Genomic DNA, 144,179 nt, shown 5'->3' with positions numbered 1-144,179 from the left:
CACTCAAATATTCAGTGTTTCACACTCGTACTCTTACAGTCAGACACAACTCGCAAGAGTTTATTGCAATGCCTCGTATACTAGTATAGCTGGAGCAAGGTGTTGTGGTAGAAAAAGTCAGAGCAACCCATTTGTGACACTCTCTGCTTGCTGCACCCCAGGCCTGTACTGGATATAGCTGGGGAAAACCACGGTACTCGTAGATGGAGAACGTATCTGACTTGAGAGTATCAGAGCTGGCCAGTTCTCGATACGTGAGGCCATACCGTCTTCATTTCGAACGGGTAGGTGCCCATCATCATTGGTTATCAGAGTAATACTAATAGAGTACATGAAGTGGTGATGGTGGTAGGCCCAGACAGATCCTGCCGGCAATTCTTTCAGCAAAATGTCGAAGAATTTGAAAAGCGGAAATTGCCGGAAAAATCGGAGCAAAATATCGAGATTTTTGGGTAAAATCGATGCCTGATACTTGGATTTCCTTGTTTCTTACCCGTTCAGCATGATGCACTGCCAAGGACGAGATCTTGTCGCCGAAATAGCACTGGGATTCACTGACTGTGGATCAACATTATTTTGAAAAACCCAGGGACACGTTTGTGAAAACCCGTGTTGAGAAACCGACAGTGCGATTTTATGAAATGTTGTATGGGAAGTGGATAAAATACACGTTTTTCCGGAGCAAAATATCGGGTTTCTATTGCCAGGCTCGGCAAAATATCGAAGATTTCGAGCAACATGTTGCGGCAACATATCGAGGCGAGCGGAGCAGAATCTGTCTGGGCCTAGATGGTGGTCTATATGCCTACGTTACACAACATCGTGGACATATGAAGTTTTGAACATCATGATTTTAGACCTCCTTGTTGGGAAACAGCCAGTTTGATTATCAGCTTCTACATAGGAAGGAAAACAGAACAAATCTCTTGCAAGCCACATGCTGACGGGTGCTTCTGGGTGATGATCAAGAGTGTCGTTCTGGGCCGAGAAGCAACCTTCAGCATGGTGCGTAGAGCGGAATGAAATGCACCCATGGCAAGCTGACCGGGAGCTTGCAGACTGTAGAGGCAGCCGCACATGCGGCCAAGAATACTTCAGTGCTTTGCATGCACCGATCGGCATGGCCTGAGTACGTGCGAGAATATGGCTGTTTAATGTGTTCAAGTATCTGCTGCAACGAAGTGCGATGGAATGCTTCCCAGCGTTCCAGCTTCTCACTCTATAGAGTGATCAGGAGTCACGGTTATACATAAGGATGGGCTTTATTGTTCCCGAAGCTATGCAGAAGACGTTACGATTAGTAGCGCTTGGCGCTGGCCAGGGTCCACAGCGCCGTATTCAATTTGTGGATCTGTCTGCACAGCCAGATCATAAACATGGAGCGGAAAGCGATCTGAGCGAAGTTTCTCCTGCGAGCAGCATCCTTCGCATCACTGGGTAGGGAGCCCAGCTTGTTAGTTGTATATGGCCATTCCTCCTTATGCCGCAACTGGTGCTGGTGCACTCAGTTGTAGAGGCATTTCTGTCAAGCTTCCAAGACCCTAAGATCTGTCACATGGACGTCGGAAGCTATCCTTGACAGGCCAAATCACCGGAAGGGCGTAATAGAGAGAGGCCCCGGGAAATGATTGAAAAAAATCAAGCCAAACCATGCCTTTTGGGAGCACTTTTTTCTCAATATGTGGGTGACTCTACTGGGGCCAGCCAATGAGGAGGAAAAACATCGGCTAAGATATTGGTCCAGTTTGAGCCGGGCTGGCTCCGACGCCCGTGCGTCTAAAACAGCTTGCTCAACAGTTACACAATGCTGATGAAGTGAAGGTTGTCCGCATAGTCCCGGCCGAAGGGACGGTGGATTTCAGCCAGTGGGCATGGCGCCATGACTACACATAGGTAGCAGGGTGCAGCTTCCAAGAAGATGGTAAACAGGACCGCTGATGCATGCTGTCTCCTCATGATACGCCCACAGTAGTTTTGAAAACATGCCTAGGCCCGGGACACCTGCGCGTGTGCCTGTAGCTAGGTTGTGGACTGGAGAAGCTGTATCAACCTCAGCTCACTGGGGTTCTTCCCTTTTGTAGAAAGTGCTCAGTGCATCCGCCAGTACATGTTGCTTCGCAGTGTAAAACGTGCGGCTCGTGTCCATATCGGGGACGTAGAGGCGGGAGTGACAACGCTGTGCCATAGTGCACAGCAACCGATGATATCGAACAAGTAAACTCGTGCTGAGAGCTGAGGGCCCACGGCAAAGACAGAGCGTGCGCTGGGTAATGGCTAGAAAATCGTTGAGTGTCGCATGGATACGGAGCGGGGTGAATACGTTGTATTGTTAGTTCTTTGCAAAGCCTAGAGGGAAGGACGATGGGTAATGACATGTACTGCTGACTATGGGTTATAAGCTGCATGTACATGTAGTAACTTGAAGGACACTGTAGGAGATGTGTGTATACTATATGTACTGAAGATACACCGCATGTGCGTACTATTTTCCCCGCATGAGGCCTGATTGAATGTGAAGCGGGCGGTGGTGGCATGAAGGATAGCGTCATGCGGCTCTAAGTGCTGCTTTTTTTCTGTGTCTGGTTCCTGCAGGATGGACATTCATTAAGCTGGGACTACATTCTCAGCCATGACAGGTATGTGTATCTAGTGATGTCTCTGTTTGACAGTGGCACTGTCGTATTAATGTGACCACCTGCTGGAGTGTGGCAGCCAGTCCAGTTGGTCTGGCTTGCGGCTGGACCCAGTTTTAGTCAACCAGCCCTCTTTCAGTGTTGGAGAAAAAGAGGTAAAGCCCAGAATTTGTTTTCCAGTGACATGCCTGTATCCAGCTGTATTGGCTTGACCACACACAGCCACTACGCGCCTTATAGTGACTGTGTGTAACTGGTCCAGCCAATACAGACGGCCTGGCCTGTGTTCAGAGGCTAACTGTCTCAGTCACACAACGATGTCTATAATTATGTAGAACCTGTCTTGAAGAGTCGCCTGTTTAAAAGACCCTGTTTCTCCGGGACTTGCAGTCTAGGCGCAGGCTTAACAGTATGGTGTAGATCAAGAATGCTTCATGTAAAGCCCTGTTCATACGCACAATATTGATGTATTTATGAACTGCTCACCACACCTTCCGTACATAGATATGGGTTTCATTATGCATTCTATGCATACAGTATACAATACCGTAAGCGCCCCTATTAATGCCCACCCAGTATAACGCCCGCTGCCCGTGTACACGCCCAGGTGCCGATGTCAAAACTCTTGTCTCAGTCTTCGGGATGCTGAGCCGAATGGTCTTGGCCCGAGAAAGCTGAGACCCTCCCTTCCTCCTTTATTCCCAATCGAACTCGCCACTTCCACCGAAACTGGGTGACTGCACCCTACTAGATGGGGATTTGTATTCAAAAAGTCACTAAAAGCGCTATTTCATTCTTATAAAAGCAAAGCAATCTTCAAGGGCCATTAGCGGTGAGGTTATGTCCTGAAATTGGTGATAGACCACCACCATAGTCTGCTACATGTCCCCAAGCACCAACAAGTGGTCTTGACTAAAGTTATCCACTAAAAATCACCTGGGGGGGGGGGGGGGGGGATATTCAAATTTCGAACTCTCCAACGGCCAACAAGCTTTTCTTTCGTGGCAGCTTTCTTGGCGCGTCATGTCCAAGTAAATTGTGTCTCGTTGAGCAGCTGACAAGTTCTTCGAAAGCTTCTTCCGCTTTGCAGAGGGAGTGAAATCTGTTATTTTGTTGTTTACTGGAGCCGAGGGTGGCATGCTGGGGGCTGGGAGCTGCTGTGGCATTTCTAAGTCCTCTAAGACTTCCCGATCATCGTCACTTGTATCCTCAGTCATATCATAATCAGTGACATCCGCACTGGCAACAGGCAGTAGAGATCCTGATGCAGCAGATGATATGGCGCCAGCCACAGACGTGACCACATGACAACCACCCCAAACAAGGGACAACTTTTCCCAGTTCTCAACAATAAGACGGCCACTGCCAGAACGAGTGCCTTCTGTCACCGCTGTTCTGAACTTTTTCCTGATTGCCCGCACCTTTTTCCTTCACCCTTATCCGACCGACAAAGTGGACAGTTGTCGTTAAGGAAAAGGTCACTTATATCCTCAGCCGTATCATAATCAGTGACATCCGCACTGGCAACAGGCAGTAGAGATCCTGATGCAACAGATGATATGGCGCCAGCCACAGACGTGACCGCATGACAACCACCCCAAACGAGGGACAACTTTTCCCAGTTCTTAACAATAAGACGGCCACTGCAAGAACGAGTGCCTTCTGTTGCCGCTGTTCTGAACTTTTTCCTGATTGCCCGCACCTTTTCCTTGTCACTTATATCCTCAGCCATATCATAATCAGTGACATCCGCACTGGCAACAGGCAGCAGACACCCAGATGCAGCAGGTGATATGGCGCCAGCCACAGAAGTGACCGCAGGACAACCACCCCAAAAAAGGGACAACTTTTCCCAGTTCTCAACAATAAGACGGCCACTGCCAGAAAGAGTGCCTTCTGTCGCCGCTGTTCTGAACTTTTTCCTGATTGCCCGCACCTTTTCCTTCACCCTTATCCGACCGACAAAGTGGACAGTTGTGGAAAAGGTCACTTATATCCTCAGTCATATCATAATCAGTGACATCCGCACTGGCAACAGGCAGTAGAGATCCTGATGCAGCAGATGATATGGCGCCAGCCACAGAAGTGACCGCAGGACAACCACCCCAAACAAGGGACAACTTTTCCCAGTTCTCAACAATAAGACGGCCACTGCCAGAACGAGTGCCTTCTGTCACCGCTGTTCTGAACTTTTTCCTGATTGCCCGCACCTTTTTCCTTCACCCTTATCCGACCGACAAAGTGGACAGTTGTCGTTAAGGAAAAGGTCACTTATATCCTCAGCCATATCATAATCAGTGACATCCGCACTGGCAACAGGCAGTAGAGATCCTGATGCAGCAGATGATATGGCGCCAGCCACAGACGTGACCACATGACAACCACCCCAAACAAGGGACAACTTTTCCCAGTTCTCAACAATAAGACGGCCACTGCCAGAACGAGTGCCTTCTGTCACCGCTGTTCTGAACTTTTCCTGATTGCCCGCACCTTTTCCTTCACTCTTATCCGACCGACAAAGTGGACAGTTGTGGAAAAGGTCACTTATATCCTCAGCCATATCATAATCAGTGACATCCGCACTGGCAACAGGCAGTAGAGATCCTGATGCAGCAGATGATATGGCGCCAGCCACAGACGTGACCACATGACAACCACCCCAAACGAGGGACAACTTTTCCCAGTTCTTAACAATAAGACGGCCACTGCCAGAACGAGTGCCTTCTGTCACCGCTGTTCTGAACTTTTTCCTGATTGCCCGCACCTTTTTCCTTCACCCTTATCCGACCGACAAAGTGGACAGTTGTCGTTAAGGAAAAGATCACTTATATCCTCAGCCATATCATAATCAGTGACATCCGCACTGGCAACAGGCAGCAGACACCCAGATGCAGCAGGTGATATGGCGCCAGCCACAGAAGTGACCGCAGGACAACCACCCCAAAAAAGGGACAACTTTTCCCAGTTCTCAACAATAAGACGGCCACTGCCAGAAAGAGTGCCTTCTGTCGCCGCTGTTCTGAACTTTTTCCTGATTGCCCGCACCTTTTCCTTCACCCTTATCCGACCGACAAAGTGGACAGTTGTGGAAAAGGTCACTTATATCCTCAGTCATATCATAATCAGTGACATCCGCACTGGCAACAGGCAGTAGAGATCCTGATGCAGCAGATGATATGGCGCCAGCCACAGAAGTGACCGCAGGACAACCACCCCAAACAAGGGACAACTTTTCCCAGTTCTCAACAATAAGACGGCCACTGCCAGAACGAGTGCCTTCTGTCACCGCTGTTCTGAACTTTTTCCTGATTGCCCGCACCTTTTTCCTTCACCCTTATCCGACCGACAAAGTGGACAGTTGTCGTTAAGGAAAAGGTCACTTATATCCTCAGCCATATCATAATCAGTGACATCCGCACTGGCAACAGGCAGTAGAGATCCTGATGCAGCAGATGATATGGCGCCAGCCACAGACGTGACCACATGACAACCACCCCAAACAAGGGACAACTTTTCCCAGTTCTCAACAATAAGACGGCCACTGCCAGAACGAGTGCCTTCTGTCACCGCTGTTCTGAACTTTTCCTGATTGCCCGCACCTTTTCCTTCACTCTTATCCGACCGACAAAGTGGACAGTTGTGGAAAAGGTCACTTATATCCTCAGCCATATCATAATCAGTGACATCCGCACTGGCAACAGGCAGTAGAGATCCTGATGCAGCAGATGATATGGCGCCAGCCACAGACGTGACCACATGACAACCACCCCAAACGAGGGACAACTTTTCCCAGTTCTTAACAATAAGACGGCCACTGCCAGAACGAGTGCCTTCTGTCACCGCTGTTCTGAACTTTTTCCTGATTGCCCGCACCTTTTTCCTTCACCCTTATCCGACCGACAAAGTGGACAGTTGTCGTTAAGGAAAAGATCACTTATATCCTCAGCCATATCATAATCAGTGACATCCGCACTGGCAACAGGCAGCAGACACCCAGATGCAGCAGGTGATATGGCGCCAGCCACAGAAGTGACCGCAGGACAACCACCCCAAAAAAGGGACAACTTTTCCCAGTTCTCAACAATAAGACGGCCACTGCCAGAAAGAGTGCCTTCTGTCGCCGCTGTTCTGAACTTTTTCCTGATTGCCCGCACCTTTTCCTTCACCCTTATCCGACCGACAAAGTGGACAGTTGTGGAAAAGGTCACTTATATCCTCAGTCATATCATAATCAGTGACATCCGCACTGGCAACAGGCAGTAGAGATCCTGATGCAGCAGATGATATGGCGCCAGCCACAGAAGTGACCGCAGGACAACCACCCCAAACAAGGGACAACTTTTCCCAGTTCTCAACAATAAGACGGCCACTGCCAGAACGAGTGCCTTCTGTCACCGCTGTTCTGAACTTTTTCCTGATTGCCCGCACCTTTTTCCTTCACCCTTATCCGACCGACAAAGTGGACAGTTGTCGTTAAGGAAAAGGTCACTTATATCCTCAGCCATATCATAATCAGTGACATCCGCACTGGCAACAGGCAGTAGAGATCCTGATGCAGCAGATGATATGGCGCCAGCCACAGACGTGACCACATGACAACCACCCCAAACAAGGGACAACTTTTCCCAGTTCTCAACAATAAGACGGCCACTGCCAGAACGAGTGCCTTCTGTCACCGCTGTTCTGAACTTTTCCTGATTGCCCGCACCTTTTCCTTCACTCTTATCCGACCGACAAAGTGGACAGTTGTGGAAAAGGTCACTTATATCCTCAGCCATATCATAATCAGTGACATCCGCACTGGCAACAGGCAGCAGACACCCAGATGCAGCAGGTGATATGGCGCCAGCCACAGAAGTGACCGCAGGACAACCACCCCAAAAAAGGGACAACTTTTCCCAGTTCTCAACAATAAGACGGCCACTGCCAGAAAGAGTGCCTTCTGTCGCCGCTGTTCTGAACTTTTTCCTGATTGCCCGCACCTTTTCCTTCACCCTTATCCGACCGACAAAGTGGACAGTTGTGGAAAAGGTCACTTATATCCTCAGTCATATCATAATCAGTGACATCCGCACTGGCAACAGGCAGTAGAGATCCTGATGCAGCAGATGATATGGCGCCAGCCACAGAAGTGACCGCAGGACAACCACCCCAAACAAGGGACAACTTTTCCCAGTTCTCAACAATAAGACGGCCACTGCCAGAACGAGTGCCTTCTGTCACCGCTGTTCTGAACTTTTTCCTGATTGCCCGCACCTTTTTCCTTCACCCTTATCCGACCGACAAAGTGGACAGTTGTCGTTAAGGAAAAGGTCACTTATATCCTCAGCCATATCATAATCAGTGACATCCGCACTGGCAACAGGCAGTAGAGATCCTGATGCAGCAGATGATATGGCGCCAGCCACAGACGTGACCACATGACAACCACCCCAAACAAGGGACAACTTTTCCCAGTTCTCAACAATAAGACGGCCACTGCCAGAACGAGTGCCTTCTGTCACCGCTGTTCTGAACTTTTCCTGATTGCCCGCACCTTTTCCTTCACTCTTATCCGACCGACAAAGTGGACAGTTGTGGAAAAGGTCACTTATATCCTCAGCCATATCATAATCAGTGACATCCGCACTGGCAACAGGCAGTAGAGATCCTGATGCAGCAGATGATATGGCGCCAGCCACAGACGTGACCACATGACAACCACCCCAAACGAGGGACAACTTTTCCCAGTTCTCAACAATAAGACGGCCACTGCCAGAACGAGTGCCTTCTGTCACCGCTGTTCTGAACTTTTTCCTGATTGCCCGCACCTTTTTCCTTCACCCTTATCCGACCGACAAAGTGGACAGTTGTCGTTAAGGAAAAGATCACTTATATCCTCAGCCATATCATAATCAGTGACATCCGCACTGGCAACAGGCAGTAGAGATCCTGATGCAGCAGATGATATGGCGCCAGCCACAGACGTGACCACATGACAACCACCCCAAACAAGGGACAACTTTTCCCAGTTCTCAACAATAAGACGGCCACTGCCAGAAAGAGTGCCTTCTGTCACCGCTGTTCTGAATTCTCTGAGTTTCATGCCTTCGCAAATCATCGGGCAACATGAGGATGCTACTGGTATACATGCCAGGAGAGATATTGGTGGGTCTTGTGGCGCTGTGTTGAAAGCTGTGTGTGAATACGGGGGCTGTATAGGTTTCATGCACATGTATACAGATTCTTTTTAAGAAGAAAATATTCTTGATTCACAGCAGGGAGTTGTAGCATACAGGGAGATGATGCGTGCGACTGTAATCATAAGTCATGTGTATTTCAGCAGGTCGAGGCCGCGATCGTGAGTTGCATAGACCGAGGAGGACAAAGAACTTCCAAATCCGGGGTCGAAACGCAAATCGTTTCGGGTACACTCATACCCTGTTTACCCGGGCGGTCCGGGACTGGGCACTGCTGTTGACTTCGAAATGTCCGGAACTCCGAATTATAATTATTCGTTTTGATGGAGAAAGACTATACAGTAGATACGGCCTATGGCATCTCCCCACAAAAATGACAAAAGAGTAATAATATTTCCGCTAAAACTCGCCCAAAGGGTACCCGGTAGACCGAAGTGCCCGTAACTTCGGCCCGTTTGGGCAAACCATTAAGTTGCATGTAGTGGCCAGGCTATTTTTTTATCCAATCCATTGGAAGTGCCAGGTTTCTCTTCTCATCAGGCTTGTGTTCAAACTAGGTCTTTCTTTGTATGTCTACACAGAACCAGGCTTATGTGCCCATGGTTCATCTTGAAATTCAGGCTTGGTGCCCATGGTTCATCTTGAAATTCAGGCTTGTGATGTTGCCTTTTTTTTACAAGAATGACTCACAATTATTTCTCTCTCTCTCTCTCTCTCTCTCTAGTCTTGCTGTACTACTGCTGAATACGTCACGCGATGTCTTTATCTTTGTAAAGCAATTTAGACCAGGTAAGGGCTCCTTTGATATTACAGTAGACTTCTGATGAGACGCACCTCCATGTGCAACTGGAAAGTGTAATAGTTATTAGCATACGATGTATGTGTCTAGCACAAGCACGCACACGCCAGCACACTTACCGCATTTTTCGGAGTGTAAGTTACACCTAGAACTCTTGTCACGAAATATCTACCCTGTTTCTCACGGTTAATTTGACCATGGTAGTATAAGCCTTTTCGGGCTGAGTTACGTGTGTTTAAAGTGCGGCTGATACTGCGGAGAATACGGTACATGTGTGTTTTTGTGTGCGGGAGCGTGAGAGAGACTGACAGACAGACAGGGACAGAGAGAGACGTAGAGAGACGGACAGAGAGGGAGAGGGGAGGGAGAGAGAGAAAGAGAGGACAATTGAGTGGGTAGATGAGAGTGTGATCATCTAAAAAGCGAGCATCGTCAGCCGTATCAGTTCCCTAAGAGCCGATGCCAAGAGTACATAACCCTCAAGAGTGTGCAACTCCACTATGAGTGCTGTTCCGACAGAGTTTCAGGTTGATGTCATTTTAAGGATGCAATGCGCGCTGCGGTAAATATGTAGTATTAGACGTATCCCGGACCTGTGGTGCACAAACCCCCACTTAATCCTGTACAAACTAGTGTGTGGAAACGTGTGTGATGGGGCAGCAGGGTATGCTTGAGTTGCACACTCTTGGCGCTGCCTATAGAAGAGAATGAGCGCCTCAAGCATTGGAACTACAGTGCTGCTCAACGAAATCCAGTCGCGTCACTCAAGTGTGCGCCTTGCATCATTCCGCAGCACCGTGTTCGCAAGTCTAGGGCTGCGCAACGCCCGGTGCGTACTTGAGTGACGCGACTGGAGTTTATCGAGCAGCACTGCACTTCCTGTGCTAGGACCATGTCCACCAGAGAATCAGGGTTCTAGCCAGTAAATACTAGTTGGGAGGGGGGGGGGGGCAAGGGGAAACAGTCCACCCTTTTTTTTGGTTTCTTGGATACATTGTACCCTCAACCATGAAAGACTGTAGTCAACGTTCTTATTGTGTGGACCTGACGTAGACAATTCGCTGACAGTATTAGATTCACTGTTTGAATCTGGCATATGTTCTTCGCCTTTGCTTGATATCAGCTGTACTATTACTCTTCAAATTGTCCCTCTCTTAATTGTCACTCTTCAAATTTTCACTCTCCAAATTGTACCTTTCCAAACTGTCCCTCCCCAAATTGTCACTCTCCAAACTGTCGCTCTCCAAACTGTCCCTCTCCAAATTGTCACTCTTCTAACTTGTCCAGCTGTGCTCATGCATCTTGTCCACCAGCACATTGCTAACGACGGCAGCAGCAGCAGCACAGCATCAACTGTAGCATCAGGTCTCACTGACCAGACTGCCGGAGATGGTCCCGCTGAAACTCCCGCTGGCAATGGTGTTCAGCAGGCACGTGCGCCGGCTGGCCAGCTTCACTTTCCGCAATCTCCCGTCGACCCTGCGCGTGCCTGCTGCTACGAGCTGTGCGCTGGCTTGATCGACAAGAGCGGCAAGTCGCTACCGGAGATAGCGCGCGAAGAGGTGCTGGAGGAGTGTGGCTATGACGTGCCACTGTCGCGAGTCCACCGTGTCACCTCGTACCAGAGTAACGTGGGCGTGGGCGGCTCGCGCCAGGTTCTGTTCTTTGCCGAGGTGAGTGTGCCTAACGTGACAATGTATTCACCCCGGCATGCAGCTACGTGACATGCTACTTATGACACCCAGTGCTGCCAAATATTTTTCGCCCAAAATCGGACACCCTTCACCGCCAAGGCTGGCCACATGGTGCGAATTTTTCTCCTTAGAATTTTTTTTCCATAGAATTCAAAATATCGCCCAAAATACCATGAAAATTCGCTTTGTTGCCATAGTAACCGATATGGCACCCCGAAGTTGTAATGCACAGTGCAGTCTATACATGTATGCCATCCAGGCATTTTACGCTAGCCTTTTTATAAGCACATGTACAGTGATTTGTGCCTTCAGTTGCGCTGAAAAGTGAAAATACAGGACTTCTGCATAGGGAAGTACTGATCCCTGACATTTTGGCTGCTTTTCGGACGTTTCCTTTTCGGACCGGTTTTCGGAAGAGCCTTCAAAAATCGGACGGTTTGGCAGCACTGGACATCGTACTTGCTAGAGCGTAAAGCATGCTGCGTAATGTCGGAGCATAATGAATGATGCTATGCAGCGCAACTCCTTTTGGCCAGATATGTGACCATTCCCCTTGCATGTCTACATGCACTTTGACTGCTAAGGTCGCGGTCACACATGAAAAGCTTGCACCGCTTTTGCGGAGGCGGAAAGCGGAACTACCGCAGCCCCTTTGGCGGACCACACGATGCAGCGGTCACACATACATGCGGACTACTGTGCTCCTCAACGCTCAGCTTTGGCGGAGAGAATGCAAATGCAGCACGTCCTATGAAATTTTAGATGTTCTTGTCCGAGTTGAAGCGACCTTCGCTTGTACAAGTAGAGCTATCGTGGATCGCTGACAGGCTGCTGAATGTCTCCTGTCAAGTACACTCGTGGATTTGGGGCGCATTCACTGCGGCCCAGTACAGGTGCATTTGAATATTACTAGTTTGGTTTACATCAAGATCAAATTCAAATAGTTATCAGTGGCGGGTTTGGGGGGGGGGGGCGCCCCCCCCCTCAAAAATTTCGACCTAGGTTTCGAAAAATAAAAGGCAGGGCGCCGGGTCTAGCCAGACTAGGCTCGGGGCGCGCGCGGCCTGAAACGATTGTCCAAAAGCGGTTGCACGGTACGGTGCTCGAGCTGGTGTTGATTGTACACACTACAGACTAGTACAGTACATTATCCCATGGTACGGTACTATAGGCCTGTTTCAGCCAATCAGGAGCCTTGCTGACCGGGAAATAATAGCCAATACAATCCCGCGCGGGATGAGATTAACTGGGTTCACTTTTACCGTACCTACTACGGTGCACCCTGCATTGGCATGCCCCCACCCCCTCTCGATTCGATGCAATGCATCTTGCCACTGGAGCCTTTCGATCAGAACCCAGCGACAAAATGCACTACACAGAACCGTGAGAGGGTGGGAGCATGCCAATGCAGAGTGCACCGTCGGTACAGTAAAAGTGAACGGAGAGAACTTACCTCCGCGACTACGTCCGAAACCAGATTCCACACAAACAAACAACGAACTCCAATCACTATTCAACTCAACACTACGACACAAAGGAGACTTCGAAGTGCATCTGTTCTCATTCACTCTTTGTAAACTCGAAAACTACACAAAGTATCAACATCCGAGTGAAACTTACTAATTGCAAGGAGAGATACCGTAACAACTCGAAAAGTACAAGACGTGAAAGTGAGAGGAAAAATATTGTACAGAATATTCAACAGTGTGAAAGAAGAAGAGCTCAGCAATCCATGTGTGATGTAGATAAGATATGGATGCAAGATGCGACCCGCAGTGATTATCATGACATTGTATCCAGTACGATTACCACAAGAACAATCTAAAACGTAGATGCTGCTACAAATCCAGTATGCCTATAATATAACAAGATCAACGTTCTACTGATTGCATAGTGTCCGAGAGTGATACAACGAAGAGTCTTGATACAACGAAATGCACTTTACTCACTGGTGCCAATGTCCGACGATATGTACAATGTGGTTACTGCCTGCACGGACAGTGTTCAGCAAGGATCCCAAACCGTTGAAAGTTCCACGCCGATCCAATGACAAGGAAGTCAGCACCAGCCTCCATAATGACGTGGTATCTTGCCGTGACTTGAAGTATGGCCCTTACTTCGAACCAAATGACTATGTATCATAACAGTGCAATCTTCGTAAATTCTCTAGTCCAACTACTAAAATGCAACTTGTCTCCCGAGCTCCATCGCTCTCAAACCTTGACTGGATTGAAAAGAAAGGCAGCATCTTGTTTTTGGTATAGCTGTACCTTGGTAATTGTATTCAGAACGCAGTTGCGTCGATCCCCAAAATGCGTAGATGTACCTGGGATAAGTAGGATATTGACCCGCGTACTCGGGTGTTACCGTACCCTCATATCATCCCTCCTGCTACGCAGTCGGGATGATATTCGGGAGGTAACACCCTCGTACTTGGGTAATAGGGAGGTTTAGTCCCACGTAATCCGTGGGTACTTTACGTGTGTGTACCACGTGATACTCAGTGACCCACGTACAGACGTTTTCTGATTCACAACATACCGTGTATGGAGGCTCACCCACGTTCCGCCAAAACGTGGGTGAAAATCAGAACGGAGCGCATTGTGCGAGCTGTGAGGGTGCTCAGCTGAAGAAGTTTCCGAGGCACGAAATCAAAATATTGGATGAGCTTCTTAGGCCCGGGTAGCTTCGTCTTTGACCAGGTTTGGGCCTTTCGCTTTATGCTTTTGTTTGTTCCGTGTGACTTAACACAACATTGCAACGTCGGTGCCCTTCATCCACTTTACGTGGATCACCCACGTAGATCTACGCGTTTCCGTTACGTGGGAACTAAACCTCCCTAGTATCCTATACGTCTACGTCTACAGAGTAGAGTCTACGTACAGTGAGCATGCACGGCTACAGAAACACGGTGACCTGACTGTGTACTGTTGTACAGTGTGCATGTGATCCCTGGCCTGCTGGGACGCGCTCGACGCGTCTTCAACGGTACAAACATCGAAGAAAAGTCTTCGATCGAGTCAACCAAAACATGATTCGAATGCCGAGGGCTCAGGCGATCATCCTCGTTCGAATCGTGTTTTGGTTGACTCGAAGGCTTTTCTTCGATGTCTCAGGGACATCCCAAAAGGCCAAGCTCTAGCCAGCAGAGCCTGGAATTTTTGTAAAGCGTTCCTGTCGCGGCGCAACTCCTGCTGCCGCTCCAACAGGAAACAGTGGGAGTGATGAAGTCGCTGTTATTCCAGTTGAACTTTCGGAGCGGACTGACAGTTTAGGGTTTTACGTCGGGCCCTAGACGACGGCTACTTTGGCCAACCGGACAACGAAGAAGTTGTGACCAAAGAGCATGATTTTATTTCTTGCGCATGCGTTTGTAGAATGACGTAATACTCTGTGAGTCAGGTCGCTACAGTACTCCCCCGCCAGTGGTGAGGCCGGGAGGAGCGAAGCACGATAAACAAGAAACAAGAAAGAGAAGAGAAAGGAAAGCGCAGCATGTACAAGGCGGAAGGGCAAAAATATAATAATATGATACATATGTACAAGCGAGAGCGCTGCATGTGTGAAATTTGTTAAACAACGTGGCACAAATGCCGAAACAAAAATCAAAATGCAGAAAGCGGAAATGAGAGAGATGCATGACAGAGGCGGGTTAACATGTCAGAGGTGTGTTAACGTGACAGAGGTGGAGAGTATGTCAGAGGCAGAAAGAAAGAAAAGAGGAAATGTACGCGTGACAGAGGAGTGTTATCGTGTCAGAGGCGGAAAGAAAGGAAATGTACGCCTGACAGAGGAGTATTATCATGTCAGAGGCGGCTGCATGTTGCAGGCTTGGCGGGATACCAGCAGGAGCGCTGCACTGGGGCGAGGCGTGCCGAGTGCGGCGGGGACAGATGGAGGCAAGCGCAGCTTCATGGGGTCCGGTGCCGGGCGTGTGCCTGCGTGCGTGCACAGTGAGGGAGCTGGTACGACGGGTGGAGGTGGCCAATTTCCAGCTTGAGGCCAGGACGAATACGGACGACGACGACGACTGGACGATGCCGTGGCAGGATAGCGGGGTATCCAGGTGGGCCGGGGAGGGTGGCAGGGGCCACAGCAGCTCCGAGGCGGATCCAGTGGTGGTGAGGCTCAAGTTTTACGTCAACAGCCGGCGATTGACGGGATCCCAAGAGTTGAGGCGAGCAAGAAACTGCGGCGGGCCGAGCTCGGGGATGGCATGCTCAAAACTCCGAAGAGCGCAGCGTCAGGGGTCACCAATTTAGGATTTTACGTCGGGCCCTAGACGACGGCTACTTTGGCCAACCGGACAACGAAGAAGTTGTGACCAAAGAGCATGATTTTATTTCTTGCGCATGCGTTTGTAGAATGACGTAATACTCTGTGAGTCAGGTCGCTACAACAGTCACACTCCGCCAGACGTGGAAGAACCTGTTGTCAGCGAGCAGCCAGAACATGAAGAACAGCGCACAGTCACAAGTACCGCTGCCTATGTAAAGGATGCTTTGAGAGCGGTGAGAAATTGTTACTCGCATAAACGAGAGAGCTTGGAAGCTCAGGGCCCTACGCTATGCTTTTATGCTTTTTTGCCTAGCTCATCGTACATGTTATAAGAACTGATGGAATTGTCTTTTTCCGTTCATTGGCCACATCACTGTATTGCAAAAACGTTTCAATCGGTTTGAATATTATGAGTTAGGCAAAAGTATTTGCAGAATTTATTGCGGATTGTTGTTTCTCTAATAATCATCTACTTTTGTTTTGCTCCTTCTATTATTTTTATCTCCTTATATTGTAAATCAACAAATTTTGGCCGATGAGAAATAGAAACCTCTCGATTAGAGAGGTTAAGATGCACGTTATTTCCGACGTGACGCGCAGCTTCACGTCAAATTTGAAATCGATCGGTATTTTTGCTCTCACATGCATCCATTGCTCAATCATGCATCATTTGCCTATACAGTAAGATCGGGCGCCGAAGAACACCTCGCCGAAGAACACCCAGGCTGGAAAACCGGCAAAATTTAAGAACAGTCCAGGCTAGAATTATCAGATTTAAGAACACTTTTAAAATTGTATAGACCTTATTCGATAAACGTCACAATCACGTGAACCGGGGTCCCGGGAATAGTGCTGACCCGAATTTGCCAGCTGAATCTCGATATTTTGCGGCATAATTTTGCTCGTGCATCGTCGAAATTTTGCTTTCATTTTGCTAGGCCACTCGATATTTTGCTCCCTTTTTGCTCCAAAATTTGTGTCACGTGTGAGAAAACTGACCGAAAGTGGGTTACGTGTTGGCAAAAATGAGAAAAAGTGAGTCACGTGTTGGTAAAATTGTGCCGAAATGAGTCATGTGCACCGTATATGTGTAAAATCTCCCAATTCCCAGCCAACACACCGATATTTTGCTCCATTTTGCCAGCAAATTCCCTTTCAAAATTCTTCGATATTTTGCTAGAAGAATTGCTAGCAAATTCGGGTCAGCACTACCCGGGAACCAGGGAGTAGCAAGAGATCTGCGCTCAGTGGTGCTTGTCCGGACTGATGCTTTTCAACATATTCTCCACAGACCCGACCTGCAGCGTCAGGGCTGTGAATCTACCTGGGTGGAAGTTAAGTCTCAATGCACCCCTAACCCTATTCTTGTATGTTGCATGTATCGACCCCCTTCCCAAACGGCGGAACAATTGTCCTTCTTCTCGGATATGCTGGTCGATGCTATACAGTCCTCTTGCTATAACGAGTGTGACTTCTTCCTGACGGGGGATTTTAATGCCAAACATAATGATTGGTGCTCTTCTGACTCCACCTCTACAGCCGGTACCAACCTACAGACAGTTTTTTCAATGCTTGGGCTCCAACAACTAGTGAGTTTCCCAACATACACTTCATCAGCGGGTGCCAACTCATGTCTTGACTTGTTGGTAACCAACAAACCCCAACATGTCCTCTCAGTCGACCACGCAGCTCCTCTTGGCACATCTGATCATCTGCAGGTTGTTTGTACGCTCAACTATGCATCGTGCTCGACACCACAAGCGACTGCTAAATCGTCCCTCCATCCCCAGGCTCAGTACAGGTATAAACAAGTGCCTACCCGTGTCTGGCAGGTTGTGAATGAAGACTTGTCTAGGTTGGACTGGTCATTACTTCATCGGCATTCTGATGTTGATGATGCCATTGTCCTGTTTGATGCTTTACTACAGTCAGCATTCCATCGTCATCTGTTGCCTTACAAAGTTATTCCGCGGACAGGAGACTACATTAGGCCTCGTCCTACTATGCGGGATGCATCCCGACCCTGGATCACTCCGGACCTCAAGTGTGCTGTGAAACTGAAGCGAGATTTGTATAGCATTTATAGGAAGTATCCAACCAGTGAAAACTTCATTGCCTTTAAGCGCAAGCGTAACGAAGTGAAATGTTTGTCACGTACCCTCCATCGTCAGTATGTACAGTCGGTTCATGCCACCCTGTCTTCCCATGATCGCCCTAGTCTCCATCAATTTCTCCGCCATCTCCGTAAGAACTGTAGTCGGGAGCCGATCCGATCAATGACAGCTTCAGACGGCGCGGTAGCAACAGATCCCGCAGACATAGCAGACATATTGAACACGCAGTTTACGTCGTTTGGACTTCCTGACGACCCTACGTGGCCTATACCACCACTCACCCCTTCACCCTCAATACCTGCGTCCCTCCTATCATTGTCGACTGGTACAGCCCAAGTGAGGAAATATCTCCGTAATCTGAAAACTGGCAAGTCCCCTGGTCAAGACGGAATTACCAACGAAGTTTGGAGAGCTCTTGCTCCGTCTGTTGCCTATCCTGTGTCAATTATCTTGAATATGTCATTTCGTGAAGGGAAATTCCCAGCCATGTGGAAAACTGCGGTAGTCGTGGCCACCTACAAAAATAGAGGACCACGCACCACCCCCAGCAACTATCGCCCTATCTCATTGCTCTCTACTTTATCAAAAGTGTGCGAACGTGTTGTATATGACATCATTTATGATCATGTTCGCATTTCACTTTCGCCAGCACAGTCGGGCTTTTGTCGGGGTGACTCCACCAGGTACCAGGTTACCCGCCTCGTGCAAGACATCCACACCGCCCGGAACGCCCATAACCATGTTGGTTTAGTTTTCTTCGATCTCGCAAAGGCTTTCGACACTGTTTGGCACAGGGGTCTCTTAGCTAAGCTGCGAACAGTATATCGCATTGATGGCAAGGCTATCGGCTGGCTCTCATCGTATCTCTCTAACCGACATCAGCTTGTACGCCTCTCAACTGTGTTATCGGAGCCTTTACCCGTTACTTCTGGAGTCCCCCAGGGTTCAATCCTTGGGCCACTGCTATTTCTCCTGTATATTAATGACCTCCCCGATACTGCCCCTGGTGTCAGCCTTTTCGCTGACGACACAGCTCTGCTTTGCTCCAATGCTTGCCCTATACGCCTGCACGAAGCCATGCAAGATAGCATTGGGAAAGTTATAACCTGGATGCATGATTGGAAGTTGCAGCCAAACGTTGATAAAACGGCAGCTATGTACATTTCCCCTTCTCCCCCTTCCCTGCCACTTTGTTTTCCTTCTTCAAGTGTTGCTATTCGCATTGTTGAAGAGCATAAGCATCTTGGCGTTATTATTGACTCTAAATTGTCGTGGTCACCCCATGTGCAGTATGTCTGCAAGCGCACAAGCTCCATCCTTGGGGCTCTTCAAGCCCACTGTAGACATCTTCCTCTTTCTTGCAAACGCTTGTTTTATCGTTGCTATATATTGCCCTTACTTGACTACTGTGATACTGCTTGGTGTGGCATAACTACTACTGTATTGAACAAGCTAGAAACCCATAACCGCATGCTCCTTAAAATCTTATTTAGCAAAGATCGTCGCTTTCCCTCCGCTAGTCTTTACGAAATTGCCAAGATCAGTCCCCTTTCCACTCGACATAAGTACCACCTCTGTGTTCTCATACATAAAATATTACTAAATAAAATACCCTTGCATATGCAGGCTTATAATTGGTTCTCCGAAACACGGAACACCCGGAACTCACTCAGTCTCCCACGCGCTGCCTCCACCCTATTCACTAGATCCCCGATCTTTGCTGGCTATGTGTTTTGGGCAACATTACCAACGCAGGCCAAGACCAGCACGTCGATGGATAATTTTGTTGCTAAAATCTCTGCTCAATTATAGGTTTCATGTATATCCTGCTGGTTTGTCTCCTCCTTTGCCTTCTTTGCCTCTTATTTGTATTCTTTTATCTGTTTTACTGCTGTGGTTGGCTTTCACCCTTGTCTCAGTTTTATTGGCCGTCATCATGATGTGCCATGAGATAATGATATAAATACAGTGCACAGTGGACTCTGTGTGCGAACATAGGAGTAGATAAATACCGGTATTTTACTACTCTTTTGTACAAACTGGGCCTTTCTTGCCACTCGTTTCTCGTACGCGTGCCCTAGCTTATGACAAATCCCTGGAGGCGAGTCCAAAAGTCACGTTATCGAATAAGGTCTATACATTGTACATGTATGGGAGGTGAGTACATGTCATGTACACGTGTAAACAGTAACTGCTACATGTACAGTCATTCCCATTTACGACACCCACTACCCCCCCCCCCCCCCCCCCACTAGAAGTACTACATTGCACTACATGTACATGTACATGTACATGTACATGACAAACGTCATGACGTCACTCGACTCGCTGGGCGCGTACGTGTGAATAAGAACGGTCTGGCTAGAATCAAAAATTTAAGAACTTTCCTAGGCTGCGCTCGAGCCCCTGCGTTCTTCGGCGCCCGATCTTACTGTATGACAAACGTTGGCCTGCGATTTACTTTGTCCGGTTGGTACCAAGCGGCGAAATCAGCGAAATTAAATCGCAAGCGAACATTAGTTGATTTTAATACAGGAATCGGATTTTCTGGCCTTTTTGTAGAAATACATCTACATTGACCTGTTGAGCCAATGACGACGCCGAATGCATGGTTGCCTGTGGAGCACATTACATAACTTTACAGTCTCCTAAAATACGTATCGTGTCCGACGGCAAAAGAGGCTGCAGATTTAGTTTTTCTGCGCGTAGACGGGATGTCTGCGACGCGAAAGTTCAGCTCGCGTTATTTGGCTCGCACGTCGAAAAAATCAACGCGAGTGACCTGCTGCTCACGTCGAAATTTGGACATTACATAACTTTACAGTCTCCTATATAAATACGTATCCTGTTCGACGGCAAAAGAGGCTGCAGATTTAGTTTTTCTGCGCGTCGACGGGATGTCTGTCCTGATGTTTACTGGGACCGGCGCTGACTCTGCCGATCACGGCGTTCTGGACTCGACGGGATGTCTGTCCTGACGTTTCCTGGGACCGGCTTAGACTCTGCCGATCACGGGCGTTCTGGACTCAACGGGATGTCTGTCCTGACGTTGCCTGGTACCGCCGGACTCTACCGATCACGGGCGTTCTGGAGTCGACGGGATCTCTCTTCCGACGTTTCCTGTGACCGGCACTGAATCGCTCGTTCACGCTTATTTTGGAGACGACGGGATCTCTCTTCCAAAGTATGTTTATGCTGACGCATCCTATCACCTAATCGGCGTCTATTCTAATTTAATTTCCTCCTCGTCTCCCTATTTCTTTCCAAATCCCACTCTACATCAGGGAGTCGTATGCATAATACGACGAATATTGGTACGGTACGGGACAGATACAGGAGCCCGCAAATATTGTGGACAGCTGTTATGTACAATCCTGTAGAGCCTTTGTAGTCACAGATACGGGACAGATACGGGACAGATACGGGATAGCGCCAGGCGTGACACAAACAAACAAACAAACACACAAACAAACAAATACCAAATTAAAGCTGTGTGGACCCTGGCTAGCGCCAGACGTTACTGAAGTAACGTCTTCTGCATAGCTACGGGAATAATTGCAGTTGATTCGCTCACATAACGGCAAATTTGAAGTATAGTTTACCGATGAATGTACATTGTTGCTGCGTGTACAGAAATACTGCTCGTGGTGTGTGAGATGTACGGCTTGTTGTTGTTGTTGTTGTTGTTGTTGTTGTTGTTGTTGTTGTTTATTTTACTTCACCAAATGAACAGGCAGAGATGCCTTCTCACCTGCCCATAGGACAGGTTCTCACAGAATGATGAAGGGATGATATGCAAGGGAAAACAAGAAATGATAATAATAATATAAGACAGAAAGGACCAAAAGAAGAAAAGGAAAAATTTAGATGAAGACAATTTCATGGAGTCAGAAATAGAAAGACAATAATTTCATGGAGTCAAAGAATAGAAAGACAATTTCATGGAGTCAGGAACACGTGGTTGATTTTATAGACATGCATGCACAAATGATTGATAGAATAGAAGGTTGGAATTTATGGCAGATAATAAAAGTTTAACGAGGATATTCACAAAGTAAGTACATGTATATCAATGGCAGAAAGAGCTTTTCGGAAGGGACCAGGGACACGTATCACTCTAAAATCAGAGGGGAGAGCGTTCCAGAGAATGCTTCCCCGAAACATCATGGTCGATCGTCCCGCAGGCCCACGAAGAAAGGGAACTTGAAGCAAGTTCGACACTTGTCCCCGTGTGGTGCGCTGATCCTCCGGAACAGTCTCTGGGGCCGTTCGGGTGAATAACCGTTGAAGAAGGGGGCTACAGGAGGAGCTTCTTGACATCGGTTTTCAAAATGGCTGACCTGGGACAGTAGCATGATGTCATGTACCCCCACCCCATCCCGCCTTGATCCCGGCCGCAACCCCAGCCCCCCCCCCCCCCCCCCCCTCAGCCGAATCCTGGACACGCCACTGGTTGTATAGCAGGGTGTCCGACGGTTGCCTCCTTCTTGTCCGAGTTGAAGCGACCTTCGCTTGTACAAGTAGAGCTATCGTGGATCGCTGCCAGGCTGCTGAATGTCTTCTGTCAAGTACACTCGTGGATTTGGGGCACATTCACTGCGGCCCAGCACGGGTGTATTTGAATATTAGTTTAGTTTACATCAATATCAAATTCAAATAGTTTTATAGCAGGGTGTCGTTGCCTCCTCCATGATCCATCATCGACCCAGCGACTGCGTGGATGCCTGCAGTTGCAGTGATGGTGTGGCAAAGTACTCTACTACTCCCTGGTTGCAGTCCTAGTGTTGCATACTCTGGTGGACGTATTGCTTGGAGAGAGAAGGAGAGAGTTGGAGATCGTCCGCGAACGGGGCCAATGAGTTGGGAGACGGATTCCCTCACCAATTATCCACTCATAACGATGCAGTATTGTTTGCGAGATCTCCAGAACGTACAGTTCATTGGCAAAGAAGAACAATATGAAAACTGAATACCAAACGGCAACCAAACAACACCAGAACTCAGTGCAGAAGTAGCACACCAAACTCCAAAGCCACCACCATGCAGGTTCCGCCAAAGCGGAGGCTCCGCTCGCATTTTTTTTGGCGTAGCGAAATCCAAACTTTCCGCGGAAGCGTAAGTTACGCTTTGGCGGAACCGCCAAAAAAAGTGCATGTGTGACCGAGGCCTAAACAGCGCAGTACATATACATGACTATAGTAATTCATTGAGGGGTGTGGAAACGGAAAGCAGAAAATGCAGTAATGCCCATTATGGCATAATAGGCATCATGGTTGAGCAGTTTGAAACAGACCTGTATAAGTGGCCTGTTTCTTGTAAGAAGTTTTTTAAAAGTGGTGATGGCAATGTGCACGGACCCTTTCACTTCCAGAGGTTGCATGCTGCTGCAATGTATTGTGAAATCACTGCGTCCACCTTTTGCTCTGCCGTCTTACACGGTAGATAGATACCTAACGATGCGTGTTAGTTTACAAGCTTGGGCTGTTGTGTGTGTGGTGTGGTGTGTATGTGTGTCTGTACGTGTGTGTGTATGTGTACGTGTGTGTATGTGTGCATGTGTATGTGCATGTGTGTCTCCGAATGTGTGGTTGGGTTGTTCAGGTTACAGATGAGATGAAAACTGGGAAAGGTGGCGGTCTGGAAAGCGAGGGAGAGCTCATCGAAGTTATCGAAGTACCCCGTGATCATGTCATGGAGTTCATCATGGACGAATCCAAGCCGAAGGCAACCTCCGTTTTGTTTGCAGTATCGTTGTTTCTGAGTAGCCCAGGGTTCTTCAGAGGAGACTAGATTGTACCGACCATTTGTACTAGCCAGCGAAGTTACTTGGCCCACTGCGTAATTATGTACGTAACACAGAGTGTACTGCGATCATGTGCACCGTGTTGGAGTTGAGAATTTCAGCAGTCCTCATCTTTGCACCGTACCACAGCTAGTGCTATTGTGACGAGCAACGCATGTGCATGCAGTCGCACTTTGAGTTTGGTGATGCTTACTTGTCAATGTGATCGGAATGTACAGTAAATATGCTTCAAACCAAGTACTTCTTTGAAGTACACAAGCAACATGTTCAGTCAGTCTCACAAGAATGGCTGGCTTGCTGAAGCCATTCAAGTAAGACTAGTCTAGTCTATGTATGTAAACAAATTTTATTCCCGTAGCTATGCAGAAGACGTTACTTCAGTAACATCTGGCGCTAATTTGGTGTTTGTTTGGTGTTTGTTTGTTTGTGTCACGCCTGGAGCTATCCCGTATCTGTCCCGTATCTGTGACTACAAAGGCTCTACAGGACTGTTCATAACAGCTGTCCACAATATTTGCTGGCGTATCTGTCCCATACCGTACCAATATATCGTCGTATTATGTATACGACTCCCTGATGTAGAGGGAGAGAAATAGGGAGACGAGGTGGAATTTAAATTAGAATAGACGCCGAATAGGTGATAGGATGCGTCAGCAAAAACATACTTAAAGAAATAGGGAGAGGAGGAGGAAATTAAATTAGAATAGACGCCAAATAGGTGATAGGATGCGTCAGCAAAAACATACTTTGGAAGAGAGATCCCGTCGTCTCCAAAATAAGCGTGAACGGGCGATTCAGCGCCGGTCACAGGAAACGTCGGAAGAGAGATCCCGTCGACTACAGAACGCCCGTGATCGGCAGAGTCAGCGCCGGTCACAGGAAACGTCGGAAGAGAGATCCCGTCGAGTCCAGATCGCCCGTGATCGGCAGAGTCAGCGCCGGTCCCAGGAAACGTCAGGACAGACATCCCGTCGACTACAGATCGCCCGTAATCGGCAGAGTCAGCGCCGGTCCCAGGAAACGTCGGACGACACAAATGCAAGAAATGAGCATAGGAGGCTTAATCGTGCTGATTCGCGTCATGCTACTGCAGCTGCGCACATGGAAACTGTGCGGTCTATGGTAGAGGAAATAAATCATGCAATGGTGTCCTCTTTGACGCGTGAAGAGCGCCAGCAGTATAGCCAACTATTGCAATCTTGCAGGGAAGATAACGTTGACGTAGCTCTGCTTTCCTTTTATGCTGCTTCAGGTCATGGTCGTGGACCGTCTCGGACAGTACCTGATACTTTCTGTGAGAGAAGAACTGGCATCCATGATTCCAGCACCAGTTTCTACAGCCCTGCTAGCTGATGGTCTGGAAGCGTTCCAAGCCGAGTATAATCTAGAGAATGTTTGCCTGTGCGCTGCTGCGTGTGGCTGCTGCCGTGATATGGTGAAGTCACACAAGTATTGACTTCAGGACGAGGCGTTTATGAAATGCCTTCGACTGGATGATTCAGCCGCCGAAATGTACGAGCAGAGGCCAGAGATAGTAAGGGAACTGATGAATGTATATCGCTCCCCTTCAGATGGAAATCTGTACCACCTTCTCCCCGATCATTTAAATGAGGTTGAAGATGGTGCCACTGAAGTTATCATTTGTGCCGCTTGTAGCGCTACCTTGAAGAAGGGAATGGTGCCAAAATTTAGCTTGGCTAGTGGGTACGATTTCGGAAGGTTGGACATGCTGGAACCGTTGTCATTACTCGAGAAGATTGTGGTGTCGCCGTATCGAACGTTCGCAACTATTCTCAAGTTGAAACCTTCTCGTGGAGCCGCTGGAAGATCATCTCAGAGTTTCCTGGAGGGTCATGCAGTGATGTTCCGTCACGATGCTGTCGAGGCGACTGTTGCCATGTTTCCAAGGCACAGGTTCGTTTAAAATTTGAAATGCAACTTTTTTAAGTTAGTTTGTGCAGTTCGTTGGTAGTTGTGAGGTGTGTAGTAGGTTTTTGACGATGTTTAAATTTGGTTCAAAAAGGTTTTTAACTAGATATTTGTTTCGATTGTTTTGCTATGATTATAGGCTCGAAGATATATCTGAAGACTTTTCGATTATGTTCCTAGGATCTAGTGTACAATGGCGACAAAAGCGGTCTGACATATTAAGACGGGACGGCCCGCACAGTGGTCTTCTGGCGTGTAATGGGCGCAAGATAATGCAATGGCTCCGTGTGATGAGAGCTGCTGACCACTGCGCATATCGTCATTTGCCGGAAGATGCATTCAACTTGACGTCAAGCATTATAGACGCTTTGGAGATTCTTCCAGAATTACTTGTGGACAATGCTCATTGCGCGGACAGTGCAATCGCAGCGGCGATAGACGACTACGCGCGCGATGACACAGCCAATGTAAGACCGCATGGTGACGTGACTGATTTCGACGACACCTTGGGATTACCAGCTGTGGACGGTGTGCAGTCTGTTATGCTGACTTCTCGAGCCATGCAGCATGATGCTAGCGTAACATCTGAAGTGTTCAAAGTGTTAGAACACACTGTTAATGGCACGGATGGTGAAGCTCAGGGGCCAGTGACAACAGACGGCACGTACCGGAATGCATCTTCTCAAACACGGAGGGACAGGTTATTGGAAGTCACCATCAGGACGGATACTACAGTCCATTCAGAAAAAGATGGACTTCTAGCTTTTGGCCATAAATGGGTCAAATGTTGAGTTTTTTTAGAATTTTTTTCTGCAATCCCCTATGAAATCCTCTTCCAATTATGTTTCTGAAATCTATTTCTCAAAAAAGCAAGCCATAACAAGAATAGGCCTTATGCACATTGTACAGATGCACGAAATCCCGTATAATCTTGTAGAATCCCGTAGACCCGGTTGGGTGTTGAATGTGCAGGACCCTATTGTGTTTACTGCTATTTCCACTATGAAATGGGCCATGAAGGCATTTCATACGAAATCTTTTCCCGGCAGAGATCTAGCTAGTCGTTAGTTCAATGCCAAAGTGAAGAAGGCTTGAAAAGTGATCGTTTGCCATGAATTGTGAGGCTAAATGGGTCAAACGCGCATGTATAGCACACAATGAACACCCAACCGGGTATGTACACACCTACGGCCATAGTACAGAACTTCGTACATCTGTACAATGTGCATAAGGACTATAGGATTTCGGCCAGGTTTTGCCCCAAGAGCACTGAATTGGGAAAAACCATCAAAATCCAGGCCGTTTGACCCTGCCTGCAACAGTGCATTGTACGGTTCGAACCCCAGTTCAGGTACCCTTTTGGACCTTTTCACAAATTTCAAATTTCACAGCACTGCACTGTGTACGATAAAATCTGGAAAAATCGCCAAATACGGGAGCTCGCCAGAGCCCATCTTTTTGTGAATGGACTGTAGTGAGATGATTAATGAATTTACTCACAACGCGTTCCTGTTAGGTTTCCCATACCTCTTCCCGTTGGGCATAGGAGAAAAAGATATTATGTCAACATCTATAATCCAAAAGAGTTATGATGTGGCATGATGGTCGTTTCGGCAGGGACAACCGATTTTTGTTCTATCTATATGACCGAATTCGTCGTTGGAATGCTGCGCTCGGCGTTCATTTGAAGGTCAAAATGATAGAGAGTCGGTTGATAAATTCAACCGGTTGATTTTGGATCCGTCTACGGTCAATCTCCGATAGAGTCACGCAAGCTGCAGCAAACCCGGCCAATAGAGACGCTAGATTATTGATGAATTTACTGTAGACGTGTTCCATTTGGTCCAGCCGAGAGGAACGACTCTATCAGCAAGATGTGCGCCATGGTGCATTATGCAGGGCTGCCACTTTGGTTCTGGACAGTGTCTCCAAGTGATATTGATTGCACGCCAGCCCTTCGCATTGCAGGTATTGACGTGGAGTTTCAGTTGCCATCCCTGCAAGAACGCACAAACATCATTGCAGCCAATCATGAAAAGATCGCCGCACCCCGCCGGACGCGCGTTACGAACGCAACGAACATTTGTCGCACTAGCCTAGTCGCGCGTTACGCCGCACCCCCCTGCGTTACGCGGCAACATATATTGCCAGTACGGTATAATCTTACCTGGCTCAACAGACAACAGCTTAAAAAAAGGCCAGAAAATCCGATTACTGTATTAAAATCAACTAATCCTAGCTGGCGATTTAAATTTTGCTGATTTCGCCGCTTAGTACCAACCGGCCAGAGTAAATCTCAGGCCAAAGTTTGTCATAGAGGCAAATGATGCATGATTGAGCAATGGATGCGTGTGAGATGTGGCCAATCAACGGAAAAAACATACATGTACGATGCGCTAGGCAAAAAAGCATAGCGTAGGGCCCTGAGCTTCCAAGCTCTCTCGTCATCACGGCGCATGAATTATTTGCGTTAAGAAGAAAAGTTGACTTTTCACCAGGGAGGTGCCAAGTTCCGACGACTCCCGGCTCTTCACTTGTTCGAAAAATGTAAGCGTGTAAGGGGCCGTCCATAATTATCGATCTTTTACACAAAGAGAAAAAAGTTTCGTATATGGGTGGGTGGGTGAAGGGAAGTTTCGTTTTGAAAAATATTGATATGTGAGACATCAAGGCATTCTTGCTGTCAAGTCAATCTATTTTTCGTTTAGGGGGGTGGGTGGGTGGGGGAGGATCCTAACTAAACTTTTTCGTTTCGTGAAAATTATCGATAATGCCGGATAGCCCCTAATACTATACTCTACTGATCCGACCCTTAGTGGCCTTACTGTACAAGCAACATGATCACTGGGGTGTGCAAGTAGATCCTCTCCCAATGTGATCGTGAGCTCTCTGCCAGCCTGGTACTCTTTTTCTTTTTAATAACTTTGGTTAATTGAACTTACATGTACTTCCTTTTTTCAAACTTCTACTCTACATCCATTTTGACGAGAGGATCGATCTGTGTGTGTGTGTGCTTGTGTTTGTGGTACGTCTGTCATCACGTGACAGGAGCGCAAAGGGCCGGCAGCGTGCCAGGCGCGGGCATTCACCCATTAGGCCACCCTTTCTTTTTTCGTTGTTTAACGTCCGCGCCCGCGTACCTTTTTGCCTCCGACCGGAAAAAAAAACAAGAAAGTAGTAGTACCAATAATATGCGAAGTTGTAAATACATGATCGTGTAGTTTCACAGTGTGCCGATCATGACCCTTAAACTTATAATCTTGCCTCCCGGGCATGCCTTTGTCTTGTGTTCTTTTTCTTTTTTTGTTGGCTTTTAAATATCGTACGGCGTGTGTCCTAGTAAAAATCCAGATGTAATGAATTCATGACATGCTAACTCCATGCTATGTACCTGTTTTGTTGGATTCATCAGGCATGTGCTCCAATGGCAATGTACCATCAAAGAGTGTTGTTCTATGCCTGCAAGTGCCGTTAGACCCAGAAATATTGTATATCACATGCTTTACTGGTCAAAATCAGGGAGTAGTACAACAGTATTGTACTACTCCCTGGTCAAAATGTTTGATTGGGGTTTCCAGTTTTTGGAATGGACTTTTGTTTTTTTTCCGCCCTCCCGCGTACCTTTTCGCAAAAAAAAGGACGTTAAACAATGAATTAACAAAGGGTGGCCTTACTACTACTAGGCATTAGTCATTACACGTGCAAGATGAGCAAAGTGTCGGTCATACAAGAGGGAGCAGCCTCCATCATAATAGTTATCACCAGGGAGTAGTTGACCCCCTCGTTGTAACTCGTACGCTCTGGGCGATCTTCAGCTACATGTAATTGCCACTCATGATGGCAAGAGTACAAAATACCCCCCAGGGGTTTATAATAAACTCATGATGGCAAGAGTACAAAATACCCCCCAGGGGTTTATATGTACTCTTGCCATCATGAGTTACTCAACCCTCAGGCCAGGGTGATAATGTGCTCTTGATGATGGGGGCCCCCAGGGGTTATGTACTCGACCTCCATGATTTACTCAACCCTCAGAGGCTCAGGCCAGGGTTATGTACTCTTGATGATGGGGACGGGCGTGGCAAAGAGTCCTGAGCTAGTCTCTTGTTGCTACACAGAATTATGGGAATTAATTATGGCACACTGTACCGTGACTGAGTTGTAACCTTGACTACCACAATAGGGTGCAGTCAGCACTGCAGTCTGGAAGAAACTCTGAGTAGAGAGTGACAAGAGGCAGAATGAGTATTCCACGGGACTCTGTGTGTGTTCTACTGGTACACATACAAAAGCAAGCAGCAGGAAACTGAGAACAAAACAAGACTTGATGATCAGACTTCGACTTTCGCAATGAGTGCACACAGCAAGACAGGAAACACAGGGTACTCTGAGTTGAAAATACTGGAAGCAGGAGGCGAGTTTTATTCTGGCCAGCAAAAAATCAGCGAGCATTGTTTCAGGATACGTCTACAAGTAGGCACGCACGAGATCACAAGATATGCATGCAAGTTTTATACATGTACAAACACCATGATTCTGGTCAGCATAATTTCAGCGAGTATTGTTTCAGGATACGTCAACAAGTAGATGGAGAGAGCATGAGATCACAAGATAATTATGTACAGATAAACACCACAGGGTAGCAGCAGAGTTCGATAGGCCAATGGGCGATATTGCTACACAGCCAGATCGAAAGCAGCGGCACACATTTAACCAAAAGACTATATCACAGAGATCCAGACTGCACAAGATACGAAACACATCACAATGATAATAAGCATATTAAAATATGTACATGCACCGACACACACACACATGTATGTACCACCTAAATACCACCACCTCTCGGATAGCTACATTGCGTTGCTACATTGCATGTCCTTCAGTGCTATTCTATGTATATAATTATATTCACAATGCTCACAGTACTGACTAGTGGCATGGTCACCTTACGACTGGGCGAAGCAAACAGTTCCTCACATCAACACTGGTACTGACAGCAATGCCACCGACACAACATCCATAACAAAAGCAGCGGCCGCAGCAGCAGCAGCGGAACAAGAACAAATACATTTACATCCACGGTTCGGGTATGTACAATCCGTTGCACCTGTACAGTCTGTTGCAAGACTTTCGAGATATAGTACAATTTCCGGTACGCTACTAGTCATCAGTAAAGAGGAGAGACCGGCTCTATGTAAGAGAGAGATCTAGTTCAAACTGCACCAGTGTGAACAGAGATACAGCATCTTGGTTGCTTCTCAACTGGTGTCCGATGGTGCACTACGCTGATCTGATTCTGATTGTAATTTAGCACTTCCACATGCTAAGACCACAGGTGAATGCCGCGCACATTGGCACGGCCACACCGTGCAGCCGTTCAGACCGCCTTCACGCACACAGACTCGGGTGATTTGTCACTGCGGCTGAGCAGGACTCGGCTGCGCTGGGGCGTCGACTACGCCAGACGCAGAAGCCACGCTGGCCGATGCAAACTGGACAGCGTTCCTTGTCGTCTCAGTCAAAGCTTGCTGAAGCCGCTCGCGAGCACTCGGGCTCAGCTGATGTCCATTCAGCATAGTGCCGGCCAATCTGAGAGCTGAAGCCTGCCAAAAACAGCAGCAACAATACAAAAAAATACAAAAACACAGCAGAAGAGTCATTACCTAGTGCAACGTACACGTACCCACAAAACAAAACACCACAACCACTACCAGCACTACCAGCACTACCACTACCAGTACCACTACCAGCACTACCAGCACAACCACTACCAGCACTACCACTACCAGCACAACCACTACCAGCACAACCACTACCAGCACAACCACTACCAGCACAACCACTACCAGCACAACCACTACCAGCACAACCACTACCAGCACTACCACTACCAGCACAACCACTACCAGCACAACCACTACCAGCACAACCACTACCAGCACAACCACTACCAGCACAACCACTACCAGCACAACCACTACCAGCACAACCACTACCAGCACAACCACTACCAGCACTACCACTACCAGCACTACCAGCACAACCACTACCAGCACAACCACTACCAGCACAACCACTACCAGCACTACCACTACCAGCACAACCACTACCAGCACTACCACTACCAGCACTACCACTACCAGCACAACCACTACCAGCACTACCACTACCAGCACTACCACTACCAGCACAACCACCACTTCTAGCACAACCACCACTTCTAGCACCACAAAACATCACAACCACTACCAGCACCAGCACTACCAGTACAACCAGTACCACAAGTCATCACCAGCACAACCACCACGTCTAGCACCACAAAACATCCCCAGCACTACCAGCACCACCACCAGTAGCACCTGCATCACACGAAATGGATACCAGCGTAGGAGGACAGTAGAAACTGAGGACAACGTTGGCAAGGCAGACAGGTAACGTCACCTGAAGAAGTGAACAACATCATGACCGTACTACCGCAACGGGCAATGCACCAGTCTAGTGTACAACAAAGAGTCGGAGCTCAACACTCGAACACAGTGCGCTAATATTCCATAGGCACTGGGATCAGGTGGCAATGGCCACAAAACGGGGATGGGGAAAAATCGCGATGACCCTAAGGCCCCTTGCACACTACATATAAAATCCCATTTTTGTTGCGTTCCGGTAAATGTTACCATGCAAACGGTCTGCTTTTCGCGGGAAACCTAAAATGTTGCGCAAACGTATTCAGCAAACTCCAGACGGGTATACAAAGGCGCGTTTATGTTTTATTTGCATTTCTGGACCGTAATTTGCTTTGCACCTGTCCTTCCGTGAGACTTCTTGACTCTTGTCGTCAGCTCTTTTTTCCTTTCGATTTGTTCCTTGTTTTGAGTAGTTGCACGTTGTTTGTTTCCTTCTGTCGCGATGAAGTTCAGCATGCCGAAAGGTGTGTTCAATGATGAGATGGAGGGGAAGTTGATCGAGCTGTGGGCACACTACCAGCGGGAGAAAAGTGGAACGATGAAGAAGAGGTCACAGAAGGAGAAAGAGATCGCTGAAGACCTCAATCTGTATGCTAGGAGTGTTGGCCTGGACATGGCATTCGATGGGAAGTCGCAGATCCATGTGGAAGTGATAGCATTTCACCAACACTCGACAAACATTTCTGCAGACCAAGCTCGGAGAGAAAAGTTTAAAAAAATTTAAAATTTCCCGCACTATCTCCATGCAACACCGGTGAGGCGGCAGTTGCCATAGAAAATTTTATGAGTATTTTATTAAAACGAAAATGTCTTTTCAAGTGTGCAATGGAACTGATCGGGACTTGCTTGAAAGTGACGCATACGCTAAAATGCAACTTTTTACTTGTACGTAGTGTGCAAGGGGCTTTAGGCAAAGCCCATTTCCATATTAGAGTCACTGTGCATCGGTCCTAGCAGGTTTTAACTTCCTAATTGCTCACTACCCCCAACCAACGCATATGGCCGATTGGTTTGCAGGCCTGCCTGCGAATCATGAGGTCCCGAGTTCGAAACCCACGCTGGTAGCAGGGAGCGTGTAAAGACTTTTTACGTGAGTAAAGACTTTTTATGCGTGGTGAACTGCGCCGACACCCACGGTCAACTGGGTACTCACAGCTCGGAGTGAGGGTAACAAGGATGCAGTTTACAGGGTTATGGGCCGTTACACGCCCGATTGGTTGAGAGACTCACCTACTCTCCCCTGACTCACTTATGAGGTCTGCATTCGCCACTAAGGTGTGCAAGGCATAGGCATAGTGGTGGCCTGCGGAAGCGAAGGCTAGTTTGTGTGTTTCTGAACATTCAAGCGATGCCAACGCGAATCCCGCGAATTATTATTATTATTGCTCACTGCTATACGCAGGGTTTGCTTGTATTGCTGAGGGAACATATGCTGGTTTGTATTCGTGGGCCCCCATGGTGCATGGGCCACGTGTACTCATCTGGCGGATATGTGTGAACGAGAGAGCTTGGAAGCTCAGGGCCCTACGCTATGTTTTTTTGCCTTGATGACCTAGACAAAAAAAAGCATAGGGATGTTATAAATTCTTTAAAAAATTCCTTTTTTTTAAGACATAACCTGGGATTCGAACCCGCACTATCGCGCGCCCTGCATGCATCCCCCGATACACTTCGCATTCATACTAATTCTTCCAAGTTGCTTCACATTGTGATCTTGCATTTGAAAGCCCTATTTGAATATGCATTGTGGCCAGCCGTCTTTGATGGTACGGTACGGTAGGGATAGGAATGGGACAGGTACGATCGAGGGTAATACGACACCGTCTCCCGTACCGTACCGTACCATCAAACACAGCTGGCCACATACAGCTGCCCGCAATATTCAAATAGGGCTTTCAAACGCAAGATCATAACGTGAAGCAACTTGGAAGAATGGGTATGAATGCAAAGTGTATGGGGGAATGCATGTAGGGCGATAGTGCGGGTTCGAATCCCAGGATATGCCTGAAAAAATAGGAGAATTGAAAAATTTATAACATCCTATGCTTTTTTTGCTTTCAGATACGGGATAGCGCCAGGCGTGACACAAACAAACAAACAAACACACAAATACCAAACGAGAGAGCTTAGAAGCTCAGGGCCCTACGCTATGCTTTTTTGCCTTGATGACCTAGACAAAAAAAAGCATAGGGACGTTATAAATTCTTTAAAAAAATCCTTTTTTTTTAAGCCATAACCTGGGATTCGAACCCGCACCATCGCGCGCCCTGCATGCATCCCCCGATACACTTCGCATACATACTAATTCTTCCAAGTTGTTTCACATTGTGATCTTGCATTTGAAAGCCCTATTTGAATATGCATTGTGGCCAGCCGTCTTTGATGGCACGGTACGGTAGGGGATAGGTACGGGACAGGTACGATCGAGGGTAATACGACACCGTCTCCCGTACCGTACCGTACCATCAAACACAGCTGGCCACATACAGCTGCCCGCAATATTCAAATAGGGCTTTCAAACGCAAGATAATAACGTGAAGCAACTTGGAAGAATGGGTATGAATGCGAAGTGTATGGGGGAATGCATGTAGGGCGATAGTGCGGGTTTGAATCCCAGGATATGCCTGAAAAAAAATAGGAGAATTGAAAAATTTATAACATCCTATGCTTTTTTGCCGTCAGATACGGATAGCGCCAGGCGTGACACAAACAAACAAACAAACACACAAACAAATACCAAACGAGAGAGCTTGGAAGCTCAGGGCCCTACGCTATGCTTTTTTGCCTTGATGACCTAGACAAAGAAAAAGCATAGGGATGTTATAAATTCTTTAAAAAATTCCTTTTTTTTAAAGACATAACCTGGGATTCGAACCCGCACTATCGCGCCCTGCATGCATTCCCCGGTCTTTAAAAAATTCCTTTTTTTAAGACATAACCTGGGATTCGAACCCGCACTATCACGCCCTACATGCATTCCCCCATACACTTCGGATTCATACCCATTCTTCCAAGTTGCTTCACGTTATGATCTTGCATTTGAAAGCCCTATTTGAATATGCATTGTGGCCAGCCGTCTTTGATGGTACGGTACGGTAGGGATAGGTACGGGACAGATACGATCGAGGGTAATACGACACCGTCTCCCGTACCGTACCATCAAACACAGCTGGCCACATACAGCTGCCCGCAATATTCAAATAGGGCTTTCAAACGCAAGATCATAACGTGAAGCAACTTGGAAGAATGGGTATGAATGCGAAGTGTATGGGGGAATGCATGTAGGGCGATAGTGCGGGTTCGAATCCCAGGATATGCCTGAAAAATAGGAGAATTGAAAATTTATAACATCCCTATGATTTTTTGCCGTCAGGTACGGGATAGCGCCAGGCGTGACACAAACAAACAAACAAACAAACAAACACACACACAAATACCAAACGAGAGAGCTTGGAAGCTCAGGGCCCTGCGCTATGCTTTGTTGCCTAGCTCATCGTGCATGTTGTTAGAACTGATGGAAATGCTTTTTCCTTTGATTAGCTACATCATTGTATTGCAAAAACGTTTCAATGAGATACTGAAGTAACGTCTTCTGCATAGCTATGGGACCGGCGCTGACTCTGCCGATCACGGGCGCTCTGGAGTCGACGGGATGTCTGTCCTGACGTTTCCTGGGACCGGCGCTGACTCTGCCGATCACGGGCGTTCTTCTTCTTCTTATTATTATACTGACGGCAACTAACATCCATTCTGATTGCATTTACTCGTCTCCCTACTTCGTATTTCTTTCCAGAAAATCTCCCCATACAGCAGGAAGTTGTTTACATAATATGACTCCCTGCTATACATCTTCATGACTGTATACACGTTATAATTATTATGCTATCGGCCTACATGCGATTCCCGGGCTGGTCGACAGGCGGCCCAGCCAGCCTGCTAGTGGGATCTCGGCCTCGCACACAAATCCACACAAAATGTTACTGCACTGAACGCATTCCCCCGATACACTTCGCATATATACTCATTCTCTTGATGGTACCGTACTATTGATGGTACGGGCCAGGTACGGGATAGCGCCAGACATGTCGATGGCACAAACAAACAAAAATATTGTGGCCAGCTGTCTTTGCTGGTACGGTACAGTACGGGACAGATACGGGATAGCGCCAGGCGTGACACAAACAAACAAACAAACACCAAATTAAAGCTGTGTGGACCCTGGCTAGCGCCAGACGTTACTGAAGTAACGTCTTCTGCATAGCTACGGGAATTAAAGCTGTGTGGACCCTGGCTAGCGCCAGACGTTACTGAAGTAACGTCTTCTGCATAGCTACGGGAATTAAAGCTGTGTGGACCCTGGCTAGCGCCAGACGTTACTGAAGTAACGTCTTCTGCATAGCTACGGGAATTAAAGCTGTGTGGACCCTGGCTAGCGCCAGACGTTACTGAAGTAACGTCTTCTGCATAGCTACGGGAACGAGAGAGCTTGGAAGCTCAGGGCCCTACGCTATGCTTTTATGCTTTTTTGCCTAGCTCATCGTACATGTTATAAGAACTGAGGCAAAAGTATTTGCAGAATTTATTGCGGATTGTTATTTCTCTAATAATTATCTTCTTTTGGTTTGCTCCTTCTTTTCTTTTTATCTCCTTATACTGTAAATCAACAAATTTTGGCTGATGAGAAAATAAGAAACCTCTCTATTAGAGAGGTTAAGATGCACGTTATTTCCGACGTGACGCGCAATTTCACGTCAAATTTGAAATCGATAGGTATTTTTGCTCTCACATGCATCCATTGCTCAATAATGCATCAATCTTTACTTATAAAAGAGAGGCACCTGTGACGTGTGTCTGTGTGTGTGTGTGTGTCACGCTCCTTATAAAGAAGAGGCACCTGTGACGTGTGTTTTTGTGTCACGCTGAAGCGCTGCGGAGCAGCGCTGCCCTGAGCACGCGAAGCGTGCGAACAGTGTAGCTATGCGCTAGCGGCCGCAGAAGCACTGAGCACGCGAAGCGTGCGAATCGTGTAGCTAGCGGAAGCAGCCGGCCACAGAAGCACTGCAGTGTTGAGCACGCGAAGCGTTCGAATCGTGTAGCCACCACCGGTGCACCACGTGCTGAGCACGCGAAGCGTGCGAACATGACAGTGTAGGTACGTAGACCACTGTAGACCCGGGTGCTCGAATCAGAAACGATTTGACAGGTGTGCAATTTCTCATCTGTAAATCTCAACAATGTCAGAATATACTTTTGGAGAGGCGATGGAACAGGGAAGAGAGTCTGGCTTGACCCACCCAGCAGGAATTCAGAACATGGGTGCGCTACAACACAAGCTACAGACGCAGTAAAATTGTCGTATTTCCTTCGGATTTTTTATTTCTACGGTGGTAGCGCTTATACTTATACTATAGCAGACACGATCAGTACGAGTAGCAGTAGCAGCCGCGCGCAGAAGCACTGAGCACGCGAAGCGTGCGAATCATGTAGCCACCTAGCCTAGGCCATAGGTAGCACTAGCAGCCGCACAAGCGCTGCGGACCACGTGAACCGACCGTTCTCTGCAAATAGAAACATCTGCAACAAAAGGATACAAAAGATCTGCACTGACTGCACTCTGCATCTGATCTGCAGTGAAGAGCGCATCGCACTTTTGTTCGTAAGTTTTTGAATTTTTTGAGCCGCTTCATCCGCCACCAGGTGATGGACAACCCTGACCAGCCTCCCGAAGGCGTAACAGACGTCCCTCCTTCTCCTTCCAACGATGAAGAACCTCAGCTCACCAGGACTTCAGCGGTCTGGCCACCACCACGTGCTGAGCACGTGTGCTGTTCATGTACTAACTTGCTTCACCCGCATGCCACATTCGGCCAGGCAACGCTGGCGGGGGTGCTGCTAGTTTCCTATATGACAAACTTTGGCCTGTGATTTACTTTGGACGGTTGGTACCAAGCGGCGAAATCAGCGAAATTAAATCGCCAGCGAAAATTAGTTGATTTTAATACAGTAATCGGATTTTCTGGCCTTTTTGTAGTAATACATGTACATTGACCTGTTGAGCCAATGACGCCGCCGAATGCATGGTTGCCTGTGGAGCACATTACATAACTTAGCAGTCTCTTTAAATACGTATCCTGTCCGACGGCAAAAGAGTCTGCAGATTTAGTTTTTCTGCGCGTCGACGGGATGTCTGCGACGCGAAAGTTCAGCTCGCGTTATTTGGCTCGCACGTCGAAAAATCAACGCGAGTGACCTGCTGCTCACGTGGAAATTTGGACATTACATAACTTTACAGTCTCCTATAATACGTATCCTGTCCGACGGCAAAAGAGGCTGCAGATTTCGTTTTTCTGCGCATCGACGGGATGTCTGTCCTGACGTTCACTGGGACCGGCGCTGACTCTGCCGATCACGGGCGTTCTGGACTCGACAGGATGTCTGTCCTGACGTTTCCTGGGACCGGCTTAGACTCTGCCGATCACGGGCGTTCTGGACTCAACGAGATGTCTGTCCTGACGTTGCCTGTGACCGGCGGACTCTGCCGATTACGGGCGTTCTGGAGTCGACGGGATCTCTCTTCCGACGTTTCCTGTGACCGGCGCTGAATCGCTCGTTCACGCTTATTTTGGAGACGATGCGATCTCTCTTCCAAAGTACATGTATGTTTATGCTGACGCTGTTTATGCTGACGCATCCTATCACCTATTCGGCGTCTATTCTAATTTAATTTCCTCCTCGTCTCCCTATTTCATTCCAAATCTCCCTCTACATCAGGGAGTCGTATACTTAATACGACGAATATTGGTACGGTACGGGACAGATACAGGAGCCCGCAAAGATTGTGGACAGCTGTTATGTACAATCCTGTAGAGCCTTTGTAGTCACAGATACGGGACAGATACGGGACAGATACGGGATAGCGCCAGGCGTGACACAAACAAACAAACAAACAAACACACAAACAAACAAATACCAAATTAAAGCTGTGTGGACCCTGGCTAGCGCCAGACGTTACTGAAGTAACGTCTTCTGCATAGCTACGGGAATAATATTATAATACCCGGGGTTGGCATGGCATAATAGCTTAGGTCACCTTCAAATCATTGCGAGGCCACTACAAGCAGTCATACTACACACAACTTTACCTCACATACAGGTAGTAGATGTATATTGTACATGCATGCCGGAGAATAACAAGTACCGGTACACTGTGTTTATTGCGCTCCTGGTTTAATTCGGTTTATATATCTCTTTAATTCTTGCCTTCATCCCATTACTGTAAGTCGACAAATTTTCGGCCCATTCAAATTTCGGCCTCCAAGGGCTAAAACACATTTCAGCCGTATTAAATGTTCGGCCTGTACTGCTGCTTCCGATATACACTGTCATACTGAACCTTGCAAAACAAAATTTCGGCCAAATGTGACCTGGCCGAAAATAGCGATGCGCCGAATATTTGCTGACTTACAGTAGTCCCTTTAATACATACAATCATGTATCTTGACTTTTTTTTAGGGCTGAAACGATCGTGGATTTTCACGTATCGATTACTCTTTAGCTTAACGATCAAGTAATCGATTATAATCGTCAGCAAATAGAGTCATAATTCTGTACAAACATTACTCTGTTTCCACAAACTATGCCTTCAAAATACTATGCATTCATAATACCAACAAATCTGCATTAGTGAAAGGGTAGCTCCGAAACATGGCAGTTTTGAAGTCAATTTAACCTTAGAACATGAACCATACCCCTGGCAACTGCATACTCCCAGCGGAAACTGATTCAAACTTCACAAAACGAGGGTTTACAGTACTTTCTGGACACAAATAAAAAAAACGCAAAATAATCGTAATCGGTAATCTAAACGATTGCTCGATCGTTAGAGTTATCAAACGAGTACTCGATTACAGGGTACCTCACTTCAAACTCTCCAACTACGGTCTCTTCGCTGCGTAAGTTCACTTCACTTCCAAAAAAATTAATAATATTAGATACAAATGGAATGCACCAAATTTTCGGGCATGACCGTAGTTGGAGAGTTTGAAGTGAGGTACCCTGTAATGTGTGAGCGGCTGCAATGGAGTCTGCGAGTGCTTAGAAGAGTACAGTCAGACCTCGTTTATCCGGTCCTCGTCTATCCGGATCCCTCGCCATCCGGAAGAAAATCGCTGGTTACCGATGTGTAGCATATGTTATGCATACAACATAACCGGACCTCGCGATCCGCATACCGGTGCATGATTTTGTGTACAAACTGGTTAAAATGTGTACAAAATGCTTCGTCGTATCCGGTTGCATGTGGCTGGCTAGAGCTTGCAGAAGCTAGTATCAAGGAGTTGTACAAGCAAAATTTGAGGTCCTTGACCTGCTGGGTGGACGGCACTCAGTTGCATGCACTTTTTATTTTTCTCGCTTGTTTTACATACTGGGCACGCTAGTTGTACTGCATAGGACCTGTCTACATGTATGTATGATGTCACTGCTTTTGACATGCCACATGCATGTACAGTATGTGTGTTCAGTTATCCGGTTACCTCGCCTATCCGGATGTTTTTGTGGAAAACAGATGTGTGCGGTTAAGCGAGGTCTGACTGTACTCAATTATTCGGTATAATCGTTTCAGCCCGAATTTTTTTCTTTTTTTTCTCAACCCACCCCTCTACTGTGTTATCGGCCCTCTGAAGAGTTGTGTTTATCACTGTTGAGGCTTCTAATGGAAGATAAACGAATACTACTACAGTTGAACATCGATTATCCGCACATCGACTATCCGACCATTCGATTATCCGTAACAGTTTTTTTTGGGCGCACGTGCCGTAGAGTACACACTGTGCATGTAGCGAGCCATTCAAAAAAATACGAAAATTTTGAAAAGTAAAAAGTAAAAAGGTCGTGCGGCTAGTAATAACCACTGAAAGTGTGTGAGTGACAGTTTTTTTCTTATCCAGAACATTTGCCTTATCTGAACACCGCCTGACAGTTGTCTGCCCAGAGGTGGTCGGATAATCGATGTTCAACTGTACCACTACAACATGCAGTTTACAAAGCAACAGTTTGACCAAACATATTTACCACATAGGCATGGTGCGCAAAATTGCACCAAAGTTACCCGCTGTATAATGGCCAGATTGGAAGACACAAAAACAGGTTAACAGAACTAGTAGCTTCACTACATGTACAGTCCAGCAGCGAGTACCAGCATACGGGAGCTTACCTGAACTTCGTGCCGTGGATGCTTCAGGCAATCCAGAATCCCTCGCAGCAGCATTTCCGTGTTGGAGCCAAGCAGGCCATCCTGCTGCACACCTCTACTCTTCACGATCTGGTTCAAGGCGTACAAAGTCCAGATCACGGAATTCCACGGCCCCTTGTCGAGTCCTTTCCTCAGATGAAGGTACATGTTGTCCAGGCCATTTTTGGCAGGTTCAAGTTCGATTGGCGCCACCATATCCACTTGTGCCAGTAACTTCATAGCTGCCAAACATACATCTTCTGAAAAGCTGCGCTCTGGATCAACAAAGACGAACAGATCCCAGGCAAAGCCTGCCATGATCAGGGGGGTCAAACCAGAGCGAAGATCTTCGGATACCATCTGAAATATGGCGTTGCGAAACGCGAGCAGCACCTCGCACAGAATCTCGTTCCGGTGTAAGCCACAAAGGTCTGGCTGGTTAACCAGATTGCTCATGATGGCTTTGATATCATAGAGAGCACCTGCTTTAGCAACCAGACCCTGCATGCCAGAGAACGGTAACAGGATATTAGCAAGAAGCCTGCAGCAACCAACAAGGATATGTGGTGCCTTGTTCATGTAATCACTTGCATTTTTAAGAACTTCAGCAACTGGTTCCCACACCTTCATCTCCACGAGACGAGAACGGCAGACTTCAACTACTCTGGAGAAAGCAAGCATGAGCAGAATAGATGATTCCTTCGCCTGAATGCTAACACAGCGCTTATCCAGGGAAATGCGCACACATTCCTGTATACCGGGCATCTTGCTGACACGCAAGCAATTCTCCTCCGAGCATGCACACATCTCGGCCAGGCAGCGCAGTGCGTTGGCCACAAACGTCCATGCCACACCGCAAGCGCCGCGGGCTCTACCCGACTGGGCATCGTGAATGCGCTTGAGCACGTTCTGTGCTAACGCTTCAGTTTGGTACACGACCTCGCCAACATCCACAGGAAAGCAACGGATCAGTAAACAGATCAAGTGCAGACTGTGGCACTCCAGCTGGGTGACGACGGGACTCTGTTCAGCGAGGGATATTCTACTCAGGAGAGGAAGAAGCCGCTGACGAATGAAGTCCCGGTGAGGAGACGGTGCACCTGGCTGGATCCCTGCTGCAGTTGTCATCACAACATAGCACATGATCTGGGCAGCGCACACTTGGAAGGGGATGTGATGAACATCAGACAAGTAGCAGCTTAGACTTTCTGTGGAGAACAACGCTTCCGCATGGAATTCTGCAAGAACCTTGAAATCTTCAAGCCGTGCACCGGCAGGCACAACACCAGCCAGAGTGCTAGCCGCACACTGTAGACTGGTATAGGTAAGGAATGTGGCTGGCTTGGTATCCAGAATCCGAACCAGGTGCTTCAGCACATCATTTTGCAGCATTCGCATGCAAAACTCTGGATCTATAGACAAGATGCCGAATATCCGCGCCGCAAGCTCCGTCCGACGACACGCCGCGTCGTCCATGGGTAGCACCGGCTGCAGGAAACCAAACAGGCTGTTCGCTGCGTGCTGGATGACTGCTGTGCGGCCTTCCGAGCATATGCACATGCCGTGTAGCATAGACAACGTGGCTGCCACAACCGGCCCTTCTAAACACAACTGCTTGGTGAGCAGGTCAATACTGACCGTGCGAACTGCACGCTGTGCATGCTCAATCGAATGGCACACTAGTCCCATCACCAACGTGGATTGAACACGCAGGTCGGCTGTAACTGCATCTTCTCCTGGCGAATACTCCTGGATGTTGCGCGACATGAGCGAGTAAATGCCCCGATCCACAAAATAGCATTTGGCACATATCAGGCCGATGACGGCATTTTTGGCATCGCACACGGTAGCAAGACGCTCCTCCAGGTCTTCCGACTCCAGACGCTTCCAAAATTCATCTGTCTTGTACCTAGCCACCTTGTACTCCGTACCAGTCATGTTGACAAAGGCTGTTTAGACGGTGCTTCGTAGCTCAGCTCTTGAGTCTTGCAAACTGCTAGTAAAATAGACAGCCCTCTGTGAAGCCTGCAGAGCTACGTGTTCGGGCAGAGCAGCAGGAGTAATGCTCATACTAGTCATAGGCAAATAAAGAACACAAAAGCTGTTCTCTATTGGGAGAAAGTAAGACTGCAATCTCTCTGCATTTATACCCGTAACAGCCGTATGTCTATTATTCCGGCTCGAATGAGACCCGAAGGCGGTTCTGGACGGGCTGAAGTCAGAATGCTACGATAGGGGACGAGAAGCGCCACTGGTAACAACTAGAACAACAACACTCAACAGTACAGTAGTACTGAGACTGAGAGTGGCAAGGGCTCCAGTAACCCATTCACATGTTTGCAGCCACCAAACTTTTGATTTGAAATTGGGAGATTGAATCGTACAGCCTAGCCTTTTCCTCCGCGCAATCGATATTGTCATCGTGACGTCAGTATGACATAGTGGAGAATAATAATCATTAATTTTATTTGACTTTGCCGCTACATTTTTGCAGATTCAAAACGAAGAGGATGACTTCCCCAATCGACACCTGTACCACCTGGAATGTGTATCTTTGGGAGCTTCGAGTTATCAGTGGTTACCGGTATGTGACTGTGTGTGTGAGCTAACTAATAAATTGTGTGATTCGACGACTACACTACAGCAAAGCACGTCGTTACCTGGAGCCATTGCGGACCAAAGCCTTGGTATACGTGGATGGCCTACTTATTTCCCTACCCGACCTGACGGCCATCGTCAGATACCAGTCCATGTATGTATTTTGAAATTGAGCTCTGAAGTCTATCGTAAACAAAACTGCCAATGGATCTTCTCAGGGGAGGCGATTATTTTAGCATTGACGATATCTTATCATCGCAAGAAAAGGTGCCGTGCGTACTGGACCTACCTCTGATTCGACTTGGCTACTTGGACGCAACATCTGAGAGTGAGCACATTGTGCGTGGATCCAAGCTGGATTTCCCTATTTGGCTGGCAAATGCACTGAAGAACCAAAGAACGCCCATTGTGTCGGTAGATTTACCGAAGTACTACAAGGATTCGTACCGGGAAATTCTTGCAGCCGATGCCAACGTCGTGGATCTGCATAAGCTGGGACCATACTTCTATGCTGTGGGGTGCAAAATCCTGTCATTTCAGCACCCAGAACGTGCCGACGTCTCTAGATCCCTCTTTGAGGTAGGAGCTGATACTGAATGCAGTGAACTACATATGCAGGGTTCTAGCCAGGTCAAAATAGTAGGGGAGGGGGGGGGGGGGTAGTCGAAGCAGAACAACGGACGATAGATCGATGTGTCTTGAACCTGACGAACTCCCACCGTATCTACAAAACAAACGCGGGAAACCATACCCACTTCGTCATGCTTCTGCCAAAGAATGAGGCAATAAAAAAATTCCGCCGTGGGTGAACCCATCGCAGCTCAAGATAGGAGTTGCACACTCTTGGTTATGTACTCTTGGTTATAGAGATAACATAAGGAGGGGAAGGTGAGCGCAACCAAGATAAGGCCACACCGTTTTTTATCTATGGTTCGCGTCCCCCGCGCGCATGTATTTCACAGCCGGAGTTAAAAAAATGAAAAAACGGAACAAATTTTTTTTTTTGAAAATGCAATTCAAATTTAATGCAAACCCAGAAAACCGGAAAATGTAACTCAGCTCACACACATGTACATGTATGTGCAATAAGCTGGGCCGCAAGTCACACAATCATCATGCCGCCTGTGTTTGGACCACAAGCATGGCAGATGGATACACCCATGTATTCATGTACATGTTAATGTACATGTACATGAACAGTGCCGCGTCGCTTCACTGTACACAAATGCAATGCACGCACACTGTTTTTTTTTGGATGGCTTTTTTATTTTTTCGCCCTCCCTCATTGATTTCATCAACTAAGGTGACGCGAAACATAGAAAAAAAACGGCGTGGCCTAAGCACGAGCTGAAAGTCTCAGCTGTGAAGGACGTTGGCGGATGTTCATGCATGTCGATGACGATACTGGTAAGACCATTGGACAATACGGTCAAACCACGATTCAAGGACGCAAAGTAAAATTCCACACAACTTGTGTGGCTCAAAGGATGCGAAGATCAATAAAAAGGGAAGCTGTCCCTAAGTTTGTTCAAAATATTGACATGTGCTATAGTATGACTAGAGAGTAGTAATATAATTATTACATGCATTTGAATGAGTGATACTTTTACATGTATTTGAATGAGTGATACTTATCTGTCGCATAGAGGTAGTGGTGCTCTGGGGAGTGCTGCATGTATCGGTAGCAATAGTATTCTGTCGTGCGGGGACTCGTCATTGTGCAGGCTTGTCCTGAAGCAGCCTCGCCAGTTCAGGCGTCATCCAGTGATTTCCTTGTACCAATATCTTGTCGTAAGGAAGGGTACAAGCAGTTCCAAGCCCTCGTAATTGTTTGAACGTGGGGAGTACCTGCCTCCTTCGTGCCTGTTGAGAGGGAGTTAGGTCGTGGCTAACGTAAACAGATCGACCATTGTGGCGGAGTGTCATTTTATTCCTAAGCAGAGAGGCTTTTCCAGACCTCTGTGTTTTGATTAGGATTGGTCTGGGCGTACATTTGTGCCCTCTCTCGGTTTGCCAATACGCAGCACCTCTAGGATTGGAGTGGTTGACGGGACAAGGGCCCGTGTGAGTGAGGGGAGGTCCTGTCACTGACATTCCGACACACCGTGTAGTAATGTGTTGTTCTCTCTTCCCTTCTGGTTGAGGAGGTACTCAACCAGATCTTGAGTGCTCCCCTTCACGGTCCGCCAATGTGGCTCTCGGTTCAGACGAGGTACAGTTTGGCCCCGAGGCTGGTCGCGCAAATGTTCCTTCAAACGGGACATCCTGTTGAGAATGGCTGATTTTCCACCATCCTGGCGTCACTCACTGACCTCTTTCCGTAGTCCAGTGTTCTCGAGTTCCAGGCTGTCCACTCGCTTCGTGAGTAGGTCTATGTCAAGGGCCTGTTTTCGCAGCAAATTTGTCATCTTTTGTAGATTTTCGTGTGCTGGCGCCAGTCCGTCTGCCACAAGGCCCACAACATTACTTACAACTTATAGGTCGGCGCGCAGGTCCGACCTCAGGCCATTTATCAGGCTTATCATGTCCATATTCATTCCCCCGGAAGTGGGAGACGGGGCCGAAGGTGTAGGTAGGTTGTCAGTTGTCTAGCGCTTGGGGGCTGGAGTGGCTGGATTTTCGTTGGGGCTGTCGGACCGATCCTGCACCTTGGATTTTCCTCCAACTTTCCTCACTGGTGTCAGTGGCACTATGTCGGGATCCTCCAAAAGCTCTGGAGTGTCACCTTCCCCGTGGCCAGCGTGAGGAGGGGAGGTATCACGACTAGTCAAATTCCAAACTACCCGCAACATTTTGGTTTTTTCCCATAAAGTGTATTTGGAAGGTAGGTGGTAGTCAACTGGGTGCTCCCTACTCGGGAGTGAGGGTAACGTGGATGCAGCTAATGAGGTTTTGCCTCTGTTGCGAACTGCGTGCAAGGCTTACCAAGTAGCAGGCAACGAGCGGGTTAGGTGACAGGGGCACCCTGCCCCAAAAATGGGGTGTTATTTAAAATATGTATTATGTACATGTGGGTTCGAATGTACTACAATACGTGTGACCCGTGTCGAGATCACTAACAACTTTCTGGACAGCTTTGGTCGTAAACTTGTTCATCCTTGCATCTTGTCGAAAGATCTTCCTAGTGTTCAGGTCCTTGACCAACTGGATGAGTTCAATGTCCTCGATTTCTTCGGCGTCCCGGAATGTTTCCTCAGCGTCATCGACGGCGCCTTCAACCTGCGATAGATTGAACATGGACCTGCGCCCATCATCCCAACATCTCAGCAGCCTGCCAGTATCCCGGCTTGATGGTGACCCGTAGTCATCCACTCCGTCCACGACGATCTTCGGTAAGCGTTGACGGTTCTCTCCGCTGACCAACACCATTGAGGAGATCCTACATATGTACTCAGCAACCTCCATTGCAGTTAAATCAACCCGATTCGGATGTAGCAACACTGGCCGTAAGTCGTAAGCTGTGTCTGGATCGCTCAGCAAATCGCACGGTCAACTCGTCATTCTTACATGAAAATATATACCACTTTTCAACATAGAGTTCTGATGTTGACCAAGACATATTCCGGCAAAGTTCAGAGGACTTCTACTGGAGAGAGAGAGAGAGAGACACACACACACACACACACACACACACACACACACACACACACACACACACACACTCATTCCTGATCTTCAGTTCGAGTCTAAGGATTGGTTCACGGAAATCATTCCTGCCCTGAAATCCTGGGGTCAAAACGTATCGTTTCTGGGACAGAGCAACCTGGGTAAATCCTACTTTCTCATCAAGCTCCTGAAACGCGTGCAACCTGAGCGTATAGTTGTCATCTTTTCCATCTCACCCTTGGTGCCGCTTCGGTCAGCTTGATATCATCGGGCATGGTGATGACCTGGCACAAGTGAAACTTCCTACCGTATGTCCGCACCTTTAAACCCATGCCATGGAGGTATATTTGATTACAAAACCAGTCTCAGTTATAAAGCCAAGGGCTTCATAAATGAAATGACATTTGAAGTATGTTTTGTAAAAATGAAGGAAAAATACTATACTAACAAACTTACAGCCCAGCAGGAAGGGTGAACAAATGGATTTAGATTGAAATTTCTGTGTGGACTTTGACTTTTATGGCATGGCGTAGTGTGTGAGTCATTTTACATCTAAAATAGCTAGGAAAGCAGCGGTGTTTCGAATACCGTAGAATCCCGCGTATAAGCCCATGCCCGCGCATAAGTCCAGGGTTTGTTCGAACATCACAAAGCTTCATAGTACAAGCCCATGAGCCTAGGTCATACCGAGAGTCCATAAATTATGGACTCTTGGCCATGCCATGTACGTAGTCATGCACATTATAGTTTTTTTCCTACATTTCAGCACAATCATCGGTTGTTTTTGTTTGCACAGTGGTTTTCAGCAATGTACTTCTCACTTCCTTGATACTTTTCAATAGCACAACTTGGTGTCGGCGTATAAGCCTATGCCCGCGTATAAGCCCACCGAAATGTCCTTGTGAAACAGATAAGCCCATGGGCTTATCTGCGGGATTCTACGGTATAAGACCATGGCTTTAAAGAGTCTTCGGGGTGCTGAGTCGAATGGTCTTGGTCCGAGGAAGTTGAGGCGCTCCCTTCCTCCTTTATGCCCAATCAAACTCGCGCACTTCCACGAAATTGGGTGACTGCGCCCTACTACCGTAGAAGGGGATTTGTATGCAAATTGTCACTAAAAGCGCCGTTTCGTTCTTAGGGTCCAAGGTTACCAATAATATTTTAAAAACGAAATGTTTTCGTTTGTGGGTGGGTGGGTTTGATGGAGTTTCGTTTTGAAAATAATTATTGAATGCTGATGGGGAATGCCCAGTTACTTCTCGGTGTCGAAAATTGACATCAATATTTTATTGGAATTCGTTTTACCTGCAGAAAAGGTGGGTGGGTGGGTGGGTGCTGAAAAATACTAAAACTTTTCGTTTTGTAAAAACAATCGGTAACCCCGGACGGCCCCTTATAAAAGCACGGAAGACCGCAATTGGTCCATATGTTGTAGTCTTTCGGACACTGAGTCGACTGGTTTTGGTCCGAAAAGGCAGCGATGCAGCATTCAGCCCGTATTCCCAATCAAACACAGGTAAGTAAGCGGTCACGTGCTCATGCGTACACCAGTCGCCTGATCACCGTGTCTTCAGGCTACAACTTTCAGACCAAGGTTCAACTCAAACAGAAAAGTTCAAAGGTTCAACTGGAGTGACAGGAACGCCATAATTGTGTAAAAGTTGTAGCCTGGAGGCGCTAGGCATGGTGACCAGGTGATAGTGTCAGCCCAAATTTTCCGGCAATTCTTTTGGCATAATATCGAAACATTTTAGAAAAAGAATTGCCCGGCATATTTGGAGCATAATTTCGAATTTTTTGGAGATTTTCACCGTGATTTCGCAGATACTCGAAGTTTCACGTCCAGCGCCAGAGGTACATGCGTGTATTGTACTAGGTCCATGCTCAACACTAAATTCCTTTGCACGGCAGCTTGGTAATGAGCATTGTGAGGTCAATCTTCACACTTTAAAATGTGAACTCATCAAAACCGAGCAAATTTCGATGTTTTTCTGAAATTTTCTCCAAAATTTGGTCCAAATTTGGCGTTTTTGAAGCTGTCATTGAGCATAATCAGAGCAAAATAACGTCTCCTCCCGGAAATGCCAAGCATAATATCGAAAGAAGCGCAGCAAAATTATGCGGCATAATATCGAAAAGTCTCGAGCAAATTTGGGCTGACACTACCAGGTGACTGGTGTACGCATAAGCACATGACCGCTTACTTACCCGAGTTCGATTGGGAATACGGGCCGATCGCTGCCTTTTCGGACCAAAACCAGTCGACTCAGCGTCCGAAAGACCACAACATATGGACCAATTGCGGTCTTCCGTGCTTTTATAAGAACGAAACGGCGCTTTTAATGACACTTTGCATACAAATCCCCATCTAGCAGGGCACAGTCACCCAGTTTCGGTGGAAGTGCGCGAGGATTAGGAATAAAGGAGGAAGGGAGCGTCTCAGCATTTTAGGCTATACATGTACGTTCAAAGTCCTACTGCGTATCTAAAACCACTAAAATTGATAATGCAACAATCTCTCCTCTTCTCCATGCACTCTCAGCCGACATGTTGTTACCCTCGGTAGCCATTATACACACCAGAAACACCAAATAACTCGTTCGTTGTGAAATTATTGAACAGCCGAATGGTACCTACCGTTCACAATTTTCTAAAATTAATATTGAGCATGAGAAATTGTTGAGCGACAATACGGAGAAGGTGTTCGATGTTAGACTCTTGCTCTGGCCGGGGACTGGTTTTCAGTGCCAAGACATATAAGTACATTGCTCGGAGTTACAACGAATAATTACTCATCCTCTTCTTCTTGTACACCCAAACGTCTCTTATCCGGCCGCCTCACATACGGGCACTTTCAGCTTGAGTTCCGATGGCAAAAATGCTTCGAATTTGGGGGGTTGAACTTTTTTTTTGTATGCACAAGTGCTTATTTGTCACTGCCAACCTATGTAATCCACACATTTTTATCAATGGATTCTTTTTGTATCCTGAACATGTGCAATATGTGCCAATTAAACCTCTTCAAATGATATGATACATCGTAGATGAGTTATCCTGAGATACGGGCAAGTCTGAGACACGGGCAGTGCCCGGTTCCAAGGTGCCGGGATATGAGACGTTCGAGTGTACATTGTTCTTATTTAGATTGAGATTGTTGTGCTGGCGCAAGTGTGTATTTGTGTATCTTTGCCTCTCTCCCTCCACATGCATATGTGTGTGCGTCTCTCTCTCTCTCTCCCTCACTCACTCTCTCTCTCTCTCTCTCATTCACCCTGTGTGCGCGGTGTGCAGAGCTATTTGAACAGAGTGCTCGGTGTGATCGACAAAGCTCAGCACTCGTATGTGGCGGATACCAGTACGTTCATCCGTCGACTCGATGTGTCAGAGCGACGTGTATTCTCAGCTGGCCAGCATGCAGCGAGGGAGATGCAGGTGTGGAGCTCCTTGCATGGCCACATCCTACAAAGTCGCCGTAAACGGAAACACTCCGATGGTGCTCCAAACGAAGAAGACGACAAGCGAGCTAAGACATAATTTTCCATTTCCAGAAATTAGATGTTGAGGATTCAAAGTCATGAACATTTACTGCATACTATAGAAGTCCTCCATGTACAAGTGCTAGATACAACCCCCCCCCCCCCCCCCCCCCCCCCCACTGTGGGTGATACACATACCTTTATCCTTCTTTCTTCATTCGGGGATTTCAATCTGCTCTTGAAGTTCCGAGATTTGGGGGTCGATGTGGTACCACTTGGAGTGCTACCATCAGCTGTTTAGCCAAGCTTGATGAAACAATTCTGCCAATTGTGTCCAAGCATACAAACATGCTATCTCTGTACATAGTATTAGGGGGCGAGCGCAGTTGTTACTTTTTGTATTCAAGGGTATTTTCAGTACTGAGTCGTGGCTTTTAATGTGTTTGTCAGGTTTTTTAAACATTTGTTTGCAACACGGTTACACCAATGTCACTATGCTTTCTCCACTGACTCTGAGAGAGGAAAGGTTTTGCAGTCCTCTGGGTCTTTGTGAGTGTCTGGTTTGCTGAATGATTTACCACTTAGGTCTCGTGCACTTATGACTACGAGTACGCATTGAACCTTTCAAACAGAGTGACGATTTTAGACAACTAACTTTGTAGGCACTCCTTTGTGGGTGCCTACTAGTGTTTAAACCGAACACGGATTCTTCGAACGAATAATCTATCGAATAATTTCGCCCTCCATCGAACGAATAATCTATATTCTATCATACGCATGATGGCATTTTTCAACACTTTTTCAGCACTTTTTAAGTAGTTTTTTTTAATTTTTTGCTGATTAATATCGGATTTTGTTATGTGGAGGTGCAAAACCGGTTAACCTATACTCGTACCGCCAAGAGTACATAACCCCCCCGCCCCCCCCCCCCCCCCCCCCCCCCCCCAGACTGCAGAGTGTGCAACGCCTGATCCAGCTCTACATAGGGTCTTGGTCGAAAGTGGTCAAAGACCGAAAATCACATTCACTGCATCCATGTTTCCCTCGTATGGAAAGAACAGAAGTATTACTAGATACCGATAGGAGATTAAAACTTGGAGGAGAGGAGATTGAGAAGAAATACTACGAGCAGATCTACGCCGTGCAAATATCAGCAGGGTCAGCACTGAGCAAAGACCTTTTTTTTTTTTTTTTTTTTTTTTTTTTTTCGATTTTTGATAATTCCTACGACTATTCGATTATTCGTTCACCCCACGAATATTCTAAATTATTCGATTATTCGATTATTCGTTTCAACACTAGTGCCTACGATTTGACTTATGAGACCGATTTACAATGTCAGAATATGCCAGTCAGTACATTCACAACACTGTCTAGGGCTGTGATCGTTCGGTCGAATCCGGATCCAGATTCAGATCTACTGGATCTGCAGTGATTGATTGGTCGAATCCGGATTCGGATCCGAGCAACCCTGCCCCGGGAGCAGGGTTGACTGGATCCATCGGATCCAAATGTGACCTTTGTGCGTATATATGGCGGGTCAAAATCATTTTTGTACTCATTGTCATACGACTAGTCGAGTCTTGTTGACTTTACGGACGTCGCGCACGCGCGCAATCAGTACGACTTTCGCCCTTTTGGGTGACCTGTCAGCGCCATTTTTTACTTCGTCAACATTGCAACAGCCAAGGTCAAAAAAAGTGATTGGTTGATTCTGAAGAATCCGACGGATCTGAGATTTGGATCTGGATCCGGATCCGACCAAACGATCACAGCCTAAGTGTTCGGATACGGGGAGCTGCCCCGAAGGATCCTTAAGATCAGCGAGCATACATGTAGTACCACCTCTTGGTGGCACTATAGTTCTGGCCAGAGAAATCCAAACTCTTGAAGTATCTTACGTAGCACATAAGACCAAGAGTGTACAGCTTCAATGGGTTCCTGTCACAAATTCCTGGGGATTACATCATTGTTTGATGTAGTATGTATACGCAGGATTCTAACAGGTCTCCTGCTGCACAGCTCAGTTGTATCAAGTTTTTTTGGTTTGGGTTTACCGCCATATTGCCAGGTGTGTCTTTACCACCATATTTATCAACCAAGGAACTACATGTACAAGTTACACTATAATAATGTCCACTAACACCACCGTTATCGCATGAGCTGACTGTTTAGTAACTGGTGGTGTTAGTGGTGGTGTTAGTGGACATTATAGTGTAACCAACAGTACATAAACCATACTCTTGTTGTAAGTTGTAGTTCCTTGGTCCTTTTTTACTTTTTATAAATATTATATTATAGTACACTCAAACGTTTCTTATCCGGACGCCTCAGATACGGGCACGTCTCTCTACCGGGCACCTTCAGCTTGAGTTCCTATGGCAAAAATGCTTGGAATTTGGGGTGTTTGAACTTTTTTTCGTATGCACAAGTGCTTTTTTGTCACTGCCAACCTGTGAAATCCACACATTTTCATCAATCATCGGGGTTCTTTCTGTAACCTGAACATGTGCAATACGTGCCAAATAAACTTCTTCAAAATAGACATATTGAGTAGACATGATACATGGTAGATGAGTTATCCTGAGATACGGGCATCGCCCGGTCCCAAGGTACCCGGATAAGAGACATCCGAGTGTATTACGGAGTCGTAAAATGGTGCGAGTCTTACGACTCCCTGGTCATGACAGTACAAATCGTACGACAGGGGAAAGAGGCACAGCGATCAGGGCGAAACCTCCATTTTGGCATTTACCAGGTACTAGTATCGCGCACATGGCTGTCATACCGGTAATTGACTTTACATACACATAGTGTACGGGTTTGTAGGAGGGTTCAACGTTTGTACGGTTTAACACCCTTATCATTATGGTGGCGATGCCCCATATTTTTTAAAGGAGCCGTCAGCATGGATGGTCCGACACCGACAGCCCCTAATAATTACGTAACCCATCTTATTTACATGTACACAGTTGAAACTACTCCCTTGATGAAGATTGAATGAAGGAAGGACTGTGCATGTACGTATCAAGCGTCCACAACCCTATTGTAGGTTTTAAATACCGAAATACAAAATAAAAACAATAGTGTTTTATTCACATTTTGCTCTTGAAGTACCGTTAGTACGGCGTTACTACTACAGTGTAGTAGTTGTTCATTGTTGTGTTGTTTTTTTTTTTTTTTTTCAAAAACAACACAATTTTATTGAAACAAAGAAAAATGATGGCACCTACATGTATACACTGTACTGCTGTATGTACAGGGGATGGCCAACGCCTGGTATAAAGACAGTAAACGTAAAAGAGAAAAAAAGTAGTACAGTTCATTGTTGTGTACATACTGATTACTGTACAATATGTGCCGGTGTACGGTACGCGCGATATCCCCAATGGCCAACTTTCTTTCCGTGTACATATGGTGTACATACAGGGATTATAATTATTTCGCCGATTTTGAATTTTTTGAATTTCGGAGCAGCTTCGTGTTCTGTTTGCTCAGCTCAGAAGCCTCAGATTGCATGAGCTCTAGTTAGGCGGATGACGACTGTGCTGTCACGATCTTGGAGCTACAGTAGTCCAATCCGGTGGATGATCCTGTCACGCTGAATGAATGAAGAAAGTACAAAGACAAGTAGTAGACTGCTCGGAAACCCGCGCCCGTCGATCTACGCGTCAAAGAGCAACCTCAAGTCACCTCTCTGTAACGTCAAAACTGTCGTCACGACGTCTGTCCTGCTGAAACTACTCGAAGGGGACAAAGTACTTTCCCGTCTGTTTGAAAGAAATGACACGAACGCCGTATGTTGTGCTTCGAAGTACGTCTACTTGTACGATTTCGTGTGCATATCTCCCACAGTTGTTGCTGTTGCTTGTAAATCGTGGGCTCCTTGACCAAGTGTTTCTAGCTGCTAGAGACAGAGTGTAGCGACCAGATTAATTATTACTAGTATCCTGTTTCGGATTGGTTGTGAGTCACGGGCAAACGTCTGGAATTGCAGTGCGAAGACGGGAACAGCTTTGAATCGTAGCTGAGTGGGAGATTCCAGTATTGGCATACTGCCGGGACGCTCCGAGCAGAAGAGCGAGAGCTTCCGCGCATGGAAGCAGACTTTGCCGGCTTCAGCGATGGTGCTTGATGTCAAGGATAGTGTTAATGCCGTAGTCGTTACGTCATCAATCTTGTCGCTGTTTGGCAGTGCCACAATAATAGTTTCGTACGCCCTATGGCCGCGGATACGAACCACGTCTCGATTTATTTTAGCATGCCTGTCGTTCGCTGATTATGCAAGTGCAGTTGGCTATGGTGCTTCGGCAATGGCAGCTCTATATTATGGTCCTCATTTCATGCTCGACAATCCTTTTAGCTGCCGATTCCAGAGCATAGTGACCACCTGGTCGTCGATGGCTACATTCTGCTGGACGGTTGCGCTGGCTGTCTACCTTCACATCACCATTGTACGAGACAACATCGAGCTAGGGAAGCGCCTCGTGCCGGTGTATGCGGCCGTGTGCCTCGGAATCCCGACAGCAGTGACCGTCGGCGCATTGTTAAGCGGCGCACTTGGCTACTCGCTGCCGGTGACCACCAGCGGCTGGTGTTGGATCAGCGAGGAGCCAGAGTGGCCAGTATTCCAGCGAAATGCTTCCTTCTGGGTTCGTGACGGCGACGCCCGGCTGTTCTGGATGCTACTCGCTGGCAAGTTCTGGGAGATCACAAGCTGCATCCTTATATTCATTTTGTATTTCCTTATACGACGACACTTACGGCGGCAAGTAAGTATGGATGCTGGCATGCGTGCACACACACACACACACACACACACACACACACACCATTTGACCATTTGATGCCCATCGCCAGAGGCGATGATAGCGATGCTACAGCAGAAGCCATAGCAACTTGTGCTGGGATAGCACACGCACACACACACACACACGCGCACACACACACACACACACTAGGTGATGGGAGGCTACATGTATATTATATTGTTAGATTGACAGCATGAAACAAGGTGGAGGACACTGTATTCGGAAACAGTGACCTTACTACAACCTTCCGCGGTTGGCAGAGCCCCGGTCCCTGCGGACCATTTGAACCATATGGGTGTTGAACCCGGTTCCGAGGCTGACCCTCATTATGCTAGGGGAGTTTTAGACTTCTCCTTACGTCCGTCGTGTATTCTTTGATCGCTCCTGGATGTCGTCCTGGTAGTCATGTTGCTACTTTAACCTGAAGTGCTTTTCTTAAATCTTCTTGACCGGGCTCTTCCAACCGCGGAAGGTTGTAGTACGGTCACTGTTTCCGAACACAGTGTCCTCCACCTTGTTTCATGCTGCCAATCTAACAATATGTGTGAACTATAACAAGGTTTATCTAATACTACTTTGAAGTAGTTTTGAACTAGTATCGGTTTATATAATATGTGCAATATAGTATTAATATAGCTATGAATAGGATGAAGGCCGCAGACATCACGCAACTACGTTACTTGTTCGACATGTAATACTGTGAATTTTATAACAAAAATATTATTGAAACCCAGAATCGATTTTCTTGTTCCTATCATCAGTGGGAAAAAATACGGAACTAAAGGTTACAACCCAAGAAACTTTTTTGAAGTTAAGTACTGTAAAGTAGAAAGGTGTTAGAAATAACATCAAATACAAGTGCAATAAAACCACTAGAGGAAACGCAAAATGGGTAACAAAAGGCGAGAAGGCACTGAACGAAGTGTCAACCTACGAATACAACTTCAGTGCAACAACGTGCTCTTTCAAAACACAAAACAGGCTTATGAATACGTCTACAAACTGCCTCAAGGACTTTCAACTGTTGGACATAACGCGTACGACACAGTACAGAAAAATGAGAGTCATCATACACACCAAGACAGTCAGGACGAGATAACAAGTGTAGATACACAGCCGACTTCTTACGATCAACACATTCATCCGCCTCATCTCGCTCCTTCCCACCCGACTCCTCCTCGTCCATCTCATCGTCCTCTTCCTCGTTCCGCTCGTCATTCTCACGATCATCATCACTACCATCATCTGCCTCGTCCTCTGTCTCTTCACCAACCGTTTCGTCATCCAATTCCTCTTCCATCCTCTGATCATCCGTCTCATCCTCCGTTTCTGTACAGACCACCTGTCTCCCATTTGCTAGCTGCTCGTCCCGTGACCAGAGTTGTTCCTCCAGATCCACTTCACTCACTGACTCATGATACTGCTCGACCCTCCTCTTGTTGGTACTGTCCACAACGCGCGGTCCTTGGCCGTTTCTGGCATAAATCTCTGTGGAGTAATTTGCTGTTGCCCTCCGAGGTCTCTGGATTAATGTGGGCGCCGTGGCAATTCATGTGAGAGTTGGCGATGCCAGTGCGGGTGTAGGTGGGTCCACCCCAGCCCCCGCCACAAGAAGAGCCGGTGGCCCCACAAGATGATTGTATAGACCGTATGCACGTTGTACAGCTGTACGAAGTTCAGTACTAGGGTCGTAGGTGTGTACAGACCCGGTTGGGTGTTCGTTGTGTGCTATGCATGTGCGTTTGACCACTTTTAGCCTCATAATTAATGGCAAACAATCGCTTTTCCAGCTTCTTCACTTTGGTTTAATAGAACTAATGACTAGCTAGATATTTGTCTGAAAAGGTTTTTGTATGAAATGCCTTCAGGGCCCATTTCTTGGTGGAAATAGGAGTAAACACAATGAGGTCCTGCACATTCAACACTCAACCGGGTCTACGGGATTCCACGAGATTCTAACGGGATTTCGTGCATCTGTACAACGTGCATAAGGCTTATTTGTATCGATTGTGATGGGGATTTCCCCTAGCCGGATGGTTGTTCTGGTGCATTGCACCAAAAGTAATAGTAGGGGACGAGCGAATTTTTATTATGTAATGATGGTGCTGGGGATGAACCCCTCGGACCGAATGGTTTATAGTTCCGGTGCCTAACAGCAGAACTGCAAGGTCATGGGTTCGAACCCACTGATCTTCAAAGGCAGAAGAAGAGGCAGCTGTTTGTGCTGTAAGGCGAGACCAAAATAAAATCGAGATTCCCGGGCAGGACCCATGTGAAATTGATGCGAGCGGGCGAAGTTTTTATTTTTTCCTATTTATGTATGCATGCCATGCAGAACTGTTTTTTTACAGTATTTTCCAGTAATTTTAATTCAATTTTTTTACAGAAAACAGGTACGCGGTTTACCCGTTCTATTTTTCTGTATTTCGGCCAACGATGGCCCTGATACATGATCTGTACATCAGGGAGTCGTACACGCCCGGATTCACATCTACTCACACGATCAGTATACTTACTGTACTTGTATATGAACTGTTCCAAAAAAATTGGCTTTGGCTCGATTTTGGTGCGGGAGGGCCCGGGAATCTCTATTTTTTTGGTCTCGCCTAACTTTTAAACTTTCACATGCTGGGCGATCCTCAGACAGCATGTTGTAGCTGTGTCTACCTCAGCACTTTGGTGCATTGAGCACCTTTTTGGATCTGCCCCGACCGGCTCTGACTGTTATAGTATACATGTGTACTTTGCGGTAGATGATTGTATTTCAATGGGCGTAGCATGTAGTGGTTCTGTTGCTCATAGTTCTTCTTGTTCTATGGTACACTGTAGACACGCACAAATGGCAGGCAGTTTCTGACAACCACATCCAGGAGCATAGCGCAGTCGGCCGATCGCAAAATGCTGGTGATACCGGTTGCGTTCCTGCTGCTGCGCGTATGGGGCACAACAAGGTTTATCATCGACACTGTGCACATCCGACTGCATAATGATGTGCCTAACCCGTACTACCCACTCCTCTACTTGCAGGTAAGTTGTCCCAGGACTGTCCTGCCAGCTGTCATGGCTTGGCAATTGATAGCTTTTAAAGTCTACGGAGTGCATTCGCTGTGGGCTTCTTCTGCAACAGCCTGCCTTGCCATTGTATTGATGGTGGGTAATGGTGGCGACATTATTATTAAATAGAGGTTGCGACTTCGGCGATGATTTTGGTTAGGAATGGGTTTGCTCCCACACCGGAGCTCGCGCTATTCCGCTGACGACTTGACACTTGACTGACTCACGACTGCCATCCAGAGAACACATTATTATTATTTTATTTATTTTACATGGAGGTAGAATGTTGCTGGCATTGGCGCCATGATGATGGCTTTGTAGGTACATGTAATGCCCCTGTGGCGTGACCCCTCCCTGTACGCAAACATATTCCATGGCGAATGTTCCTTCTGCAGTCTGCCGGGTATGCATGTCCGAGCTCCGTCTTTTGGAAGTCTAACCCAGTTCCAAAGATCGAATTTTCACTGAGTACAGACACGTACGTCACTGGGTTTCGCTCCCACGCATTAGTACCCCAATTGCTGTCTCATGTAGAAGTGCTGGTGTGCTGCTTTTGGTGACGGTGAAGCAGATCCAGGCGACTGCCCTACAGAGTGCTATGATTAATGAGGAGTACAGTACCGCCGGTCGCCAAAGAACTGGGGGGTCAGCCGGCCTAGCCTAGACCGTTCTCATATTTTATGTACAGTAAATATCGGATATAACGTGCCCCTTTGATTTTCGAAAATGTATCACTATATCCGGTGCATCACTATAGCCGATTTGCATGTTTGACCGACACATGGCACATGACTGCACATGAAATGATGCGTACACGCTGGAAAAAGCATGCTGAAAGTGCATGCATGCTCCGCGGACTGTGTGAGAGGCAACACAGCCAGAAACAGACAAGAGCATGCAGAAAGATACAGAAAAGGACAAGACCATACAAAGGGAGCGAGGGGTAGCGCAGCCAGAAAAGGACATGTGCATACAGAAACGGACAAGAGCATACAAAGGGAGCACATTGCAAGGGGCCAGAAACGGACATGTGTGAGCAGGTAAAATAATGGGTTGGTGCAAAAAGAGATCATGAGTACGTCGAGTGACATTCGTGACCACAGCATACAGGGACACCTTTCTAAAATTGAGAATTTTCTCTCAGCCACGTCTGCTGCCAGATGCAACCAGGCAACACTGGATCAGTTTTGGAAGAAGTGAACTTTATTGAAAAAACAATTGTTTTGTGATCATCACTCTTGATCATTATATGCGATATTTTCCTGTACATTTGATATGGTTTGCTTCCTGAAGTCCATCACAATAAGCGATATATCGGTATAGCCGATAATAGTGTATATAGTGATATTTTAGCTGTATTTTTTCTGATTTGATTTTGATTTTGACGTGTTCTATCACTATAACCGGTATATCATTATATCCGGTCACTTTATAAACGATACTTACTGTATTACAGTCTATGCACAGTTGAGTCGCCGTGTATACATTGGTATGCTGTGCTTGGTAAAATTCTAGCCTGGTTCTTCAGCGCTCCATTCTTCGGCGCCCGACAGTATCTAGTAGTATTATTAGCACTGTGTCGGTGTGACTGCATCCACAGTCCACAGTCCTCATGTGTGCATCGAGTTCTTCTGGCCTGTGTCTCCTCTGTACAGGCTGTGGGTGACACTGGACAAGGCTTCGTCAACTTCATCATCTTCTGCTGGAAGACCGACTCCGTTCAAAGCCTCCTCGTGATGGCCTGCTGCTGGTGTTTCAGGCATCGCCGCCGCCACAAACACAAAGACACTGCTCCCCTTCCGAGTCGTAGCCTCCCGTCTGGGCTTCAAGTTGAACCTACTGATCAGCATCCATCGCAGCCCGTGTCGTCGACCAGGATAGAACGGAGCAGCACTGCATGTCAGCCCCTATCGTACGGTGCCGTCGACTCAAGCAGCGGAAAAGACGGACTAACACACAGCAGAGATACGCCGGACATGGCAACCGATGATCCGTACTGAGTTTCACGGCATGTGGAAACGGTGTTGTAAAACTCGGTTCAACGCTACACTAAACAAGTTTGGCTCTGCTGCGTTGTCTGAAATCTGTCATGGGTGCATACTTGCAAGCTGTTGAGTACACTATGTTTATGAACTTCCACAAATATATTCAAAGCCGTTTTCCCATAATGCAATATCTCAGTCTATATCTTCAAGCTGAACTCAAACCTTTTTCTAAGAGTTTCTTTATATCACCTTGATAGTTATTTCCGTTTGAATGATCATTGATTTTCTCTAGTCGCATGCTATCTTTTCTTTTCACTTTAGGTAAACAACATCAGAATTGCTGGATACTCCTGTGTATTTACTCGCTGTTCGCCCACTTGTTCCCATCACGTCCTGGCGCATACTCAGCTTGCCAGTCCTATAACTGCAAGTTGCGCACTGCAGGTATAACATAGTCACTGCATGGAGTAGGACTTCACTCGCTTGTCTCGAACAAAGGCCATAGTCTGGTAGTGCTGCGTGGAAAGAAGTACTGTATTCATCAATAGCGGCAGCAATGTTCGTTAGGAAACGATTTCAACTGTTGGGTCTTGTTATTGTTGTGGGGATACACAAAGAGTTTCTTTATTCGCACTGGTAGTGGTATACTAGTAAACCTTTTATACTCTTGCCAGTCTTGGTAGTACTGTACCATTATTAGGCATTAATGCATTCTGTACAGTACTGCAGTCTCTCGGACTCATGACATGTGATGAGAGCACACCAATGCAGCAAGACTTGCCAAAAGTCCATTGTTATGGACTCATACAGTATTATAACAGGATGCGTGTACAAGCGTATGGTTTAAAAGAACGTAACCTACGATCAAGAGTCCATAAATGCATAGTCAGGGAGTCAGTGGTAAAAGCTTTCACGACTCCCAGTCTCTGTGAAGAAAAAAGAAGTTACTTTGTCTCTGGTTTCTTGAAAAATGAGAGTGCAAATTTTGTACGAGATCGTGCTTGTCCGACTGCACCCACCCACCTTCTACAATAGCAGAACAGGCACGCCACGTTACTACTTGAGCAGGGTGATATAACGTAAGACACTTTGGCAGTACTGGTGAATAACCAAGAGGATCAAGTATTGTAGTTGGTACTCAAAGAAGTAAAAAAAGAAAGAACACACACACAACACAGTCATTACGTACGTAATCATGATGTCGTCATGTCGACAGAGCAGAAAACGCAACACGCTCAAAAATGCCTTTTTGAAAACTGATTTTTTTGCCAATACGCATGCGCCAGGTGCGGCGCCTGCTTCATCCGGCGCAGAATAACCACAATGCGCATGCGCAAAGCTTGGAGTATAAAAATGGGATGCTCGCTCCGCTTTCATTCAGTACGTGAAAGATTCGCCAGCGAGGCTACATACGGAAAGGGTCTCATCTTGCGGAGTTGCTCTTTTGCCTCTTCGCTTGATGTTTCAGCTTTCTTCTTGCCTCGGGAAAAGTCCCCGGACACGTGGCAGAGAGTGTCGGCCGTTAAGGCTAGTACTGGTGTGCATTTGTAATGCGAAGAAGCTTTAGCCGAGTTTTATAATCACACCGGTGCCTAGTTGTATCAAAGCACAATGGCGAATAGCTCTTGTGAAGGAGTTATCTCGATGGGGCTTACTCTTTGCGTGCTCCTTTTTTTAATCAATCCAAAGAAAGAACTGTTTGTTGTCGTTATGTGTATGTTTGTTGGTTGTAAAACGTTTATCTGCCCGTGATCGTGTTCATGTTGATTGTTCGTGATGTTTACAATAAACCACATTGTATTTGTTCATTTTGTAAAAAAATGTAACTGTCAAGCGCAAGCAGCTATCATAATAATTTATTAATAATAGCTAGCCTGCAGGCCTGGAGTATTTGAGTGAGAGAAATTGACGACTCCCTGTTGTCAAATGTCAGCTTGTGTGCACGTACACGCAGCTTCTGTGTCTTTCTTCTTCATTTGTGTCGCATGCGCAACAAGTTGCAAGTTCTTTGTCTGTTGTGGATTTTATAATCATAGTTATTTCATTTCGGTTGTCCGACACTGGAATTCCGGAAGTCCTACATGTACATCGATCTACCATTGTATTTTTATACAAACCAGGCCTCAAGCATACTACTTGAGAACGGGACTACAAGTAGGTAGTCAATCCGCCAATCCTGTATTTATTTTGCTCAGTACTCCCTGAAAACATGGCCATACCAGTATGTATGTAATTATTGGTCCAAGAGTAAAATTATTATTAAAGCCCCCAGCCGCAGGGGGTTATGTACTCGACTCTTGCTCGTACCTGTGGTCGATTTGCAGATGTGCAGCTAGCTGAAGAGCTAAAAAAACCCTGACATGATACCTCCTATAACCTGTGGTCGATTTGCAGATGTGCAGCTAGCTGAAGAGCTAAAAAAAACCCTGACATGATACCACCTATATTTAATAGGAGGTATCATGTCAGGGTTTTTTTAGCTCTTCAGCTAGCTGCACATCTGCAAATCGACCACAGGTACGAGCAAGAGTATAACCCCCCCCCCTCCAAGAGTGTGCAACTCTGCGCATACGGGGTCTCCCACGGTGAAAACTCACATCACATGTCTCAGATACCTTTGTACTAATTACAAACGTAGGATAGCGTGCGCGCAATCCGAAAACCTGCCGTGATCACGCTGGGGATTTGCATACGCGCAGTGAGTTTCTGTCAGAGAGTGCTTTTTTTTAGTACTCCGCTGTCCCCGGGGAAAATTGCGGAAAAAAATCGCAAAAAACGCGGGGAAAACGCGGCATAATATGGCATAATTTGTGGTGAATATGCGGTGAATAATATTGATGTGCAGCAATTTTCAGTGAGTATGTAGTGAAATCAATCCGTTACAAGTCTCTGGTGTAAGCACTCGTCATATTTGAGTAAAAAGCCGCCACGATGAGACGTTGCTGACCGAACAGTGCACTGTGTGTACGTGTAGTGCAACAAAAAAGTTCAAAAAACGCGGGAAAACGCGGTCTTTTAAAAATCGCAAAAAACGCGGAAAAAAACGCGGCCGCGGAATTGCAATTTTCCCCGGGGACACACTCCGCTGCTCGCTAAAAACAGGCTGGAAACGTACAACTGCGACACTGTACCACGTGATGTGAGTTTTCGCCGTCGGCGTACCCCATAGAAAGGGTATCAGGAGTTGCACACTCTTGGGGGGTTATATACTCTTGATGACTGTAAAACCGGAAAGTCTAACGAGTCACAAAGTCTAACGTTTTAACAACCAATTTTATTCGTTATTCGAAGAAACGTTATCGTGAACCCGGTTTGAGATGCCTATGTAAAGATGCGCATACAAATGGGTGGCCAGGTAACCATCGTAAACTTTCTGCACATTATCATGCCACAATTACGAAAACGTTAAAATTTTGGTCCCGTTTTACAGTATACCAGTATAAATCCCCTTTCACTTCCCCCAAAATCCCTGACGCCTGAAAAGCGTACATTCACCTCCGCATTGTAGATGATACTCGTTATAGGTAGTGCTGAGTCAGGTGGCATTTTCTTCGGGTATCGGGTTCGGGTAGTTTTCCACGGGTACCCGATCGGGTAATGTTCTCATGTTAAGACCACAATGCACCCCTTCCCTTACACACTAGGTAGACATGGGGAGTATTACGTGAATGTGTACACGTGCACTGTACATGATGTCATCTGCGACTTCGGGTTTTCGGGTACTATTCTGTACCCGTCAACCCGAGGTCCTCACGGGTACCCGACTACCCGTGCACACCCCCTAATTATAAGACAAGCATTAATTCCCTGTATTTCGGGCTTGTCAACAAAGCCTCCTCAGAGTTGTGGTCGCGTTTTTGCGTGGGTCTTCATCAGATGGTTTGTAGATGAACTAAAGGTCTCGACCTCGGATTTACGCAAGATCCAATGATTTTTTTAACTCGGGTTTGCCGCGGCTTTCAAGTTATTCAGGTCTGTGTACTGTACATGTAAGCTGTAAATCCGCAGGGAATCTCAACCGTTATATACAATGTACCGGGTATACATATCCAGGACTTGAAGTGAGTGAGGTCGAATGGTTTGCCAGACTCCTGGTCTCATTACACTGCATTACATGATTTTACTGAAAGTACTTGTAGCTGTCTTACCCGGCGTGTCGAAGATTCATTCATCAGTGTAGTCACCCATCCTACACCAGCTCAGCGCCATATTTTTTCTAAATACATCAATTGTTTTTGTTTTGTATTTTGCTTGGAAAATAAATGAACACCTCTCCTAAATCTAGAGGTTCCGAGACTAAAAAAGTACTTGATAACTGAATTACATGTGCAGTACAAGTACACGTAAGTGATGGGGAAGGAGAAGCATGTGGTACGATGGGTACACAATGCCATGGGGGTAAGATGTGGGGGTAGGTATCCGGCTTGTACGAATGATCGCTGTCAGGCGCGTACCCCAACATATGCACTGGAGCGTGCGCCGGTGGACAACTCGGGCCGGTAAATTGCAACACGGATCGGCTGGAGTGCGGCACCACACGCAAACGGTGCTTTCACAGTTGGCTGGACAAGACAACTTTGGCTGCATTATATCCCGGAGCACCCATCACTCCACCACCTGTGGAAAAAATGAGCAGCAAACAGAAAGAGCAAGGACTTCTTAGTAGGATGTTTTCTATGGAGAATGAAGTTGAAGACACCACTGCAGCTGTACTTATGGTTGATAAATATGGTGGTAAAGACACACCTGGCAATATGGCGGTAAACACACGCCTGCCCACACACGCTCTCTAAGCTGCAAAGTTCTAGCACAGAGCTCTCCTTCTCACCACCACCACCATCAGTTCGCGCCTGGCGCCTAGTCGATGCATGGTTGGCGGTATCCGACATAGCAGGCTGGTACATCAAGTAGTGCATGGCACATAGAAGATGACACAGCAACGACATAGCTCGATCGCGACGTACGTTTCGTCCCCGCTGGACTCATCAGGCAATCTTCTTCTTGGATGTTTTCATACGGAGCTTGGCTCGGGAGAATGAAGTTGAAGACACCACTGCAGCTGTACTTATGGTTGATAAATATGGTGGTAAAGACACACCTGGCAATATGGCAGTAAACACACGCCTGCCCACACACGCTCTCTAAGCTGCAAAGTTCTAGCACAGAGCTCTCCTTCTCACCACCACCACCACCATCAGTTCGCGCCTGGCGCCTAGTCGATGCATGGTTGGCGGTATCCGACATAGGATGTTTTCTATACAAAAAAATCCCGTTCTTCTGGTCATAAGCGAGGGTCCCTGGTTCGAGTCCTGTTGGTGACAGTCCACTTTTTCTTCAGACTTTTCCCAATCGCACCTTTTCCTCAATCCAATGAATTCTTTTATACATACTGTAAACTGCCTAATGTTTGCGACATATTAATGTTTGCTAATTTTGCGAGAAGAGCAGAACGAAAAAATTTACCATCGTAAAATCAAACTTCAACCGTGAGTGCATATGTGTGGCCACAGTGCTCCGCGAACATTTGCCATCGTCAACTCGCTGGTTCTGAGAAATTGCAAAACCTTTTTAAATAGTGACGCAAACATTGGGCGGTTTAGGGGTCGTCCGTAATTTTCGAAAAATTATAAAATCCGTCCTCGTGCAAAATTGTCTCTGACCCACCCACCCCCCCCCCCATTTTTTGATTTTTACCGATGCCCAGCTCGAAAATAAGAACTCCTGACCCCATGTTTTCTGACTGCACCTGTGTCAAGTACTAGTAGCTAAGTACAGTGAGTAGGCCTACCGACGTCACGGCCATGCACCGTCCTACAACGACATGAAAAGTCATTGTACATGTACATGTATATCATAGTAGATACTGGTGTTTGCGACAATCGATCCCACACTTACGTCTACAGTACAGTACACAGTCAGCTATAATAGGGACGTTTAGCAATGCGAAAATTCGAACTTTTGGTGGCGATATTTCGCGAAAATCTATTTCGAAAAAGAAAACTTGTGAGGTTTAGCAATGCGAAACGACTTTTTCTCGAAGCTATTTGAATTTTATAGTACCGTACCGTATATGCAGCTCAGTCTCAAGCAGGGGGCTGTAAAATTACTACTCCCTGTAGTGAAATGCGTACTGAGAAAAGAGAAAGTTACTTTCGCAAATCACTGCAACTTCGCGTCCAAGTTTTCGAAGTTTCGACCTTTGTTTCTGTACTCATTCCCAGACTCGAATTTTCTTTCGAACTTTCGCGTTGCTAAACGTCCTTAATATCAGTGCAACAAGTGAATGAAAGTCACTGGTGCCAAAAAAAAAGAAGAAGAAAAAGGTACGAAAAATCAAAAAATTAAATTCCACCAGCACTCTTGACCACCCACCCCCTTTTTGCCTGAGGACAGATCTTTTTAATTTTTCGAAAAATACGGACGAACCCTAACAGTATACAAATGCTACGTCTAACATAATAGGCAGTACCAGCGCAGCAGTGTTGCAACAAGTACATCATAATATTATGTACTATAGTATTCATGATCTGTCATGATACAAGGTAGACAAGATGTACCAGTGCACATGACTATAGCACCGACCACGCCACCAACAGCAGTGCTCCTGACACATTTTCGCAACTTCAAACGGTATGTGTACGAATGTCGCGTACAGTATGCAGTTAGACTAGGTCTCAGTACCCATCCGCCACCCTACCTGGATGTGCACTGCTCCCACATAGATAGAGTCCCCGGATTGGCGACCTGTAGTCCGGATAGAGTCGACTAGGGCGAGTCCAGTACAGTTGATCCAGTGACATTGATCCATGGAAAATATTCTACAAGGAAAACAACAACAACATGGGAAGGGATTATCACTTATTTATCACCAAGAGTAGATAAACAAGAGTGTGCAACTCCGAATCTCTCCTGCACAATCTGCAGATACCCCCGCCCGCGGCGGAATTTTTTGTTGACGTCACCTTTTCTCAGAGAAACGCGCATTTTGCCGCAGAGCAGTGTGAGAGCACGTGCTGGGCACCGACCTTGTAGTGTAAACCCCGGCCAAGTGCACGAGCGAAAACTTTCCAAAGGACTCGCAGCGCGTGCGTCGTCGAAAAGATTACGTCAACAAAAAATTCCGCCGTGGGCCAACCCATCCGCGAGTTGCACACTCTTGTTTATCTACTCTTGTTATCACTTATCAGTGTCATCAAAATGTTTGTACTCAATCAAAGCGCTGAGTTTCTTATAAAAATACTACGTAGTAGTTTATCGAGCATTGTTGTAGAAAATATGCCGGCAAAATCGTCATGTAAAGACTTACTCCGCCGGTTAGTCCAAAGACACGCTCTAGTTCGGGAGGTGGAAGGCACTCGTATCCGACAACGAGTGAGCGGAAGCCAGGTGCATACTCTTCAATACACTGGAACACTGAACAGTAGGTCAAGCAACAAAGAACAAAAAAACAGCAACGCACATATTTGTGTATTGGTTCCAGAACATCAATGTGGAGGTAACAAGCACATCAAGATACGAGCGGCTCAGCCAAAGATTGAAAGAAATTCAACGGCCAATACTGGCATCATAGAGCACGGCGATTACCTCGCTCCGCATACTCCTCTCGGGCCTCCTGCGTCCACTCGACACCATCACTTCTAGTGTAGGGCGTGAACTGCGTGAACAGAGACATGACGTGACATCCCTCCGGTGTGAGACTGTCGTCCAGGGTGGACGGGATGCACATTTCTATCAGCGGCCTAAACACAATGAGAGGAAAGACAGTAGAAGAACACTGTGGAGAAGTGCAAACAGAGGAGGTAATGGCACATACCAGCATACATGTTTAGCAGCAGCGGAAGCACCAACAGCAATTTATTTTTATTCCCGTAGCTATGCATAAGACGTTACTTCAGTAACGTCTGGCGCTAGCCAGGGTCCACACAGCTTTAATTCCCGTAGCTATGCAGAAGACGTTACTTCAGTAACGTCTGGCGCTAGCCAGGGTCCACACAGCTTTAATTTGGTGTTTGTTTGTTTGTTTGTTTATTTGTTTGTTTGTTTGTTTGTTTGTTTGTTTGTGTCACGCCTGGCGCTATCCCGTATCTGTCCCGTACTGTACCGTACTAGCAAAGACAGCTGGCCCCAATATTTTTGTTTGTGTGTGCCATCGAAATGCCTGGCGCTATCCCGTACCTGTCCCGTACCATCAAGGGTACGGTACCAACAAGAGAATGAGTATATATGCGAAGTGTATCGGGGGAATGCATTCAGTGCAGTAACATTTTGTGTGGATATGTGTGCGAGGCCGAGATCCCACTAGCAGGCTGGCTGGGCCGCCTGTCGACCAGCCCGGGAATCGCATGTAGGCCGATAGCATAATTATTATAACGTATATACAGTCATGTAGATGTATAGCAGGGAGTCATATTATGTAAACGACTCCCTGCTGTATGGGGAGATTTTCTGGAAAGAAATACGAAGTAGGGAGACGAGTAAATGCAATCAGAATGGATGTTAGTTGCCGTCAGTATAATAATAAGAAGAAGAAGAACGTCCGTGATCGGCAGAGTCAGCGCCAGTCCCAGGAAACGTCAGGACAGACATCCCGTCGACTCTAGAACGCCCGTGATCGGCAGAGTCAGCGCCGGTCCCGTAACTATGCAGAAGACGTTACTTCAGTATCTCATTGAAACGTTTTTGCAATACAATGATGTAGCTAATCAAAGGAAAAAGCATTTCCATCAGTTCTAACAACATGCACGATAAGCTAGGCAACAAAGCATAGCGCAGGGCCCTGAGCTTCCAAGCTCTCTCGTTTGGTGTTTGTTTGTTTGTTTGTTTGTGTGTTTGTGTCACGCCTGGCGCTATCCCGTATCTGTCCCGTACCGTACCGTACCAGCAAAGACAGCTGGCCACAATACTTTTATTTGTTTGTGCCATCGACATGCATGCCTGGCGCTATCCCGTACCTGTCCCGTACCATCAAGAGTACGGTACCATCAAGAGAATGAGTATATATGCGAAGTGTATCGGGGGAATGCATTCAGTGCAGTAACATTTTGTGTGGATTTGTGTGCGAGGCCGAGATCCCACTAGCAGGCTGGCTGGGCCGCCTGTCGACCAGCCCGGGAATGGCATGTAGGCCGATAGCATAATAACTATAACGTATATACAGTCGTGTAGATGTATTCAAGAGAATGAGTATATATGCGAAGTGTATCGGGGGAATGCATTCAGTGCAGTAACATTTTGTGTGGATTTGTGTGCGAGGCCGAGATCCCACTAGCAGGCTGGGTGGACCGCCTGTCGACCAGCCCGGGAATGGCATGTAGGCCGATAGCATAATAATTATAACGTATATACAGTCGTGTAGATGTATAGCAGGGAGTCATATTATGTAAACGACTCCCTGCTGTATGGGGAGATTTTCTGGAAAGAAATACGAAGTAGGGAGACGAGTAAATGCAATCAGAATGGATGTTAGTTGCCGTCAGTATGATAATAAGAAGAAGAAGAACGCCCGTGATCGGCAGAGTCAGCGCCCGGGCCAGGAAACGTCAGGACCGACATCCCGTCGACTCCAGAACGCCCGTGATCGGCAGAGTCAGCGCCGGTCCCATACCTTTGCAGCAGACGTTACTTCAGTAACTCATTGAAACGTTTTTGCAATACAATGATGTAGCTAATAAAAGGAAAAAGCATTTCCATCAGTTCTAACAACATGTGCGACGAGCTAGGCAACAAAGCATAGCGCAGGGCCCTGAGCTTCCAAGCTCTCTCGTAGAACAGACTGTATAGAAGTGGGTAAACAGCAGCATTCGGCCGTTGAACAGAGCACAACGGCGGTGGATTTCGACAAAAAAACACCTCAAGTCACTTACGTTTCAGACGGGACGCCACGGAAGGCGGCATCGCTGTACGCGGAATGCACTTGGCGCATGCTCTCGCAGTTTATATGAATCGTAGCACGGTGGTGCGGTCCCGGCACGCCTGGGGCCGTGTTCGGTGCCGACAGGAAATCCGGGATGGAAGATAGAGCCACTATATAAAGCATGAACAACATCGCACAAAAATCGCCATAAAATTGAGAGCCATCTGCTTGAGCACCCGTCCAGCGTGTCATATTCATTGAGCACTCGATGAACAACGGCATTATTCTTCAGTGCAACTCTCAACACCTAAGTGCAACCTAGCCAGCCAGTAGGAACACAAGTCATGTTATCAGAACATAGCAACAGCACTGAACGTGCAGCAAAGCCGCATGCCATATTGTCAACCGGCACACTTCACTCATACCTCGTTTATCCGGGCGGTCCGGGACGAGGCACTGTCCGTAGCTTCGAAATGTCCGGAACTTCGAACCACATACATGTTGATGGGGAAAGGCCATAGATAGGGCACATGGCGTCACTATCCCCACAAAAGTGACAAAAAGAGTAGTAATATTTCCATTGAAACTCGCCCAAAAGGGTGCCCGGTAGACCGAAGTGCCCATAACTTCGGTGCACGGATAACCGAGGTACGAGTTTAGCATACTAAGCAGTTTTGCGGGTATGCTTACCACTTATCTTGGTGACAGGAGACGTGTAATCCACTCCGTTCACATCAGCAAGGAAGTCGTCCGGAAGCACACCCTAGTGTGGTGACCGAGGAAACAAACAAAGCAGAACAATACTCTCTCTCAAGCAAGCAGCCACATCAGGCATGCACAGGGCATCCATTTACGAACAACAAAGACAAAGGGATCTCTTACCGGGCCCAATAGAAACACAATTTACCGGTCAGGGCAAGCCAGAGCTTAGACAAAAACATGCCAGGGTTATAGTCAGAACAAAAGTGAAGGGGGGGGGGGGAATCATTGGACTCAAATTCGTGTGATTTTTACCGCCATTTTGGCTGCTATTTTCACCCACACCAGTAAGTAACTGATCAAGTTACTTCCATTCCATGTACACTCACACCTCGTTTATCCGGGCAGTCCGAGACCGGGCACTGTGCGAAACTACGGATCACATACACGTTGATGGGGGAAAAACATAGATATGGCATGCGACGTCACTATGTCCACAAAAAGTGACAAGAGAGTAGTAATAAATATTATGTCAACTGAAACTCGCCCAAAGGGCGCCCGGTAGACCGTAGTGCCCGTAGCTGCGGGGTCCGGATAACCGAGGCATGAGTGTATTTTATGGTTTATACGCTGGCCTCTGGAACCCACCACGAGCATGGTTTTCAGAGGTAAGTAATGATTATAAGATGCAATGACTCATACAATGCTGTGTGCTATTACATGATGTGCACTCATCATCCATATCAAGAGGTAGCGCTCGCATGATGAAGAAAAATGGAATGGAAAATCATGACATAACCGGTTCCCTAATCCAAATGTCGCACTAGTGCTGGGTGGTCGAACAACTGGTGCCGAAAGCCGGGATGTGTGTGTGTGTTTTATTGACAAGTGCGAACCCTGCCACGCCAGCGAGATGTCGCTTAGATTTACCAACTTTGCCCAGCCGTTCCATTGAAACGGAGTGACAACTTTGGACCATTCAGGGACAAGTTCCTGATCCTCATCAACATACAAGGTTGGGACTCCATCAAGAAGAAGATGAAGGATTTCCCTTTGTTCCTGACAGAGGATGTATTCCGCTTCTTTTCGCGGATGCCAGCAGATGAACAGAAGGACAAAGACAAAGTGCTGGCAAGAGAAGGCAGCAGTCGTTAACACTGAATAAGGCGCAGGCGTACGTCATATTCAAGGCACGGACGATGCGTGTGGACGAATCTCCCGATGCCTACGTTGCCAACCTGCAGTGGCCGAGTACTTTGGCAGGGCAAAAAGCAGACGGCGACAAAGACCCCATGCTCATAGAGCAGCTGATCGCGGGATTGCCAGTAGACTTTGCCAGAGAGCTGAGACTCGCGATGGCGGGGAAAGAGGTAAATGTGACGGGTGGCCTGGATGTGGTACAGGCTTTGAAGGCTGCGACTTCGGGCCACATGATTTGAGTGCGTGACGATGTTGTTGTGGCAGCGGTCGCCAAGGAAGAACAGGCGTGCTTCAACCGTGGCGGAGTTAGCCACATATCATGGGAGTGCAATAAAGCAAAGAAGTCTGGTCGGAAGAGCGGTGCAGGTAGAGGAACTCGTGGCGAGCATACTGGCCCTCGAACGTGCTACTTCTGTGACAAGCCAGATCACATGAAAAGTGATTGTCCAGAACGGAAAGCCTGGCAAGAACAGAAGTCTTCCGGAGCACCAATGGCAGCAGACTGGCAAGAACAGAAGTTCCTCAGGAAGTGGTGCGTATTCGTGTACTTACTGTGGCCGAGGCTACCAGAGCTTCACTGCCTAGGATCTACGCAGACGTGCGAGGCGTTGGTGGCAGCGAATGGGTGTGCCAGAGCAGCAGTCGACACTTCTGCTAGTTACACCATGATTATGGTTGAGTTTTTGAAACCGCACAAGATTGCATTCACTGCACAGCCATGTGCGTCTGTTGTATCCATCAGATTTCATTTGTTTGCTTGTGCTCAAGTGTTGCTTTTCTCCATCATGCATTTTACCTACATGCAGCATCATTGTATAATTATGTTAATAACTTGTTCCCTAATCCGAAGTGTTGCACCAGTGCTGGGTGGTCGAGCGTGGGTTCCACTGCACCTTCCACTACAGGCTTTTACTAATTCATTTTAGCTTTTAAAATATGCAGCTCTGGATAGTGCCTACTGTCCAAACATAGTCATTACCACTGGGAATCGGAGAGTGCTAGATGCACGCACCATGGGAATGAAAATAAAACAAGTTGCGGTACACGCCATGCAATACCTTCGGAGTGAGCTTGTTGAATGTAACGTCTGCAGTGGCATTGGAGAGAACTGAGCTAGCCAACACCGCCTGGCCGTCTTCCAGTTGAACACCGTGTACACGCGGGTCATCTGTGCCAGCATGTTGCTTGACCAAGAACTCCCGCACCGGCTGCAGTGTACCAAAAGCAGAACACACATGTCCAGATGATAGCACGTGTCAAGCGTACTGTTGTCCCTAGCAGGACGCCAATGCTATCTAGAGCAAAATCTACATACCATGCCCAATATCGGAAAGTGAATTTGTCTGCTTGGAGGTGTTCTGCTCGAGGTAAACACAGACCTAGACATAACTGATCCGATCCTACTCCGAACAACAGCTGGTAGCAGCAGCAATACCTGACACACACACACATACACACACACACACACACACACACACACACACACACACACACACACACACACACACACACACACACACATGAGACACCCAACCAGACAAATGCTGGCATACCTGCACTATTGCATTGCCAAGTCCAGAACGAAGCCGCACGCAGCACGTCAAGACACACACTAAGTTGGGATTTACAGCCCTTCCACAAATTCGTCAGGATGACAAGGCAGAAATCTGCCTAATGGAAAGGTGGACATTGTTATAATTATGGTGTCCTGGCCACATTGATATCAGCCTGTCAAGAGCAACATCAAGCAGCCAAATTCTAATATAAAGTAGAAGCCTCAGTGTATACCAGTAATTGGACAAATACACGCGAATAAGAGTAACGAGCAGTGATGCCCAGCCTACCGGCCAGCCAGATTACGGAGCTGGTGCAATCATAGCAATACAGAAAACAAAGGGGTTTCAACTTGGCTCTGACAAACAGCAGATGCGGACGAAATAGAAATTCATGCACGGACGAACAAGGAGAAAACTCACTCAACGTGCCATCGTTGGATGCGCTGGCATAAGAAATTGAAATCATAAAACTGGCACGGCTCACATTGAAATTCCATTCACTCAGCCGCTGTGGCAAACTGATTAGCCACCAGCGCAGCAGCGACTAGGCCTATTCAGTGTCAGACAGCTAAAGTCGAAACAATACACGCCAACACACATACAACACTGGCACTGCACTGGTGTTGCACATCTCAAGATGGTGGTCAAATCCGTACAAGCTGAAATCGCCGTATATAGTACTGTACTGCTCCTACTGAAAATGCTACATGGTCAAGCAAACTTGCTGAGAAGCAAGTGGCTGTCTGTGTGTATACTTCACACACATACACACCCACACAAACACACACACACACATACACAGATCACAGAAAAACCTATCATGAAAGATGGAACGGCACTGCATGCTATACTAATGTTCCTTGTCCAAACAGCTGCTGGTCATCAAGCCAGGACAGGACCTCCCGTCCACGCCGAGGGCGACCACTCTCATCCTCCGAAGAAGACGAGTCGGGTCGCGAAGGATAGCCGTTGACCGGAGCCACCGGATCTTCCATGAGAAACGACTGGCGCTTCTGCGCAAGCGACTTGAGCCGCTCTCGAGCTAGCGGAACGATACTGGGCGATGGGCCTACTGGTGATGGCTGTTGTCTTAGGGTTAGGTTAGATGGACCGGGTGGTGCAGCACTGGCATGATGTCCTCGCGCCTGGGCAGTTGAACGAGCTGCAGCCGCTGCTGCCGCAACTACACCAGAGCTGTTAGGACTGGAAGCAGCAGCTGGGGGTGCTGCTGGATGACTCGCTTTCGCCATCGATGGTGCGCTGCGTGGCTGCAGGTCACCGGCAATCAAAGATGCCACAAAGTCTTCATCCGCCTGGGAATTGAAATGGTCCCGCGGTCGGCCATCTTCGGAGCTGGGCGTGGGGGATTGGTTGACCGTTGATGGGGCGGACGTAGGCAGCCCATGCACGGCTGGAGAGCTAGCCCTGGGATCCCGTGATTCATTGAGACCAGAGTCCAGTGACAGGGATGCTTCTGACTGCTGACTTAGAAGAAAGTCTAGCCGAGCCTGGGCATCTCTTAGCTTGTCCAGGTTCTTTTTCATACTCTCTTTGCGCTCTTTCCTGACGTTTCGACTCAGGCCTCGCTCTTGATAGAGCTTAGTGGCCGCATTGACAATGGTCTGCTGAATCTGGAGGTCTTTTCGCGCTTCCTCAATTTGATTTTTTCTTACACTGGGACTTTGACTAGTATTTACAACGCTATCGGAGAATTTGTAAGAAGCTGATGCTATCCTGGGATTGTTCTCCACGGGCTTACGAGACCGCTGGTTGCGCAATCTCTCCTCTTCCCGACCGAGTTGGCGTAGCTCTTCTTCGTGCCGTGTGAGCTTCTGGCGCAGGGCGTCGCGCCGTGCAATAAGAGCCAGGTACATCTCTCGCTCCGCAATGCGAGCCGCAGCCTGCGCCGCTGCTTGGTTTTCCTCGGACACCGCTGTCGTCGTTGCCGTGCCCTTGCTGCCCGTGGACACTAGACTGTTGGTGCTGCCCGTCAGGTTGCTGGCTGAGTCCAGGGACATGGTCGACAGGCTCAGCTCTTGGGCTAGCTGCGACGGGCTGCGGCACTGGCTGGGCGACGCCGCTCTGGTGGCACGTTTCGACAGGTACAGCTGGTGCTGGCCCTTGGCCGTGTTGAACAGCGAGCGAAGCAGTCGCGGATTACTTGAAAACCAAACGTGAACGACTAGGTTGCGCGGCACAACACCTCGCGCAAGTTGTGACGGTCCAACATTGCCCGCTGATCCCGGCTTGGCTTGACCTTGTGATGTTTGACTCGTTGCCTGCTGGTACACCTCGATAGAGAACTTCTTGTCGCGGTGATAGATGTTTTCCAGATTCTTCCACTCAAACAGCTCCAACAGAACACTGCGGTTGCTCGGCTCGTACACACCGAGACCTTTTGGGCTGAGACCGAGCAGGTATGGCTGGTCGGACTTGTCGCGTACTTCATAGCAGTGCAGGCCGAACGTTGGCTGCATTATCACTGTGTTCAGATAGCTCAGGATGGCTATCCCTCGAGATTTGGACTGCAGGTACTCATAAATGTGAATGATCTCCGACTCACAGAAGTTTGTGTCGGGATGCTCCTTCAGAGTGCTAGCAGGAATGACAGGAAGGCGCTTCAGGTCCTCTTTGGCCACCTGGTGCATGTTGAAATCGCCATATGTCGCCTGCATGACAAACGCGGCCAGCTGAAATACCGTCTCGCTGCTACACACGGTCAGGTCGCGGAAGACGTTCTGCTTGCATTGCAGGTAGAACATTTCCACCGCCACGCTGTCTTTCAGCCACGCTACGCTCTCCACGTAGTATCTCACCTGAAAGCGCAGCCATAGTACACCCTGTGCTGGGATATCCTGCTCCAACACAGGACGATCCAACTCCAGCCACTGCGGAGCGTTCTCTGAGCCATCCAGGCACAGGCCGAAGTACTCCTTCTCTTTCAGATGAAACTGGGTGGCAACCAGATCCACAAGCTCCGCTCCCGTCAACGAAAAGTGGAGGTAGGTGTCTATCTTCGAATCATCGAGTAAAATGATCATGCACTTGCGACCAATGTCGTGCGGTGGCATCGCTATGTCGATCGCTCAATGCGCCACTGGCATAGAGCAGGACCTCTCCAGTTATGTCGCTGTCTTTGCTGCTAGCGATTAACCTTCAGCGATCCCCGAAAATCGATCAAGGTTTGCTCGCGCCGAACATTGTCTACCTTCCGCTATGCTCCGTGAGCCGACCGAACCTTCCGACTGAGACAAATCGTAGACGTAGATGTGCTGGCCAGGCGCTAGGCATGCAGGGACAGGATCTAGCCTAGGAGCACTTGCCTTCGTGTTACCGTTCACTAACACTGCATGCATGCAGTGGTCTGTCACTCACCATACTCATGGTGCAGCATGTGATAGACTAGTGCCGAATCAGTGCTGCTGATACGGTCGATACGCGCGTTTCATCATACTTGATCAATGCAAGGTCCAAGGCATAGGTAGGCGAGTGCTAGCGCGGTCGCGGTAGATCTACCAAGACACTGACATTGTATTGGCTGTAATCATGGTAATGGGCTGACTGTACAGACGTGTCGGTGTCAGTGTAGTCTAGCTACGTAAGATGTACAAGGACGATGTACTATGTCACAGTGTGGTGTGTCACAGTACAGTATATGGTGTGTCGTTGTGCGCAAAGCCTAGGTACTAGGTAGATATCTACGTAACTGGTTCAGTGGTTGCTGCAGTGCACGCATCACACGTGCGCACACGGTACGGACCGGTCGGTGCATGCATAATTATAATATTATGCATGCAGCTTGCATATTATGCAAGCTAGCCAGTACAGACAGACTCAGTACTCGTAGGTCTACGACAGATAGATATAGATCACACTGTCGGTACAGACTGTAGATCTATGCATGCACGCTATCGCTATCGCTAGCGGAAGCGAAGGCTATGTTACAGTACGTATGGCCACCGCGGAAACACGTAAAAAGAAAGTATAGTAGAGTAGTACTAGTAGTAAGTATAGTAGAGCTAGAGAGGTTCTGCATACGTGCTTTGCGTCGCGTTCCCGAAACGTAGAGCAGAACCTCACTACTAAAGCGCAGATCGCGTGCACGTGACGTTTACGAAATCTGTCGTTAGATCACTCCAACTACTTCACGTGAGCAGAGCTCATCACAACATGGTCAACTGCTACTGCTGTAGTGTATGATCGATGCACGATGGGCAGAGGACAGACTCATAGAGTCATAATGACATGCAGTCAACTTCGCTAATAACGACTGCGGATATAACGACAATTCGCGAATAACGACAGAATTTCCATGCCCAGAGCAAAGTCACATCCAACTGTAATATATACTGTAATGGGACTTCGGGTGTAACGACACTTCGCGAATAAGGACACTTTTCTGATGCCCCGCCGAGTGTCGTTATACGCGAAGTTGACTGTAAGTCATACGAGTACTACTAGTATACTGAATGCTAGAGTAGTGGCACTACGAGACGGTGACAGTGATCAACAGCATTGGGGGCTTGCCCTACTCCGGGCCGCCGCCCAGGAAACAGTGACTGTGGAGGCAAACGCCAAGCAGGCAGGCACACTTAAAAGCCAGCGAAAGGCAGACTAAGTGGCTTAGCCAACACTTGTGAAATAGAAGAAGAAAATACAAGCAGGGGTGTACGCAGGAATGAGGGGGGTGCTCCAACCTTTCCCTGAAGAACCGTATAATACATTATTCCTGTGCATGTGCTGCATGGATGGTTGATATCTTGATTTTTAGTGCGCTATTTACCATGATTTACCAAGTAGAGGGAAAATGTAGGACCTGTTCTGTAGGATGGAGCAACCATGAGGCCTTGAAGTACCCAAACATACCGCTCCCTTTGGAGGACAAAACATACTTCCTCTACACTGTAGCTAGATCCAAGAGCTCACTACTCTTGCTAGATCATATCACGAAAACAGTTTCAATTTGACTAATGCACTTTGAAGTATTAGTAACAACGTACAATACTTCACATACTATAAGTCGACGAATTTTCGGCCCATTCAAATTTCGGCCTCCCAGGGCTAAAACCAATTTTGGCCGCATCAAATTTTCGGCCTGTACTGCTGCCGCCTGTATACGCTGTCACACTGAACCTTGCAAAACAAAATTTTGGCCAAATATGACCAGGCCGAAAATAGCCGAAAATAAATATGCGCCAAATATTTGTGGACTTACAGTATTGAATGGGCAAGAAGGCAAAACTACCATTACAAGTTCTGCGGGCAAGAGTAATAAGCTCCCAAGAGCTTATACTCTTGCTTCTGGTAAGTGGAGAAATAGAATCAGGTAATGGAGGAAGCACATGCAATGGACGGTGGTAGCTTCACAAACAGGATAGTAGCAGAGGGCTGCCACTTTTCTGTTGGTGGAAATGAGAAGCAGTGTCTGAGGTGTTCAATGGCAGGGAGTCGAGGGGGAAGCAACCCCTTTAGAAACGGTAGCACTTTCAGGATTTCGAGGGCCCGAAACAACAGATTGGTACACTTTCGTTAACAATCGTTTTCAGTCGGTTTGTCGGAACAACTGATCGGAATGTTCCCGGAAAATCAGAATACATGTAGAACAAGTCGAGGCCCTGACAATATGGATAACCCTCTGTCCTGGCACATGAAAGTACACGTACATGTAACACGGTGAACTATGATCAACTACAAGTAGTGATAGCGAGCTGAAAGCAAAAAAATCAGTTAGAAAAATCTGATAGCTGTGCCACCAAAAATCGCATTCAAAAGTCTGGTTTATGAACATTCCCATATCCTCTTTCAGACTTTGGGTACAATACAGTTTTCTAAATATCAAATTCAATCACATCTCAATGAATAGCCTCGCTCAAGACCTTTCCAATGGGCCGTGTATAGTGTGTACGTGCTACTAGACTACAGACATTTAGACGAAACAGTTCTGTCGGCAGATTAACTTTTACAGCCATGTACTTCAACCAAACTCCAACTTGGCCCAAGGAACGGCAGCCGTTCACACAGCTCCGATTCTGGCCCCTGTAGACCATGATGCCGGTGACCCTCTGATGTATGCTATAGCTCGGCGAACCAAACACCGTGACGGGATTTTTAGCGGCTCGCCCATAATCTCTTTTTCATGGAGGGGTGGTAAGTTAGGTACCTCCGCCCGGGCCGTACAGTATACCCTTTTCCCCTAGCTGGCCTGCATGCACCCGTACTACGTCATTCTCACCTTTCGTTCCGTTGGCCTGGGTAGCTACTTGCGCACCCATGTTTGCCATAGCTACCCAGGCCCTTTATATTGCGTTGCCTCTCTTCAAATAATCGCTCTCTTCAAATAATCGCTCTCTTCAAATAATCGCTCTCTTCAGTCGAACTCTCAGTCTCTCTGCAGAGAGTACATGTCTGGCTGGTGTTCCGCACTAGCTGCTTACCCAACCTGTCCAGCATGCAACTCCCAGCAGTTCATACGAGTGCACTAAGGTAGAGTGAAGAGAATTCATGATCGAGGAGAAATTGGAGGTGATGAGAGTATGCCTGCATCATTTGCTATTTAGCACGGCCACCTCCCATGGCTAGATGATGGCTCTCCCTCTTTGTCACTGAGCTCAGTAAAATGGTCTACAAAGCTGGGTCAGCCGACCACCACATTGGGTCGGAGCACACGGTTCGGCCATGGCCGGACCTTATTTGGAAAAAGTTGATCCACATATTTCGTGCAAAACGGGGTTTTTCATCAATAATGTTCACTTCCGGTAAAGTATCCCATTTGGCCGGACCACCTAGAGCCCTGGACACATTTCGTGCAAAACGGGTTTTTTCATCAATAATGTTCACTTCCGGTAAAGTATCCCATTTGGCCGGACCACCTAGAGCCCTGGACACATTTCGTGCAAAACGGCCCGGTTTTTCATCGATAATGTTCACGTCCCGGTCGGGTAAAGTATCTCATTTGGCTGGACCACCTAGAGCCCTGGTGCTACAGCCCTGCCAGACGGTACTTCGCTCCAGCACAATAATGCATTGCGGTGTTACCTAACTGAACAGAAAGACCAGCGGTGATTGCAGTGTTCCCTGACTGAAGGACCGGTGGTGGTCGTGGTGTACTGTGGTTTCTACATGATCGGGAGCAACCCAGGACAGGAATGCATTGGACCTCAGAAGTTTCCGGCCTCGGCCGCATAACAGCAGACTGCCATCACCAGCATGCACGTGCATTTCAAGTAGATTTGGCAAATGCTCATGGTTCCAGTCCTAACAGATACAATCTACTAGATCAAGTCCTGTGTCAGCGTGCCATGTTCCAGGATGATACGACTTCTGGTGGTAGTGGTGGCAGAATGACAATACTTGTAATACCTAGCCTAGTAACTAGGTACTTACTACACAGTAAGTACATCCCACATTCAAAAAATCAGGATTCCACGATAATGAACGCCATTGCTTATCACACGCCACATGCATGATCGGGTACACGCGTACTGTACCGTTGTTATGCCTATTTCACACAGCAGCCCCTTGCACACACGCCACTAGCACAGTGCTACTCACAGAGTTCAGGCATATGTCCACGCCGGCCTTGACAGCAGCTTGTGCCATGGCCCCAGTGACGGCGCCCATACCGCCGTGCGGGTACGCCCACTCACCCGGACCGCCGCCGTCCACACCACCCATCACATGGTGCAGCAGCACATATCTGTTCCAGGACCAACACAGAACACACCAGCAGCGCGGCACACCACACACCACCAGTGCTTTAAAAGAGGCAGACATCTTCTAAACTCTAATCAATACTTCTCTGCCTCAAAATCAGAAACCTCGCATGCAATGTTATTTCTAAACTTCCATCAAATCGCAGGCCATACCTCAGTACGTATCCAAAACAGACTCAATGGGGTACAGGATTGAAGAGTGTTCGGCGTCTTGCACCTATAACTACTGTCTAATACATGCATCTCTCCACAACAGCTACCCTGTCTTACCCGCTGCCTGGGGAGTAGGGACTAAGCATTGCACCGATAATGGCATCGGTGCCCAGTGCAGCCTTCAGCACGTCACCCTCAAACCACTTATCCAAGACCTGAACAGTACGGTAAGAAGCACATGCACAATACCAGGAAACCCAAATATTATTACTACATGTAAGCTGTGTTTGCCAACCAAAAAAGACCTGAAAGACTGAATTTGGGTTGCAAGCGCACATGTACATGTATCTTTCTGGACGATGGGACCACGCCAATCCTCTAAGATGGGACCACGCCAATCCTCTAAGATGGGACCACGCCAATCCTCTAAGCAGCTAGTAGTCATAGTACATGTACACATGTAGCTCATTATGCAAGGTACTGGGATTGAGAAGTAGGCATTCGTCACCTTTGCTGCAGGAGATGTCATTAGCTCATACGCACCAGGTAAGTGCTTCAGCCCAAGCCGAGAACCTACCGAACAAAAACATGTGTGTACAGACATACCAGCATCTACATCAGATACTGCTGGGGACTCAGCATGGCAAAGAAAGGAGCAGTCATACCGGTAACAAAAAATAGCTTTGGCCCGGTAATGCACATGTAGAGAGTCGAGACCTACAGATGAGGGGAAATGACACATTCTCAGCACAGTCACCTCGGTGGGTTCCCACCTCGGCGAACCACAGCTGACAGTGACAACATAGTTAACATGCTAGTACATGTATTGTACTAGCATGTCCACATACATGTACTAGCATGTGCACATAGAGTCTGAGAGTGAAGCACACTGATTACTACTGTGCACATGCATCTGAACGGAACTGGTCATGACTCATGGCACACGGGTGAAAATCTTTGGACCCAATACGAGCACACAGATATTAGACTAGAGTAGATGCAGACAATCTGCATGCACCAGCGCAACAGCAGATACAGCCTAGACAAACCTATGCCAATGCACCAGCGCAACAGCAGATACAGCCTAGACAAACCTATGGCTATGCCAATGTCGACAAGAACACTGTCACTTCGTACACAATGTGCAATGCTGTACAGTGTGGTGTTTCGCCACGATCGTTTCTTTTACCTGCTTTCAGCAATGCTCGTAGAGAACCCATTTTTGACGAAATTGACGAAGACTTCTGCACCATGTTCAATGGAACGCTGTCCAGAAGTGGATCGACACTATTAGCTAAGCAGCAAAACCCAGACATAAAATTCACATCAGGTAAGGTAAGGGGAATGGAAGCATGAGCTAGTCAGCCATGCACACATACACAAGTCCATCTGTTCATGTACATGGTCCACATCTTACGACAACAGTGAGCATTAAAATTCACCATCTTGGACTGGATCTACGACACCGCAACATTGGCCATCACTTCACTACTGAAAAAAGCCTGCGTAGCAAAAGCATTCATCACTCATCATTGCACACATTGGTGTCATACCTAGGACCTATTATAGTATAGAAAGTGCTGTATATCAACTTCATGCTGGACTTAGCTGTGAGTAAGGTGGTGTATGCAGTCTATATCCTACTAACGCCATACTGGACTGCAGCTATGCGTCTCAGTGGACATGTACACTTACCAATTCTTGCTATGAACTCTTCATACCTGCCATACATCTGAGTACACGCCAACAACAAAGCACATCCAAGCAAAACACAACGAGCACATCTCATGGGTTTGAACTGCATCTCTCTCTCTCTCTCTCTCTCTCTCTCTCTCTCTCTCTCTCTCTCTCTCTCTCTCTCTCTCTCTCTCTCTCTCTCTCTCTCTCTCTCTCTCTCTCTCTCTCTCTCTCTCTCTCTCTCTCTCTATCTCTCTCTCTCTCTCTCTCTCTCTCTCTCTCTCTCTCTCTCTCTCTCTGTCTCTCTCTGTCTCTCTCTCTCTGTCTCTCTCTGTCTTTGTCTCTGTCTTTGTCTCTGTCTGTCTGTCTGTCTGTCTGTCTGTCTGTCTGTCTGTCTGTCTGTCTGTCTGTCTGTCTGTCTGTCTGCCTGTCTGTCTCTATCTATCTATCTAAGTTCCCACGTGCAGCTACAGTAAAATTAATACTAAATACCTATGGACTGTGTAACTATTGCCAGAGATCATGTGTCTTCAGCGGCCGGCTAACATGGATCCAGCAACCAACTAAGCATAGATTCCCGATGGGTGGCAGTGAAGGCAAAGCACTGGTCTTCAAAAAGAATCTGGTTATCTGAACACAGTGGTTTGCCCAATGAGCACAGGTTTGACCCGCACCTACCACCTGTTCAATCAAGCCCCTACAGAACTTGCAGGGTGAATGGCAATGGCACAGCAGCTGGCATGTGACACCTTATCACACCAGTCCCGGAGAGGAACTGTTTGGTTGCGTGCATGCGGCAATTGCCAACGAGCAAGACAGCCAGATAGCGTTTTAAATACTGCTATTCTGCTCGAGAACTGGACAAAAAGCGGAGAACGCCATGCACAGATACAGCACATACTTCCCCCGGAAACAAAAAAAACCTTGACTTCAATGGACCTAATAGTTCTGAGGAATTGAGCAATAGCCACTCCGAGTGAGACTCAAATGGTGTCAACTTCTTTTGTATAATAGTGTACATACTCAAAAGAAGTATATCCACTCATTGTTTTGAATTTGGTTAATTCCCATGAGCCAAATCTGTTGAGCACAGTAATTCCTTAGAATGTGGATATAAAAGTCACAAAGTTTTTGCTTCCAGAGGAAGTACATTTACACATACAGCTGCTAGGCTCTGCAAGCAGTAGCGTCTACCTCAGCATCTTTGCTTGAAAACTGGCTTATCTGGTTTCGATTCTGCTCCGCATCAGAGCCAAGAAGCAGGCCAGCTGGTCGACTCGATTGGTCCGTGGACTTTGTCCAAAGAGGAGTGAAGGAGGACGGGTCTCGTTTGTGAAGTCGGAGTCCATGTCCCTGATGGCATGGATAACACAGACACACAAAAGACAGCAGATGTTAAACTAGAGGATATCATCACACACAGAAACATTCTGTACCCAATGCAGTTTGTCCTGTCTGCAGCATCAAAGTGGCGGGCACCATCCATTTCGGAGAGACGCATTCTAAAAACGCTACATGCAGCTAGCCACCCTAAGCCATACGTTGCATTGACATGCTTTCTGCTTGCTAGGTAAGCAGAGGAGCTCCATCACTGACCACACTCTTACCTTCAGGTCCAAGTCCTTGAGAATCTGTGGCCGAAGAAGACTGAGCAGATAGGATGCACGGGAGAACTTGAATCCTGCTCACAAGGACCGCAGAACACATGTGTGTACAGTCAGATGTGGGTACACGCCCCACAGCTCAGCACAACTCAAACTTCAGCAAACACACAAGGCACAGTTGGCATACATTACATGACACAACAAGTGAATAGGATGAAACCCAATGAAGGCAAACATGCAGTGTACATGGATCCATATTTCAAATACTGTACTGACCTTTTGTGGGGGCAAAGCTAAGCTCGCCGGAACCAACAAACACTGCGTGCTCAACAACCTCACCTGGTACGATTTCTTCAGTGATCGCTGCTCCACCAGCTATGTGACGTCTTTCTAGAATCAGAACTTTTCGACCACCTCGAGCCAAGTATGTTGCCTGCATGCAGCAGAATAATCAAATATACTACAGTAGTAAACCAAACGCTGTGTAAGGCTATATTCCCTCTCTCGTTGCGGTTGAACTTGAGAGGTATAATTATATACATTTTTCACAGTTCGCATGTGACTCAGTCAGACCGAATTTCCCGCCGTGACCCATAGGAATGCCACCACCCTTAAGGATCAAGGCGCATATGCAGCTCCTAAAGCGGTGGGAGGTGAGTAGATCAGACCCTCCACAAAGTGGTCAAAGACAGAAAATCCCATTCGCTTCAAGTACATTCATGATTCGCGTACCGTCAATCCCACTCATGTGAAGACGCACTGGCTGTTTGCATTGCCAGTTGGCAACGTTCTCTAGACAATGGAAATGTTGTAGCGGTGGCAATGTTGGACCTCAGTAAAGCTTTTGACTGTGTTCAGCACGACAAACTTCTCCTGGAGCTCCATGTGTGTGGTATAGGTGGTAAAGCCCTGGCCTGGCTCTGCAGCTACCTGTCTAGTCGTCAATAGCAAGTTGTACGTCGCCGCAACCCCCCGGGAGAACAGTATTCTGCCAACCGTGGTGTCCCTCAGGGTTCTGTACTTGGTCCGCTTCTGTTCACCCTGTACACACGCTCTCTTCCAACATGCTTGGCTTTCCCCACCAGCCAACTCTATGCGGATGATACAAATGTCTATGTTGCAGACAAGACTGCCGATGCAGCAATAGAAAAGCTTGAGAAAGACTTGCACTCAGTCAGCGAGTTTCTGCACTCCAGGGAACTCAAATTAAACCCAGCAAAGACTCAGTTTCTTGTTCTGCGGAAGCCCACCGTGCAGGCATCCCGTCAGTTGCGATTCTGTGACACTGTGGTTGAACAATCATCTTGTGCTAAGTATCTTGGCATCATTATTGATGAGCACTTGACATTCCGTCAGCAAGTTGATGCACTCCGAAAGAAGGTCAGTGCAAAAGTGAATGCCTTTCGGCGCTGCCGCACCATGTTGACCAATGCAGCCAGACGCATATTTTATCTCTCTTTTGTCCAGTCTACACTGGAATATGCAAGCAATGCTTATGAACACAGTCTGCGACAACATGAATATGATTCTCTCACCCGCATCTCTCGCCGTTCATTGCGTACTGTATTTGGCTACCCACCCACCGCAGATGTCCAGTGTATTCTGTCTCGAAACTATCTCACACCCATCACTATCCGTCTCTCTCTTAAACTGTATCTCCTTGTATTCAGATGCGTTCATTCTTCTGCCAGCTCACTTCTGTGCCGCCTTTTCTGCCTTCGTGCCAATTCTGAGGCACGTAGCCGCACCTGCACAAGGTCTCAAGTCTCGCTTGGACTTGTACTTATTTATTTATTATTTATTTATTACAGCATCTCATAGCACAGTGAGAACACCGGCCAATACAAAGAGAGAGGATGTTAGCCAACCACGGCAAGGAAGGGAGAAGGGGAGGAGAAGAAAAAAAGGAACCGGCATGGATAAGTAGTGATTGCAACAAAATGAGAAACACAAAATTAAAGTCAAGGTGCGACAAGGCTCTTAAAAAGGCGGAGGGAAGAAAGGTCCTTAGCTTCTTGGGGAAGTGCCAGCCACGCAGAGTACGCAGTGAAAAGGGGAGAGTGAAGTAGAAATGAGGACTTGGGTTTCGGAAGAGAAAGGGAGTTTCTCGTGCTACGGGAAGAAAACCAGTTGAAACAGTGGAGGTGAGGTGGACACAGATTGAGTTTGAGAGAATGGATAAGGGTGACAAGATGTGAATTACGTCTCTTAGACAAAGGGGTAGTGTCAGCAAGGGCATAAAGGGTGGAAGATGGGAGCATGCGGGGTTTTCGGAGGAGGATTTTTAGAACTTTTTTGTGCTGAATTTCGAGCTTGGCAGCACGGGTTGTGGAAATTCCAGCCCAAGCAGTATCTGCATAATCAAAAATGGGGCGTAGGTAAGCTGAGTAAAAGAGGAGTTTACAAGAGATTGGGAGATGGTAACAGTGAGAAGAGAGGATTCCTAAAGATGAACTTGATCGTTTACATATGTAATCGATGTGGGGTTCCCATGAAAGATTAGAGTCAATGAAAATGCCAAGTACTGCCACGAGCCTCCTCTCGATTTGGTTATTCCTCTCTTTCTTATTTAGCCGCTGACCGCTGGAACTCAGTTCCGGCATCGGTCCGCCTTGCTGCTTCACCAAGTCAATTTTGTATCGCAATCCTAGATTGGCTAGGGTACCCCGTAAGGAGACCATAGGTCTGTGGGGACTGCCCTAGAGAAATATGAATAAATACTATACTATACTATAGGTATAAGCAGCTTGTTTTAAGTGCACATACCGTAAAAGTACCATTGATCCGCCCCAACGCCGTGTTGCTTCCTGGCTATTTTTCCGGCAGGCGGTGGGATTTAAATCCAGGCTGCCAAGAGCAGTATGATGTACAACAACGCAAAGGCCATATATGATACTTGCAGTGCTGGATTGTGCACAGTTCCATCCACAGGAATACCTGCACTGGCTTGGCACTGCTTTGTGCAAGGCATGCGCTGGCTCCACACCGTATTTTGACGTATACACTCGCTTCACAGGTAGAAAAACAACGGGGGGGGGGGGGGTCAACGTTATTTTGCAGCAGTTTTGTCTCTCCTGCTGCTGTCTGCTGAAGCATTACAATTATAGGTGCCCCTATGACCATAATGGTCATGGGAAATTCATGCACATGACGCTTACGCTGGAACAGAGCCGAGTTGGGCACATGCAGGTATCACAACGCTCACACAACACCCATGGTTCATCGCAGCTTGAAATAAATGGCCATCTCAGTAAACATTCCACTTCAGATGAGAAGAAAACAGTCCACTTACTGCAATGAGCCCATTGTGACCTGTGGTGCAAAGAAAGATTTTTAAAAAAACAGGAACACACGCCTTTCAAAACGGCTTTGACTTCCGAACAGCATGAGGAAATTACATAGCTAGGAATTCCACGCCCATGCCATGATCAGTGCTGCCAAATAATCCTCGCCCAAAATCTGACACCCTTTACTGCCAAGGCTGGCCACATGATGCGAATTTTTCTTCTCAGCAATTTTTTTTCCAGAGATTTCAAAATATCACCCAAAATACCAAGAAAATTCGCTCCGTTGCCATGGTAACCGATATGACGCCCCGAAGTTGTCATGATTTTTGTACTGCATGAGTGTGGCTACGCACTGACACAGTCTGTACAGTGTACATGCCATCCAGGCGTGTTACTTTGCACTTTCCCAGCCCAGCGCTACCGTAGTGACGCGCATATAAGCACATGTGCCTATACCCGGGCATAAGCGCACCCTCACAAATAAGCGCATGGGCTTATAAGTGAACCTAAATGCAGTCCGTTCCGCGACACACGGACACCACAAAAACACCATGTTCACGTAGTTCAATGTGCAGTGCGGTATTGCACTATATGCATAAATATGCAAGGTACCGGTACACTAGCAACTGAAGCGCATGCGCCTATGTGTGAGACAATACGGCCCGCAAAAATAGCAAAAACCGCATTAACTCACTCATAAGCGCATGTGCCTTTATGTGCGTCACTACGGTAGCCATTTTAGATGCACATGTACTGTGATGTGTGCCTTCAGTTGCGCTGAAAAGTGAAAATACTACAGGACTTCTGCATAGGAAAGTACTGATCCCTGACATTTTAGCTGCTTTTCGGACGTATCCTTTTTCGGACCGGTTTTCGGAAGAGTCTTCAAAAATCAGACACTGTCCGAAAAATCGGACGGTTTGGCAGCACTGCATTATGGACTCATCGATGTAGCTGCACTACAGGAAGATACAAGCATGTTGCCATTCATTGATCCAGTCATGATCGACACGCAGTCTGCTTTGGGTTGGCTAAAGCATGGTCCACTAAATATGAGGTGAGATTCTAGATACCATATTTCCCCGATTATAAGTCGCACCCCCATTTTCAGGTTTGAGCCATATTGTTTCGATATATTCACTTCAGTAGTCAGTTATGCTCGATAGTAGGGCTCAAACGGTTAGTCCGATTAACCGGTTGCAGACCGGTTACGAAGAATTAACGGTTAACCGATAAAGATAACGGTTACGCAGTAACTTTTCAGTCAATTTTTTCAAGTATCAGGTCGTTGCAAAGTATGCACTTTCGCAGGCTGTCGCACGCGTACGCAATTTCTGGGCTGTCAACTCGGTCATATCTGGTCTCTTCGTGTGAGAGCATGTATGAATGAGCATGCAAGAGAATATACATGTGTGCGTTGTACTGAATAGGGTACATTTTTTGAATAAGTATAGTCAAATATACGGTTAAAAAAGAGTCCGCAGGATTGCCGTGGCTTATAGGTTATAACCGTTAAACCGACCGTTAGCTTAGCAGTTAACCGTTGGGGGTAAAACCGTGACCGTTTGAGCCCTACTCGATAGCAACTTTTCGAATAATCGATTCGTTAGCTTGTAACGATTTCTATTTCGAGTATTCGGTATAATCGTTTCACCCCTAGTAAAAAGGTGCGACTTATATTCGGGGAAATACGGTAACTAGCTATAGGAATTATTCATGGCATTATTTAAATTGTTATCTCCATGTAGATTATTTGTACTCAATCTGCGGACAGAACTGTTTCGTCCTTTGTGGACTGTAGATTATTTGTATAAAATAAACATTTATTCTCGGATACCGAGCCAGTAATAAAATGTAAAAAAGAGAAGAAACACATGAGAACGAGTTATGCAGCAACTATCTGTAACAGTCGGCATTCTTTGTTGCCGCGGGACTTAGCTTGTGCACATTTTCGCTGCGCTCACCTTCCCCTCTTCGGTCCTACGTAACCATGAACCTTCCAAGTTGGAAGGCTGTTGGTTTGCGCACTGGAGATGTGTTAGAGCTAGGTCTCGGGTCGCTGAATGTCTCAGTAGCCTGTCAGTTTTGTGCCCTATTATCGCACTTTCTGACCGTTTATCATATTGTTACAGTCGTGGATAGTTGCTGCATAACTCGTTCTCATGTGTTTCTTCTCTTTTTTTACATAAACATTTATGTATATGTAGCCCATGCACCTGTCCTGCGAGTTCAGGCTGCGTGTGATATGCACTTAGTGCACAAATTCATTTCATTGCTACTCGACTGCGTGACACAGGACATGACAGTAGTATAAGAGTGGTGGAAAAGCACATACTGTAAAGTACCGTTGATCCCCCCCCCTCTAACTTCCGCCCTCTGTCGAAATTGTGCCTGTGAAGAGACTTCGGTGTCTAGCATTGTATCAATGAAATATGGTGTTGAACCGACGTGTGCACTGCTGCACACAATACAAGCCAGTGCAGGACGGAAATGTGCACAATCTAACATGCCAAGCCTGATCTTCTGCCTCGTTGTATATCGCACTTCGCTTGACCGACTTGATCTAATTCCAGCCCCCCAGTGAAAAAACCAGCTGGGAGGCAACACGGCATGTGTGTGTGGGGGGGGGGGGGGGGGGCAACGGTACATTACAGCAATACGGCATGGGTCAGTTTGAACTTTGAAACTTGCTAGCACACTATTTTACTAGAGTAAGATCGGGCGCCGAAGAACGCAGGGGCTCAAGGCGCAGCCTGGCATTGTTCTAAAAATTAATGTTCAAATGTTAGTCGTTTTATTCATAAGGTGAAGGAATGGAAAACGGAGTTAGTCGTTTTGTTCTTATTCTTCGATTATGGAGAGCATCATACAATGTGATCACGTCGCGTGGAAAACAGGTAGAAAACAGTACATGCGTTCTCAAATCTGAAAATCTAGCCTGGATTGTTCATAAATTTCAATATTTGTGCCATTTTCCAGTCCAAGGCTGTGATCGTTTCGTCGGACCCAGATCAAGATCCAGATCCACTAGGTCCCTCAGAATCAATCGATCACATTTGGAGCACACCGCTGCCGTGACTATGCTGAGGTAGAAAAACCACGCTCGAAAAGTTACTCGCCAGGTTCGTATTCGTCGTACTCACCTGCATGGTGCAACGCTTTTCCACGTGTATGTGTACCAAACTCATTGGCAAAATGCGTATAACAATGAGTGTTACCCGCCAAACACATACAAATGTCATGTTTGGTGAAAATGGATCCATAGGATCCAGTCAACCCTGCTCCCGGGCTGTCCCCGGGGAAAATCGCGATTCCGCGGCCGCGTTTTTTTCCGCGTTTTGCGATTTTTTTAAAGACCGCGTTTTCCGCGATTTTCCCGTGTTTTTTGAACTTTTTTGTTGCACTACACGTACACACAGTGCACTGTTCGGTCAGCAACGTCTCATCGTGGCGGCTTTGCACTCAAATATGACGAGTGCTTACACCAGAGACTTGTAACTGATTGATTTCACTACATACTCACTGAAAATTGCCTCATACAGTCGACCTGCCCTTATAACGATATTTGCGTCACACCAAGAAATATTGTTATAAGGGTAATAATGTTATAGGGGTAACTGGCTCATTTCATACACATACGTCATAATGCATGGATTTTGTGCATTTTTTACACTCTTCATAGCATAAAAAAACTGACGTACATGCCCAGTATGTACACAGCAAGGTGCCCACTGGTGCCCCATTACATTCCGTCATGTCCCAGCGACTTATCAAGTGAAGCTTGCCCTACCTGGATAGTGGGCTCTACATATTCCCTGCTAGACATTGTTATAAAATGGAAAATGTCGATTGGTCAGCCCATTTTAATATTGTTATAGGGGTAATATCGTTATAGCAATATTGTTATAGAGGCAAGGCATTGTATACACAAGTCAATGGAGTGATTTGGTTTGGCAGAATAATATCGTTATAAGGGTAATATCGTTATAGAGGTTATCGTTATAAGGGTAGGTCGACTGTATCAACTGCAAACTTGCCGCATATCAATAATAATTAATATTCACCGCATATTTACCGCAAATTCACCGCAAATTATGCCATATTATGCCGCGTTTTCCCCCGCGTTTTTGCGATTTTTTTCCGCGATTTTCCCCGGGGCAGGGTTGCTCAGATCCAAATCCGAAGGATCTGGATCAGGATCCAACCAATCGATCACTGCAGATCCAGTCGATCCTATGGATCTGGTTCTGGATCCCACCAAACGATCACGGACTAATAGGCTACGGTAAAGTTCTCTCTCTACGGCGTCCGATCTAACTGTGTACATGTAGTGTGGTTGTGTTATTTGTGGGTGAGTGAAAACGCATGTGCATGGGCATGTGTAAATATGGGTATGTGTAAATATGCTGTGTATGTGTTCACGCGTGGGGCAATGATTATGTCAGTCGATAAGATTGAATTTTAGTCGATAGGGAATAGGGTCAGTTTTTTCACCCCAACGAGTAACTCTACCAGTTGACTGTTCCAAGTCAAGCTAACTAAACAAATTGGGTACTAGTAATTAATCGCACATCATGACTGGCTAATGGCATTTACCTGCTCCTACGATGACTGTATTATACTCCTTATCGCCACAACTTGCAGGACTGTTCGCGATGGTGCCCGCACTCCTAAACACTGCATAAGTGCTGCGTGATGCAGCCTTGCCGCAACGACAGGCAAAGCGGTACACCATGGTCCAAGCCTAGCAAAAACGTTCCTATTAGTGTCACGATCACATCCTTCTTTGTGGAACATTTTCAAAAAAATTGTAACACAAACATGTACTAGTACATGTGGACTCGATGCATCGTCAAGAGGGGAAACCCCGATCGCCTTGGCGGCTACATGACACCATGCACACTCGCGTACACTAGTACTAGTACTACAGTCCATTCAGAAAAAAATGAACTTCTAGCTTTTGGCCATAAATGGGTCAAACGTTGAGTTTTTTTAGAATTTTTTTCTGCTATCCCATAATTATGGAATCCTCTTCCAATTATGTTTCTGAAGTTCTTTTGTCCAAAAAGCAAGCCATAGCAAGAATAGGATTTCGGCCAGGTTTTGCCCCAAAAGCACTGAATTGGGAAAAACCATCAAAATCCAGGCCGTTTGACCCCGCCTGCAACAGTGCATTCTGCGGTTCGAACCCCAGTTCAGGCACCCTTTTTGGACCCTTTTTCAAATTTCAAAGTTCGCAGCACTGCACTGTGTACGATGAAATCACGAAAAATCGCCAAATACGGGAGCTCGCCAGAGCCAGGACCCATCTTTTTATTATAGCAATAAAAACTGCTTTAGGCCAAACTAAAGAAGGTGTGTGGTTCGACTAACATGGACATTTTTTTTACGGGCGGGCGGGCGGATTTTTTTTTAAATATATTTTTTAGTACATGTAAATACACTGTATACGCGTATCGAGTAGACTCTACTACCAGCACAAGGCAGCAGTCGTACCACTCACTGCACTGCACTGCAGTACAACTACAAGTCAAGTCCAAAAGGAGCCGCCTGCGTCCGCAGACTCACGCCGCACAGCACGTAGACGTGGACGTGTTCAGTCCACGTACGTCAGTCACACGACAGCCCGCCGAAAAAAAGTTACGGTCGGGCTGAAATTGTATGGTCGGTCGGGTGAGTCGAACCACACACCTTCTTTAGTTTGGCCTTATGGCAGTTTTCTAAAAAAAGTTATTGTGTTCTTGTCAATGGACCCCGTCTAAAAAGTAAGAAATTAACGAAATGTGATAGCTGAAAATTAAAATTTCACACAAAACCTCACAATAATCACAACACTTGAAATGCTGCTTTCAACACTAGACTTGTACTCCACCAACAATTGGCAACATGCATGCATAGGAAAGAGGATCACGAGGAGAAAAGGTCATCTAAGAACACAATAACTTTTTTTAGAAAACTGCCATAAAGCAGTTTTTATTGCTATAATTTCTTCTGTTTTTTCTGTCACCAATCAATGAAATGCGCTATCAATATGTAAATGATGGCCTTCACATCATATCAATACCGTATTATACGCATTGATGTGTGCAAGCCTTTTCTTGCAGAAAATGGGACTAGCATGTTCTTCTGCGGGGATACATGTGAATAGTGGTGGACCGTGGTGATACCTTTTTTATACGGAGGTCATTCTGTGCATGTTGCTGTAGCAGAATTTCATGACTCTGTCATAAAATTGTCTTGCCTTTCAGATATTTCAGATTTCCCCACCCTCGATCAGATTTATTTGAGAAATGTAACCAGGTGCGTGTCGCAGATGTTTTTGTTGATTCTGTGTTTATAATGGTTTATAATCATGGGTTATCGTGATAAGGTCATCCTGCACCATATTGCACTGAAATCGTAACCCTGTTGATGTCGATACAACTTTTGGAAGTAGTTCAATGACTTCGAACTGTTAGTCCACGATTTTCTAAAACAACACAGCAAAGGAGGAACAATAAACATGTATTAAAATGTAAACAAATAAATTGCTGAGTCCGACACCTCGTTCCAACAACTACACTGATCCTGAGGATAAAAGGGGCAAGGCTATGCTTGGAGGTACTGAGAGATAAACAAGGCACTCCATAATAATAGAATCGTACACATTTTTTGGTGAGTATGAACAGTCGAACCTCAGGGTTCGCAGCCAACCAAGCACACAAAATTCCAAACTTTTTCCAAACTTTTTCCAAACCAATTTTAAGAATTTCCAAACCCACTCGTGCAGGAAAAATAAATTATGAATCTCTTCTGCAGGACTGTATTCTCCACTACGAGTACAACCAGGGAGTAGTAAAATCCTCCCTGGTACCACTACCATCAACAAATTCACCAAGGTGCATTGCAATGGTATCGCCTTCAGCAGCTAGAGCCCCCGAAAATAGCAGGGGAATTCATACGACGAGAGTTCTCCTCCGTAAGTTCAAATCCGCCTCCAGAAGGGGTTCCAATGAAACATTTACATAGCTGGTGTTCGTCTCAGCGCAAAAGACGGCTTCATCCTCGCCAGCAAACTCATCTGAGTGCGAAAGGACCTCGCCATCCTGCTGTCCCGACTTCAAAGAATCAAAGTCGAGCGCCAGTAACGAAAAACGGCCAAATAAAAGTCATCACCGGCCGTGCTTGAGCTGCACTGAAATGACTGGACGAGACTCGTACATCAGTGAACACCACACATCGCCAGCGCGTCTTCTATCGCGGTAGTCAAAACGGCCACTTGCACTGCAGGAGTGCAGCACATCCACGGCCAAAAACTCGAAATTCCAAACTTTTTCCAAACTATTCCAAAAGGAGTGCCTTTTCAAAACTTTTTCCAGACCTGGAAAAGTGAATTATAAAATCCAAACTTTTTCCAGACTTCCAAACTTCGCTGCGAACCCTGGAACCTCTTTGGGACGAACACCAAGGGACCGATGGTATTTATTCTGTGAGTTTGTCTTAACCCATTCTATAACCAGTGAATACAATTATTTCTCCAATAGACATACGAATAGATTTCTTCTACAGCGAAAGATTCTAAGCCACACCAACTCATTGACTCGTCTCGTATGAAACAAATGAGTCACTAGAGAGGTTCTGCAAAACGAAAATGCGTACAAACAGTCGTTCCACGTCCTGAAGTGCGAAACTTCGCAACTTTGGACGCGAAACTTGCAGGGAACGCGAAATGAACAGTCGTACACACTTTCGTGAGATCGGGTCATGGCGTACGTGCACTTGGCCCGCGCAAACTACGAAAACGTGCAGAACGCAAAGTTTGTGCAAAAAATCGTACACACTTTCGCAATGACTGTCGCGAAACTTCGTTCGAATTTTCGTTTTGCAGAACCTCTCTACTGAACGTTTCTTTAGCAACATGACGGCAACTGAAACAGCAACAGAGAAAGTACGATACATGTACAGCACATTCTTGCAGGTACTACAAACAGATTGCAGATCGTAATTCTTGCCTTGGCGGCACGAAACTTCATTTGGGGCAGTGCAATCTCGGCGGAACTCACAAATAATAAATCAAACAGCCCAGACTCGAGTAAACAAATCTAATCATACAAGTTTACTGAACCTCTCCACAATGGAGATTTTCCCTGATATGCGAATTTATTTTGCAAACTCGGTCAATGGGTCCTTGAACCTTTCCCTCCAGATTGGGAACTGCCAACGATAGTATGCCACTGACCAGTGCCTTACTTGTAACGTACCAATGTACAATGAATATGAGTATTTCGACAACACATCTAACATAAGCCTTACCGTCAAGAAGGTGAACTCGCGTTCTTCGCACACTGTAGACAAGGGCAAAGAGATAAAAATGGATCTAAATCCGAATAAAATCAGCACACGTTTCCGTAAATGAAAGGGTGAGCATAAGCAAATGAATCGAAGGAAACCGGTCAACTCAGAGATCACCTGTCATCGAGTATTCCGTAAAAGGGGGCCTCGGCAGCGGAAAAGCTAAATTTAGAAAAGAGATCCTGCCAGCTTTTCCATTATTTATTGCATTCCGCCGAAAATGAGCACACTTTTCGTAAATGAAAGAGTCAACACAAGCAAAAGAATCAAAGGTAACTGGTCAACTCACCTGTCGATATTGAGTAATATTCCGCGAAAGGAGGTCTCAGCAGCGCCGAAACGAAATAAGCCAGGCCAGGATCTAATAATAATAATAATAATAGCACATTTCGCGTAGTAGAGCACTAAATAAAGAAATTCAGTGTTTTTTCCGCTTCTGTCTTGTGAGCATCATCAGCTAGGTGTAGTAGCTGCTGATACCGATTTCTCGCCGGGTGTCGAGCTGCACAGTTTCCTCCAGTCTGTCTTGTCTGCTGCTTGCTGTCGGCACCTGGAAAGGTCTTCCATGGTCTTCATTGGCACACCCAGCTTATTCAGCTGAGCAACCAGACTTGTGGCCAGTGTCCTTCTTACCTGACTGTCAAAGCTTGTGACATCTAACGTTTCAATAACTTTCAATAACTCTTCTGAAAAATGCTACCCCGGGGGTTTCGTTTCGCCACGTTCAACGTGCGCGGACTTTGTTCTGCGTCGAAGCAACAGCAACTAGCTCGTGACATGGACGCCTATCGTATTGATTTCTGCGGACTTCAGGAGCTCAAGATGACAACGACCGTCGATAAGCCTCTCGGTGATTCGCATCGGTTTGTCAGCTTCGGTCAAGCAGAGGGCCGGCATGGAGGTAATGGATTTGTCATATCGAACATGCTCAACAAATTTGTATCAACATTCAAAAAAATTTCCGACCGAGTCGGAACTGTCGACCTCTCCATTCCGCAAGGCAAGGGCAATACCTTACCTGTTCGTTTCGTCGTGGCATATGGCCCCACAAACCCAGCAGCGCAGAGTAATCCTGAGGTTCGTGAAAGGTTCTATGATGCCTTGTCCACAGCCTGGAACAAGTGCAGTGGAAGAACACTCGTGATTGGGCTTGGTGATTTTAACAGCAAGGTCGGAGCAGGTGAAGCAGCGTGTGTGGGTCAATATGGCAAAGGTGTAAGAAATGACAATGGTCAAGCGCTGGTAGAGTGGGCTAACATGCATCATCTGGTGTTGGCTAATACGCTCTTCCGCTACTCAATGCGCTATAGAACCACATGGACTGGATGCATGGCATCCCCTGATGGCCTCAGGAAAATGATCCACAACATGATTGACTACATCATGATCCCAAAGCGCTACAAGCCACTAGTTGTGAGAGCTCGTTCGTATGCTGGAACCGAGACATTCAGCGATCATAAAATAGTCATTGCGGACATGGAACTGACTGGTCTATACCGTGTACACATTGCCGCAGCAGGCAAGGCCGCTGCTCCCATCGCAATCCAGAGACTAGAAAACGCTGACGTCCGTAAGGAATATCAGTCCAGCCTCTGCCAGAAACTGCGTGAACAACCTGCATTTTGTGGGTCATCTGACAGTGGCTCCGTGATCAGTACCTGGGACTCAACAGCGCAAGCGGTCATGGACGTGGCAGAGAGCACTCTTGGACGCATGCACAGAAGCGGTTCACGCAGGGTTTGTGTACCTAATCCAGAGGTTGAAACCCTCTCACGGCGCCAACGGGAAATCAGATTACTTCAGCAATCAGGCCATCACAATCCAGAAGAGCTAAAGAGGGAACGGAACTGCATCATGCACCAGATCAGAAATATTCAGCGCAGCGATGCCATGGAACGCCTGGATAGGATTGCAGAGCGGGTTGAAAAGGCACCTACATCTGCTCAGATGTTTACTGCAGCAGCGCAGCTAAAGAGTGGTAGTGGACAACGATCACCATTGATTGTCGAGCGAGCTGATGGATGTATTCTTGCTCATGCCACAGACAAGGCCAGTCGAGTTCGAGATCACTTCTCCTCACAATTCAGTGCCAAAACAGCAGGTGAAATACCACCGCCATCACCATACTCCCTCGCCACTCCCATCTCCGAATCTGAAGTCGCCACTGCCCTCAAGCGCCTGCGAAACGGGAAGGCCTGTGGTCCAGATAAAATCCCAGCAGAGCTCCTGAAATATGGATCCGAGGTGCTAGCGCCGGTCATAGCAAATTTCGTCAACGCTGCGCTCTCGCAGGGTGCCAATTTATCGACGGCTATTGGACCAGGAATACTCATACCTCTCGCTAAGCCTAACAAGCCCAAGGGTCCTGTAACCAGTCTGCGGCCCATCACTTTATTAAACTCTATCCGCAAGGCCAGGATCTAGGAGACGAAATATCCGAAACAGCTCATACAAGAAGCAGTTCTAAAGGAGGAAGTAATCCTCGCGCATGCACATCCGAACACGGACTGCACTGCATGCAACACAATGTCTGCCGTGCACGTGCACAGCACGCGGCTACCAACCGTTGGTAGATCTATACCGAGCACCTTACGTAGAGACTTACGTAGCCTAAGTGAAATACCGAGCACCTTACGTAGAAACTTACGTAGCATAGCGGTGTCGTTTTTCTTGCCATGTGAACACAATACTGTAAAAGCAGAAATTTTCGGTGGTGTAATATTTTCGGTATTCGCCAAAATCGGCGGTTCGGTAGCGGGAAATTTTCGGTAAAACCCATTTTCCAGGTAAGTGTACTAGTACTACATGTATACAGTATCGGGTGTACCGACAATTTCGGTGCGTTTTATTTTCGGTAAAAATTGTCGGCACCGAAGTTACCGAAAATAAAACACCACCGAAAATTTCTGCTTTTACAGTAAGGCCACCCTTTGTTACCACATCATTGTTTAACGTCCTTTTTTTCGCGAAAAGGTACGCGGGAGGGCGAAAAAAAAAAAGCCCATTCCAAAAACTGGAAACCCCAATCAAACATTTTGACCAGTAAAGCATGTGATATATACAATATTTCTGGGTCTAACGGCACTTGCAGGCATAGAACAACACTCTTTGATGGTACATTGGAGCACAGCGTCAACCATCAGCTGCTACTGAACGAACTTTTTAATTGTGGAGTTGGTGATGCGGCTTTGGCATGGTTCAAAGATTACCTGAGTGACAGGACACAGCAGCTCATAGCGCCGGACAATCTGATTCGTGCATCGTGCAGCCAAGGAGTGCCGCAGGGGTCTGTGTTGGGCCCAGTGCTATTCAGCATTTACGTAAGAGGCCTTCCTGGATGTGTGAGTGCCTCATCTGTACTTCAGTTCGCTGACGACGTCAACATGTATGCAGCTGGTGACACTACTGAAGAAGTCGTGGACAAATTGAACGGCGATCTTATTAAGTTATCGGATTATCTGAAAGGAAAGCGAATGAAATTAAATCCGGCTAAAACGAAGTTCATACTGCTCCACCGCAAGACCACCGATGTCCCGATGTCTGCCTATGTCACCATTGATGGTGTCCATGTTCCCCGCACGCAGTCTGCTCGCTACTTGGGTATTGTACTTGACGAAAACTTGACTTTTGGCCCACAAATAGACAACCTTGTAGGCTCTGTCAACAGGAAACTTGGTGCGTACCGCTTATCCCGCCATCTTCTGCCATACCATGCTCGGCGTACCTTCTATTTAAGTGTCATTCAGTCAACCTTGGAGTATGCAAGCAGCGCTTATATCCATTCCCTAAGTTCTATGAACTATGATAAGTATGTCCGTTTGTTCAATAGATCCCTCAGAATAGTATTTGGTTTTGATAAGTTTACCAGTGCTTCACACATTCTTAGCCTTTACAGCCTTTATCATATTTCGGTGCGCGTCAATTTGAAATTGTTCATTCTTTTGTTCCGGTGCATCCATAGCGGAACATGCAGCTCTTTGCTTCAAGAAATCTTTACCAGCCGCTGCTGTAGCTCTCACACCACTGCCACTACGAGATCCCAGGTGTCTTTTTCTTTGGCATTACCCCCAGCACAGAGTACGGCTGGCTTTTCTCGGATTGGCTATCTCGCTGCTGACCGGTGGAATATGCTGCCTTCCACTGTTCGTACTTGTACCGATTACCGCTCATTTATTCGCTCATGCATAACCTTCCTAGGGGCTCCCGTAAGAAGACCATAGGTCTGTGGGAAACACCCTAGTAAAATAAAAGTTAATAATAATAATAATAATAATAATAACATGCCTGATGAATCCAACAAAACAGGTACATAGCATGGAGTTAGCATGTCATGAATTCATTACATCTGGATTTTTACTAGGACACACACTGTACGATATTTAAAAGCCAACAAAAAAAGAAAAAGAACACAAGACAAAGGCATGCCCGGGAGGCAAGATTATAAGTTTAAGGTCATGATCGGCACACTGTGAAACTACACAATCATGTATTTACAACTTCGCATATTATTGGTACTACTACTTTCTTGTTTTTTTTTCCGGTCGGAGGCAAAAAGGTACGCGGGCGCGGACGTTAAGGTGGCAGTCTGGGTTCGCGGCCCGACCGCATGAACACAGCCGTAACTTCCATAATAATTGATGAATTTTGCTCAAATCTTGACCACATACCCAGTGTATTTCACTAAGTCCAATGAAGTATAAATCAAGCTCACACATGGGAATCCGCAGACACAATAGTCAAATCTGCGATTATGCCGTACCACCAATACCTTAGACGCAATATGCAAACGCAGAAAGAAGCTGGGTAGAAACTGAGTGCTCCACAGGATTTCCTTCACATATACCTAGGTGCTAAGTGGAGCGGAATTTTGAAATCATATTCAGAACAAAGTACTCAAGCTGTCAAACAAAAATCATGCAATCGCGCAAAATTTAGGTCCTCGATCAGTAGCACTTTACTCAAAGCTACTAGACAAATATAAAAATCCATGACACTTAGCACCTTGATAAATGCTCACAGTTTCCAAAAATGTATGGTTTATGGGGTCTGTGACTTACAGGTTCTTCGCTACGCTGTCTAAGAGGTACGGGACTCAGTGGAAAATGGAGAAAAAAGTGCTCTGTGCAAGTACAGATGGAGGTATGTCTGTCCAACTAGAACTTACTAGAACTTAGTCGAAGCCACCAGCTTCATATGTCAAACCTTCTTCCTCTTGCTGCTCATCCTGGATGCCCTTCCTGATCCTCCTTCGCTTCTTTCGTGACCTCTTCCCTTCTTCTGACTTCTTTCTGGCAGCATGTGCCTGTCTCTCACGGTCTAGCAGCTTGATGAGACGTGTCGTATGGTGTCCAGTAGGGAGGCCCATCTCGTCCAGAACGCGTTTCACTGCCACACCTCCATCATTGAACCAGGCCACGGCCAGGTAGACGCACATCTGGACAGTGGGAGCGGATGCAAAGCCTGTCTTTGGACACAACTGCCACACGAGTCCATTGAACGCTTCGTTGCGATTCTGCGTAGCACCCTTCTGGCAGCGCTCGAGCAAACTCCGGTCGGACAACCGAATGTAGACCGGCTTCAGTTCCTTCCATACTGCCTCTGGCAGGATATTGTGGTGGGCGTAGACATCACCACCTGCCTGTTGCTGCTGCCATCTACACCAGCTGTTAATTCCAGGCGGACAATACTGGTGCTGAGGTTTACTGTCGCTGGATGCACGATGCATGAGGGATGCCCATATGGCCCTGGCCATGGCTTGCAAGTCTCCGCTGTTGTTCCGCACAGCCATGCCATAGTAGGCTTGCAGCTTGTCGATCATGGCATCCGTGAGGCGACCACGTCCGCCTATAGTGCGCCCATCAGCAAGCTTCTTGCCCGCAAGGTTTTTCTTCAGCTTTCTTAGGCTGGTACCGATGCGTTTTTGAACGTGGCCGACACATTCCTCCTTGACTACAGGCACCTCGGGCCCATACGGACAAGCGTCACGCACAGCCTTAAAACTCTTGGTATCTCCATCACCAATGTAGGTGGTGTACCTCAGCTTGCGGCTCTCAAAGGACCTGGCCCACAGAGTCTTGGCGGCTGCACTCTCCATGGCAGGAGCTGATACAGTGGTGTTGACTGAGCAATCGTGTTCGGCAATCTGTCGATCATAGTCATCTTTGGTTAGCTCTCCCTTCTCTTTTCTAGACGCCAAGTGCGTGCACTTGTGGCAAAACTTTGAAAGCACTTCGCAGTCCACCACTTTGCCGACATCATATGCAATTATAGTGAAGGCTCCGAAGAGCGATGCGAATCCTCGGCGCATCCAGGTACCGTCATAGGAAGCAGCGATATCGCTACCCCCATCTGCTGCGGACACTGCTTTCTCAGCTGCCTCAGTCATGCTACGCTCAGCGACGCTCTTGGACGCGGAATGCAGGCCTTTAGCATGGCTGTAAAATGTCGACCGACTCATAGGTGATGGCATATTCAGTGCACCCGCCAGCTTTACCATTGATTGACGTCCACGGCCAATCAGTCGCATTCCGAATACTGCTCGTCTGTTCACCTCCCAGACCCGATTGAACTTCTTGGACATAAATTCGCTTGCTATGTCGCCGCAGTTAACACAGGAAAGCTCCAGGCATGATGCAAGGCCTCCCCGTTGCGATTCGCTGATCGTGACTGCGCCATTACAGCCACTGCAACAAACTGCAGCTGACAAAAGCTGCTGAAGGCACTCGAGATCAATCAGGCGAAATCCATGCGCCCCTTCCTCACACTCTTCATCCAAGTCACTGTCGGAGGAACTGCTGTCGACTTCACCGCCACTTCCATCACTATCGCTGTTTGAAGACGTGGCTTCAGCTGGCACTTCAAGGTCGTCATCAGACAGTGGCAAGTCAGGAATTTGTTCTGCAGGCGAAGGCTCACCAGAGGGAGCCTTCGGCGCCTGAGACACTCCATAGAACGTTCTTTTCCTTTTCTTAGATCGTCCGGGCTTTCCCTTGGCTCTAGACTTCCCCATAGTAGCCAACGAAGGGGTTAGCTCCAAGAAACAATTACTCCAAAACAATTACTCCAAAAGAAACTAGTTTCAACAGCAGAGCGATCAGCTGAGATCATGAGAGTCGAAATTTGAATTTTTTTGAATTTGCGCATGCGCAAAAGTTATCTTGGTTGCCATGGTGACAAACATCGTGCGCGGCTGTCAGTCTGCAGCGCAGAGGAGTACCAGGAGTCGCTCCAGAAAATTTTAATGAAATCGCTCAAAGATTGACGGTAAAAATCGGAATAGTGTGCAAACCTAAATTTTGTAGAAATTTGCTGATATTTCAGTATTTCAAAAACAATTGTGCAGACTTTGCGCGGCTATATCTCCGGAAGGAAGCACCCGATTACGCTCAAATTTTCAGGATAAACCCTTTGGACCATACACAAGACGCTGCCAGTGAAAAAATACAGAAAATCGAAACTTTGTTTTTTGACCCTCTGAACCCAGACTGCCACCTTAAACAACGAAAAAAGAAAGGGTGGCCTAATAGAAAAGCTGACAGGATCGCTTTTCTAAATGAATGGACTGTAGTACTAGTACAGTCAGACCTCGCTTATCCGGTCCTCTTTTATCCGGATCCCTCGCCATCCGGAAGAACATAATATTATATGCATACACTGTAGCTGGTTACAGATTTACAGTTTTCAGAGTGCATCCAGCATAACCAGTGTTCGATTATCCGGTTCCCTCGCCTATCCGGATATTTTTTGTGGAAAACGGATGTGTGCGGTTAAGCGAGGTCTGGCTGTAGTACTCAGTGAGTCACCGGTGCACCCTCTCTGCGCGCATCGTTTGAAAAGTGTAGATTTTCAGTAAATTTTTCGGTAGCGATGATTTTTGTGCGATCAATCGTTGTTGAACGTCTTCTCGGCTTTTATTTTCTGCAATTCTGGCGACCTAGCTAGAACCTGCTGCTAGTGTCCCTCTTCACTCGTTCTTTCTATGAAAGAGGAAGGCAGCCAGACTCGCAGAAGATTATCCAAGAATGCAATGTCGACTGGTGCTCGTACCATAAGAAGGGAGAAATCAAAGTCCGCTCTTGAATCATGCCTGAGTATTGGAAAATTATTTCAGAACACGCTTGTGTAGATTTCCTGCCAGTGCCACTGACATCTCGCGACCTTCAAATATTATAACTTACTTGCTCGATCATCTCCCGCACTGACTGGCAAACTCGTCAGGTAGCTGTGGATGGATCGATTCAGGGAGATCGAAGGTAAATACATCGAAGCACTTCAAACACGTTTCAAGACGCACTTCAAATTTTGTAATTGTGTCTTGAAAATTGTTTAGAACAATTCCACGGTACTTCAATACGCTGTTGAATTGTATCCTCTGCTTGGGAGTCTCGACTGTTTTATTGCTGCATGGCTTTCCTCAACACCGTTCACTGTACATGTATCGCGGAACGCAGATTGGATGGCATTGGAGGTGAATTTGATAATTTGTGACTGTGTCATCAACCAAGTGAGGACATCAAATATCAACAGGGACGCTCCGAAAATCACAAACGCTGCGAAATAGATATGAAATGGTCTTACACACTGGAGGGTATTCCACATTCATTGTGTCATATCTTTAGACTGTCCGAAAGTTTGTCGTGCCGTGCAACTTTCACAGACTAATCCGATAATTGGCATGTGGCCCTACTGGCACACACTCATGCGTATGCCGTTGAGTTTATCTATATGTGCACGCACATGTGTGTATACATATACAATTTTATTACGTATGCAAAATTAGGCTAACTACATGTACATATTATATGTGTGTGCACTCACTCCTATGACATAGAACGACAGTGCAGGCTATGTAAAGTCGCATCAATGTGTGTCATCTGGGTGCACGGTGTACATGCATGCGCGCTCACGCGGGCGTTTTGTGTGCGCGCCTGGCATGGCATAACGCCGTTCAGTATGACTAGTGTTGAACCGTGGTAATTTGCCCCCACCCCCTCTTTTTCTACTGGCGTTGGATATGCAACTAATGACATAAACTCGGTTGTTGAAAACGAGTGCCATGCACCACAATGGATTGACAATAATATAATACAAGTAGCACTGTAAAAGCGCTGGTAATACTTATATTGCAGCCATGGCAGTTGTGAGTAGCTTTCCAAGGCAAGCCTGCTGCAGAAATTATTGCACTCTGACCAGCTGGAGTGGCCCAGGACTGCCGGTTGTGGAGAACAGGAGTGATGCTTGTATATACGCTTGTATTTACATGATGTACACAGTGTACTTCGAAGTAACGTTAGGTGTATTACTTGTGTGTTCTTCTGCCTGTGCGCGTGTACATGTGCTGGTCAGTGTGGAACCGCCATCCATATCAGATCATACAGCTGCTATCAGTCTCAACAGCTTGTATCTGGCAAATAGGGTTTTAGTGACTCGATTTTGCTTACTGTGTTCCACAGAGTGGCATTGCACACAGCTACTTGATGTAATAGTAGCATCTTGGAAATTTTGATAGTTAGCTTCAGTAGAAACTTCTCCAGTGTGGCTCTTAGCTTCATTACCACGGAGACTAAGCATTCAAGTAATGCACGAGTGACTAGATGTGAAGTGAAAAGCCATTGGACCATACCCAGTGGAATACGCATTTAGTATAGAAGTATTTCTTGCTATGTTGGCAGCAAACACTGTATAATATAATAATTACATTACCAGTAGAAAGTGCCCAATGTGCATTGCTTCAGCACTATGTTTTGGACAAAGCAGTCAACAAATTCCACATCACTATCGGCTTCATGTTGGAGAAAGTTTTGAAAAACACTAGAGCATACATGTACACTCAATACACATGCTCAGCTACATGTATGGCATTTAGTATGTGGGCGACTTCAAAGTTCTATTTTGGTAGTTTGCTTCGGTAGAAACTCAGTGTCTAAACTTGATCCAAAGCTCTACTACTATGTTCTGAAGATGTTGCAATCAAGTAATGTAAGACACGTATCTGCCGCATTGGAGCTAGTTGTGAAAACCTTTAGACCATACACTCAATGCACATGCTCAGCTATGGCATTTAGTATGTGGGCGACTTCAAAGTTCTATTTTGGTAGTTAGCTTCGGTGGAAACTGCTAAAACTTGATCCAAAGCTCTACTACTATGTTCGGAAGATGTTGCAATCAATTATTGTAAGACACGTATCTGTCATATGGTGGAGTCTGGGGTTCTAAGGCGTAGGACAATGTCCCAGTGCAATGTGCTGATTCTTGAAATATGGCATCGTTTGAAACTTCAAAGTTTTATTTCACGAGTTACCTTCGGTAGAACCTGCTCAAATTTGCTACACAGTACCATTATTAGGTTATGATAGCATAACCATCGAATACAGGACAAGTCCAGTGTCAAATACTTGTGGGCGGGGCTAATATGTGGGACGTGTGCGCTGAAATGGGATGATTCCGAAAAGAGAAAAAAGGTCACCTTCTAGCAGAATTCTACCCACTTCTACAGCTTATGCTGATATTTAGCAAGTATACTACTGGCCTGATGTTGGACATCAAGAAAAAGGGGGAAACTACCAGTGCTACGGCCAAAAAAGTGGTTTTCCGGTATTTTTTGGCCTAAATTGGCAATTGTGAGTATGCTATGTTTGGCCCCTCCCCCGAGTGAAACCGGCCGGTAGAACTTGATAAAAATTTGTCTCCGTACACTAGATATCCAACGGAACAAAGTACAATCGTTTGTAGCCACGTTTCAACCAAAAAATTTTGGACCCGAGGGGTAGGAGCCACCTTAAAAGCAACACACAATGATGAGAAAACAAGAGGGGTAAACCATGGTACACACAATAACTGTAGTTACTTTATCAAAGCCAGGGAGTCGTCAAATATTTGACGACTCCCTGATCAAAGCTGTTGACTCACGCATACACACATACTGTCATACACACACATGTAGCGTCTCTGACGTTCTCGCATCATGATAATTATTATCATCATTTGTTTGCATGTACACGTCATAATATGACGTGTACATGCAAACAAAATTAATGATGATGTCAGAGGAAATATTATTTTCCTCATCATCACAAGCACTGATCACCATACTCTCGCCCAGGGAGTAGTACAATACCCGTATTGTACTACGAGTCGTACTCCCTGGCTCTGCTCTCGCCCACATTGTTTTGGGCTTGAAAGTGATGACGTCAAAACGGCCAGGGAGTAGTAAGTTGACATCAGATTTCTATTTTTGGATCCACTAAGGTGTGACTTTGCTATTGCCTCAGTATGTGGGTGCATAGCAACCCACTCATGTCGCATGCAGGTGTGACTTTTATTTCGCCACCAGTTGTAACCCCGCCCCCAGTAGCCAAATCAGTCAGTTTCACTGGCTACATCACCTTGCTGTGAGTAAGACCGCTTGAAATGTGCTTGGATCCATACAAAAACTGGATCCAAGTGGATCCAGTTTTTGAATTTGAAATTGTTGCTATGCTGTGACTGTTAGGGTAGAAATGCATACATTATGACATGTACATGACTTGATTGCGACTACTGTACTGTAGTACATGCACGTAAATGTAAGCCTCGTCATAAGCTATAATTAGATCTCCCATGCTTGTAACCTTGTTGTCAGCACTTCTAGAACTAGTACTTCTACCACTTCCTTTTAGTTAGTCAATCACGTCGTTGATTCCGGAATGTTCCATACCTTACAGTAATATGCCTGATGAGTAATGCTGCTGACTAAATTGCATATCTCACCTTCTAGAACACCTCGCTTAGTCATTATGTTTATGTTACGCAATGCTCACTTCATCTACATGTATAGCAATGATGATCTAGGTTTGCCTTCTCCACTATTCTAGAACTTGTAGAAGGATGATTTCGTAATCCTTGTCTTACCAACCTTAGTTCTCTACCTTCGCTATAAAAGCTGCTGCCTTTCTAGTTTCCTACGGACCAGTACGGGATTAGTTTCAGGCTAGATTACAGTGTATTACCTGAGAACTCTTTCTCTCTCTCTCAGAATAAGTGTGCAATTCCGTATGATAACCATTATCCATTACTGTACCCTCGTGCTCTGCTGACTGAACGTTTCGGGACTTAACATGACGTAGCACTTTCAAGCCCCTACCACACGTACTTCGCTACCATAATAATTATGTAATGTTTGGCTAGCATAGTTCCAATATACATTACGACATCTTTTGATGTTTTAAGCACTCCTCACCTACAACGCTATTGTAGAAAAGTAGTCTTTACTCATCTCTTGTAAGTTCTGTTTGCATCCAAACACTTCTTCCAAACAGCACACGTCAGATATCTAACAAAACAACAAACTTCATTGCACAGTCTTCTATCACAATCTCTTTCCTATAAACCTCCTTTCTCTTCACTTTCTTCATGACATTTAGTGTTCGCCAGTCTTGTAAAGATCTTGGAAACTAACACTCGTTGCACTGTATCTAGACTACTAAATTGGTGACCTCCGACGTGAGTAAAGTGCAATATGTCCAGCGACGATGGTTCTTCCGCTTCCGCCTCTGGAGCTTCAGCTGCCGCTAGCTCCTCCGCCCCGGCCCAAAACCAACCACTCGCCCGCAACGACCAACACGACGCACCGGACCGTCCGGTGTCTGCCATCACCTTCCGACTGCCGCAGTACTGGCCCGGCGACCCGCAACTTTGGTTTTTTTTTTTTTTTTTTTACTGAATACCACAGTACCATCAGATGCTGCACAGCGGGGGCGGTGGCATATTGGATGGAAGTGGGGGCGGGGCAAAAGTAACTCCTCCGACCAAAGGTCTCGGAATCATCGTTACTCCTGTGCGCCGATGCATAGGAGAAAAGAAACATGTGCATCCAAGAGGGAAGCACCGGCTTTGCAAACGATAATCTGGAGAATTTGAGATTGAGATAGGACAAAACAATAGTAAAAGCAGTGCACCGTAGGAAGATGGAGTGAACTGATAATCGGATTTTAAGGCTGAGCGAAGGGGATCAAAGAGGGGTAGAAGGGAGCTGGAGTGCGGTCAGTATAATTAGGCTGGTGTGTTGGCAGAGAATTAGGCTGGTGTGTTGGCAGAGATGTTTGCACAGGCAGAAGCGCATTTTGCCAACCATCGCATCACCAACCCGCGGGCCAAGTACAATGTCGTCGTTAGTTCGCTTGCTCCTGAATACGCCGCTGAGATTCGGGACTTGCTCCTAGCGCCGCCAGCCGAGGAGCCGTACCAAGTCCTGAAAGAGGCGCTCACCACACGCACCCAAAAGTCCGATCAGGCACGGTTGCGTGAGCTACTCTCGACAGCGGACATCGGGGACAGGGGACAGCCGACCAAGTCGCGTCCTCCGCGATCCGACGCATGCAACAGCTTTTGGGCAGTAGACCCGACTGTCCTGCGCGAGCTGTTTGTACAGCGTTTGCCCGTGACGGTCCGCCTGATTCTGGCTGCAACACCTGCAAGCCTCAGCCTGGACGTAGATGAGGCGTTTCAACCCGGGTTGAGTTCGACCCGGGTCAGATTTCAACCCGCCATGTGCACAAAGTGAATGGCGCGTTTACATGACGCATTGCGCTTGACCCGGGTTGAAATTTCGCCCCGGGTTGATTTCAACCCTCCCCCCAAGGGGGAGGTATATTACGTATCCGATTGCAACGACCAGGAGGCTGAAAGTAGTGGCTGCAAATGACCGATATCCGTCACTTGCAGCTCTGCATCGGAGGCCTGTAGCTGGCCTGAAGAGTTGTAAAATTACTCCTTCGTAGCCGGGCGAGTCAGAGCGAGGGCGATTCACGGCTTGGTCAAAAACTGTCGGCCTGGAACGTAAACGTCGATCTGCCGACACAGTTCACCTGGTTCACACGCCTGACCTGGCATGCTGCCTTGCGTGAAAGGAACATTTTTCGGAAAGCAAGCTTCTTCTCCAAAATTCGAAATTTCCTTCCAAAAATGCCGTCGTCCTTGACCTCGAAGCTGAATGTTGTTAGGATAGAAAATTAGCGAAGATGTAGCCGACCCATTCTGGCAAGCCGTGTGCCTTCTGGATATGCAGTTGTTCGCCATGGTCAACAATCTTCTTCTCCTTCGTTCGTACTTTCACTTTCCTGACAACGAATACAAGCGGCACCCATGCTCAGGTTAGTGTTTATTTGTCTGTCTATGCACATACGTGTAATACAATGTAATGTTCGTGCTGCAGGCACTGGCCGATCATGGAAATAGAGGAAGCAGCCAGCTCTCTTTGAATTCTCGTGCTTTCAACAAAAATATTGTACACACTTTCCTTGGCTTCTCTTTCCCACCGCCACCATGCATGCACAATCGAGCTTGCTTTAATGCCCTGCAGTGCAGAATGCTCCCACCACCGCAACTACCAGCACCGCCACCACCACCAGCAGCAGCAGCACCACCACCACCATGACCACCACCACCACCACCACCACCGTGACCACCACCACCACCACCACCGTGACCACCACCACCACCACCACCACCACCGTGACCACCACCACCACCACCACCACTGTGACCACCACCACCACCACCGTGACCACCACCACCACCGTGACCACCACCACCACTGTGACCACCACCACCACTGTGACCACCACCACCACCGTGACCACAACCACCACCGTGACCACCACCACCACCGTGACCACCACCACCACCGTGACCACCACCACCGCCGTGACCACCACCACCGCCGTGACCACCACCACCGCCGTGACCACCACCACTGCCGTGACCACCACCACCGCCGTGACCACCACCACTGCCGTGACCACCACCACTGCCGTGACCACCACCACCACTGTGACCACCACCACCACCGTGACCACCACTACCACCGTGACCACCACCACCACCGTGACCACCACCACCGTGACCACCACCACCACCGTGACCACCACCACCACCACCGTGAACACCACCACCACCGTGACCACAACCACCACCGTGACCACCACCACCACCGTGACCACCACCACCGCCGTGACCACCACCACCGCCGTGACCACCACCACTGCCGTGACCACCACCACCACTGTGACCACCACCACCACCGTGACCACCACCACCACCACCGTGACCACCACCACTGCCGTGACCACCACCACCACTGTGACCACCACCACCACCGTGACCACCACCACCGCCGTGACCACCACCACCGCCATGACCACCACCACCGCCGTGACCACCACCACTGCCGTGACCACCACCACCACCGTGACCACCACCACCACCACCGTGACCACCACCACCACCACCGTGACCACCACCACCACCGTGACCACCACTATAGAAGCATTGTCCTTCTTGGCTGCAAGAGAAAATAATAGTATGCCAGTGCTGTAATGCCCTGCAGTGCAGTATGCTCCCGCCACTACCACCACCACCACCACCACCACTATGGAAGCATTGTCACGCCCTATTCATCGATCCACAAGAGAAAATATGCCAGTGACTTACTAGCACCTCCATGCTGCATGTGGACCTGGACACAGCACTGTTCCCTCTGCAGGAATAGGGGCGGGGGTATTTCATTGTCCCTGCCTGAAGTAATAATGACTACATGACATGATGCCCAGCTAACTTTGCCAGTAACGAACGACCCTTGATCGGGCATGAGAAAAGTGTTGCTATTTGGGAGTTGTCGTCATTCACAGGGTTGAAAATATACGGCTATATTGTTACTAGGTCTGAAGATAGTGTCACTATCCGTGGGTTGTTATACCCGTGGTTGACTGCAGATACGTTTGGATTATTCTATGAGTATATGAAGGGTATATGTTCAATATTTTCCCGAGGACGTAGCACGAGGAAATTATGGGGAATGCAGTACATGTATACAATGGTGCAATCCATTTCTCCCAGGGCACTTTCCCAAGACTCCTCCCAATATTCATTCTTGGCGCGACCCATGTGAACTGAGCGGGGTGTATCGTTGAATATACCCCTCTCAGAACTGAACGTCTACTGATTGGCTGAAATCGCCCAAATCATACCGTGCCATGGATCAATGCATGTCAGGGAGTCGTAGCACCCAAGGAAACAACACGAGATCATGATACCCAAAATGATGTACTGTAAAAGCAGAAATTTTCAGTGGTGTTTTATTTTCGGTAACTTCGGTGCCGACAATTTTTACCGCAAAAATGCACCAGTACTAGCACCCTTACCTGGAAAGCGGGTATTACCGACAATTATTATTTCCCTCCACCGAACCGCCGATTTTGGAGAATTCCGAAAATATTACACCACCGAAAATTTCTGCTTTTACAGTACACAGATTGGATCCATGGAGATTCTACATGATCTGTGGTTTATGCAACTCGTGATCGCGGACTTGATCCACTGGCCCCAAGCATGGGTCAGTCAAGCGATGCTATATGCCAACATGTTTGTATCGCACTTGCCCCTAAGGCAGTAAGGGCAACTGTCACTGGCAGCCCGGGGTTGAACCCACATTATTAATTTGTGAAATTTTCTAGGGTGACACGAAAAGCTTCACGCACTGGGTGGTCACTCTCTATTCATGTATACCACTCTGCCAATAGTGCATAGCACTCTCTTTTGAGCTGCCCGGCTGGCCCTTGTTATGATTTAGGCTGAAAGTCTACCGTGCCGTCTCCCTTATGCTATGACTCCATAATGCATAACTTATGTACAGAAGAAAAAATCACGGGGCTCCGTTGATGAAATTCTGTTTTGTCAAGTGGGCCTTTTCTTATTATTGTGAATGGCGTGTAGTGCCGTAGTACAGTTCCTTTTGCTACATAACGTTTGCAGAAGTCACGTTTCAGCAATTGAACTACTTCGTAGGAAGATCTATGTCTCTGATCTTGTCATTTGGCCCGGCTGGTGCTGTGCATTAACAACCATTGTCAGGCACCCTCGAAAGACCAACAGCGATGAGTTCATGACCCAAGCATTATTTGGGCCGTTAAGTTGACTAAACGGGAGTGTAGCAAGCTTTGATCGGCGTACTTCCTTCCGTACGTAGTGAAATGTTGTCCGAGCTGGATAGATTCTATCTCCTGAGTGTAGCAAGCTTTGATCGGCGTACTTCCTTCCGTACGTAGTGAAATGATGTCCGAGCTGGATAGATTCTATCTCCTGCGGTTTAGTACAAAAGTTTCACACCTAATACTGTAGATTCGACGTCTCCAAGAAAAACCTCCATGGAGACTGGAAACTATAGCAGATCATAAATGACGCAGCAGCTCAGCTGATTTCCCAGCTCGTGTCTAGGTTCATGTACTTTGGTCAACGTGTTGTGGCAGACTCCATGTACAAAGCTGCATACTCTTGGGGTTATTGATTCTTGCTGATAATTCCATCAACGTTATTGCATAGATATGAACATCATAATCATTGAATGTTGGCAAGACCCAACAAGGTGTCCCTAATGACTTACATCAGATCTTCACAAAATGCACATACTGTAAGACATGATTGTATATAACGAGGAAGCAAATCTAACGTTTTAACGGATGACATTTCTTCGTTATAATAAGATCCGTTGAGTCCGTACTGCTTCATATATGCTGTGTGTGGATATGGCAGAATACTGCAAGATCGTTAACATGTCTTCTCGTTAACCTATGAATTTTGGACAATCGTTAAATTTGCGACTCGTTATAATAACATGTCTTACAGTTCATCTTGAAAAGCCATATTTTGGTTTCACATACACGTCTCATTTCTATCACAGAGATCAGCAGCCATGGGCCATTGGTGGCAATACTGGTAGGAGTCGCCCGAGGCTAAGCCAATAATTTCCGTTCTATACCCAATATACATGCCCGAACTGGGCACAAATCTTTCCCATTCCTTGGTGCTGACCCCTTTGATGCGCCCCCGAATCCCTTAGCATTATTAGTACCTCCAATTCATTTCGTCATCAGCTCACCGCATGCTCAGTACTGTGTTGTAAAGTATGCAAATTTTCGGTACTTTTAAATTGCAGCCTCCCCGGGGCAAAAACACATCTCGGCCACATTGAAATTTCAGCCTGTACTGCTGATGCCTGCATACACTGTCACATTGAACCTTGCAAAACAAATTTTAGGCTACAAATGCCCAGTAAATAAAAGGGGAGAAGGCACTGAACGAAGTGTCAACCTACGAATACAACCTCAGGGCAACAACGTGCTCTTTCTCTTTCTGCTTGTGTAAGCAGAAAGAGCACATTGTTGCACTGAGGTTGTATTCATAGGTTGACAGTTCATTCAGTGCCTTCTCACCTTTGGTTACGTAATCTTGTTACCTTTTGCGTTTCCTCTAGTAAATAAAAGGGGGTTGTCAAATGACAACCGCTCTATTCAGTTGCTATTCACTCTTGGCGCATGCGCTGGACGAAAAATTCTTTTATTAGTGATGTCGAAAAAGTATGCGGTTGTCAGTTGACAAACCCCTTTTTATTTGCAATTCAGTTGCGTGATGCCCACCACTTTCCGAATTAAAATGCACAGGCCGACAATAGCCGAAAATAAAATATGTGCCGAATATGCAGTACCTTGCGCACTCTGTTAGAAGACATTGGGGCTACTGGGAATGAATGCCCAAGTAAAATGATGAAGTACAGTAATACAATACTATAGGGAGTGCATTTGGCATGAATGCACCAAGCCAACTCTCCTATACAAACAGTATAGTGTTGCTGCCAAAAATATGATCAGCTAAAGTTGCCTTTTTGCATTATTATGGTTGAACTTTTTTTTCCTGTAGCCCCGTTCCCATGGTGTGGATTTAATCACGAAATTCGTTAGCAAGACTAAGAGGTTTTATGTGAGCTTACTATTATTCTACCTGCACTTGCTTTTATCTTTTTTGTGCAGGACTCTGAGAAGCTGGAGGGACCCCACAAACTTCAAGCATTGAGGATACAACTTTTAACCAAGAACCAGGCAACATGATGTGCATGTATCACATTCGCTGTGATTGCATCGTTTCAGGGTACACTGACAACATACTAGTACTTGTAGCTAGTCCTTGATTAGCAGCAGTGGCCTGAATTATTGCCTGGTCGCTATTCGTATAATCCTTTGGTGCTTACTCATCGCCTTGTTCTGTCTCTAAAATGGAGTATGGGTGTTCCGAGGCTTGTAATATTTGCTCAAGCCGCGCATTGGCATTGGTGCATGTCGTAAATGCCAGCCACTGCTGCCTAGCTCAACATGTTTTGTATGATGTAGAATGCGCTCTGTGTATCTACAATCGAGTGACCTGCTTGTGTGGGCTAACTGTAACTACACCAACAGTTGCACTAGTATGTGCACTGTGCTGGCACAGTGTATCATACTCAGTCTTGTCACTTCTCCCACGTTTACTGTATTGTTTAATTCACTGTACACATCTTGCCCAGCTCCTCTAAGGCCACACAGAATTAGTTTGTTGTTTTGGGCCACTACACTCAGCTCAGGGTGGTGTAAGGTTGGTCTGCTTCTCTCTTCCTTCTCTTCGACGTGTCCAGCCAATCATTCATGTCAAGCTGTGCATAACTTAGATCACTGTATATACAGTCACCTGGCTGGAAACGTCCATGGCTGCAAAATCACATCTTTCTTGAGGGACCCCATTTTATAGAGTGGACGACATTCACTTTCCTGATAGACTCACCTCAGATGTTGGTATTGTACCCATCCCTGATTTGTACATGCACCACTTTTTTGGCATTCCTAAATTGAATGTAAACAAGTACGGTATAATACCACCAAAATGTAGTTCATTACAAGTCGTCGATTATGATTCTTTGTTGAGACGAAAGCTTCGGGACCTGGGAGTACTTGTGGGCTCTGATGGTCTGCACTCCTCTTTGCATGGAGTCATCTCCAGGGGTTATGGCGATCGAGTGCATGTATGTTCGGATAAGGGCGTGGGAAAACACTCATCTAAAACATACTCATTTCCTCATGCATACTTTCATTTCTCATTCTTTTTGGCACACACTCCAGCTCCTCGAAATTATCATGGGATGCATGTTGATGACAGCCTGCTGCCATGCAGCCTGAGCAGTTTGGACAATCAAGTCAATCAATCATTCGGATAATCGGCAATCTATAATAAGACTATATTACTAGAGTTGTAGTAGCTGTATTTCATGTGCAGTGCTACACGGGCACCGAAGAACGTGTTGACCAAGAATGTCCAGCCTGAAATGCTACCGTACTTCCCCACATCTAAGCGCATGCGCTTATAAGCGAAAATTTGCTGCAAAAAAGATCTTTGGCTGTGTAAACATGTTCGGGTAGAAGCCCATGCGCTTATATGCGCAATACAGGTTTGTCTGTGTCCTAAACAATGGTGTCATCACACCACTTAGTGGTATATTTCGCTCCCGCCTTTTCACCAATAGTGTTCACATATAAGCACATGCGCTTATAATTGAGGGGTGCGCTTATATTCGGACATAAGCACATGCGCTTATATGTGCGGAAGTACGGTAAGAACGCCACCGCCTAAAGTTTAAAAGAATGGGGGTGTTGGTTATCCGGCAGCTTTCGGGATACATATGATGCTAACATGTTTGTTTCTAAGAACATGCTATAAGAGCGCAGCCGGACAGCTGAAAAATAAGAACACCCCGGGCTAACCTCTTGGACACAACGTTCTTGGACGCTCGACTCTACTGTAGTATGGAAGAACGCTCTTCGGCAGGGACGTTACATTTTAGAAATCATGCGTACAAGATGCCTATTTAAGTCTGCTCTTCTCTTATGACAAGCTTTTATCCCAAAGGTGGAGTGCAATGACATGCATTTGAAACCGTGATCACTAAAATCCTGCGCTAAATTCTAAGATTTAGAACTATAAGTGATGTTGCACACCCAAGAACGTCGTTCCGAGGGCCTAGGTCGGGTGCGTTCTTGGAAGAACATCATGCTGGATTGTAGATAAACTATATAACCCACATGTGTGTGATAACAAAAGCTGCGGTACAGTGCGGAGAAACTAGTTTAACATACTAATATCACCAGTAGGTTTTCTAAACTTCTTGGTCTATACCGGAGAATACCGTAAAAGCCCGTGTATAGGCCCCCGGGCGTGTAGAATAGCAGCCTCGATTTCCTGGGTGTATACAAGGGCACGGGCGTTATTTTGGAACTGGGCGTACACTTGGAATAGGGATAGCAGTAAGTATTGGGTATCAGTACCTGTACATGTACTGGTGTTTCCGGCATACCTGGGCATGGGCGCTATTTTGAAACAAAAGTGGTGTCTTCCCCTGACTGGGCGTGTACACGGAGGGTGGGCGTATGCAGGGGCTTTTACGGTATTCCAGCGAGGGAATCCAGAGCAAGTGCTATGGAAATGGACTAGCGAGAGCTCACAATAGCCAGACAGACCCACGGGTCCTTTCTTGAACCGAACAATAATCATCTATGGCATTCAACGTGCAGTTTGGGAAGCCATGCAGTCCTGGGACAAATATCCAAATGCATTCTTGTCTCTAGACCAAACAACGATTGTTATCATACTTGACAAATTCCAACTCTACGACCACCATGCCAGCTCAAGCAAAAAGAAGCAAAGGAAGCCGGAGATTTCTACTTGCGTAGCCATTCAGGGAGGAGCACGAAGGCTGTTTTAACATTACATGATTCGACTGTGCACGCACTTTCCAAAAGTGTACTTATCACATACCACGTGAACTCTTAGGCTGTTTCCAGTGCGATATACTTACATGTGCACGCCCTTGCCGCACATTCACACTCCAGTACAAAACATAATTATGCAAATATGTAATGCACACAATGGGACATTCTACGCTTGAAAGCAGATCAGCATTCGAACGTTTTCAGTGCCTTCAGGCTGCAACAGCATATTGCAAGAGGGCTCAATGGCCCAACCCAACATCTTCCAGTGAACACCATCGGCCATGGCAGTACAAATCATCTGACATCACTCACACCACCCACATAGAAGAGAAGCAATGTTGATACTTCATAGTTAACACGTTACAAATACTTCTGAGAGTGCATATAGGCAGTACACAAGGTTCAGGATGCATTGATCCATTCTTCTGCTTCAACTACCTTAGCTGCTCATTTGATCTATGGCTATGCATGCTGTCATCAGTGAGCCACATCATTGCGAAAGACTGATGACGGAGAGATCATTGCGCGTGTGTAGTCGCAATACTATCAGAGAAATACGTTTGGCAAATATTGGAATACTGTGGACAAAATTGTACACAATAACCTGCCTTGAAGCAAATCTCAGAAAGACAGCGCTGTGCAGATGCATGTCAGCCGCTTCAGATTCAGGCACTTCGTGAGATCCAATATTCTTCCAACTGTACTGTTCAGCCTTCGGTGATCCACAGAGACAGACAAACAATCTGTTCCGTCCTTCCACATGAGAAACAGAGAGTGAACATGTTCCAGTTCATTCCAGTATGAAGGTGGCGGATACAGACAATGAAAGTCAGCGTTGGGCCAACATGACCAGCTTTCAGACATGGGTTCTCAGAGACCTTCGCTCATGATAATGATATTCACCCTTGGCTACAATCCTGCAAAACACGTGAAAAGATTGCAGCAAAACAAACTGAATGTTATAATGAAGCAATTTAGGAAAACTAAGCATATCGTATTTGTAGTACAGTGAAGCTAAGATACAACACCCAGCAGGCAGGCAAACTTGCTAATATCCGATGAATTAGCATGCCTGGCCATGGCACACCGGGTAAAAAATCATGCAACCCGCATAACGTTTCCACCAGTATTGATAATCTATCGTAACGTTATTATCAAACTACATAACTACTAAGAATGTGCAACTACTAACATAAGGTACGAACGGCTTCGAAATCAAATGATTATGAGCAAGCGCGCATATATTTCTACATGTGCCATGTAGATAGAGTGTTTCATCAGGTTCAGTAGGCATGGATCCACAGTTTATTGTTCTGCTTCACCTACCGTAGCTGTGATGTACAAGTTTTGATCTCTGGCTACGCATGATGGTATTAGTGAGCCCAATGGCCCACAAAACCGAAGTGATGAAACTTTCTGCCATGGGCAGAGGGATCATCGAGTTGCCCACTCTTGGTTATGTACTCATGTCAATACCAACTATCAGTGCACAAGTACTGCTACGCCCTCACTATGATCCATTGCAATAATATCACCAGGCACATGCATGCTACTGCACTCATTAAACCAAGAGTCGCAAATAGGAAAATCTTTGCTGTAAACCACAGCTATAAGGCGCTTTGAGTCCAGTTTTGTGGGAAAGTTGCACTGCCCGATGCACAATACCACATCGAGCGAAATTCTTTTTTTCACATAGCGTGAAGTGTCTCTCGAGAAATGCAATGCACAATGCATAGCACATCGCAGAAAAATCTTGCATTGCACCTGCAGTCTAAAACTTCTTGCCAGCCAGAGCTCTTGAGTCACATGCACCAGCATGCAGGAAGTGATGCCCATCACGTGTCACCCAACCTAGAAGTGGAGCTGGACTCAATTTCCCGTGATACGCCTGTGATGGAGCTGCAACAACCAGCGATGCAAGTTTGCAGTCCAATTACTGTAATTTCACAAATGTTAAGTGTACTTTTATTTTCGGTACTTTCGGTGCGTCTGTTTCATACCTAAAATTTCAATACACCGAACAAACCCTAACACATAATCCGATAGAGAACTGCTTCTCTGTACCTAAATTATCTGTTCACCTAACCTGGCCTTTTGCTCTCATACCGAAAATATTGAGCACCTAAAATTTCTGAAATTAGAGTATGTGAAACTGGCCCGCTATGTTGCTGAGAACGTACTCAAGGCAACATTTGAGAAATTACCTTTCGAAAAAATGTTCGGTACAAACCTGGCTGGATATTGTTTAAACTTTACGGTACTGTGTGAAGAAAACAACTATTTTATTGCATAGACTAAGGAGCTATCCAGCATTATCGATAATTTTCACGAAATGAAAGAAGGATCCTCCTCCACCCACCCCCCACCCCCCTGTATTGATGTCTGTAATATCAATATTTTCGAAACGAAACTTCCCTTGACCCACCCACAAACGAAACTTTTTCTCTCCGTGTAAAAGATCGACAATTATGGACCCGGCATTATTGATAATTTTCACGAAATGAACAGTTTAGTTATGAGTAACTTGTGACCGTCCCCCACCCCCACCCCTCAACGAAAAATAGCTGGAATGGACTAGTGTTTCAGCTATCAATATTTTTCATTACGAAACCCTTCTTGACCCACCCGCCCATGAACGATTTTTTCTCGTTTCGTGTTAAAGATAGATAATTATGGACGGCCCCTAACGTGCCAGGTTCAAATGAATGGATTGTAGAAGATTGTTTGTGATATCACACGATCAGAACAGGTGACATCCAACACTACATGGCTGTATACTTGATGTGCTGCATTTGCTGCGTGCAGCGCAGGGAGTTGTAGCATCTAGGTAGACGGCACAGGCGACTGTAAAGCTAAATGACATGGGGTTCGACCCAGGGGTTCCTGTTTCAGCCACCCTGGGGGCACCATTGGGCAGATCTGTACACGCTCGTACATGGCATTGCTAATCTGGGCCGTTCTCAGGGTCAGTAGGTCAAGGCCGTGATCGCGGGTTGCACAAATCACGGAGAACCTCCAAATCCAGACCCAAAATTCTATAAAGTATTGTGTAGTCTCCCTACAGTGTAGGTGCTATGACTCCCTGGTGCGATGTACCTGCTGGCAAATAGACAAATTGCAACCAGGCCATAATTCGGATAGAGCAGACGATCCTGTCCTGGACCCTGTTCCACATTCAAAAGTGTATCTAGACTCATATAGTGAGGGAGGAATATTGTGGTACTGACTTCGATTTTCATGCGCTAAGAAATTATCAAGTATACCGTAAAAGCCCGTGTATAGGCCCCGGGCGTATAGAATAGCAGCCTCGATTTCCTGGGCGTATACAAGAGCACGGGCGTTATTTTGGAACCGGGTGTATACTTGTAATAGGGATAGCAGCAAAGTATTGGGTATCAGTACCTGTACATGTACTGGTGTTTCTGGCATACCTGGGCGTATACATGGGCATGGGCGCTATTTTGAAACAAATGTGTTGACTTTCCCTGACTGGGCGTGTACACGGAGGGTGGGCGTAATTTCGAGTGGGCATATACAGGGGCTTTTACGGTATGTAACTGTAAGTGATAATCACTCAAAGTACGAAGCTAACAGTAATATTCACTGGTTTGAGGGAAAGACACAAACGGGAAAGGTCTGAAGAAAAAAATGACTGTCACCACCAGGATTCGAACCAGGGACCTTCGCTTGAGGCCAGCGATGCTCTAATCACTGAGCTAACGTGTAGCCGTCATCCCAGCCGAGATCGTTCAAGATTTTCTTCAGACTTCGTAATGCACACTAACAGTATCAGCTAATGGTATATGTTATGTACTCTTTTTTGATTGTATATGCAAGCTCTACCTTGTGATGTTGAGCACTCTTCGTTTGGTGGGGGCACTCCGATCGTCTAATGTGAACCACAGTCCACCTACAGTTCTACATTTGCAACGTTGTCCAATGTGCATCGAAACGCATTGTGCATAACTGTTACAGCAGAGTGTAGATTATCCGCACTCCTCGGGCGCAATATGACTCTACGGTGATACATTGTTGCTCCAACCTGTTGCAAACCATCTTGTGCACCGCTTGAATGGTGCTTGGGGTTGTCCCTTCAATTCAATGGAAACTGGCATTTCGGATAAGTGATTGTTCGGATTATCCGCACTCTACTGTATTCATATTCACGCTTTCGGTACAGTCTGGAACAGGAGATCCTAGTTCGACTCAGACTGCCCTTTCCATAATACGTTTCCCATGTACTCGCAGTTCTTTTATCGGAACATCTTTTCTTCCCAACCTCAAATCCTGTGCAACACCGGTTGGCTTTCCTCAGTTTCCTGAGTGGTGTTACCTCTCGATAGAAGCATGAGTGGCCATTCAATGTCATATTATAGTAAAAAAATGTCCATAACTATCGGAGAAAGGATCGGATGTGGCTAACTAATTTGAAACTGTCCACCTCTCCTCACTGCGCTGTAGGCCCACATTTACCACACCATACCGAGGAAGTTCGTTCTTGGATAGATGCTCTACATCCTCCAGACATCTATCCAAGAACAAACTTCCTCGCTATGGTGTGGTGAATGTGAACCAAGAGTGCAGTGTGGAGGGGTGGACACTGTTGCAAATAATTTTACTACAATGTGCTAAGCAGAACAGAGGCACTAGCACCTGGGTGGAAACTATTCTGAATTTTGAATGCCAGGGAAGGCTGAAGGATACCCATGAAACCACTGCCAAAGCAAACACAAATTTGAAAAGCAGTGCATGCATGCGCATGGTGGCGGTGGGAAAAAGGAGCCAAGGAAAGTGTGTACATATTTTTCTTGACTGGATGAGAATTCAAAGAAAGCTGGCTGATTCCTCTATTTCCATGATCGGCCAGTGCCTGCAGCACGAACAGTGCATTGTATTACATGTATGTGCATAGACAGACAAATAAACACTAACCTGAGCATGGGTGCCGCTTGTATTCGTGGTCAGGAAAGTGAAAGTACGAACGAAGGAGAAGAAGATTGTTGACCATGGCGAACAACTGCATATCCAGAGGGCACACGGCTTGCCAGAATGGGTCGGCTACATCTTCGCTAATTTTCTATCCTAACAACATTCAGCTTCGAGGTCAAGGACGACGGCATTTTTTGGAAGGAAATTTCGAATTTTGGAGAAGAAGCTTGCTTTCCGAAAAATGTTCCTTTCACGCAAGGCAGCATGCCAGGTCGAGGTCAGGCGTGTGAACCAGGTGAACTGTGTCGGCAGATCGACGTTTACGTTCCAGGCCGACAGTTTTTTGGCCAAGCCGTGAATCGCCCTCGCTCTGACTTTTACAACTCTTCAGGCCAGCTACAGGAGGTATATTATGTATCAGATTGCAACGACCAGGAGGCTCTTACTAGTGGCTGCAAATGACCGATATCCGTCACTTGCAGCTGTGCATCAGAGACCTGTAGCTGGCCTGAAGAGTTGTAAAATTACTCCTTCGTAGCCGGGAGAGTCAGAGCGAGGGCGATTCACGGCTTGGTCAAAAAACTGTCGGCCTGGAACGTAAACGTGGATCTGCCGACACAGTTCACCTGGTTCACATGCCTGACCTGGCATGCTGCCTTGCGTGAAAGGAACATTTTTCCGAAAGCAAGCTTCTTCTCCAAAATTCGAAATTTCTTTCCAAAAATGCCGTCGTCCTTGACCTCGAAGCTGAATGTTGTTAGGACAGAAAATTAGCGAAGATGTAGCCGACCCATTCTGGCAAGCCGTGTGCCCTCTGGATATGCAGTTGTTCGCCATGGTCAACAATCTTCTTCTCCTTCGTTCGTACTTTCACTTTCCTGACCACGAATATAAGCGGTACCCATGCTCAGGTTAGTGTTTATTTGTCTGTCTATGCACATACATGTAATACAATGTACTGTTCGTGCTGCAGGCACTGGCCGATCATGGAAATAGAGGAAGCAGCCAGCTTTCTTTGAATTCTCGTGCTTTCAACAAAAATATGTACACACTTTCCTTGGCTCCTTTTTCCCACCGCCACCATGCATGCACTGCTTTTCAAATTTGTGTTTGCTTTGGCAGTGGTTTCATGGGTATCCTTCAGCCTTCCCTGGCATTCAAAATTCTGAATAGTTTCCACCCAGGTGCTAGTGCCTCTGTTCTGCTTAGCACATTGTAGTAAAATTATTTGCAACTGTCCACCACTGCACTCTTGGCTCACATTCACCACACCATAGCGAGGAAGTTTGTTCTTGGATAGATGTCTGGAGGATGTAGAGCATCTATCCAAGAACAAACTTCCTCGCTATGGTGTGGTAAATGTGGGCCAAGAGCGCATTGAGGAGAGGTGGACAGTTTCAAATTATTTAGCCACATCCGATCCTTTCTCCGATAATTATGGACATGTTTTATTATACCGGTATATTAAATGGCCACTCATGCTTCTATTGAGAGGTAACACCATTCAGGAAACTGAGGAAAGCCAACCGGTGTTGCACAGGATTTGAGGTTGGGAAGAAAAGATGTTCCGATAAAAGAACTGCGAGTACACGGGAAACGTATTATGGAAAGGGCAGTCTGAGTCGAACTAGGATCTCCTGTTCCAGAGCGTGAATATGAATACCGTAAAGTCGCGGATAAAAGCCGGGTTTGCATACAAGCACATCGCAGATAGAAGCCTGAAAATCAAACGGGTCGAATGCATATAAGCCCGTCGCGCGTAGAAGCCTTGCTCTATGCAAGCGCGGATCAGGTGGGTCAAGAGTGCATGCGCTATGTATGGTGCATAGTAAAACTGCCGCCATACCGGTAGTCAGTGGTAGATCTACGCGTGTCGCACGTAGAAGTCTGGCATACAAGTCTGGCAAAAATATCAGTGGTGCATAATAAGCATGGTTTGCATTAAAACCTGATTGAGAAAGCGGCTTATGTGCTTATATTATAAGCCCGGCTTTTATCCGCGACTTTACGGTACAGTAGAATGCCGATATTCCGAACAATCACTTATTCGAAATGCCAGTTTTCAGATTGAGGAGCTAGAGTGTGTCTAGTTCCTGTGAAGAGAATTTGAGAACTGATGGAAACGTGAAGGAATGTGCAAGTCTTAGATGGATGTGTGACTGCTCCGTTATCCGAATTTTTCCCCATCCGAACCCCCTGGAGAAAGCGTGCGCCCGAGGGGTGCGGACAATCTACACTCTGCTGTAACAGTTATGTACAATGCGTGCCGATGCACATTGGACAACGTTGCAAATGTAGAATTGTAGGTGGACTGTGGTTCACATTAGACGATCGGAGTACCCCCACCAAACGAAGAGAGCTCAACATCACAAGGTAGAGCTTGCATGTACTATCGAAAAAGAGTACATATACCATTAGCTGATGTTGTTAGTGTGCGTTACGAAGTCTGAAGAAAATGTTGAACGATCTCGGCTGGGATGACGGCTACACCTTAGCTCAGTGATTAGAGCATCGCTGGCCTCAAGCGAAGGTCCCTGGTTCGAATCCTGGTGGTGACAGTCAATTTTTTCTTCAGACCTTTCCCGTTTGTGCCTTTCCCTCTAACCAGTGAATATTACTGTTAGCTTCGTACTTTGAGTGATTATCACTTACAGTTACATATACAATGTACTTGATAATTTCTTAGCGCATGAAAATCGGAGTCAGTACCACAATATTCCTCCCTCACTATATGAGTCTAGATACTTTGAATGTGGAACAGAGTCCAGGACAGGATCGTCTGCTCTATCCGAATTATGGCCTGGTTGCAATTTGTCTATTTACCAGCAGGTACATCGCACCAGGGAGTCATAGCACCTACACTGTAGGGAGACTACACAATACTTTATAGAACTTTGGGTCAGGATTTGGAGGTTCTCCGTGATCTGTGCAACCCGCGATCACGGCCTTGACCTACTGACCCTGAGAACGGCCCAGGTTAGCAATACCATGTACGAGCGTGTATAGATCTGCCCAATGGTGCCCCAAGGGTGGCTGAAACAGGAACCCCTGGGTCGAACCCCATGTCATTTAGCTTTACAGTCGCCTGTGCCGTCTACCTAGATGCTACAACTCCCTGCGTTGCACCCAGTAAATGCAGCACATCAAGTATACAGCCATGTAGTGTTGGTTGTCACCTGTTCTGATCGTGTGATATCACAAACAATCTTCTACGGTCCATTCATTTTTAATCTGGTACGTTAGGGGCCGTCCATAATTATCTATCTTTAACAGATTGAGTATCTTTTAAACGAGAAAAAATCGTTCATGGGCGGGTGGGTCAAGAAGGGTTTCGTAATGAAAAATATTGATAGCTGAAACACTAGTCCATTCCAGCTATTTTTCGTTGAGGGGTGAGTAGGTGGGGGTGGGGGACGGTCACAAGTTACTCATAACTAAACTTTTCATTTCGTGAAAATTATCGATAATGCCGGGTCCATAATTGTCGATCTTTTACACGAAGAGAAAAAGTTTCGTTTGTGGGTGGGTCAAGGGGAGTTTCGTTTCGAAAAAATATTGATATTACAGACATAAATCGGGGGGGGGGGGGGTGGAGGAGGGTCCTTCTTTCATTTCGTGAAAATTATGGATAATGCTGGATAGCTCCTTTTAATAGTCTATGCAATAAAATAGTTGTTTTCTACACACAGTACCGTAAAGTTTAAACAATATCCGCCCATGTTTGTACCGAACATTTTTTCGAAAGGTAATTTCTCAAATGTTGCCTTGAGTACATTCTCAGCAACATAGCGGGCCAGTTTCAAATAATTGGACTGCAAACTTGCATCGCTGGTTGTTGCAGCTCCATCACAGGTCGTATCACGGGAAATTGAGTCCAGCTTCACTTCTAGATTGGGTGACACGTGATGGGCATCACTTCCTGCATGCTGGTGCATGTGACTCAAGAGCTCTGGCTGGCAAGCAGTTTTAGACTACAGGTGCAATACAAGATTTTTCTGCGATGTGCTATGCATTGTGCATTGCATTTCTCGAGAGACACTTCATGCTATGTGAAAAAAAGAATTTCGCTCAATGTGGTATTGTGCATCATGCAGTGCAACTTTCCCGCAAAATGGACTCAAAGCACCTTATAGCTAGCTGTGGTTCACAGCAAAGATTTTCCTATTTGCGACTCTTGGTTTAATGGGTGCAGTAGCATGCATGTGCCTGGTGATATTGTTGCAATGGATCATAGTGAGGGCGTAGCAGTACTTGTGCACTGATAGTTGGTAATGGCATGAGTACATAACCAAGAGTGGGCAACTCGATGATCCCTCTGCCCATGGCAGAAAGTTTCATCACTTCGGTTTTTGTGGGCCATTGGGCTTATTAATACCATCATGCGTAGCCAGAGATCAAAACTTGTACATCACAGCTACGGTAGTTGAAGCAGAACAATGAACTGTGGATCCATGCCTACTGAACCTGATGAAACACTCTATCTACATGGCACATGTAGAAATATATGCGCGCTTGCTCATAATCATTGGATTTCGAAGCCGATCGCACCTTATGTTAGTAGTTGCACATTCTTAGCAGTTATGTAGTTTGATAATAACGTTACGATAGATTATCAATACTGGTGGAAACGTTATGCTGGTTGCATATTTTGTACCCGGTGTGCCATGACCAGGCATGCTAATTCATCGGATATTAGCAAGTTTGCCTGCCTGCTGGGTGTTGTATCTTAGCTTCACTGTACTACAAATACGATAGGCTCAGTTTTCCTAAATTGCTTCTTTATAACATTCAGTTTGTTTTGCTGCAATCTTTTCACGTGTTTTGCAGGATTGTAGCCAAGGGTGAATACCATTATCATGAGCGAAGGTCTCTGAGAACTCATGTCTGAAGGCTGGTCATGTTGGCCCAACGATGACTTTCATTGCCTGTATCCGCCACCTTCATACTGGAATGAACTGGAACATGTTCACTCTCTGTTTCTCATGTGGAAGGACAGAACAGATTGTTTGTCTGTCTCTGTGGATCACCGAAGGCTGAACAGTACAGTTGGAAGAATATTGGATCTCACGAAGTGACTGAATTTGAAGCGGCTGACATGCATCTGCACAGCGCTTTCTTTCTGAGATTTGCTTCAAGGCAGGTTATTGTGTACAATTTTGTCCACAGTATTCCTATATTTGCCAAACGTATTTCTCTGATAGTATTGTGACTACACACGCGCAATGATCTCTCCGTCATCAGTCTTTCGCAATGATGTGGCTCACTGACGACAGCATGCATAGCCATAGATCAAATGAGCAGCTAAGGTAGTTGAATCAGAAGAATGGATCAATGCATCCTGAACCTGGTGTACTGCCTATATGCACCCTCAGTAGTATTTGTAACGTGTTAACTATGAAGTATCAACATTGCTTCTCTTCTATGTGGGTGGTGTGAGTGAATGTCAGATGGTCTGTACTGCCATGGCCGATGGTGTTCACTGGCAGATGTTGGGTTGGACCATTGTGCCCTCTTGCAATATGCTGTTGCAGCCTGAAGGCAATGAAAAAGTTCGAATGCTGATCTGCTTTCAAGCGTAGAATGTTACATTATGTGCATTACATATTTGCATAATTATGTTCTGTACTGGAGTGTGAATGTGTGGCAAGGGCATGCACATGTAAGTATATCGCACTGCAAACAGCCTAAGAGTTCACGTGGTGTGTGATAAGTACGCTTTGGGAAAGTGCGTGCACCGTCGAATCATGTAATGTTGAAACAGCCTTCGTGCTCCTCCCTGAATGGCTGCACAAGTAGAAATCTCCGTCTTCCTTTGCTTCTTTTTGCTTGAGCTGGCATGGTGGTCGTAGAGTTGTAAATTGTCAAATATAATAACAATCATTGTTTGGTCTGGAGACAAGAATGCATTTGGATATTTGTCCCAGGACTGCATGGCTTCCCAAACTGCATGTTGAATGCCATAGATGATTATTGTTCGGTTCAAGAAAGGACTCGTGGGTCTGTCTGGCTATTGTGAGCTCTCGCTAGTCCATTTCCATAGCACTTGCTCTGGATTCACTCGCTGGAATATTCTCCAGTATAGAACAAGAAGTTTAGAAAACCTACTGGTGATATTAGTATGTTATACTAGTTTCTCCGCACTGTAACGCAGCTTTTGTTATCACACACATGCGGGTTATATAGTTTATCTACAATCCAGCATGATGTTCTTCCAAGAACGCCCCGGCCTAGGCCCTCGGAACGACGTTCTTTGGTGTGCAACATCACTTATAGTTCTAAATCTTAGAATTACCGGTAAGCGCAGGATTTTAGTGATCACGGTTCCAAATGCATGTCATTGCACTCCACCTTTGGGACTTATTAAACATGTCATTGCACTCCACCTTTGGGATTTATTAAGAGCTGTATGCATGCCAAAGCTTGTCATAAAAGAAGAGCAGACTTAAATAGGCATCTTGTACGCATGATTTCTAACATGTTACATCCCTGCCGAAGAGTGTTCTTCCATACTACAGTAGAGTCGAGCGTCCAAGAACGTTGTGTCCAAGAGGTTAGCCTGGGGTGTTCTTATTTTTCAGCCATCCGGCTGCGCTCTTGTAGCATGTTCTTAGAAACAATCATGTTAGGATCATAATTATGTATCCCGAAAGCTACCGGAAAACCAACACCGCCATTCCTTTAAACTTAAGGTGGTGTTCTTAGCATTTCAGGCTGGACATTCTTGGGCAACACGTTCTTCGGCACCTGACTCTACTGTAGTACTGTACATGAAATACAGCTGCTACAACTGTAGTAATATAGAATGCTGATTATCCGAATGATTGATTGTCCGAACTGCTCAGGCTGCATGGCAGCAGGCTGTCATCAACATGCATCCCATGATAATTTCGAGGAGCTGGAGTGTGTGCCAAAAAGAATGAGAAATGAAAGTATGCATGAGGAAATGAGTATGTTTTAGATGAGTGTTTTCCCAAGCCCTTATCCGAACATACATGCACTCGATCGCCATAACCCCTGGCACACAGCACACAGCTTCAGAACCTGAGAGAGTATGATATGGGTATGTCACAAGTACTCCCAGGTCCCGAAGCTTTCGTCTCAACAAAGGATCATAATCGACGACTTGTAATGAACTACATTTTGGTGGTATTATACCGTACTTGTTTACGAATGAGTTTAAAGCATGAGAACTATCCACAGCAGACATTCTCACTGTTCGGAGTTGCCAAAAAAGTGGTGCATGTACAAATCAGGGATGGGTACAATACAGTGTACCAACATCTGAGGTGAGTCTATCAGGAAAGTGAATGTCGTCCACTCTATAAAATGGGATCCCTCAAGAAAGATGGGATTTTGCAGCCATGGACGTTTCCAGCCAGGTGACTGTATATACAGTGATCTAAGTTATGCAAAGCTTGACATGAATGATTGGCTGGACACGTCGAAGAGAAGGAAGAGAGAAGCAGACCAACCTTACACCAGCTGAGTGTAGTGGCCCAAAACAACAAACTAATTCTGTGTGGCCTTAGAGGAGCTGGGCAAGATGTGTACAGTGAATTAAACAATACAGTAAACGTGGGAGAAGAAGTGACAAGACTGAGTATGATACACTGTGCCAGCACAGTGCACATACTAGTGCATCTGTTGGTGTAGTTACAGTTAGCCCACACAAGCAGGTCACTCGATTGTAGATACACAGAGCGCATTCTACATCATACAAAACATGTTGAGCTAGGCAGCAGTGGCTGGCATTTACTGACATGCACCAATGCCAATGCGCGGCTTGAGCAAATATTACAAGCCTCAGAACACCCATACGCCATTTTAGAGACAGAACAAGGCGATGAGTAAGCACCAAAGGATTATATGAATAGCGGCCAGGCAATAATTCAGGCCACTGCTGCTAATCAAGGACTAGTTACTAGTACTAGTATGTTGTCAGTGTACCCTGAAACGATGCAATCACAGCGAACGTGATACATGCACATCATGTTGCCTGGTTCTTGGTTAAAAGTTGTATCCTCAATGCTTGAGGTTTGTGGGGTCCCTCCAGCTTCTCAGAGTCCTGCACAAAAAGATAAAAGCAAGTGCAGGTAGAATAATAGTAAGCTCACATAAAACCTCTTCGTCTTGCTAACAAATTTCGTGATTAAAAAAGGCAACTTTAGCTAATCATATTTTTTGGCAGCAACACTATACTGTTTGTATAGGAGAGTTGGCTTGGTGCATTCATGCCAAATGAACTCCCTATAGTATTGTATTACTGTACTTCATCATTTTACTTGAGCATTCATTACCAGTAGCCCTGATGTCTTCTAACAGAGTGCGCAAGGTACTGCATATTCGGCGCATATTTTATTTTCGGCTAATATCGGCCTGTGCATTTTTAATTCGGAAAGTGGTGGACATCACGCAACTGAATTGTAAATAAAAGGGGGTTTGTCAACTGACAACCGCATACTTTTTCGACATCACCAATAAAAGAATTTTGCGTCCAGCGCATGCGCCAGGAGTGAATAGCAACTGAATAGAGCGGTTGTCATTTATTTACTAGAGGAAACGCAAAAGGTAACAAGATTACGTAACCAAAGGTGAGAAGGCACTGAACGAACTGTCAACCTACGAATACAACCTCAGTGCAACAACGTGCTCTTTCTGCTTACACAAGCAGAAAGAGAAAGAGCATGTTGTTGCACTGAGGTTGTATTCGTAGGTTGACACTTCGTTCAGTGCCTTCTCCCCTTTTATTTACTGGGCATTTGTAGCCTAAAATTTGTTTTGCAAGGTTCAATGTGACAGTGTATACAGGCATCAGCAGCACAGGCTGAAATTTCAATGTGGCCGAGATGTGTTTTTGCCCTGGGGAGGCTGCAATTTAAAAGCGTCGACAATTTGCATACTTTACAACACAGTACTGAGCATGCGGTGAGCTGATGATGAAATGAATTGGAGGTACTAATAATGCTAAGGGATTCGGGGGCGCATCAAAGGGGTCAGCACCAAGGAATGGGATAGATTTTTGCCCAGTTCGGGTATGTATATTGGGTATACTTGAACGGAAATTATTGGCTAAGCCTCGGGCGACTCCTACCAGTATTGCCACCAATGGCCCATGGCTACTGATCTCTGTGATAGAAATGTGACGTGTATGTGAAACCAAAATATGACTTTTCAAGATGTACTGTAAGACATGCTGTTATAACGAGTCGCAAATTTAACGATTGTCCAAAATTCATAAGTTAACGAGAAGATATGTTAACAATTTTGCAGTATTCTGCCATATCCACACACAGCATATATGAAGCAGTACGGCCTCAACGGATCTATTATAACGAAGAAATGTCATCCGTTAAAACGTTAGATTTGCTTCCTCGTTATTATAATATATACTGTAAGACATGATTGTATATTATAAAATCATGTCTTACAGTATGTGCATTTTGTGAAGATCTGATGTAAGTCATTAGGGACACCTTGTTGGGTCTTGCCAACATTCAATTATTATGATGTTCATATCTATGCAATGACGTTAATGGAATTATCAGCAAGAATCAATAACCCCAAGAGTATGCAGCTTTGCACATGGAGTCTGCCACAACACGTTTACCAAAGTACATGAACCTAGACACGAGCTGAGGAATCAGCTGAGCTGCTGCATCATTTATGATCTGCTATAGTTTCCAGTCTCCATGGAGGTTTTTCTTGGAGACGTCGAATCTACAGTATTAGGTGTGAAACTGTTGTACTAAACCGCAGGAGATAGAATTTATTCAGCTCGGACAACATTTCACAAGCACGCCGATCAAAGCTTGCTACACTCCCGTTTAGTCAACTTAACGGCCCAAATAATGCTTGGGTCATGAACTCATCGCTGTTGGTCTTTCGAGGGTGCCTGACAATGGTTGTTAGTGCACAGCACCAGCCGGGCCAAATGACAAGATCAGAGACATAGATCTTCCTAGTTCAATTGCTGAAAGGTGACTTGTGCAAACGTTATGTAGCAAAAGGAACTGTACTATGGCACTACACGCCATTCACAATAATCAAAAATGCCCACTTGACAAAACAGAATTTCATCAACGGAGTCCCGGGATTTTTTCTTCTGTACATATGCATTATAAAGTCATAGCATAAGGGAGACGGCACGGTAGACTTTCAGCCTAAATCATAACGAGGGCCAGCTGGGCAGCTCAAAAGAGAGCTCTATGCACTATTGGCAGAGTGGTATACATGAATAGAGAGTGACCACCCAGTGCATGAAGCTTTTCGTGTCACCCTAGAAAATTTCAAAAATCAATAATGTGGGTTCAACCCTGGGCTGCCAGTGACAGTTGCCCTAACTGCCTTAGGGGCAAGTGCGATACATACATGCTCGCATATAGCATCGCTTGACTGACCCATGCTTGGGGCCAGTGGGTCAAGTCCGCAATCACGAGTTGCATAAACCACAGATCATGTAGAATCTCCATGGATCCAATCTGTGTACTGTAAAAGCAGAAATTTTCGGTGGTGTAATATTTTCGGAATTCTCCAAAATCGGCGATTCGGTGGAGGGAAATTTTCGGTAATACCCGCTTTCCAGGTAAGGGTGCTAGTACCACTAAGTAGTACCGAAAAAGTTCGGTGCATTTTTTCGGTAAAAATTGTCGGCACCGAAGTTACCGAAAATAAAACACCACTGAAAATTTCCGCTTTTACAGTACATCATTTTGGGTATCATGATCTCGTGTTGTTTCCTTGGGTGCTACGACTCCCTGACATGCATTGATCCATGGAACGGTATGAATTGGGCGATTTCAGCCAATCAGTAGACGTTCTGAGAGTGGTATATTCAACGATACACCCCGCTCAGTTCACAAGGGTCGCGCCAAGAGTGAATATTAGAAGGAGTCTTGGGAAAGTGCCCTGGGAGAAATGGATTGCACCATTCTATACATGTACTGCATTCCCCATAATTTCCTCGTGCTATGTCCTCAGGAAAATATTTAACGTAGACCCTTCATATACTCATAGAATAATCCAAACGTATCTGCAGTCAACCACGGGTATAACAACCCACGGATAGTGACACTATCTTCAGACCTAGTAACAATATAGCCGTATATTTTCAACCCCGTGAATGACGACAACTCCCAAATACCAACACTTTTCTCATGCCCGATCAAGGGTCGTTCGTTACTGGCAAAGTTAGCTGGATATCATGTCATGTAGTCATTATTACTTCAGGCAGGGACAATGAAATACACCCCCCCCCCCCCCTTTCCTGCAGAGGGAACAGTGCTGTGTCCAGGTCCGCATGCAGCATGGAGGTGCTAGTAACTCACTGGCATTATTTTCTCTTGTGGATCGATGTACAGTGCGTGACAATGCTTCCATAACGTTAGTGGTGGTGGTGGTGGCGGGAGCATACTGCACTGCAGGGCATTACAGCACTGGCATACTATTATTTTCTCTTGCAGACGTGCTGTGCACGACAATGCTTCTATAGTGGTGGTCACGGTGATGGTAGTGGTGGCGGTGTGGTGGTGGTGTGATGGTGGTGGTGGTCACAGTGGTGGTGTGGTGGTGGTGGTGGTGGTCACAGTGGTGGTGGTGGTGGTGCTGCTGGTAGTGGTGGCGGCGGTGGTAGTTGCGGTGGTGGGAGCATTCTGCACTGCAGGGCATTAAAGCAAGCTCGATTGTGCATGCATGGTGGCGGTGGGAAAGAGGTGCCAAGGAAAGTGTGTACATATTTTTGTTGAAAGCACGAGAATTCAAAGAAAGCTGGCTGCTTCCTCTATTTCCATGATCGGCCAGTGCCTGCAGCACGAACAGTACATTGTATTACATGTATGTGCATAGACGGACAAATAAACACTAACCTGAGCATGGGTACCGCTTATATTCGTGGTCAGGAAAGTGAAAGTACGAACGAAGGAGAAGAAGATTGTTGACCATGGCGAACAACTGCATATCCAGAGGGCACACGGCTTGCCAGAATGGGTCGGCTACATCTTCGCTAATTTTCTGTCCTAACAACATTCAGCTTCGAGGTCAAGGATGACGGCATTTTTGGAAAGAAATTTCGAATTTTGGAGAAGAAGCTTGCTTTCGGAAAAATGTTCCTTTCACGCAAGGCAGCATGCCAGGTCAGGCGTGTGAACCAGGTGAACTGTGTCGGCAGATCCACGTTTACGTTCCAGGCCGACAGTTTTTTGACCAAGCCGTGAATCGCCCTCGCTCTGACTCTCCCGGCTACGAAGGAGTAATTTTACAACTCTTCAGGCCAGCTACAGGTCTCTGATGCACAGCTGCAAGTGACGGATATCGGTCATTTGCAGCCACTACTAAGAGCCTCCTGGTCGTTGCAATCTGATACATAATATACCTCGCTACAGGCCTCTGATGCAGAGCTGCAAGTGACGGATATCGGTCATTTGCCATGTTTGCAGCCACTATTTTCAGCCTCCTGGTCGTTGCAATCTGATACATAATATACCTCCAAGGGGAGGGTTGAAATCAACCCGGGTCAAGAAAATCGTACAAACGTACTTCTGTGCGTATCTCGCGCCAGGTTTGCACGGCACTGCAGATGCAAATTTCGCGCGAACTGATTCACGTGACCATACAAGACTGTAGAAGTGGACTTTTTTTTTTTTTTTTTCACACGGAAAACTGAGCCTCTTGTACGGGCAAAATAACACATTTTGTGAAGAATCAACACATATAATAAAAACGAATCATCAGATACAGTATTTACAGAGTCTGTCACTCAGTAGGATCACTGCACTGTGCAGGTTCACTGGATGCGTGCCTCCGCCGCCACTAGCACAGCAGGGGACTCAGGCATGGCAGGAGCAAACATGCTCCTTGAGCCACGCAGGCACATAGCACCACAACGCACCAGGGCAAACCCAAGGCGGCAGCGCAGCAAGGACTTTTGGCGGCATATCAGTATTTGACCCGGGTCAACTGTCTTCATGTAAACGCTCACCTCTTTTGTCTATCGTACAGACTTTCAACCCGGGCTGAACTCGACCCGGGTTGAAATTTCTCATGTAAACACATATAAAACACAGATATTACCCAAGTACGAGGGTGTTACCTCCCGAATATCATCCCGGCTGCGTAGCAGGAGGGATGATACGAGGGTACGGTAACACCCGAGTACGCGGGTCAATATCCTACTTATCCCAGGTACATCTACGCATTTTGGGGATCGACGCAACTGCGCAGTCCGTGCGCCAAGTTCAAAAAAGTCGTCTAAAAGTTGCACTTTTATTTGCAACCGCGGGAAATTTGAAGACGAATTTAGTGACATACCGAATTATTCTCAATTTTCGACTATTGGTTACCTCGAGAATACAGGCTTACCCTCCTATATCGATTGCTTTTGCGCCGTTATGGTGTTATAAGGGTGAGCGATGAGCACATTTTTCGAAAGTGCACCTCGATATTCGACATCTCAAGTCGTTGCGGTGCCTTTTTGTTTCTCTTCTCAATTTCCCATTTCGTAGATACGTCGCAGGAGATTGTGGGCCGTCTTATTTTGCAAGGCTCTATCTCTGATAAAACTACGCGAATGGGCGGACAGATGGTGTTGCTATAGGCCAGGAAGAAACCACGAGTGTCCGCACTGTGACCAAGTCCAAATGGGCCGCCAAAGCCAGAGCTCGAAACTGCATCCTGACAGGCAATGCGGACCATGTGTAGCCTGCCAAGATGTTCCCCTTGATGGTAGATATGCCCACCCCGATACCACGCAATGCTGGGAATATGCACATCACCCTACAATACCACGAAATGCATGTATCTGCAAGAAATGCATGAAAAGGCTCATAAATCATTCAGCAGAGCCAATGCCTGTCACTGACAACGTGCAGCCTACAGAAGCGATGCCTGCACAGCATGTTGCAACAGCAGCAGCAGCAGCAGCAGCACCGGCACCAGCACCCGCAACAATACCAGACTGCTCAGTAGATGGTTGTGATTTGCCACGGCATGTCACAGTTTCATTACAAGCAGTAGAGCTGGCCGAGAAGCTTAACGTGAAAGTAAACGCAAACGATCAGCCAGCGGGTCTCTGCAACCGGCATAACATGCAGCTACATGACAGCAACAGGCCCACATGCACCATGTGTGGCGCACAAATAAGGGGTGTTAAGCGTAAATGTCCGAACGTCGGAGCAGTTCAGCGTCAGCTGCACGCTGAGCGTGGTCTTACGGTCACCGCGGATAGTGCTTTTTGCCTAGCCTGTTCTAAAGGCCAACTGGATATGGTGGACAGTCAGACTACTGACTTCAAGCTGGAGAGCCTGGTGCAGAGTATAACAGACGAAATGCACCAATGCACCTCACCCGAGGAGTCCGCATTGCTGGCAACAGCAAGATTCGTCTGTCTTGCATTCCTCGAGAACCGTTCTCTTCTTCTGGCAACGGCTGCTGATTTCTTCACCTCTTCTTCACCATCCATCGACTGCAACAACTGGTGGCTACTGTCCAGCCTTATTTCGAAGCTTGGCGCTCATCTCAGCCATGGGTCATATGGTACCAGTAAGAAACGAGGTACGCTCCTGTATCGTACAGGGTGTGACACAGTTCTGTGCTTATACAATTCCCTCGCCGTTGCACGATCCCAGACCCTGAAACACAGAGCACAAAATGAAACCCAGCACACACAGCACACAAGCCAACCCAGTGGCCCATCATCCTTCGTATCAGAGCTGTCGGCTGCAATGCACTCATAAATCAAAAGTCAAGCACAAGAATTCAAGCACAAAGAGCATAACGACCTAACTTCACTGTCGGAAATGAAGCTGGGCGCAGTGGTGGATAGTGTGGACAGTGAGTTGTGGGGAAACATTTGGCTGATGATGTACGGCCAATCGGAGTCAGAAGGAAGTCAAGCATCCAACCACCGTGCAAAGAGGATCCGGTGCTTGTTTGTTCTATCATGCATGATGCATGCAAGCACACCAGCATGCACTTACCCTTTCCAGCTTGTTCTTTCGGACTTTGTGGATGCACATAGCAATTCCAGCTAGCTCATGCGAGTACTTCCTCCGCGTCATCGAAATTGTCGCAGTTTGACTAGTGACTTGTCACTTGTTACTGACAACTCCAGAAGCTAAGCCATTCAAAACTTATTACACAGTATGATAGTCTGAAGACTAGAGTAACATTCCAGGACAGTTGGACTGAGAGTTTTCATGCAGAGATGAAGTCCTCGTCGTCGTTGATGTCAATGGACGGAAAAATATCGTTCCGAAATATTTCAAGGAAGGTTGAAAGTTGGTCGCGCCTCATCTCGAACGCTTTGACTTTCTCCACAGGACACGAGCTGCTATGCTTGTCGTCTGCTAGCTCTGGGTGATTTCTACTTCACCACCAACGAAGCCTAGTAAGAATACACGATCGTTGCGAGGTCGGTTGATTACCGTCGGCGGAATCACCTCGATCTTGAAATGAACTTTTTTTTAGCCGTGGCATGCCTATTTATTTTAGCTGTGTGGTCACCGCTCATGCAGGTAAGTGTACTATCACCAGATCACGTCCAGTGCGCCCTCTTTTTCTGCATCACTGGTATACCCTGGTACGACACCTGCGCGTGCATCACTAGCACTACGTGTAGAGTCTACACGGCTCTTGCAGGTACAATCATGTACTGAGTGTCTCAGCCAGAGCGACAAATTTTATCGCTGTTGCAGGCATTTAGTTTGCTGACCCCTCGATGTTTCTCCAAGCGCTGCCACTTGTTCCACGAAGTCATTCTCACCCCAGCTAAGGTAAAACAGTGATGAGGCTTGAGTGAATGGCCATAAGCACGAGAATTGTGCAGGCTGCAATGCCTGACTGATCTCAGCGAGTCGAAATTACCATCGCAGCGACATCAGCGAAGAAATTGCGTCTAGTTCAAAAATTCCAGCTTCCAATAACAGAAAATAGAACTTTGCCGTCACCGTATACTGATGACTATCGCCTAGGTCCGATTCCTTGCCTCTGGTACGAGTGCTGGTGAGTATATACCCCGTTTTATATCAAAAGTCAAACTGCGACAATTTCGATGACGCGGAGGAAGTACTAGCTCGAGTCGGCGCAACAGCAGGTGGCGACTCCTACAAGCGATATCAAAAGACCATCATTGATAAGAAATCAGAGCTCGGAATGAACAGTGAGATACCTCACACAAAGTTCTCCATTGCAACAATGGATAATATCGACAAAAACGAGCCAGGCAGGCGAATGTACTACGGAGACCAACCAAGAGGCTTTCATGGTACATCTATTCAGAGCATCACACCAAAGCCCATCAGTGGCAATATCGTCGCGTGCAACAACATAGACCGAGTGCCACATCAAGGATTCCACTGTGCATCACAGCCTGCCAACACGAGTGAACCACAGGGTATGCGAGGCAGGCTGAGGTCCCGTGCAAGAACAATGATTGAAGGCCAGAAGCCACAAGTCGACCATCAGAGCACGCAGAGACACTTACCTACACCCCAGTCACAGCTGGATGATGCCATTCAGCCTGATTGGCCCACTGGACCTAGTGCTGTTGATGACGAGCGCGCAAAGACCATCTACATAAAGCACAGAGAATCCAGAAAATACGGCAAAAACCTGTGACACAACTATCACACATGATCAAGATAAGGCTGCAAGTACAGAATGATCAGTATGCAACACCCAACCCGCAACCCGCGCCAGATGACGCGCGCGTGTCTGTGTGTGTGTGTGCTTCTGTGGCTTCTGCTGTAGCATCTTTATCATCGCCTCCGGCGATGGGCGTCCAATGGTCCAATGGTGTGTGTGTGTGTGTGTGTGTGTGATACGTGTTTGTGTGTGTGTGTGTGTGTATGTATGTGCGCGCATGCGCGTGTGTGTGTGTGTACGTGTGTGTGTGTATATGTGTGTGATGCTGAATTCGAAGACACATGCTCTCACAATGCTTTCACACATGCTGCGGACCCTGCGTCTCCAGCGCTTGCTTTTCTTTCAGGCCCTGCACTTCTGTGCAGTTGTGCTAAACTACATAAAAAGTTTCTTTGACTATGTACTCCATCTATAATTATGTAATGAACGTCCTACCATGGTACATACAAAAGAAACTGTTCCACAGACTACCTTCAGCCAGAACTTTAGCAAACTAGATCAGCAGCCAGGAATACTGCTGGATTTTGATTAAAAATCTGGGCCCCAATCACACGACTTACAGAGAAATTCCGTATAGATGTCGAAGACAAAACAGCAAGGGGACTGGTTTGCAATGTAGAGGTGCCCAAGGAAAATAAGCAGCCAAAACGTCCTTGTTCAAGCACAATTACTTTAGTGCAAAATTCCACACAATTCGACATACCTCCACGAAATTGTGGGCCGCTCCATTTTGCATAGCCTGATTGGGATGTGCTTTGGGAATCCAAACCCAAATATATCTACCTTTGGCTTAGAGCATAAGCCGAGAGTGTCCGTTATATGCTATCCACTCCAGCACGACAAGCAAGTTGATGGTACGATTACGACGAAAAAATGTATAGAGCAAACACAGGTCTTCATGGTCTACAGTTGGGCGCAACGAACCTCAGCTAAAGTGCCATAGGTGACAAAGGGACATACCTCAGCAGCAAACCAGTTATGAACAAGGATTCCTCCAGCACACGCCAGTTCAGATCCAAATAAGGTTGCAAATTCCCAACAAAACAATTGTGTCGTCGTCATCTTTTTGCACCTCGATTTTTCCCGCGGTTGCAAATAAAAAACAGGCTACTCAAGGGCTTGGCGCACGGACTGCTGCGTTCTGAATACAATTACCAAGGTACGGCTATACCAAAAACAAGATGCTGCCTTTCTTTTCAATCCAGTCAAGGTTTGAGTGCGATGGAGCTCGGGAGACAAGTAACTAGTTGCATTTTTGTAGTTGGACTAGAGAGTTGACGAAAATTGCACTGTTATGATACATAGTCATTTGGTTCAAAGTAAGGGCCATACTTCAAGTCACGGTGAGATACAACGTCATTGTGGATGCTGGTGCTGACTTCCTTGTCATTGGATCGGCGTGGAACTTTCAACGGTTTGGGATCCTTGCTGAACACTGTCCGTGCAGGCAGTAACCACATTGTACATAATATCGTCGGACATAGGCACCAGTGAGTAAAGTGCATTTCGTTGTATCAAGACTCTTGGTTGTATCACTATCGGCCACTATGCAATCAGAAGAACGTTGATCTTGTTATTATTATAGGCATACTGGATTTTTAGCAGCATCTACGTTTAGATTGTTCTTGTGGTAATCGTGCTGGATACGATGTCATGATAATCACTGCGGGTCGCATCTTGCATCCATATCTTATCTACATCACACATGGATTGCTGAGCTCTTCTTCTTTCACACTGTTGAATATTCTGTACAAGATTTTTCCTCTCACTTTCACGTCTTGTACTTTTCGAGTTGTTGCGGTATCTCTCCTTGCAATTACATGTAGTAATGTTACGGAATTTCTCCCCACCCCTTTACCTTCACACCACACAACGGTTCGTTGACTCATTTGTCGGCTCCAAGAATACTTTATCAAAACCAGAACTGATGGCGAAGCGAGCGGGGGAGAAAGACAACGAAATAATAAACAACCAACAGTAATAAACAGAGAAACGGCGAACACATCGAAACGACCAATGAGCGACCAGTACGTACGATACATGTGACTAGAACCAAGACAACAACATCGTGGACGAATCACACCACTCCCTCACACCCGAACTCGACTCGCACAGCGCATGCTCCACATAATCCACGCATGCGCGACAACTAGTTAGACAAACGCACTCACTCAGGCAGAAGCAGATCCACACTCTCTGACAACGCATATACTACATACACCACGTCATACACATCACACCCATATACCGCACACCCCGCATCACTCCCGTACAGACAGCAGACCATATTTGACACCGGACAAGACAAGACAGCGAGACCAGGAACAACAACGGATGTAAATAATAAGCGAATCGAATTTCGTAACACAGCCTCCCCTAACGGGAGGAGTCGACCACGACTCCTTACAAAGAATAGGGATTACTATTGTGAATTATGAATTAGGGTTTATAAAATGTGTAGGTCGTCCTCGACCATGACCTCAATGAGAGGTGTCATGGTGGTCCGGTGGTTCGGTGTTTGCTTGTAGTTGTAGTCTTCTCGGTATCTGGTCCCTTCCTGTCCGGTGATGCTGTAGATCATGCTGGCTGGGTCCCGGAATGCTCGAGCCCTCGGAATAGGAAAAGATAAGAGAGGCAGAGCATGGCAGTAACAATTCCGTTAGCCTTAGGTAACTTTACTAGAAAGACGACTGCCGACCCTGGCAGAATGCGGAAAACAATAATCGTAAATCATAGTCGTAATACAAATAATGTTACAAAAAGATGTTGATGCCGGCTCTGCGCCGAGGTTGTTTGCTTCACTGACCGATTGACCGCCTGCTGTATTCTGCTGGTTCTGATCTGTACATGATCTACACTGCGCCTCTCTATCAAACTGGCAAGACAACCAAGGGACCCACTCATCGTGCTCAGACTCTGCACGGTCCCCGACGACTGCCGCCCGCTCATCACTCTCCTCCCGTCGTCTTGTTTTTTTTTTTTTTTTTTTTTTTTTATGTGCAAAAATGGTGGTCAAGGTACGGGAAGGCACGCATTGCCCCCCCCCGGATGTGTCGAATGCATTGTGGATAGTTATCATGGCGAAAAACTCATAATACCCGTTGTCATCCAAAACCGAGTGTAAAGAAATATCGGCCGAAACCCTCAATGCAAATGTATGTGTAAGTGTATGTATATCTACTTGTGTTTTCCTTTACTTGTGTCCATGCCTTCCGTGGAGCTTCTTGTTAGCGACACAACGCGTCCGTTGTCAGGTTCTCCAGAAGTGCACGCACTTTTCTGATGTCAGACAATCCTGTCGTCCCACGACGCTGTCGTCCCACGACGCTGTCGTCCCACGACATATATTCTCTTTTTTTTTTTTTTTTTTTTTTTTTTTTCAACATTCAGCAATGTGGAGTTCTACACTGAACCTGGCAGCCGTCGATCCTCTGTCTGAGGCTGGATACGGAGTCTGAAACTGTACCAAGTCGTCCAAAAATTAACAATAAACTGTGCGATTGATCCGTCGTGAGGTTTTGTTTGTCCTCACTGATTGCTCATACACTGCGCCTTCATAACATCTGAATGGACACGGCAGTAGGTGAAGCACGGTCTACCCCGTGAGACGGAGGGGAGGGCTATGCAAAGGAGAGGGTTATGTTACGAATTTATATTATGACTATGATTTACAATTGTGCACGCGAGTACGGTGTGGATACTCTACTGGACACTGACGGCATGACTCTACTCGACTTCGCCCCGTCACATGTTGGGAGACAGCGGTCGTTCGTCGGGCGCACAACCACCCGGTGAGTCAATCCCCGTTATGGCTTTCGCCGGAACGGAGGGCTATGTTACGGATTTCGTCTCGTATTGACTTAGTTTGTCCCGGGCCGTTGTCCGGAATGTAACCGAGCATAAAACCCAACTGGGCGGTGCGCACCTTCCCGACGTGGGCGTGATGCTGTGTTGGCCGGTGTAGGCTGATTAACGGTAAATGGTGCCGGCACCGATTCTTCTACTGGTGGGGATTGAGAAACAGGGGGAGCTGCCGGGGCTAATGTCACTGTCCCCCGGACGGGTTTAATCCTGTCTACATGTACCGAGGTCGACCGCATGTGTCGCGGTGAGGGGAGGGGACCCACCCGAGTTAGGTCAACTGTGGTACCCGTGATGCCCTTAATCTGCCAAGGTCCCGTCCAGTACCGATGTAATTTAGGAGAGACCCCTCTGGGGGGTGGGGCATGTAACCAGACATAAGAGTTAATGACATATACCGGCACTTTACACTTGCTGTCGTACAC

General features: G+C 46.7%; 8 protein-coding genes and 3 long non-coding RNA genes across 11 annotated transcripts; 5 read left to right on the top strand and 6 right to left on the bottom strand.

The window, feature by feature from the left end:
* Nucleotides 1-12: 12 nt before the first annotated feature.
* LOC135805288 (uridine diphosphate glucose pyrophosphatase NUDT14-like) lies at nt 13-23,612 on the top strand. Its single transcript, XM_065319306.1, has 5 exons — nt 13-284; nt 2,593-2,636; nt 9,537-9,601; nt 10,899-11,284; nt 23,299-23,612. The coding sequence occupies exons 1-5, from the start codon at nt 204-206 to the stop codon at nt 23,485-23,487; spliced, it is 765 nt and encodes a 254-aa protein (XP_065175378.1). The 5' UTR covers nt 13-203; the 3' UTR covers nt 23,488-23,612.
* A 6,121-nt stretch (nt 23,613-29,733) lies between these two features.
* Nucleotides 29,734-43,492, bottom strand: LOC135805286 (uncharacterized). The gene is made up of 2 exons (XM_065319305.1): nt 41,111-43,492; nt 29,734-31,035 (listed from the first exon to the last, which is right to left on the bottom strand). Exons 1-2 carry the CDS (start codon nt 43,064-43,066, stop codon nt 30,847-30,849), a joined length of 2,145 nt encoding a protein of 714 aa, XP_065175377.1. The 5' UTR covers nt 43,067-43,492; the 3' UTR covers nt 29,734-30,846.
* A 154-nt stretch (nt 43,493-43,646) lies between these two features.
* LOC135805285 (DNA replication complex GINS protein PSF3-like) lies at nt 43,647-51,462 on the top strand. Its single transcript, XM_065319304.1, has 2 exons — nt 43,647-44,305; nt 50,624-51,462. Exons 1-2 carry the CDS (start codon nt 43,931-43,933, stop codon nt 50,864-50,866), a joined length of 618 nt encoding a protein of 205 aa, XP_065175376.1. The 5' UTR covers nt 43,647-43,930; the 3' UTR covers nt 50,867-51,462.
* Nucleotides 51,463-54,257: 2,795 nt separating this feature from the next.
* LOC135805284 (G-protein coupled receptor 157-like) lies at nt 54,258-61,145 on the top strand. Its single transcript, XM_065319303.1, has 3 exons — nt 54,258-55,580; nt 58,449-58,646; nt 60,329-61,145. Exons 1-3 carry the CDS (start codon nt 54,933-54,935, stop codon nt 60,671-60,673), a joined length of 1,191 nt encoding a protein of 396 aa, XP_065175375.1. The 5' UTR covers nt 54,258-54,932; the 3' UTR covers nt 60,674-61,145.
* A 3,721-nt stretch (nt 61,146-64,866) lies between these two features.
* LOC135805283 (pyridine nucleotide-disulfide oxidoreductase domain-containing protein 2-like) lies at nt 64,867-93,186 on the bottom strand. Its single transcript, XM_065319302.1, has 17 exons — nt 92,996-93,186; nt 88,405-88,424; nt 85,452-85,545; nt 85,116-85,189; nt 84,703-84,861; nt 83,527-83,563; nt 83,021-83,125; nt 82,340-82,404; nt 81,949-82,046; nt 81,518-81,662; nt 73,469-73,618; nt 71,202-71,274; nt 70,522-70,681; nt 68,243-68,397; nt 67,965-68,071; nt 67,356-67,476; nt 64,867-65,275 (listed from the first exon to the last, which is right to left on the bottom strand). Exons 1-17 carry the CDS (start codon nt 93,132-93,134, stop codon nt 65,211-65,213), a joined length of 1,767 nt encoding a protein of 588 aa, XP_065175374.1. The 5' UTR covers nt 93,135-93,186; the 3' UTR covers nt 64,867-65,210.
* On the bottom strand, nt 74,028-77,284 carry LOC135805282 (FERM domain-containing protein 4A-like). The gene has a single exon (XM_065319301.1). The coding sequence runs from the start codon at nt 77,035-77,037 to the stop codon at nt 74,812-74,814; it is 2,226 nt and encodes a 741-aa protein (XP_065175373.1). The 5' UTR covers nt 77,038-77,284; the 3' UTR covers nt 74,028-74,811.
* Nucleotides 93,187-94,561: 1,375 nt separating the features above from the next.
* LOC135807095 (uncharacterized) lies at nt 94,562-97,085 on the bottom strand. Its single transcript, XR_010551453.1, has 3 exons — nt 97,020-97,085; nt 96,692-96,723; nt 94,562-94,868 (listed from the first exon to the last, which is right to left on the bottom strand). It is a non-coding gene; the product is annotated as an uncharacterized LOC135807095 (long non-coding RNA).
* A 338-nt stretch (nt 97,086-97,423) lies between these two features.
* On the top strand, nt 97,424-99,154 carry LOC135806841 (uncharacterized). The gene has a single exon (XM_065321030.1). It carries the CDS (start codon nt 97,424-97,426, stop codon nt 99,152-99,154), a length of 1,731 nt encoding a protein of 576 aa, XP_065177102.1.
* Nucleotides 99,155-109,805: 10,651 nt separating this feature from the next.
* LOC135806829 (uncharacterized) lies at nt 109,806-110,270 on the top strand. The gene has a single exon (XM_065321022.1). The coding sequence runs from the start codon at nt 109,806-109,808 to the stop codon at nt 110,268-110,270; it is 465 nt and encodes a 154-aa protein (XP_065177094.1).
* A 20,097-nt stretch (nt 110,271-130,367) lies between these two features.
* LOC135807094 (uncharacterized) lies at nt 130,368-135,557 on the bottom strand. The gene is made up of 2 exons (XR_010551452.1): nt 135,120-135,557; nt 130,368-131,323 (listed from the first exon to the last, which is right to left on the bottom strand). It is a non-coding gene; the product is annotated as an uncharacterized LOC135807094 (long non-coding RNA).
* A 1,657-nt stretch (nt 135,558-137,214) lies between these two features.
* LOC135807093 (uncharacterized) lies at nt 137,215-138,294 on the bottom strand. The gene is made up of 2 exons (XR_010551451.1): nt 138,228-138,294; nt 137,215-137,879 (listed from the first exon to the last, which is right to left on the bottom strand). It is a non-coding gene; the product is annotated as an uncharacterized LOC135807093 (long non-coding RNA).
* Nucleotides 138,295-144,179: the final 5,885 nt, after the last annotated feature.

This window comes from Sycon ciliatum, chromosome 1, assembly GCF_964019385.1.
Source record: "Sycon ciliatum chromosome 1, ocSycCili1.1, whole genome shotgun sequence".
Taxonomy (NCBI): domain Eukaryota; kingdom Metazoa; phylum Porifera; class Calcarea; order Leucosolenida; family Sycettidae; genus Sycon; species Sycon ciliatum.
The sequence above is the reverse complement of the archived record's forward strand: the minus strand, read 5'-3'. Positions and strand labels throughout refer to the sequence as shown.

Excerpts from the sequence above, each read along its gene's own strand:
- LOC135805283 (XM_065319302.1), bottom strand. The coding sequence starts at position 93,134 with ATGGTGTACCGCTTTGCCTGTCGTTGCGGCAAGGCTGCATCACGCAGC. Across the intron at positions 82,405-83,020 it reads ACGAGCATTGCTGAAAGCAG|GTTCTCGGCTTGGGCTGAAG; the intron begins GTAAAAGAAACG and ends TTTGTTCGGTAG. Across the intron at positions 81,663-81,948 it reads CCCTACTCCCCAGGCAGCGG|ATATGTGCTGCTGCACCATG; the intron begins GTAAGACAGGGT and ends GTCCTGGAACAG.
- LOC135805288 (XM_065319306.1), top strand. The coding sequence starts at position 204 with ATGGAGAACGTATCTGACTTGAGAGTATCAGAGCTGGCCAGTTCTCGA. Across the intron at positions 2,637-9,536 it reads TACATTCTCAGCCATGACAG|TCTTGCTGTACTACTGCTGA; the intron begins GTATGTGTATCT and ends CTCTCTCTCTAG. Across the intron at positions 11,285-23,298 it reads AGGTTCTGTTCTTTGCCGAG|GTTACAGATGAGATGAAAAC; the intron begins GTGAGTGTGCCT and ends TGGGTTGTTCAG.
- LOC135806829 (XM_065321022.1), top strand. The coding sequence starts at position 109,806 with ATGTTTGCACAGGCAGAAGCGCATTTTGCCAACCATCGCATCACCAAC.
- LOC135805284 (XM_065319303.1), top strand. The coding sequence starts at position 54,933 with ATGGTGCTTGATGTCAAGGATAGTGTTAATGCCGTAGTCGTTACGTCA. Across the intron at positions 55,581-58,448 it reads GACGACACTTACGGCGGCAA|ACACGCACAAATGGCAGGCA; the intron begins GTAAGTATGGAT and ends GGTACACTGTAG. Across the intron at positions 58,647-60,328 it reads ACCCACTCCTCTACTTGCAG|GCTGTGGGTGACACTGGACA; the intron begins GTAAGTTGTCCC and ends TCCTCTGTACAG.
- LOC135805285 (XM_065319304.1), top strand. The coding sequence starts at position 43,931 with ATGGATCTTCTCAGGGGAGGCGATTATTTTAGCATTGACGATATCTTA. Across the intron at positions 44,306-50,623 it reads TCTCTAGATCCCTCTTTGAG|AGCTATTTGAACAGAGTGCT; the intron begins GTAGGAGCTGAT and ends CGCGGTGTGCAG.
- LOC135805286 (XM_065319305.1), bottom strand. The coding sequence starts at position 43,066 with ATGACTGGTACGGAGTACAAGGTGGCTAGGTACAAGACAGATGAATTT. Across the intron at positions 31,036-41,110 it reads ATCCACGGCACGAAGTTCAG|GCTTCAGCTCTCAGATTGGC; the intron begins GTAAGCTCCCGT and ends TGTTTTTGGCAG.
- LOC135805282 (XM_065319301.1), bottom strand. The coding sequence starts at position 77,037 with ATGCCACCGCACGACATTGGTCGCAAGTGCATGATCATTTTACTCGAT.
- LOC135806841 (XM_065321030.1), top strand. The coding sequence starts at position 97,424 with ATGCTACCCCGGGGGTTTCGTTTCGCCACGTTCAACGTGCGCGGACTT.